The sequence below is a fragment of the Lathamus discolor genome, chromosome 1, assembly GCF_037157495.1.
Source record: "Lathamus discolor isolate bLatDis1 chromosome 1, bLatDis1.hap1, whole genome shotgun sequence".
In the NCBI taxonomy this organism is placed as follows: Eukaryota; Metazoa; Chordata; class Aves; order Psittaciformes; family Psittacidae; genus Lathamus; species Lathamus discolor.
In genome coordinates this window covers 141,524,901-141,646,796 of record NC_088884.1, presented here as the reverse complement: position 1 = coordinate 141,646,796, position 121,896 = coordinate 141,524,901, and the positions used below count along the sequence as shown (strand labels likewise).

At 40.2% G+C, this 121,896-nt stretch overlaps 1 protein-coding gene across 9 annotated transcripts; it reads left to right on the top strand.

Annotated features, from left to right (window-relative positions):
* The first annotated feature begins 1,666 nt into the window (after positions 1-1,666).
* TBC1D1 (TBC1 domain family member 1) lies at positions 1,667-110,734 on the top strand. 9 transcript variants are annotated; one of them, XM_065699154.1, is made up of 22 exons: positions 1,667-1,917; positions 10,040-10,551; positions 54,801-55,334; positions 59,008-59,097; positions 60,415-60,519; positions 61,203-61,335; positions 62,757-62,848; positions 64,496-64,606; positions 67,052-67,180; positions 70,021-70,107; positions 71,785-72,026; positions 73,773-73,901; positions 76,193-76,309; positions 77,326-77,465; positions 87,395-87,580; positions 89,484-89,645; positions 91,611-91,769; positions 97,575-97,819; positions 98,258-98,417; positions 102,912-103,081; positions 105,758-105,928; positions 108,768-110,734. In XM_065699154.1, exons 2-22 carry the CDS (start codon positions 10,135-10,137, stop codon positions 108,966-108,968), a joined length of 3,780 nt encoding a protein of 1,259 aa, XP_065555226.1. In that variant the 5' UTR covers positions 1,667-1,917; positions 10,040-10,134; the 3' UTR covers positions 108,969-110,734. The 9 variants fall into 9 exon arrangements, with proteins under 9 accessions (XP_065555226.1, XP_065555218.1, XP_065555240.1 ...); XM_065699146.1 differs by having other exon boundaries at positions 71,785-72,065; XM_065699168.1 differs by lacking the exon at positions 73,773-73,901 and having other exon boundaries at positions 1,668-1,917.
* Positions 110,735-121,896: the final 11,162 nt, after the last annotated feature.

The window sequence follows — 121,896 nt, the reverse complement described above, 5'->3', positions numbered from 1 at the left end:
TCATCTCCTATTAACTGTAAGGAAATATTTTATGCCTATTTGAATGAAAAAGTCTGCTAGGCAAAGAATTAAAACATATGAGCCAGAGATAATGGGAAAAATAATAGAGGGCCCTGTCAGCGAGTTCAAGCACAGTCTGGTTTCTTTCCCAGCTATCAAAGAGGAGGAGGAAGAAAGGATTTGTATTTGTGATGCTCTAACATTGACTTCTGTTGTGGTTCAAGGATGTCCCAGCCAGCAAGAAATAGTATTGTAGGATCCTTTTCTGTTTCATTACCACTTTCTGAAAAGCACCCAGTGAAGCAGCAAAAAGATCTGGTAATGTATAAGCCTTGTCTGAAGTGCTGGAGCTGTCTGGATGGGACTACAGTTTGCTATCTTCTGCAACATGACTAGAGTCACATAACGCACAGGCAGCAGGGTTTGCAATGAGCATACTGAGGCTGGCAGGTGATAACTGGAGTAAAAGCCTTGTCCTTAGCTGTGATGGTTTAAAAACTAAGACAGACATGGTTTGCAGAGAGGTGGCATTCCCATTCCTAAGGAATGTAAAGGAGGTCACTAAAACCAAGAGGCATTCATACCTATTCTCATGTATGAAGAAGCAGCAAACCATGAACTGAGTGCAGATTGGGAACAAGCGCTCTGAGGGAACTGCTGCTCACGCTTCAGTTCACGTATCACAATCCTTTGGAAGTACACCTAGCAAGCAAAAACCATGTAGATACAGCCACCATACACTTTGCAAGTAGGGATGTGTTTACATACCAAAATGTGACTTTTCATAATCTGGGGCAACATTGTGGTTGTGTTTGACAGCTTGACTGTTTTCCTCACAGAACAGCACACATGCAGCAGCAAATTTCCCTGAGAAAGCTCTAATACTACAAATATGCACGGGCTTAAAAGTAAGCAAATCAGCAGCCCTACTGCCAAGATGACTTGAAATTAATTGAGTGTAAAAGTGGTTTGCATAATGGGAATGTGAGGTACCTTGATCATCTGGAAAGAGCACTCACAGGGGAGTATTCAATTAAGTTTCCAGATCCTCTCTGGCAACTTATAGACCAACTAATGCCAACTACAGTGATTTTATATAAATGTATGCATGCATGCGTGGCTCTCGTGTGTGGAAGAGGCGGGAGGAAGGTGTGTGGTGATTCAGAGAAGCTGAGCCTGGGGAAGGCTGCCCCACGGGCAAGACTGGGCCCAGGCCGAGGGGGACGTGACCACTTCAGGTTCCAGGAGCCGGGCTAGTTCCAGCTTTGTGAGGAAACTTCCCCCTGAGAGCGGTTCCGGCCTCACCTCCCGTGCCCGCACCTTCAGCTAACCTCCCGGGCTCACCACGGCAAGGCCACAACGACATGTTTTCTGGGGGAAGCTCGAGGCTGTGACAGGCGCACGGGGCCGCGTCGCAAAAATGCTCCTTGAGAGGGACGAAACGGGCCGGGATAAGGGGCCTCAGCTGCCCGCTGTCGCGATATGGGTACCCGCCTGTCGCCGGCCGCCCCCGTCCCTGTCCCGCCGGCCGGGCAGGGGACCCGCCGCCGCCTGGCGCTACTTTCGCCCGCGCTGGCCGGGCGGGAGCGCGGAGGCGGGGACTGGCAGCCGTGGGGCTCGCGGCCGGACCTCCCCCCGCCCGGGCCGCCGGCAGGTAGGGGCGGGCCGGCCCGTCCGCCCCGTGCCGACCGGGGCGGGCAGCAACAGGAGCCGGGGAGCAGCCCCCGGGCCCGGCCGGGCCGCCCGCGCTGCCGGTGCGCTGAGGCGCTGGTGTGGCCTCCCCTCCCCCGGCCCGTTGGCGGCTCTCAGTCCCTCGCCCCTCAGCAGGAGGTGGGCCGGCGGCGCCTGACAGCCCGCGGCTGCTGCCCGCCAAGGCACTTCCTCGCAGCGAGCACATCCTGCGGCGGCCAGGCGGCGGTAAGCGGCGGCGGGCGGCGGCCGGTCAGCCCCAGCCCCAGCTCCGGGCCTGGCGGGGGGCGGCCGGGGCGGCAGTGGGGGACACCGTGCCCCTGCTGCGGGCCGGCCCGGGGAAGCGGCGCTGGCGGGGCCGAGCCGCGTTTGGGGCGGGGGGGGGGGAGGGGGAGAGGGGAGGGAGAGCGGCTTTTAGCTTTGAGGAAGTGAAGGAGTTGGGGCGAGAAGTGAGGCACCCTCCGAGGGGCGGCGGCGGCGGGCGGGTGGGCCGGGTCGGGCGCTGTACCCGGACCCTGAGGTGGCAGAAGGAGGCAGACCCGGTAGAGAGGAAACGGCTACGAGGCGGGTGGAGGCCGGGGCCCCACTCCGTGCCAGCGGCGAGAATAGCAAGGGCGGACGCCCTCCCTCCTTCCCTCTCTACTCCAACGGTCGTAACGGAGCCCCCGGTGAAGTCGCAGCCTGGGAACAGTACTTGCGTGGGGCAGGACGGGGCCGGCGGGGAGCCGGTGCCGCGCTTCTCAGCTCACAGGGACCTGGGAGAGCGGGTCTCTCGTCCGAGTGACAGAAAGACCTGCTTGAGTTTAATGTGCGGTTGACCTGATGAGCTACTGTCTGCCTTTAGTTCTTTTTTCACTCTTGCCTGCATCTTCCTCTCCCATCAATGCACAGTCGCTCAGTGTAAGTCCTCCCAGAACCTGCTCCTTATCAGAGCAACACAGCGATTCTTCCCGTAGGGGTGAAACTAACCTCTCCTACAGCAGCAAGGTTGAGGTTAACCTTAAAGTCCTCACACTGGCGCACTGTTTTGGTGTCCCTTTAAATTCGCATACGAAATTAACACTCTTGAAACTGTGCTCACGAGAGGTATGAAACAAATGTGGTTATTTATAGTTTGAAAAGACTGAGAGCTTCGAATCTGTGTTGTGTTTGGAACAGAGGCTAATACAGCGGATCTGAACCTTTAGGAGTGCAGATGGTGGAATTTGTGTCTGCTGTTAAGCCCAGAGATTGAATGGAACATCGTGGGTAAAAATTAATAAATATATACGTCTCCCTAACAGCAAATACCTCGGAGCCAATAACTGTTATTATGCGTTTAACACTTGTAAATGCCAAAATGGAAATTCTTCACACTTGTTTTGTGTAAATGCTGATGGTCATAGGTAGTACGCAAAAGTAGAAATGCTGCAGGTAAGAAAAATGACAAGCTGGAAGGAATGTGAAACACTTTGAGTGGTACGTGGATGACTCAACACATTTTTTTTTACTTCATAATTTGGTTAACTGAAAAGTTGGATGCAAGTATTTGGCTGTGGATATGCAACTGAATAAAAAAAGGCATGGCATTCAGAATGCTGTTTACCTAACAAGCTTTCTTTTACAAAGACTTTCTTAGTGCAGTGCAATGGTAGAACAGCCCAATATTTTGTCCAGGGCCATCTGAGGCTGACTCAGAAGACCTCAGTCATCAGTATATTAAGTTCTGTGGACTCTATTAAGGACATAGGTGTCAAGGGCAGGAACAGTGAGCTATCTTCTTAACTTGATGGTTGATCATAAACTTGTATGTGGTTCCTACTACAAACCCAAATGGCTTGCTCAGAGTATGTGGTAGAACATTTTTCAGAGCAGTGTCTGAAGCTGCTGAAGGTGTTGAAAAGAATCTGTCATAAGTCAGCATTTAATGCATGTATATGAAAAAAAAGGAAATTAAAAGTAATTTCTGAGGTGAATTGTTCTCTGGACTTGCACATACTCTTGCACGCAGCAAGCCATAGCTCCAGAAGGAAACAGCAGATAATAAGTAGCTATGAGATAAAAAGAACATCTTGCAATAGAAGGCTGTGTTGTGAGTCCAACTATCAGTTTGAGTTAAATTAGAGCTATTTAAAAATGGCGAGCAACCTGTGTTATATCTAAACTATCTTATCTAACTAGAAAACAGGCCAAAAATGTTGCTTGAAACCTCAAAAAAAAAAAAAAAAAAAAAAGAGATAAAGCTTGCAACTAGCTGCCCCATAGAACAATGTAAAGAATGATGTGTTGTGATACTAGATAAGAGAGGAATTTCATACATACTGATGGAAACATAAAAGGACCACTTCTCAGCAGTGACATATCATGATATACTTAATACATATTCTCATTTGGGTTTTTTTTATATATGTCTTGCTAGGTGGATAGTCTGTCAGCATGAGTGAAGACAATTTAAATCTTAGTCAGGGGTCAGACAGAGAGGGAGAGAAGTGGTATTTAGCTCTGGCTTGCATTCCAGAGCTCTGGCTGCAGGCCAGGGCTCCTCATAATCCTTAAGTAGTAGTATATTTCTGCTAAAATAATCAGTGGTGAAGTGCAGTTGGTACCAGTGCCTCTGGTTGCATTTACCAGCAGGTTTCAGCACTAAAGTCGTGCAGAGAAGAGCTGAACAAATTTGTGCTTTTTCAGACCAGCTGTTTTTCACAAGACCTTGCTATATGGCTGGAAGTTTTGCTTAGCTTCTTAGAGAAGAGAAATAAATAATGTCTTACAGAAAAAACCTGCTGTCATGTTAGCAGTCTGAAGGAGTAAGTCACAGTTGTCTCAGATGAACTGCATCTTCCTCAGATGAACTGAGGAAGCTGGGGTCTTTCTGTTCAACAGTTCATAGGTCAAGCTCATTTAATCATTGAAGTGTGGAAGCTCTGACTGCTTCCTTGCTTGTCGCATCTTATAAACTCATCAGTTCTCCTGTGGATCCCAGCACTCCAACTCCAGATGAATGCTACCAAATCAGGAGAAGAGCTGGAGGAGAGTGAAGGATTGCTTAGCTCAGTAGTTACCTACATTCTGAACAAGAGCCTGAACTTTTGGCTGCATATGTGTACTATATTTTGTCCAGAAGAAACAGCAGAAGGATGAAGGATTAACTCTTCACTACTGATGTAGTTTCTACTTTTTTTCCTTTAATTTGTGTGTGTTCTTTTGGTTTAGATCAATCTCTCTCCCTTCTTTGCCTTTTTTCTGTATTTGTTTGAGTCTATCCCAAATCTACATGGTTTTTCCCCAGCTGCCAAAACCTGATTTCCAGTGCCCCACCCTCCCAAGTTAGTAACACTGTTCTCTGTACCCCACAAGATTATCCTTCCTAACCTCAAAGCTGACCTGTCCCTATCTAGCCGAATGGCACCCAGAGACTGTATCTTGTCCTCAGTCCTCGTGATAGTCTTAAGCTGAGTTTTGAGGAGTGCCATCCTGCATGATGCACAGCTTCTTAGACATGTACCTGGGAAGTACCTGGGGTTCAGAATGGCAGAAGTACTAATTTTTGTATCTGTCCAGCCATCACCTTGACTTCTCTCTGAAGGCATCCCTTTCAGTTTCTGGTGACATTAAAATATGAGAATACAACCTAATTTGGGAGAACAAGAGCCTGATGAAAAACACAGTATCAGATTTTGCTACAGGACTGTCAGTGTAGTGTTGCATGCTTTCTAAGACTGCTCGCTGCTTATGGGAAATGGCTGGGTTAATCACAGTGAAAGAGAAGTTGGGGACAAAGAGCACACGTATGTTCCTATGTATATCTTTCACATTAGTGAGTCGGTCTGGTATCTCCTAGTATAGAAGGTGGGGTAAGATTTATTAGCATGCTTTGTGTAAATATCATATGTGCTACAGTTTGCCCAGCTGTTTTTGTGCTGATAGAGCAAATATAGATAAATTGAAGTAGGTTAAACAGTGGCAACGTTAAGGTACAGTTTGGAGACTATTAGCATTTCTCAGACAGCAGCAAAGCTATTAGCTGAGGAGTGCCACTCAAGCTCTTCTCAGCTCTGAGTGTAAGAGCAATGGAAGTAGAATCATAGAATCATAGAATAGGGTTGGAAGGGACCTTAAGATCATCTAGTTCCAACACCCCTGCCATGGGCAGGGACACTTCACACTAAACCATGTCAACCAAAGTTCTGTCTAACCTGGCCTTGAACACCGCCAGGGATGGAGCATTCACAACTTCCCTGGGGAACCCATTCAAGTGCCTCACCACCCTTACAGTAAAGAACTTCTTCCTTATATGCAATCTGAACTTCCCCTGTTCAAGTTTGAACCCGTTACCCCTTGTCCTATCACTACAGTCCCTAATGAAGACTCCCTCCCCAGCATCCCTAATAGGCCCCCTTCAGATACTGGAAGGCTGCTATGAGGTCTCCACGCAGCCTTCTCTTCTCCAGGCTGAACAGCCCCAACTTTCTCAGCCTGTCTTCATACAGGAGGTGCTCCAGTCCCCTGATCATCCTCGTGGTCCTCCTCTGAACTTGTTCCAACAGTTCCGTGTCCTCTTTATGTTGAGGACACCAGAACTATACACAATACTCCAGGTGAGGTCTCACGAGAGCAGAGTAGAGGGGCAGGATCACCTCCTTCGACCTGCTGGTCACGCTCCTTTTGATGCAGCCCAGGATACGGTTGGCTTTCTGGGCTGCGAGCGCACACTGCCGGCTCATGTTGATTTTCTCATCGACCAGCACCCCCAAGTCCTTCTCTGCAGGGCTGTTCTGAATCTCTGCCCAACCTGTAGCTGTGCCTGGGATTGCACCGACCCAGGTGTAGGACCTTGCACTTGTCATGGTTGAACTTCATAAGGTTGGCATCAGCCCACCTCACATCCTTCAGAAGATGCTGATGGAAGGAAGAAAGAGGAGCTGTCCCAGTTATGTCTGTGAGAACTGGGAGAACAATGGAAGACATTCAGTCTGTGTGCAAAGCTAAGTCTGGCAATATTCTCCCAGCCCAGAATAACTGAGCTGAATGGCACTTAAAGCTGTCAACAGGGGATCACAATTTAGGTGGAAGGAAACAAGTGGGTGGCTTTATTTTTATTCTTTTTCTATTCTCTCTTGGATTAAACATGAAATAAGCATTTGCTTTAAAGAAGCTGTGAGTTAATCAGTGGGACACTTGGAAGCCTACTGTACTAATATGGGTGGTAAACAGGTACAGCACCTGCAGCCAAGTTTTAAAGAGGATGAACTGAGTGGTGGCAACCAGACATGGGTGAAGGTGCCAAAATTCCAAGTGGTGGAGTTGAGGGAGATGTGAACGGGTCAGAGCACAGGCACTCTTCAGTCATAATGTGTGCTTAATTTTATGGCCTGTTAAGATGTACAGAACTATTTTTAGGTCTATATTAAGCATGTACATAAATACTTCATGGTCTGGAAATAAAATCTTGTCCTTGGTGTAAACTTAAAGGACATTAACGCTGGCAGCATGAAATTGGTATAATTTCTGATGGCCTTTGCATGTAAATTAAAATAAGGGGGTAAACAAGGAAAGAATGTCTGGAAAAGGGAGAAGAAACATGCAGAACAGTAGCATGCAGAATGATATGGGTTAGATAATGAGACTTTCTAATACTGCTAAATTAGTGCCCTGAGAAATTGCACTTTTAGCCTCTCTTAATGTTAGGAAAAAAAAACACCCTAGCATTCTGACTTCTAGTTAATTGCTTTGATTTAGTATGAACTGCTTTTCTTTAGAAATAACAAATACAGACATAGGAATATTTATGCTGTTGACTTTGCATGGTGTTTATTTTGTTTGAGAGGTGAATGCCAACAAGTTTTGCATTTCTATTAAATACATTCCAGCAGTACAGTGTTTGTTTAAGTATGACAGAGTATCAAACTTTTTTTCTTACATACTGTTCAGTCCTTAGAGTCAGCACACAAAGTAATATATTGTGATATTTATTCATATTTGAGGCTGCATTGCCTTGCAGGTCTGGACAAAAAAAGCATGGTAGATGGTGGTAATCCAAATGAAACTTCTCTTCCTTGAAAAGTTGATTTAAATGAGGATGACTCTGTTGTATTTTTACTTGCATTTTATTTAGTGGCATTTTTTACAAAAGAGTTCTGAGAAATATGGTTGCAAAGGTATGTGGCTAATAGGTCATCACCCATGCAGGATCTCGCTTCTCCTTTTTTTAGCTAAGAGTGAAGGGGTTTTTTGTTTTCTTACCCTGAGGTTATTGTATATGCCACTAAATACCGAGAACACTAAAAGCTACAAACCTTGTGTTTCAGACTACACACCATTGTAGTTAAGAATGATCCTGATCTTCCCTGCAGTTGCAGATATATTTTTCATTGTTACAGTTAAGAAGAAAACAATTTGTAATATTTTGTCAAAGGAGAAGAGACCACTTTGATTCCTTACAGATGCAAAACTATAATGACAATTGTGTTTAGCAGCCTGTGTTGATCAGGTATAAAAAATGCTTTGTGAAGCTGCTATCGCATAGGTTTTGATGCATTTATATTCATCTTAAAGATGGTTGCTTTCTTGCTTGCTTGTGAAACGAAAAAGAAAAAAGTTGTAGTATAATTGAAACGAGGCATCCAAAGTCTGGATTTTCATTGCCTTTTTCCCCCACACCTCCCTCATCTCTCTCTCCCCCTCCCCTCCAGGTTTATAAAAAGGCTTTTGAAGAAATTGTTCTACACATCTAGAAAGCTACTTACAATAATTTCTTCAAATAGTGTCTTTAAAACCTGCATTATTGTATTCTCTTGCTAAATTTGTCATCCTTGGAACTGGTAATGTTGCCACAGAGTTCATTTGCCAAAAGATGAAGAAGTTCCAAACCAGTAAATGTACCCAACCCCGGGGTTTCTGCTGTTCTCTTGCTTTTACAGTTTGCCATTTACTATAGAAACATTTTTCCCCACACGGACATCTGTAAATTGGTTGTATTTTAAAACCTTGTTTAGTTCAAAATGAATTTCCATTCAAAATTTCCTTTCATTTTCAACAAGGTAAAACACTATTAGAAACTGAGCTTGAAAATATTTTACAAGGACAAATAAAGAACACAGTTTGATGAAAACTCATGAGAAAAATCCTGCTATTTTTGATCATGCTTGTAGATGAACAAAGACAAGAAACATTGTTGCCACAGTAAACAGATGCCATTTATTAAATGCTTGTTCAAATATAATTGAAAGTGTTTCATAAGGAGTTCTTCGGACTGCTCATGTTGTTTTCATCTTTTCATGGGAAATTCTCAGAAGGCTGAGGGTAAACTAGTGTCATGGTATTTAAACACAGGCAGTTACAGGCCTGTCAGCTTCTCATCAGTCTCACACAAAAATAATGTAACAGCTGAAAGCCAGGTTCAATTAATGAGGACTTAAAACGTGGTAGGATAACACATGCCACTCTGTGCTTTCATAGACTATATTTTGCAAAACTAAATTGACAGATAAATGCAGTTATTGATTTTGTTACTAAACCTACTAATATGTAGTAACAGCAGTGCTGGTACTATATGTTGGGTATAACAGGGTTGTAAGTAGCTTTGTTCCATTTGATATTTTATGAAATGAAAATGATACAGTATCAATGCGACAAACATTAAGTATTCCTTGCTGGCTGACAGGCCTCAAAATGTAATCATGACTTGTGAATCATCATGTTTTTTAGTGGGGTGCTGTAAGGATTGATGCTTATCTGCTATCTGATAGCTTTATCAGCAGTCAGTCAGTTGACTACTACTAGCTTTTCCAGATGAAGATTTCTGGGGTGTTATTTAATGAAAAAGTCTGTTTGGTAACAGCCCATGATCACTTGGCAAACTACCCAAGGAAACAGCCCCATGTTAATAGCCAAAGTCAAAATTGTCTGCCTAAGAACAAGGAGGATGAACTTCCTCCCTCCCCAAATGTGAAAGTGTCTTAGCAAGCACTGACTTCAACTGTCCTGAAGGTCAGAAAAGCTCAGCTGAGTTTTTTCTGTGATAACAGGGTTGAAATAGACCAGTGTGATCCATATACCCCTGCTGTGAGACAGACACAGGCTAGAAAGAATGTGTGGTTTTGAGTCTGGTTACCTACTAGATGGTTTAGCCAGAGTTGTAAAGCATCTTTTAAAACAGGACTGATTTTTTTTTTTTTTTTTTTAAGCAGTGAATTTATTACTATTATGTTTGTTGGACCTGAAACGATAAGGTCCAGTGTAGGGGAATGTGCTGAGTAGGTCATGGTAGAGGATCAGTATGTCTCTTCTGATGTTATCAAATATTTGTGTTACTAACAGTTCATTTTTAATAGGGTTCCACCACCTACATAACTATTTCTTTTCCTTACAGAAATCTTCTGTTCCTTACTCAAAGAACCATCCAGAAGTCATTCCGTGGAACTGAAATATTGATGAATTAGTTCAGATTCTGTAAAGGACTATAAAATGGAGCCAATTACATTCAAAGTTAAGAAGCACCAAATACCAAATGATTTCTCAGCAAGTTTCAGTCTCCAGCTCATTGGTTCTCTGCCAGTGCATTCCCTAACCACCATGTCAATGCTGCCTTGGATTGTGGCAGAGATCCGGATGCTCAGTGCAAAGTCTTCCAAAGAAGAGCCTAGTGTCAGCCAAATCCGACTGTATGTTTCACCAGAGAGTTTGCGATGTGAACCAGACACTGGGAAAATCCAGCAGTGGGACCCTTTGAATTATTCAGGTTTGTTTGAATACAAGCCACAGCATGTCCACAAACTGATACACAACAGCCACGATCCAAGCTACTTTGCTTGTCTGATAAAGGATGGAGCAGCAAATCATCAAAGTATCTGCTATGTATTTAAAGCTGACGATCAGACAAAAGTAAGTAAAAAGAAAAAAAATCACCAGAGCAAGCAGCCCTGCAGTTGCTTTTGTGCTGTTTGAAACTTTTCACTACAGTGTAAGATCTTAAGCTTGTATTTACAATTGGAGATTGGATCTCACTAAAACATACCGACAAACGTCACTTTACTTGATGTTAATGGTTCCATTGAGTTTGAACTGTATAATATGTGAAGTGAAAGGTATACAAATCTTCTATAGGATCAGAGCCTGAATTTCGTGAGCTTAAAAAGCACTCACGTTTGATATATGGGCTGAAATCTTGTCCCTCAAGTCAGTGAGAGTTTTTCTGTTGATGTCACTAGGGCTAGGATTTCACCCTTGAGTCACTGTGAACTTTATCCAGTCCTTTGGTCAGACCTCTCAAATTTCTGTTTTCCTGAGTTGAGACCTACGTGACTGGGAAATAGAGATAGCTCCTTTCTCAGAAGGAGTGGGTAGGGTGGAGCCTCGGTATGTAGGATACCTCCAACCACAGGACGCTGTGGAAACCTCTTCCTACCTCTGTAATCCAGAGCCTTGTGGGAGGTGTCGAAGGATGAGAGAGACCACACTGCAGTGCTGTGACTGTGACATGCAGGCTTGCTGCTGCATGGCGTGAGACAGGAGCTGAGTGTGCACGTCGCATGCTGTGGGTGAGATTTGGCTCAGTCTGCATTTCTTAGGAACAAGTTGTGCCCTTGCTGAAAAGGTGGAAGCATTAAAAATAGTCTCTTCTTTTGTTTGAGGCCACTGTGAGACAATAACTCTCATAAGGTGAGTAGGATTTGGCAAAAAGCTTTTGTGATCTACTGGGGACAAACCAGTGACATCCCCTCTTGTGTGCAGACTGTAGTTATAATGTTGGAAAACAGCATATTACTACATGCTGCTTGCTTTACTCACAGGAGATGTCCTGCTGAAGCACCGTGGAGGTATTATGTATATGTACACCACACATGGGGTTTATGCCAACCTGCACAGTCGAAAAACATTGTGTGGTTCCAAATCTGCGGTCTCGAGCTTAGAGCTCAAAACATATGGAAACAGGTTTAGTTAAATCCACCCCAGATAAAAAGGCAGTTCCGATAAACTAGAAGGCAAATACGTTGTAAATCATAAGCATTCAAGTGAGAAATCCTGTCAAGTTAATAACCAAATTTGTGTATGTAAGGGAGCAGAAATAAGGAATAGATGTTTCAGAACTTGGCATTGAATAAATGCGTTAGTAAATGCATTTTGCAGTTTTCTCACGCACTTATTTTTGCTTGTGGTCTTAGAAGATTATGGTGAGTACACAGCACTGATCACCCCTGGTACATTTTCTTTTGCAACAAAGGATTGAAGTACTTTTTCCTAGACATGTCTGAAACTAGAGAGAACAAAATAAGTCTCCTGTTAAATTTGCAGCTGTGTCGACATCTTTTTGAAGAAAACACGCAGAATTTTTGGGTGCCTATTTTAACTACTTAGTCCCAGATTCACACAGCTCTGTGTCCTTTCAAAAACTACCCTCCATCTGGGCTCTTAACTTGCCTTGATTGCAAGGGTTGTTTCTTCTGACTCTTTTGCAGGCTAGGTTCCTCATTAGGAGGTAGACATCTAATTGGCATTTGTGGATCTATGTTTTAACAAAATGATAATGGGCATGTCAAGTGTTCTCATCTTCTAAAGTGAAGCCCTGCCAGTTTTACTTAAATTCAATGTGATTTCTGATTAATCTTACCTTTAAGTAAATCACTTATACTTTATAGGGTGTTGTTAGTCTGCCCTGAGTTGTTGTTGTGTAATGCCTTTTAGCTAATTGGTACTTCTATTTTTATCAAGAGAAATGAAATGATGTTACCTGTTTTGCAGATACCCAATTTGCAAGCATAGGAGTGCACTGTATACTTTTGTTACAAACTGAGCTGTTCGTTAAAAGTGAGTGAGTTAGGATGAAGAATTTAACACTATGTTGCTGCAGCTTATGTTTAGTTTCAGAAGAAACAAGTTTTAGAAATTGGACCTTTGCAACCTATGGGACACAGCAGACTCCTGCGAACTCTTTACCCAGTAGTCTTAGACATCGAAACTTACGTGATAATTGTACTTAGTCTATTTTTTTTCTCTTTTTTTTGGGGGGGGGGACTAAGGGGCATGGGCATGACAACCCAGCAAAACAACAACCAAACAAACCCCAAACAACTGTGTTTACAATTCCAATAATTCTGTAAACTGCAGGAGTTACAGTTCTTTGTATCTGCGTAGATAGATCTGTAGTGGGGCCGTATTTGATAGAGTTCTCAGGTTAGGGCAGGTCGGACTCAGAATTTGAAGTAAAAGATACTTTGTGGCTTTACAAATTCTGAATATATTCCCACCTTAGGGTAAATAGAATAAGAGAGGACAGAGGGATGTCTGTTGGAGGAGTGGGAAGATTAGTATGTTGACAAAAGTAGGTGAGTAGGAGACTGAACAGTGAAGGCCTTTGAAGAGGAGTACGAGAAACTTGAAGTTCCTTCAAACAGATGAATAGCACTGGAGGTGGTAGAAAGTACAGAAAACCAGGATTGCTCAGGCTTTTAGCATCAGCATTGCAGATAGACAGGAGTTCATTAACTATAGTCCATTACCTGTGGTTGTACTCCTTTATATATACAAATTGAGCAAGAACATATACTTGATTAATGAGGGATTATCTTACTGTTTAATATGAAAGCATTTTGTTAATGGGAAATGATTTCTTTTCCTGGATAATATTTTACTCAAAATTGATAGGGTGTGGGAGCATGTAATGTTTTTTCTGGATATGAATACAGGACTGTTAGGTTCATTGTTGCTCCATTACCAGCATGTTCACTTTAGAAAAGAAACCAGTAGACAGGTAGTTAACACTGAATAATGTCTGGATTCTTTGCAAGGAATTCTTTGTTCCACTCCTCCTCCAAAATGAAAGAAAAGGCAGAGCCCCACTGTGGTCTTTGTCTTCATTCTGTAGGATCTTGTATAATTATTTCCATTGCATTACCATGTCCGTATACAGCTCACTTTCCCTGCTGGTGCAGAAGTAAATAGGAGAGGATGTAAGAAGTTTTCTGTCAGACTGCTCCTTGGCACCTTACTTCAAAACAAGCACGTGGATATAGAGATCATTCCACTCCACTTAATATTAGAAGGATGGTTTTACACGGCATAGGGAGAGCTTTTATGGGTTAGAGTTACCTTTCTAAGCAGATATGTTGGTTATGGGATATGGAGCTTTCCTTCCTTCTCTATGTGTAACTTCAGTAAATTTCCAGTAGTTACAGATGGTGGAGTGTTTTATCCCTTCATCCTCATTCTGTGGAAGTTTTGATGGGGCCTCATGACTGAGTAATTTATGCCTGAGGGTGGGGCTGAAGCACTAATGCATATTCTTTGTAGGTGCTCAGGAATGGAGCTGGATGCAATTATATTGCCTGCAGGGAGTTTATGAAGACTACTGACAGGTCATTGATTCGGATTATGCATACTGTGTTGAGTAATGGTAGTGGAAGCTGAGGAAGCTCTCCTGTAAATCTCTGCTTGCAGAACAGTACCTTCATCATCAAACACAGCTTTGTTGAACAGCTTGGCCACAGTGCTTGAGTATTGTAGGGAGCGTGGTGGCATAAATGAAAACATACATGCTACCAGACTACGTATCTTCCCATCTGACGTTTGCTTATATTCTACAGAAATGTCAGATGGTATTGACATCATGGTTGTTGAAAAATAAATACATTAAAACTTATTTTTGGCCTACACTTCAGATGTGGTAGATTGAAGGCAAATGGCATCTTAGGGTGCATTAGAAAGGGAGTGGTTAGTAGGTCAAGAGAGGTTCTCCTCCCCCTCTACTCAGCCTTGGTGAGGCCGCATCTGGAATATTGCGTCCAGTTCTGGGCCCCTCTGTTCAAGAAGGACAGGGAATTGCTGGAAGGAGTCCAGCGCAGAGCCACAAAGATGATTAAGGGAGTGGAACATCTCCCTTATGAGGAGAGGCTGAGGGATCTGGGTCTCTTTAGCTTGGAGAAGAGGAGACTGAGGGGTGACCTCATCAATGTTTACAAATATGTAAAGGGTAGGTGTCAGGATGATGGAGCTAGGCTTTTTTCAGTGATATCCAGTGATAGGACAAGGGGCAATGGGTGTAAACTGGAACATAGGAAGTTCCACGTTAACATCAGGAAGAACTTCTTTACTGTAAGAGTGACAGAGCACTGGAACAGGTTGCCCAGGGGGGTTGTGGAGTCTCCTACACTGGAGATATTCAAGGCCCGCCTGGACAAGTTCCTGTGTGATGTACTGTAGGTTACCCTGCTCTTGCAGGGGGGTTGGACTAGATGATCTTTTTAGGTCCCTTCCAACCCTTGGGATTCTGTGGGATTCTGTGAAAGTGTTTGGAACTGTAGGTGAGGTGTGCTGTTTCCTTCGTCAGCTCATTCTCCACAATCACAGCATGGTTTTTCTGTAGGATACCTTGCTTTAGTGCATCATTCACTCAGAGGAGTGAAAGAGATAGATAATAAGAAGCTAATGGCATACTCTCCTGGGATATCCCTCTCCACTAAACACAATGTAACCAAAACATTACAGAAGAAGAATAATTCCTGCTCTTAGTTTCAGTTTGCGGAAGTAATTCCACATGCCATTATGTTGATCTTTATTTGGTGTATCGAATTATTTAGGTATGTTTAATCTAATTTGATAGATGTTTTGGCTGGCAAATGGAATACTGGTCACTAGTTTACCTGATCATGCCCTGGGCTAGTTTAGATTTACGGGAAGTTAAGGTTGCACTGTCCTTTATTATATTTTTTATTTGTTGTAAGTAAAGAATAACAATCCTAAACTTAATGGTTTCACAGAAGTCTGAGTCAAAGAGGGCATTCAGTACCTTGGCCTTTTCCATGTCCTGTACTTCATTGAGAAACAGGCCCACATTTTCCATAGTTTTCTTTTTGTCATCTATTTAGCAACAGACGCCCCTTTTGTTACCTTTCATATCCCTTGACAGATTTAACTCCAGGTCAGCTTTGGCTTTCCTAACCATTTCTCTAAGACAGTGTCTACGTATTTCTCTAAGACAGTGTCTACGTATTTCTCTCAGGTTACCTGTCACTGCTTCTACCTCTGTATTCTCCTGTTTTATGTTTGAGATTTTCCAGGAGCTTCTTGTTCATCATGAAGGCATATTTTTCTTGGTCATTTGAACTTGAACTCTTGAACTTGCTCTTGAACTTGAGGCTGAATAATAACCAGCATTCTTGGACCATCTTCTCTCATGGGCCATTATTCTATGGTACTTTTTCAAGTAGATCCCTGAAGAGGCCAAAATCTGCTCCTCTGGTATCCAGGGTTGCGATCATGCTTTTTGCCCTGCTTCTCAGAATCCTGAGCTCCACCATCTCAGGGTCACTGCACCCAAGGCTGCCTTTGACCTTCATATCCCCATCAAGCTCCTCCATGTTGCTAAGTATGAGGTCTGGCAGAGCACCTCTTCTCATCACCTCCTCTGTCACTTGGATCAGCAAGTTGTCATCAATGCTTTCCAGAAATTTGCTGGGTTGACTGTGCCCTGCTGTGTTGTTCCTCCAGCAGATACTTGGATGGTTTAAGTCCCTCATCATGATCAGGGTTTGCAAATGTGAGTACTATACTGAAAGTACTACACTAGAAGTACTAGCTGTCCGTAGAATGCTTCATCCACATCTTCTCCCTGGTCACAGGGTAAAATAAATACCTTTGTGCAAAGTAAAAGTCAGCAGACAGCGCTGTCACCTTTTTTTAGTGAAGCAGATGCTAAGAATGTTTGAAAGTTTCTGCTTTTTTGTTTATGTGATATGAACTGGGGGGTTAGAGGATTCGAGGGAGAGCCCAGAAACTTGAGCCTGATGTCTTGTGAGAAGTATTTCTGTGACATTTATCAATGACTAATACAGAACTAGAGTACAAAGGAATGTAAAATGTTCAGTTCCCATTTTGTAAGGGTTAAGTTTAGTTCTTCTCCCCCTTGCAAAAGCCTGGACAGAAGCTGTCATAACAGCCTGTAATATATGCTTGTGTTTACCAGAGCTGTTAATGTTACAATGGCAAAACACTGAATAGAACTGTTCTGTTACATTTTATAGAAAAACACTGCTTTTGCTCGTGGTTTAAGCAGGATCACAGCTGCATAAGACATGCAGAAGTCTGCCTGTTTCTTCTGAATCTGTTCTGTAGTGTCATAAATCAGGGGCAGCTTTTGGCCTGGGAGCTGGGCTGCTAGCAGCTGCAGGAGTGTTGCCATGAGAATTGCGGTGGCCGTATGGTTGCAGTGGACTGGGACACCTGCTTGAGACCTGAGCCTGCTCATAGACTCTGTGCCAAATCTGACCCATGGCAGACACAGATAAGCCCCATCTCCTTTTTAAAATGTAGCCCTGAGGCACTTTTTAAAGTGTAGCACTTGTCCTGCTGTTGAACTGTTTGGTTACAACAGTAATCTCGCCTTTTGTTAGAGGTCTTCATTTTTTGGGGTCCAATTGCTTTAACAGTTATTACGTTTTTTAAACAACCTTCACCTAGTTTCATGAGGTACTTACGCACTTAAGTAGATCATGCTGTATTACCTGGAATGCAGTACTCATTACATGTTGTTTGTGATCTGATTATGTGCTGGAGAAGCTGGTTTCAGATAATCAACACGTAGCTCCCTGTGAGCTGCACAGAACTGATGTGAGTGAACTTCACATTATTCATCTATAAAAGGAACGGCAGAGGCCCAGTGAACTCCAAAGCAGTTGTTGTGAGGCTTAGCTTCATGACTGAGGATTGTTACACAACTTGTTTTTACATTAGGCTCTAAGATGTGGCCTCAGTAAGTATCTCATTTTTAATAGCACCATTTCCCTTTCAGAAAAGAATTCAGGCAAGATAATTTTAAAGATAGAGGTGATCTTTTCCTACTGTATTTTACTGCTTGATGAGTCTAAGGAGATTAAAATATGTCTCTTCTTTTGCAGAAAGCATAAAACGCTGACACAAAATGAGGAAACTGGACTTAGTGCAGCTGAGAGCTTAATTTGGCTGGTTTCTGCCTCTTGTTTGTATTCACCTTTGTTTTTTTCTGATGAAATATACAAAAATGAAAACTGCTAATACTGCTATTTGGTTTAGGAAGTCTCGCCTGTCACCCAAATGCTAACTGGAGAAATTAATGTTAAAAAAACAACAACAAAACACAATCCCTCCAAAAAAAAAAAAAAAAAGAAAGAAACAAAACCAAAAACCAAACAATAAAAAACAGAAGAAAAATATTCAGCAGAACAAATGAAACATCAAATACGTAATTGTGCGCATACATAGCCTGGTATATAAAGTAGGTCAAAGTTTAGCTGTGTAAATCTTAATAGCATGTCCTATGTAATTCAAACAGCCAGCTGTGCTTTGGACACTCTCACAATTAATCAGGATTTATACTTATCCTGAGCCTAGAGCATAACTGTGACTAGACCAGCTCTATCCTGGGATCTATTCAGAGGATTCATGTATGTGAACTCTTCTTTCAGGGTGCTTTAGTGGACAATGAACCTGTCTCTAGCAGCATTGTCCCAAGCCTTTATGGGGCTCTTGTCAGACTGTAGAGTGACTTTGTGCATCCGGCCCAGCTAAGTGCTCCTGTTTCACCCTCATTTTATAAGAAATATTGTGTGATTTCCCTCCACCTCATGTATGATTGCTACACAGAGGAGGTCATTTGTGCAATACCAATGCTGTTTCCTGACTTAAAGTCTTACCAAGGAAGATGAAATTAATCACATGGTTTGTAAGGAGATGCCTATTCCCATTCTTACAGTGGCAGCAACATGAAATTATATTTTCTTGTGATTTCTTCCATTTTCTAAATCATGCAGAAATTTCTGCTACAGAATGATAAGTATAGGATTTTGTATCAGATGACACTGTTAGTGAATTTTTCATCTTAAATAATAGTGAAAATATTTATGTTGTTACTTATTCTGCCATGTGCACTTCTTTTTAGAGCCAGAGTTCACACCAAGATTATTTATTGTTCCTTCACTTTTTCTGTTGGGGATTGTAGCAGATATACAAAACAGTGCAACTGAGTCAAAAATCTCAGTAGCAGATTTGTGACCAAGCTTCTCACCTGACTGGTAGCCAGTCCTTTTGGCTGATGTTGTCTGATAGTTACAGCCTATGAAGTCGAGTACAGGCAATTGGAGCCATAATATCAAAGCATTCTCCAGAGTCAGAGTTTCCTTCAGAAACTTCCTCTTCACATAGTGAAGAGCTTCCTTGCATATATCCAAAGAGAAACTCACTCTTAACATCTTTGCCCAGTCTGAGTGCAGCTTTTCCTCTAGTTTCATGTTACACTGTGGTGTTAAATATTCCAAAATATTGTGACCATCTTCCTAAACTTTGCAAGAGTTTGGTGATGCTGTAGTCGTCCAATTTGATTGAAAAGCTTGAAGATAACTTACTGTGGAAAACTAATGTGAAAATTTGGGTATTCGTTCAGTCCACACAGTTCTCAAAGTACAGTGTTAGTCTTGAGATGAGAGGCTATGTTTATCCACACATTACCCCAGCACTAAACATATTAAATTCCTTAGCTTCACAAGTGGTAACAATAACAAAATAGGTTACAGCAAAGTTATTCAGCTCACCCTACTGTAGTGCAGTAAAGTCTGCCTTCTGCAAAGGTGTCAGATGCAATACACACAAAGTAAATGAATGAGTCTCCTCACCACCTTGGAGCCTAAGCCTAGTCAGATCTGCAGCTTCAAGCTGACTCACAGCCCACAGAAATTTCTGGGCAAATAAAACAGAAAGTGGGCGTTGCACTTGTGAGAAAGTTCTGAGTGAGAAAGAAAATGAGTCTAGAAACCCAGGTTGCATATACAGAATGAAGAATTTAGAAAGTACTGTTTGATCTATAGTAACACTGGATATTAAGCTGAATTTACAATACTACAAAGAGCAATAATTAACAATAAAGGAACTCCAGTTACCCACTGCTGTGGCTTGCTGAAATTAAAGTAAGACTAGGGGATGTTTGGAAGAATGCTGTGTTACTGACCTCCAAGCACAAGTCAGCCTAATCTTGATTTAGTAGATGGGTTTTATTTTCATTTAATTAATGATTTTAAAGAATATAATGTATGCACACTTATGATGTTTTTAAATTAATTTTGTGGGTACATGGTGCAATGATATTTGTATGCAATTTAAAGCCAGAAGGCATATTTTTTGGGGGGGCAGATGAGAGAGGGGGGAATGGAACTGCTTTGAAAAAGAACAGTTTTAATAAAATATCAGTCTTACTTAATACAGTGTTAGTTTTCATGGCACACAGTACAATAACATATTGAGGACAGTGTAATTTAGTTTGTGAAAGAGAGCATTCAGAGCATGTACAATATGTTTTTAGACATGTGGGAAGATAGCTTTTGTCAAATATATGAATAAACAAAGGTTATATCTGTCACGTACATTAGTACAATCTCTCCAGACAGACTCAGGAGTGGTTCTGGCATGAGTCAGATTATAGGACTGGGTCCTATATCACTGGTTTTTCCTGAACACTGGTAAAACCAAAACCTTTCTGTTTTCCCCACTTCACAAGTTTCTCTGAAAAGCTTGGTCTTTAGCTCACTTGGATCTACTTAAACATTCATATTCAGGCAGTTGTATTTTCTTTTTTTTTTTTTTTTTCAGATTCTAAAATGGCCCTAATTTGTCAAATTCAAGCCATACACATTGAAATATGAAGATATCAATTCATAAATTATGATACTGAGTAATCACCTTCCTGAAATAGCTCCTTATTTTTCCATGCAATTGGCTTTTCATGTAGAGTTTTGCCTGCATTGGGCTGATACTTATGCTGTGCCCTCAAGGTCATCAGATGTGGGTTCTCTGGCTGTACTGGAGCAGAAAACCAAAGCAGAGGAGGCATATATAACTGCTTATTTACTTTAGCCGCACAATCTCCCATCCTGTTATATGTCAAAGTGAATAACAGTAACAGATCACTGTCGTAAAACCAGTGCTTTCCCTTGCCCAGTGCAGGCACTGTTGTTATATATTTCTGGGTTTTCTTACTCTCTCTGTGGACATCAAGTTATGGGAAGGGCTGTGGGAAATATTTGCCTAAAGAATGATTTGTGTGACTGGACAAATAGAGGCTTAAACGGATATGTGTGTCTGCCCTAAAGGTTGATTGTCAAGGACCTGATACAAGGATTGAGTGGATAATGCTGGTTTATACTTGGTTTGTCCTTTGTATGAAACTGATGGTTGATGTGGACTTTCTTCTTTCCCACCCTCCCCCCACTTTTCCCAGAGTGACAGTAATTGAGATCTATTGCTGGTCATAAAAACAGCTTCCCTGCCGGTGATTCCTCTTGCATTGGATTAAATTTGATCCTTCTACATGAGTGATTAAATGCTTTGCATTTGCAAGCTTCTCGTTTCAGTCTTTAAAAGAACCCCACAAATCTAGTTTCACACATGCAGAATGTGCTTAAAAATTGCATTCTTAGTAACCATGATCCACTGTGGCTTGTTGTTTTGTTGCTTGTATGCTGTGCTTCTAAATAATAATAATGTAAAGAGCTTTCACAGGAAGAGAGAACAAAAGATAAAATTCATAACTCTTAATTTGAGATTTCTGGAGGCCACATTTAGGACAAAGGTGAACACCAGCTTGCAACTAACACCTGGTGATGTATTTTACATCTAAACCTGTGGCTAACTGAAACTGAGATTTTATTTTCTTTTTTTTTTGAGAGTCTAAAAAGCAAATTGTACATGTCTTACTTCTGAGTCTTTGATGCTGAAAACCTGTATGCACTTTTAAGTTCAGGCTAGTTTGATCGAAGACAACAGAAATACTTCCAATAATGACACTTGAACATGCTTGCAGATACTTGCCTGCCTAGTACCTAAAATACCTAATATATTATTCTTCTTGGTTTTATCTTCAGGTTTTTTCCAGTGGCAGTTTCCAATGAACAGTTACCCATGTAAGGAAAAATGGGTTTCCAATTTCTGTAATTATTTAGAAAGATTTTTAATGAAGCAAAAGGATTTTTAAAACCAGATAAAGAGAAAAATGATAACTATAATGCATTAACATATTGAGGATGATTAACACCAGTATTAGAAAAATTAGGTTTCTTTCTTTGATTAAAAATGCAAATGAAAGTATGACATATGTTTAGGAAGCAATAATGTACTGATGTCTTAAGAAGAGCAAAACTCCATTCATCACTTTTGATTCTCTGATGACTACTCAAACCCCTGATGTGCACCTGCAGGTACAAATAGCATTTGGTCCCTGCAGAGATCTCTAATTGAAACTGAATTCAGAGGCATTGCTAGCAGATACTAGGCTGCCTTAGCTTGACCTGCAGTCTAGTGGCGATGAGACACTTTCATTTTCCCGGTTTAAGTGCATATTTCAAACTGGCAAAATAGAAGCTAATGATCTACTGGAGCGAGGCACTTGGATTCCCAAAGCTGGAGTGGGATTTAGGAGGCAAAGAAGTTGCTTCTGCGGAGCTCTGCTCCCGCAAAGCATTGTACAGCATTTCTGCCAGTAACATTTTCATACATAGTCAGGCCCTTTGAAAGTTTCTCTAATTGCAGGAAGTGAACTTCATTGTTCTGAAAAGGGATTAGTCTCCAGAGTGCGTAACTCCTTTTTACACGCACCCCCTCCCTCCCCTCCGCGCCCTTCACACGGGTTTGCAGATTCACCGTGGTTTAAGATGAGGTGTTTAAGTGCCACTTAGTGGTTGTCCAGAGCAAATGTAAGCTGCTCCGATAGCTGCAGCAGTTTTCACCTCTCCTGTTGCTTCCAGCAGCAGACTTCCTCACCTTATCGTAGAGATACTGAAGGCTTAATCTAAGACTGGTTGAAATCAATGAAAAGACTCTGGTGGGCTTTCAATAAGAATTTCAGTACTGTCATTCCTATTTTAAGTCGGGTTTGTTTGGGTTTGTTTTTGGGGGGGGTTGGGTTTTTTGTTTTTTTTTTTGTTGTTGTTGTTTTGGTTTAGTTTTTTTGTTTTGGTTTTGGTTTTTTGTTTATTTTGGAGTTTATTTTCCCCCAAAAAAATTGTCCTTATGAAATTCTTTGGGTTCTCCTTATGGTTTTGGTGTGGGGTTTTTGTTTGTTGGCTTGGTTTTTGGGGGGTTTGTTGTTAGGTTTGTTTTGTTTTGGCACTAAATGCCTGTAAAAGTATGGTAATGAGTTGATATTTTACTATGAAGCAAGCGAGCACAAGAACAAACAGTAACTAAAGATGGTGTCTCTAGAACTGAAATATTGGTGTTCCTGGAGTTTATTCTTAGGTATGAAATTCACAAAACACGACACATGCTGAACTGGGGTTAGTATTTGGCATCAGCTAATATTCTGGGATGTCTCAGTTCCCCTCAGCGGAATATCTGATAGATATGAAAACATCAGCTCTCAGTCATGTTCTGACTTTGATATAATGGGCTTGTAGCTGGATAAGTACCAAAGTTGACCTTCTAGAAACTTCAGAATATTCTTTACATGTATGCTATTAACTCCTTAATGAACTAGACCCATCCAGGGAACAATAAACCTCAGAGTGTGTGCATTGCTCATGTTCAGGCTTTCTTTCTATTGGGAGGAGGTTTTCAATGGGCATTCTGCAGGCCAGTTGTGTACTGCAGAAGTCATGCTTCAGGTGTTTCTTTAAAATTAATTCTTTTTTTCTTCCTTTTCCTTGCCCCTTCTTATTTCAATTTTTGTGTTTTAATAGACTGTCCATAAGCAAACACAGACTGGAAAAGTCAGAAAAGTTCCCAGGAACCTCAAACAAACAAAACATAGGTTTCTGAGATATAGATACATTTCTTGTTAATACAAACTGTCAAGGTCCTGGAATAAATCCTTTCACACAAGTTGAGACTGTGCACTTCCAACAAGCCATAAAAAAACTATGTATGTGACAAATTTTCCTTATCTGGGTAACCCTCAGTGACCTGAGTTTTGCACACACACATATGCACAGGCATGTCAGTCTGTTCTGGAAGCCCTGATGCCAGCTTGAGACATCAGTTGAATTAGACTTGCAGGCCTTAGTCTTAACTGGAGCTCAGTCCCAGCTGCGTTGTGAGTGAAATCAAAACATGTGCATGAGGATGACATTATGGATCTATTTGCATGTTAGAAACAACTGGGAAAACAAATTAAAGCTGGCCTACATGCCACTCCTAAATTATGACTGAAATCAACAGGAGACTTGGAGTTTCTTACGTCCTGGGGTAAAAGACCCTGCTCAGCTGACTTCTGAGGTTCACTTATTCATTTGGGTCTTTGTGCCTGTAAATGCATTCAGATATGTGAGCTCAGACTCACAAGTTGCAGAGCTGTCTGAACTTATCGCTTCAGTGAAGAGCTCTGCTGTCCAGACCATCCTTCCAGCTGTGTGCAGGTTTCTTCTGGAATGCCAGAATTCCCTATTGATACTGGGAATACCGAGGAAGGAGGAAAGGGCAGAATCAGCCCATGGTTATTTTATTGTAACTTTATTCATTTCTGTAGTGTACCACATGTCAAATAATATTTTGGGCTTTATTCCTGAAAATATATACACATTTCCTAAATTTCACCTACTCCAGGAGTCTTACGTGAGCTGACATAGCTGTCTGACATTCTCAGTGATAAAACATGGTTAAAAACCCATGTGGAGAGGGAATGCGTTCAGTCTGCGTCGATCCAGGATCCGTGGTTGTGGGATAGCTGACTCAGCAGCATATGGAGGCTTCCATTGTTCTGGCAGAGGAGCGGAAGCACAGTCAGCACATGTGGCCAAAATGTGCAGTGGTGTCTTACAGTAATACATTCTGAGACCTTTGAAGTGATACAGCTTTATCAAAACCACAAAAAGGCCATAAGGACAAGTCTTGTTACTGTATTTTAAAAGTCTCTGTATTGTATGTTATATTTCACAAGTGTTTTCCAGCATGTTTTTAGGAGTTAAAACAGTATTGGCTTACAGTAACTGAACGCGGAATATTGTTTGTAATGAAACCAGGAGCTGCAAACATCTGAATAGAAAACCTAACTGAATGGTGGGGAAGGTGGTTTTTTTTCAGATCAATAGAGACAGGACTTGAATCTTGTGTTTTAAAGATGGTTTATTGCCATTTTATGGCTTTTGCTGTAATTGAAAGACAGTATGACTTAGATGAAAATATATAAAATCAATCACAAGAGCACAAGAATCCACATCATTGCCAAAGGAACACTAGATGGGTTAATAAGCCCTGAGAGGAGAGTAGGAAGGGGAGAGATAAGAAACAGTAAGTTAAAAGCATGTGCAAGGGAACATTGCTGATAAAACTTTCCACTTTCAAGACAGCTGGGAAAGAATATAATCAACAGCACAACATGGTGAAATAAAAATCACAGATAATTCAATAAAAAGGTAGATTTATATGCACCATACAAATTACTATACTATTATTTTAGTAGGTTCCAGTGGTATTCTCAATTCCATATTAAACAGGAAATATCTAGGGAAGGACTGTGCTGCAGCTTGTAATAAATGGTGATGGGAAGCAGTGTGGAGCAAGGGCTGGGCGGGTTTGAGGGCACTTGTTGATCGGCTGTGAGGGGTTGCTGTAGTGCTCAGCAGGCTGCTGCAGTTCTCCCAGTGGCATTTTGTCCAAAAGCACCAGAGCAGTGTGACTTGTGCTATGAAGGCAACGTTACAGAAATTGAAATTTCTTCAGATTGATTCTGGAAAAGAACAGGACAATATGGTATTTGTTTCCTCTTTTTGTTATCTGTGCTTAAGCTGCATAAGGATGTAGTAGCAACTTGGTGTGTGATTTTAGTGAGGGCAGGATTGGATCCTTCTCGAATGAATGGCTTGTACACCCAGGTGCTCATCATATGTAAATTGCAATAATGCTTCATTGACTGTAGGTAGGTTATGGACCCTGTGCCTGCTGAGAGATAAATCTGAACTGGTATTTTTATTATTAAGCTCTTTCCATCAAAACCAAAAATATTATGGGTTGGAGGTGGAATAGTTAACACTTAAAGTTTTATACTGGTTTTTTTTCAGTGTACTGGAATGGATGTTTCTTTAGAGTATCCTGTACTACAGTAAAGGTCCAGTAGAATCTGTGTACTGTCTATGGGGATTGTGGTTGAATTCAGTTATGAGAAATCAATGCTGTTAGAAATAGATTTATTAAGTTATTAAATAAATTGTGGAGAACTGAGAAGACTGGTTACTTTTCATGGCTCGCAATACTGTGGAACTCTAGTTTCCTAGTCTCCTACTGTTGCAACTGAATTACACAAAATAATATGCTTAGGTGGGGGTATTTCATAGTTAGTTATGTGAACCAGGAGCTAGGCTATAACTGTAAAATTGTGCACACAAAATTGCATGATTTATATTATTCATTACTAGAGTGTTCTAATAGGATAAAGTGAATACGGACATCTTCACTAACATGAAGTTCCATTACAACTTACAAACTGGTACATTTTATAATTATGTTTTTAACCAGTAAAGTGAGAGTTGTCATATTCTGGTCATAGTCTTGTTTTCCTGAGCACTTTCTAGACCTTTTTTGCTATATAACTTAGCCATTATGGTAAGTAGAAGTGCTTAGTATTAACTTTTTTTTGAGTTGTGAGATAGTCCTTCTCCACAAAGGAAATGGGATGTCATTTTCAAATGAAGTGTCTGTCTTCCCATCTGGGTAACCTGGGTTAACCATATATGTTTCAAGATCTTTAAGTATAACTTTTAATTAATTGCATTTTACAAAATACTTCTTAAACTTTGAGAGGTTTGTGTTGTTTTTTTTCTTTTCTCTTGAGACCATTCAGTGCTTGCCACAAGGAATCCATAGGAAACTGGAGGAAAAGGGTGGGAAGTCCTTCCATGGACATATATCTAGTGCCAGGGGACATTAATCTCAATTTAGTTCTCACATCCTTCATGCCTCATTTTCAGAGGGATTTGTAAAGTAAGCACTCCTGCATCATTAATATTTTATGGTTTATCCAGTTGTGTCAGGGTGTGTGTGCAGGTGTGTCTCATCTCCGTGGCTGCTGATGCTCTCTCTCCTAGAGCCATGTCAGCAGCCTGGAGAGCTCAGCTTGAGAAAAATGTGAGGTTTCCAACTGTTTCAGCCACAGTCAAGACCTAGTTGATGATCTCAAGGGTTCAACTTTTATTATCTTTGTCACTAAACACTGGGAGCATCCCCGTTTGATCTGAGCTCTCTAATCTGCTCCTGCAGTTTGCCAGTTTGCCTGTGTTCCACTCTTCCTGGTACAGGAACCGAACCGCGCCCCCCCCCCACACACACACATTGTGACACTATAAATGTGTGGAACCCCTGATGTCTCTGTGTGGCAGTTCCCCGCTATGTGGTAAGTTTTCTCCATAGCTCATTTGCCACATTGTCATTGTGGTGTTTTTTGCATGCAACTATTCACATCAAAGCGATCTCAGGCTCCTGGACTTATCTGCAGATTCAGGCTGCGGGTTTTTTTCACCCATTTACAGGGATCTGATCAGTTGATCACAATCGAATTATTCAGCAGTGCACATTTGGTCTTGGTCAAAGGCAGATATGCAATTATGCTTGAGCAGAATTAATCAGAAACCATGGCAAAGTTCCTGACAGCTTTAGGTTTTTATTTTGGTTTTTGTGGGGTTTTTTTGGCTGTGTCTGGGAAGACAGAAAATACTCAGTCCAGCATAAAGTTTGCCAATCCGAAGTTTACTCATCAGTGTTTCTGGAAATGTTTGAAGCAGTAGGATTATTTCATTCCAGATGAGCATTTTGAATTAGTTGGCCTTAATGTTTGTGAATGGGCACTTGTGAACAGTGAAGGAGGACTTCACTGTCTGCTGAGCAACATGGTTGTTGGGCTTTTGTGCTTCTCTCCTACATGTTGTAGGATCACCTTTCCCTTCACAGATCCCTTCTTCCCTCAGTCTTCTTGCTGAGACAAAGGATCCCAAATGAACCTGCACACATTGTAACACTCATGTTCTGACACTCTGTTGGAGAGAAGATGGATACTGCTGGTAGGGAAGAAGACAGATAACCCATCACCAATGCTACTATTAATTCCTGAGCAGGAAATGCTATTGTAACTTGAATTAAAGCATTTGAGCAGTTACAAATTTTGTGGGGGGAAAACAATCATATATATATGCTAAAACCTACAGGAGAGGGCGGAAAGCGTGCCACTGCTGAGTCAGTCTCTTCTGTCTGCCACATAGGGAGCATGTTATCTCTGGGCACTGGCCCAATGTCTAGTGTTTTTCATATTTGCTACTGGTTAGCAGATAGCCAAACATCAGTCTGCACTCTTAACTCCCTAACAGTACAAAGGTTACCCAAAACATTGCCATTTCTGTTTCCACTGAGCATCTGGAAACCACCAAGAAAGTAATCCCATTTTCTCTGGTGAGAGCTGGATTTCATCTTAGTGTGGATGTGCAGCCCAGGGTGGTGGGCACCTATGCACTGTATTAAGGGCACAGCCACTACTAAGCAGTGTTTAGCTGTCAAGTCTTGCTGTTCTCTCTCACCAGGGAGCTGATGCAGATCTTGTTTGGTAAGGTAGTTTGGGTTTGTGATTAATCTTTTATTTAACTTTGTATTGAGAATAAAGGAAGTTGTTTATAATTTGGCAAAAAAGATGTACCAAAACTCACTCTTCTTCACCACAGTATCTTTTCAGAAGCTAGCTGGTCAGGCTTGATTGAGTCTTTGGATAGAATGAAATCAAAGAGGATTCATTATTCTTTTCGTTCAGTGGATCCATATGAGTAATTTGTTGCATCTCGCATCACATAAAAGCCCAAGATTTCCTTAAATAGACACCTTTGTTTTGGTATCTTTTAATACAGCTGTATCTGAGAACCAAACCTTACTACATTTTAAATTCACATGACAAACAGTACTCTCACAATAGTTACTTCCTTTCTATCTTTTCCTTTGTAAAATATTGTTCTATAAAATAGAAACCATCTAGCCTACTACTTGAAATGGGAAGGGATGAGACAAAACTCAAGGAAATCCTAATTAATGGTGAAAACTAAGTAATAAAGGATAAAAATTGTGGGTGTTTTAAACAAAGACCAGATAATGGATACTGGTAATTACTGGCAGGCATATTCTTTTACTGCATTTTTTCAGCTGAATTTACAAAGGCCTTTTTGTGTTAAGAGAAACAAAAGAGATAAATCAAACTCGTGTCAGTGAATGTAGGCAGAGGGGATAATTAATGAAAAGAATAGCTGCCAAAACATAATTAAGTACAATTCAAAGGAAAAAAAGCTTCAAAAGGGAATAGGGTGTGCTGTAAAACCACCACCAAAGTTTACAGAAAATCAACAGGAGAGGCCAATTCTCAGGTGGCTATGCTCTTAATGCAACTTCTTGTGAGACATCATTCAGTGGTGACATACTGTGAAGACTCTCAAAAATATTAACAGCCATTAAATCTAAAAAAAGCTGAAATCAGAGGAGAATGAGTCAGAAAATACTCTGGTGTTGAAAGGTTGACTTCAGCCTCCTTTCTTGTTAATATTTCCTCATATCTCACATCTCTTACCTCCAGTTTCTTTTAATGGAGAGAGTTTTGTTGGAGAAGAAATAATGGGGATAGTTGTGTATGTGTAAATTTCTGAAGGATATCTGTAAAACTGAAAGATCATCTTTCTAACAATGTTAACTAGTTTGTGGCTTTGAGGTATTTTAATTGCTACTATTTTAAAAACAGCCACAAATATCCTGATAATATTTTCCATGATAACATGGAACAGTTCATAGGAATGAGGATTTTGTTTTGTTATTTAAAAGATCATACACTTAGATAAGGTGGTGTCAAGTGCTACTTACTGTTTATGCAATACAGATGTTATTCCCTGGTCCTGAATTTTTCCATTTACCTAAAATGGATATATAGTATTTTTGGAGAGACAGTTATTTGCACAAGCCAAACTTAAAATAGAAAAATAAAGAGGTTCTGTTTTTAGAAAGTTGAACATCCTGAAAAATGAATGCACTTATTGTTCCTACTGCATTACTAAATCTATCTTTTTCGGAAAGTGAGTGACCTCTTCGTTTACACTGAAGAATTTCATGTGTTACCAAATGTTTTTATATCTGAACATTTAAGCTTAGGTGCTAGCTATTTCCTAATGCCAAATATGCCCACTCCTTCTGCCTTCAAGGCTGGCAGATATTGTCTCATTTAACAGATAAACTAAAGCAGAGAGAGCAGTGATGTAGCAGTGATGTAGCATGCCTGAAAATCATGTTAGCAGAAACTGGAATACATTCACTGTTACTCTGTCTCCTAATTCATTGTCTTCACCACAACAACACTCTTCCTCCCAGTTTTATAGAAGCATGTAGGTTTCAGAGTGCATTTAAAATCACACAAACAACACTATAATAACAACTGCACACAACAGGTTTAGAAACTAAGTAGTGTGAGATGAGTGGAGTCACTCTTTGAGCCATTTGCAGTTGGTGAGAAGGCAGATCTTCTGACTGACATCAGAGTTTAATGTGGACTCAGAGGAGATGTGTGTATTGTTAGTTTAAAACTGTGGAAGGGTGCCAGTCAGGAAGGGAGAGCTGGAAAAACTCTCAAGCAGGCAGGATCTCCTCAAAGGGGAAGAAATAATTATTTAGAAATAATATTGTTCATACTCAGAGAAATGCAACTCTAATTCTACCACCAAATAGTGAATATACTGTACAGCTGTAAGCAGCACATAATGAGGAACATTCTGCCTTGCTCCTGCTCTCAGTTGCTCTATGACATAAAAGCAGACCCAGTTCTGTACTTCAGATGATAATACTTCTAGTGTTCTTGGAAGGTACCTCACTTAAAGCCCTGAGAACAGATGTCACTTATTCATGTGTGTGCTCCATATATCATGAACAATAGCAGCAGTCAAAATTTCTGCTTCTGTCATGCCAAGAAACCTTTAGAGACCACCACCAGAATGTGTTAATCATATTTAGTCATTAATTGGGCTTATGGCTAAGAATATCTGTGCAATCAAACTGCCCATGGCCATTGTTGTACTGACAGAATGAGCTTGTGAATCACCTCTACTTTAACCTGTAGAACTATTAGAAAATGGAACTCTATTCTCCTTTACAAAAATGTCAAATGTATTTGTTATGGTTTTAATTCCAGAAACTATAGCTTAGATTGTCAGTTGTTTAAAAATAGGTCTAGGCAGGACCTTTGGGCTCTCCAACCATGAGAAAGTCACTGTGAGTAACTTGCATGCTGATTTATTAGCTCATATTGGTTAGTATAATATGCCAAGTGGCTCCTTGGCAAATGTAGTTCAGGAAGAGGATTTCAAATTCCTGCATCAGATTTCTTCTGATTAGCTGTGTGTCTTTGAGCAAGCCAATGAAACTGGTCAAGACTTAATTTTACACATGGGTAAACTACTGTTTCTCTAGAGAGTACTAACATTCAGTGGCAACAGATTTCCCCAGTCCTATCAGCACCAGCTCAGCTGGGCTGCAGGGCCAGGCCAGGGCTGGGAATGCACTGCCATGCACTCGCTCATGCATCCACTGCAGCTGGCTACCTCCATTCTCAACCTATCACTAACTTACTGGCCATGATGGAGATACTGCTCTTCACTGCTGCAGTCCTTTGTTTTGTGGCACCTTTTCTGGGTAGGTGTTACTGTTCTGCATCAGCATTCTAGTTTGTTCTTTTGTGATTCTCTATTCCTTCAGAGGAAGTGGATGGAATTGTCATGCTTAGGACTGTGTTTGCTGCAGGAATCACCTGAGGACTGTTTTTGTGTTGCCCCCTCAGCCCACTGTGGCTTATTAGACACAGTGCTACAGCACTCACTAGTGCAGCATGAGTAGGTGGTACAGCTCTCAGTTGCAGGATTACGCAGTCTGGGGCAGCGGCTGAAACTGCACCTTTTATGTCTCACTCAGCTGCAAGTTTGGCTCTGCTGCTCCCCAGCCCCTGTGCATTTGTGTCACTCTTGCTTCTGTGGTCCTCTAATATCTTAGATTTAAGTGGAACAGTGTCAGCTCTAAACCGAGAGGTTATTCCATTTGCCCTAAACAAAGGACATGCAGGACAGTTCCACCAGATGACTGTCCTGGAGAGAGTGTCTTTGGGCAAAGCAAAGAGCTGAATTTGGCACTTCAACGTCTAACTTTGAGCAGTTGAATTTTATTGGGCACAAGTGCAGAACAGACCACTGTGCTTTCCTGTTACGATTTTGCAAATCTAGTTCTGCATTTTCTTTCTGTGAAGTGATGGAAAATAAAGGGCTTTTTGTTTCTTGTGGCCCTGTGGATTATTTCCTGTGAAATCCAGGTCTTTTTTTTTATTTTTTTTTCTCCGTATTTCTATGCCATTCCTCCAAACTGAGGTAAATGAGTTGTTTTCAGGCAGCCCTACTCTACTGGGCAGGGGGTGTGTTCACAGGCAGTCCAGCCAGAGCACCTTTCCTGTCTGGGTGGCAGGTAACTTCCCTTGCCCTGCGAGGAATGTATGTTTCTGCTGTGCTGGCTTTTTAGCTCTCTTCTTGGACAGCTTATTTCTGGAAGCAGAGCTGCTAGTCTGTGATGTCAGATGCCACTAGCTAACATGATTGGCAGCCCTGACTGGAAGCGTAACGTTTTGCAGTGATTTCCAGCAGATGATTTTTGATGTCGGTGTTAAGTCAGGCTTCCCTGCCAGCATATTCGCAGAAAGTTTTGTGGGCCGCGTGAGATTTTGTTTCTAACAGTCGCGAAGGCTGGCGTTCGCGCTGAAGTTCACAGAAAGGCATCGCGATGAGGTAACAGGCGCTTGCTTGCGCTCCCGGGGGGAGAGCCCGCTCCCTTCCCGCCCTCCCGGGGATCGACCGCCGCAGCCCGGGGCGCTGCAGCGGAGGCGGAGCGCGGCGGAGGCGGGACGCGGCCCCGGCCCCCCGCCTGGCCCTTCCTTCCCTTTCCCTTCCCTTCGCTTCCCTTCCCTTCCCGCCCCGCAGCAGCAGCCGGCGCCGCCGCGGGGAGCCTGCGGCCCCGCCAGCTCCCGGCCCCGCCGGCCCGAGCCCGGCGCCCGGAGGCGGCGGCGGCAGCAGAGAAAGTTTCGGGCTGGCTCCTGTCCCGGCGAGTGAGGCGGCAGCGGGGAGAGGCGGAGAGGAGCGGCCAGAGCCGGGGATCGCGGCCGGCCGGCGCACCGACGCTTGTAGGATGTCACCGTTGTTCAGCTGGGTGTCTAAGGTAGGCGGCACCGCGCCCGCCGGACTCCGCTCTCGGGAAATAAAGTCCAGCCTAAGAGTTTGCAGATGTTCGCGCTGAGTTTCAAGGCAAGTCAACGGTCGCTGGGAAGGGAGCAGAGCCCTGCTGTATTGTTCAGCTAGGGAACAGGAGAAGCGCTCAAACTGAGCGGTAGAAGCAAACTGATAACACTCATGGCGTGGGCTGAGAGATTAACACCCCAGCTGCAGTCCTGGCGGGTTGTGCTTACCTTGCTGCGGGTCTGTAGAAGAGGAGAGCTGTAATTAAAACGGTACAGAAGGTGGGGTCTCACTGCCCGCTGAAGTCTTAAGCCTTCTTAGTGCTCTGGAGAATGTGTAACAGCTCTCCTACTGTTTGTTTTGGACGACTTTTCCGGGGTTTTGTCATACTCTGAATTTATGAAGAACAATAAGTTAGCTTTTAGTGGAAGACTTACTTGTGTTAAGTTTGATCATGCATGTGTCATGCTGGCTTTTTACATCTGTGTGTCTGGGGCTTTGGTAGGATTTTCCCCTGTAACTGTGAAACATGCAGATGCAAAGCAATAGAGATGGTTAAAGAATTCTAATTTTGAGCTATTTTCAATTTTTTTTTTCTTCAAAGAAACAGTCATTCTGAATGTAAAATGAGCTGTATATGATACTCTGTTGTGAGGCACAGTATAACATGTAGAAGCAGACAGGCAGGAGAAACAGCTGTATGACAGCCAAGAACTGGGTGTTCTTTGGAAGAATTATCGGGGGGGGGGGGAAGACTTTATCTTGAAATTTTACAGGCAGCCTAGCCTACTAGGCAGACCACATAAAACCTGGTTCTCCCTTCTGTTGTGCCAGGTGTAAATGGTCTGTTGCTTAATTACTGTTATATATCCTTCTTCCTGAATATGTAACAGGTGAAATGCCTACCTGGGGAAGATAGTAAGATGGAGATGTTTCATGTGTGACTGTGTTGACTTTGTTCAGATTCTGAGATAGAAAGATTTCCTCTATTCTGTCTTAAAAGAAGTCTGTTTACTTTTAGCCATGCCCTGAGAGATAGAAACATGCCATTTCCTCTTTCCACTTGGTATTTTTTCATCTGTTTAAAGAGCTGCCGGGTGGGGCGCTTGTTAAAGTAGCTCCCTCTCCTGTCATTGCTGTGGCTCGGTCTCCTGGGTGATGTGAGAGGCCTGATTTGCCATGTTATCCATGGGAATGATCCTGGCTGATTTCCATGCCAACTCTTACAAACATGCCAGTGGCTGCTGTGAAAAAATGAGTGATACTGTTGAGTAAGCACTGCGGGGATGCTACCAAACGACGGTCTGTTTCCCCTTCTTGGTGTTCACCTGTCACCTGGACAAAGCAGCTAGTCACAGGAGTTGGTCTTGGAGGAAGTACAAGGCAGAACATGTAGCTCACAGAATTGGCTGTGTTTTAGGGGGAGTAACAGAAGCTCTTGCAGAAACACACTTCTAACTCTGCTTTAAGGAATGCTTTCTGGGCTTTCAGAACTAATTACTGCAGCATTGGTTCCTTGCAAGCATTTAGTTTTATTCTTTTAATGGCCATTAATCATCAGCGCTAATTTGGGAGGGAAAGCAAAGCAGTCTATTTAGAAATATAAAATGAAGCTTGTTAGTGGAGAAAGCTTTCCTGCCTGCCGAAATCCAATCCATAAAAATGTAGGAACTATTGCTGTAGGCTTTCAACACAAATGCAAGCTTTTCCAGTTTTTGTAAGAGGCTAACCTGTTCCAGAACAGGGAGCAACTGCACGACATGGGCAGGGGGAAACCCCTTCTCAAAGCAACACTGACCCCCAGCATCTATTACTTAAAAATGAGTAACCCCCACATCCAGTAATATGAGTGCTTAGTGTCACCCCAGGCCTGCAGATACTTACAAGTGAAGTAATTTACTCCCATATACAAAAACATTGGTCCCTAGTCCTTGTATAAACATTACCTTTTAATATGTCTTCATTACAGGTTTTTACTTGCTGTTTTACCCAGCTTGTCTCCTACCTACTTGCAGGCTCCTTGGGGATGAGTTCTGAGGTGCTGCCAGGACAAGTCATGAGGCCCATTTTGGGCTGGAGGATAAAGCCCTGCTTGAGTCTTATGTGGGTTGATGTTACCCATGTTGGCCATGGGGATGCTGGCTGAACCACTTACATGATGACTCCATAGATAATGAATTCTTAAGTACTGACTTGTTTTAGTCTCCTAAAATTATTTAAATAAAACAGAATAGTTATACCTGTTTTTCCTGCACAGTTTTATACAGACAGTTTACTTCAGGGAAACCTTTGACTAAGCACCTTAAAAGACAGTTTGTTGAAAGTGTCAACTAGCTTTGCATTGTTGTAGGTAGACAATACAATCACTTTTATAGACACACAGATATTTTAATCTATAATCAGTTTAGTTCACTGCAAGAGCTGTTACTAGAAGTAAGGAAATAATTTTGGAGTTGATAAACATCAAAGCTTTCAGTCGGCAAATAAAAAATATAGAAATTAAGATTTTTACTGATTTGTGGTGCATTTGCACACCATTAATTCATTACTACGAGGTGATAGTACAGTGATAGTTGTTAAGAGAAATTTCATGTCTGTTTCTGTAATAAATTGTATCTAAAGAGAATTTGAGTAAATGTGTCCTCAGATTCTCGGTTAGGTAAGCAATTTATATATAGTGTGTCTTTCTAGTTCCATATATAATATAAAAGCTGAGTTTAGCTTATTTTGTCTAAAGGATTATAAACCAACAAGGAACTAGTAAAGAAAGCAGCTAAGGGAAAATGCAAAGCAAGGTCACATTATTTGAATCAAAGTGTCTTCTATAATGATGTTGCTGGTGTGGATCAGTCAGCCTTGGTCAGCTGCCTCCAACCTGCAGGACAGCAGGTGGGAAAGGGATGCTCCTGGTTCCCTCCTGAGCGGAAGTGCACAGCAGGTTTCTGGCTGCAGCCTGAGGAAACTCTTGCGAATGGGCCACCAGCACTGGCAGAAAAGGGCAGGTTTGCAATGTAGCTGTCCCCTCTGCTGGCTTGGCTGTCTTGGGCTTTGGACTGAGAAGCTGATCATTTGGGTTTCTTCTGCTCTGAAGAACAGATTTTAGGGTATATTCACAGTAGATGCTCTGAAATTCCCAGTAGCAGTGCAAGAAGTATTGTGGGTTTGTTTTCTAAGAACTGATGGGCCAAAATTGCCTGCTTCAATTATGAAGCTCTCAAGCCACCAAAAAAGAAAGTTTCTATGCTATTCAGTGGAGCAAGGCTTGGTTGCTGAGCTTGTGCCATGAAACATTACTGGAGTAGTAATTATAGTAATATTGGAAATGCCTCTTATTTTTCTTAGAGTCGTAATATAGAATCATAGAATAGTTAGGGTTGGAAAGGACCTTAAGATCATCTAGTTCCAACCCCCCTGCCATGGGCAGGGACATCTTACACTAAACCATACCACCCAAGGCTTTGTCCAACCTGGCCTTAATATGCTTAATATGCTGTGTTAGAATTGATCTTGCTGGTGTTTTGCCACTATTTCTAGTATTCTCTAAGCGAATAGTAGAATAGAGTGCCTAGTAGGCCTCTGACAGAGAAAGAATGCATGGGAGTAGCAATCTGCTTAGTTTGGGTCAGAAGCTACAAATGAAATTGATTTGCCTTCTGGAGGAGAATGAGAAGGAATGAGAGACTGAAAATCAGGAAGCCCAAGAAATTGCCCTCCCCTCTTTTTCCTTTTTAAGGGTTCTGAAAGGGTGATCTTGGCATTTTTACTGTTCTGTTTTAGGGTATATCACACTCATTTAGGAGGATGTTTTGTTCCAACTGACATATCTCTTTGCCTTTTTCACCACAGCTTCCAGAAAGTTGAGCACCTTTGTGTGTCTTTAATCCCTCAGTGAATGACTTGCATTGTAGCCAGACAAATCGAGGTTTGGTCTATTAAGGAACCCGCATAACCAGGCATTTTAACGCTGTCTGAAGCCGAATAAATTTAGGAGTTATATTAAGCCCACCTTACTTTTAAGCCCATTTTACTACTAAGATGGTAAATTATTTTGGGAGGTGAATAAACGTTGGTGGTATCCTATGGGGTACAACCCTTGTTTGTGCTAGTGCATTTATCCCTGATAGCCCTTTTTGTAAAGGAGTTTGGCTACTTGGATACTGTATCAAGAATCAAGAGAGTTAATAGAGAGCTAGTGTTGGGGAAGAATTGGGAGTCACTAGGGAAGAAAGGCTCAGATGCCGCAGTTTCACTTGTGGAAAAATCTCCTTGAAGCCGTACATACTGGGGGTAAGGCTGGAGGGACAGACCCTCACTTGTCTCCCAGGCCAGATGCCAGCAACGCAGCAAAGAGAAAGTTCGGATTTCTGCTGGAGCTGGGTTTCAGTGTCTGAGTTCGCACAATACCCCTGTCAGAGAACACTACGTTGCTGCTCCCCAAGTCAGTTTATGCTGGGGAAAAAATGTTGTTACCAATTGACAGGTTTTCAGATAAATGCAGATTGTCATCGAGTGCCAAGAGGTTGTAATGTGCCATTTTCTGTATGCCAGTCACTCTCCACCATCCCCGCGGGGGTCTGAGCGATGACCGAGGAATATGCGCGCAGCATTTGAAATGAATTCAGTCCTTTGGTTAAACCCCTCTGTTACTCAGCAGTTATGTTCCCTTTGGAGCTATTAGCTTTTATTCTTCTTCCTTCCATTTCTTTTTCTGCATGCCAGGCCTGAATTCCACCTACTCTATTTATACATCCCCAGTTCGATGGGAGAAAGACAGAATACAGTCTGGCTCACATGGCTTTTACGTGGCTGGGCAGATGGAATGGGGCAGTGTCCTCTGCGTTTGTAAAGTACATTATGGGTGCTTAGTAAGAAGTGGAGCTTCCCGTAGTGAAATTCCTGGCCATGTAGATTGTAGCTTACCAAGGTTTTTCTCCTGAATCATTTATGCCTTTCTGAATTAATTTCTTATGAGTGTCTACTTTTGGGTTCATGTTGACCTTCAGATTTAATAACAGGCCAAGCCTGACAAGGTAGCTGCGCTTGCTGTTTTGTACAGGTCCTGCCCCCTGCAATTCAAAACAGATCTTTTAAGTTCCAGTCAAAAACTGATTGCTTTCCTTTGCTGAGCTCTCTGGAAATTGGTGCTATTAGCTGTCTTAATGTGGTTGACATGGTTTGGGCCAAAACAATAACAAAAGTGTTGGTAAATCTTGCAGGACCAGGGAAAACTCCAGGTCCCATCAGAGATGGACGGTACAGCTAAGGGTTTGTTGGTGGTTTTGCCATATATATGGGACACCATAGTTTATTTGCTTTACATTTGACAATCAAAACTGTTTCACATCATAGCCTGCTTTGCTGGAATGCCGCTATAGTGAAACAGTCTTTTATGTGCACTAGAGGTGTTCCTGAGAACAAAAAAGCAGCAGTTTGGCTCTTGGTTTCCCAAGTAGAAAGTCAGGCAAAACACCTCTTTCCTGGAGACCAGTAATGAGTGGTGTCCCTCAGGGATCGGTGTTGGGACCGGTCTTGTTTAACTTCTTCATCGCTGACGTGGACAGTGGGATTGAGTGCGCCCTCAGCAAGTTTGCTGATGACACCAAGCTGTGTGGTCCGGTTGATATGCTGGAGGGAAGGGATGCCATCCAGAGGGACCTTGACACGCTTGTGAGGTGGGCTGATGCCAACCTTATGAAGTTCAGCCATGGCAAGTGCAAGGTCCTACACCTGGGTGGGAGCAATCCCAGGCACAGCTACAGGTTGGGCAAAGAAGAGATTCAGAGCAGCCCTGCAGAGAAGGACTTGGGGGTGTTGGTCGATGAGAAAATCAACATGAGCTGGCAGTGTGCGCGCGCAGCCCAGAAAGCCAACCATATCCTGGGCTGCATCAAAAAGAGCATGACCAGCAGGTCGAATGAGGTGATCCTGCCTCTCTACTCTGCTCTTGTGAGACCTCACCTGGAGTATTGTGTGCAGTTCTGGTGTCCTCAACATAAAAAGGACATGGAACTGCTGGAACAAGTCCAGAGGAGGGCCACGAGGATGATCAGGGGAGTGGAGCACCTCCCGTATGAAGACAGGCTGAGGAAATTGGGGCTGTTCAGCCTGGAGAAGAGAAGGCTGCGTGGAGACCTCATAGCAGCCTTCCAGTACCTGAAGGGGGCCTATAGGGATGCTGGGGGGGGACAGGGACTGTAGTGACAGGACAAGGGGTAATGGGTTAAAACTTAAACAGGGGCAGTTTAGATTGGATATAAGGAGGAAATTCTTTCCTGTTAGGGTGGTGAGGCACTGGAATGGGTTGCCCAGGGAGGTTGTGAGTGCTCCATCCCTGGCAGTGTTCAAGGCCAGGTTGGACGAAGCCTTGGGTGGGATGGTTTAGTGTGAGGTGTCCCTGCCCATGGCGGGGGGGTTGGAACTAGATGATCTTGAGGTCCTTTCCAACCCTAACTATTCTATGATTCTGTTTTATTATTAGAAGCCTTTACAGCTCAACTATTCAAGTTGAAATTCTCATGGATGGCAGTGACTGAGGAAAAAAAATATCTTAGCCTTGGTTTTGTTAGTATTTTACATATCAGTAAAGATACACAAAATATGTCAAGAGATGTGCCCAAATATGAGCTTGTTTACTAATTTATATGGGGAGGTAAGGCAGCAGAGCTGGAAAAAGCAGCAGGAACTGAGAGCAGAAGCTGAGGCAAGGAATTACATTAACCACTGTGTATCGGTTTTATCACTGAATTATTTGTGTACTGGATTGTATCTGCATTGTTTTTGGTTGTGCTTAGTTTTTAACCAAGTTACAGTAACAAATCCTGGATGAATTAATGCAGAAATATAAAATTTTAATAGGAGCGATTTAAACTAAAATCTGCCTGAAAACACGGTTTGCTTATTGAAGAACAAGAGGGGAGGTTCAGGCACCTTTATCCTGTTGAGGTGGACTGGAGTGTTAACAACTGGGTTTCTGCTACCTGTTTCCTCTTGTGCCTGCAAGTTTCCAAAAGGCCAAGCCAATATTTGCAGGTCAGCTGGCCAGATGTGTGAAAGCTGCACAGTACCCTAGATGAAGTCACCCGTAGGTTGCATCTACTTTAGCAAGTAGCATATAGTAACAGATTATTCAAGGGAAACTGCTGGTGCTGAGGATAGGTAGTGTGCCTCATGTAAGGAAGTTGGTTTTACTTTCAACTAGCCTTAACTTAGTGCTGTGAACAAACGCCTGTTTGCAGTGAAATACGTCACAAAGTGAAGGCTTAGTTCTATTTAAATGGACATTGTGGAGCTGTTCAGGCACTTTGAGACGGCTCCACGATGCTGTCACACAAGAAGTGGATTGGGAAATTCCATTGTCAAACATATTCCCAGTCCAAATTAAAATTGTGTAGTCATACCTATATAATACTTGAGAGTCCAGTTAAGAGAAGCTGGACAAACAGCGTATACACAGCTTTCCAGTAGATGGCCCTGATTCAAGGAATGGGGGTCTATCAGAGAGGTTTTGTTTTGGCTTTTGGCCACTGCTTTGTGAGGATTTCAGGCCTGAAGAGGTTGTCCTGAGTTTCTTTGAGCTATACTTCTGCCTGCCATTAACTGAAGCAGTGTGGAGAGTAAAAACATGTACTGCTTTCCATTCTCAGGGCAGCGTGCATGTAAGCACATGTGTGGATGGTTGCATTTAAGAAACAAAACTTCATCTTGGCTGAATATATGGAAGCTTGTTCGCAACTCAAAAGTTACTGGCTTTGGACATGCGAATGCTTCTCTTTGTGCCTGTACTGCATCATCACTGTAATCAAAAACCTATGTTTTTTCCAGGGGCAGCCTTTGATACGCAGTAGCCAAACAGGATTTTCAGGTACAGATATCTTGTGAAATTGCAGGTTTGGGGAGAACAGACTACTTGCATGTAGTTGCACAGGCACACTCCCAGCTACTGAAAATGGCACAGCTGAGCTAACTAAACAGCCCCTTTTCTTTTTCAGTTAAACATTTTAGGGGGGTTGTATGCTTATTTCAAAGAGCTCTGTAACCAAATACCTTACTTTTATTAGATCTTAGCATCTGCCTCTACATTTACTGGACCATTGGTCTGCTGCTATAGTACCAATGAGGTGAGCTCACTGCAGCTGTTGTCATGGAAATTTGGATGGTTAACACTAAATGTTTTATGCTTGTTTTATTCCTTTGAACATTTTTATACCTTCCAATTTCCTCAGGTGCAAGCCATGGAGAAGGAGATTTGTAGAAGTGCTTTGGAGTTTTAGACAATTATGTACAAGAGGTCTGTCTTTAAAACTCTGCTCATAGTTATCTAGAACCTGAACCAAAAATATATGTTGGAATTTCAGATTTTGGCTAAGTCCCACTTGGATCTGTAGGATTTAGCTTCTGTGGAAGCAATTGCCATTTCCACGTGACATGCATTTATCAGAGGCTGACTTTTGTACACTCAAGAAAAATGTTCTTTTATATGGAAACACAGTTTATGGAGCTGATGCTATGTTTTGTTTATAAAGTGCAGAATTATACACAAAATTATTTATTGTAGGTTGCTATAATTGTTACAGTTCAGGCAGTATTCTCTGTTACTTCTAAAGATTTGATAATGCTTTTTCATGTATGTTTAAAAAACAACACCAAGAGGCCCAGTCCACTTGTCTGTTAGGTGTGGCTGAAATATCAGCAGTCCTTAGTGCTGACAGAGTCTGTTGGAGGGGATAGAAGTTGGCATTGAAAGGAGTCTTGCCTCAAAATCTTTTTTTCCTTCCTTTCTTCCTGCTTCCCTTCAGCTAGTCTGGGTGCTTCATAGAGCATCATCCTTGTATCGCCCTCCAGTTCTTGAGGAGATGCTCTAAGTCTGTGACATCTGTGCTTTAGAAATGTATACTCACCACACCCTTTTGGGCTTCCTCAGCAAGTAAGTGTTTAAATATAGAATACTTTGGAAATATTGTGAAGGTCAGGATTCAGTCACTCTGAAAGGGGTGTGACAGTGTAGCGTCCAGCTTAGCTGCAGTTCAGTATTTGGTGCTTGTCTGTCTGATTTACCATTTTCTAAAGGAGCCCAGCCTTAAACTGTGGGAGTGAAGGAACAGAAAGGAATAGTGGAAAACTTACTGTTGGAAGTGACAGGGTAGGCTTAAAATAGCAATTTCATAAGAGCACAGATTCTGATATTTTTTTTTTTTTATGTGGGTATTGTTGTAAGTTGTAGCCCAATGAAGTATGTTGTGGATCAAATTTGGTATTTATTAAGTGGTAATACAAATGTATGGTAGGAGCTCCAGAAACGCACATGATCTTGAGAATATCTTCCATTTTCAGTCTGGCACTGTCTTCCATGCTGTGGTTTTACTTTTTTTCTCCCTTTTTCTCCTGTATTGCTTTCTTACATAGAAATGAATTTTGAGACAGAGACTCAAATTAATGAAGTTTTCTGAAGTTCACCTCTTGTTCATCAACTACATCATTAGTATTTCCAAACTCCTTTCAGGCATTATATAGGACTTTGATACTGGTTGCTTTTACTGTGTTTATTTAAATGAACCAGATTATGCAGGTAAATGATCTGATTGCAGCTTTAGAGAAGTATTAGTAAGACTGTAGTATGGCTAATGGAGAAGGTACAGAAGGATGAATTTCAGCTGTTACTCTTTAGTTGCTAAGGTTTTCCTAGATAAGCACCGCTTCTGAGACCAAGTAGCAGCACCTTCACAGGTCAGGTAATAGTGCTGAACTGAGCTATAGTTGAGATGTTGGCTATATGCCGAACTGAGATGACCAAAACAGTTGTTGGCACAGGCTGCAGATCTAGAGATCTACCACTGTGGGTTTGTAGTGAATTTGGCATGGGACATAAACAAGAGAATTCTTGTCAGCAGGAAGAACCATCATGGCATTTTCATCATTTGGAGGCGCTGCTAAAACTTCTGGCTTCTTGTTTTTAGGTATTTCTGGGGTGGCTTAGCTCTGGGATGACTTTCAGGAGTGATTCCATAGCTCCGTTTGTCTTGGTGATGCCTTTTATCAATGTTCTGACAACTCTTTTCCTTTTAGGCCTTAAAAGAATGTGCAGCTTTATCTGAGAAGTATATTGACATCTTGGGGTTTATGTTGGGACATGCAAATTCACTATTGACTGTCAACACAAGGAGCATGCTTGGGTGTCCTGTAACAATTAAAGTGATAAGAGAACAGCCAATTCTTCATTCAAATGAAGAAATGAGATCTGGTTAAGATGACCAAAAGCACAGACAAGTGCAGTAGTGCTGCGGAGGATGGTATTGCAGGACTGCCAGACATAGGGTAGTTAGTCTGTAACCCTGTGTTGCAGCTGGTGCATTCCTGCCATCCATGATGGCCTTTGCAGTGAAATACGGTCGTGCAGGCAGTGAACAGCACATTTTTCACACTGATTGTCTTCTCTGAATACATTGTTAAATAACTTCTTAAGATCTCTAGTATCCCATTGGTTTTCCTTTCTCTCCTCACTTTTCTAGCATGTTTATTTACTTAGTGCAGACATTCTGAGTCTCTTACAGTGACTTTCAGAGGCACCTGGTGTAGACTTGTGGAACAGCCATTCTACAAAAGCATTTTTTCCCAAGCTCTTTCTTTTTTCTCGCAAGATCTGGATCTTAGAGGAAAAATAGAATACAGAAAACTTGAACTTCTTACCTACTGTAAAATTTTAAGAGGTTTTTCTTCTAACAGAAGGGAAGTAGAGTCTTGTTTGTATAGCATCAGCAGGAATTGGGAGGACTGACTTTTTAGGACAATGATCCTTGACTCTTTGGAGTCCTTTCCTCCCTCCGGAGAAAGAATTGGTAGTTTCCTAATGTGATCTGGCTGTGTCTTAATAGAGGGGACCTTGAATAAACAGATTGCCCTTTCCTTTTCTGCCCAAAAACATTGCTGTGATAGCTTCCAGTAAATGCAACATAACCTAAGGAAAACAATGTATTTTCCACTGTCATCAATAACAATTTAGCAACTGTTTCCAAGAGAGTTAAAACATGACTTATCCTGTTGTAGCTAAATCTCTTCACATAAAGCTGAATAGTTTCGATTCAAATTACATGATGAGTATTTTAGTGTAAATAGTCCTTAGGAATCATAGGAAATCAGTAAGCTTTCTGTGAGTTTATTTCAAAATACAGTTTAATTCTGTAGGTTAACAATTTCCTTATATGCTTCATATGTAGTGAAGGTCTGGCTAACAGTCTGAGAGCTCTTTAGATGTATTCTTCTTCCATTTTATTGAATGCACAGTACATTTGGGATGCATAATGTACAGTAGCAGTCAACTTTATAAAACTTTAACTTATGTCAGTACCATAAAAGGTGTAGATGTTCTTAAGATGACTTTTCATGTAGGAATCAAAGGCTGGCAAACAGCTTATGTTCAAAGGAAGTTAATTTTCAGAAATACATACATTGTTATTTTGTGTGGTTTACAAGGTATTTTAGGGAAAAAAAAACCAACAACAAACTAGTTTCAACTACACTTGTGAATTTCATGAAGTAGGTAGTTAATTGACAAGTTTGAAAATCCCATTAGACCTTTTGATGATAGAGCATCACTAGAAGGCATAACTTAGAAAAAACCCACCATAACTCAAAAAGTCCCTACACATGAGAAACCATTTGGTTTACATCCAAAAAGGACTAAAACTGATGAACTAAATAACTGCATTTCTTAAGTGGAAGTTTGGGTAGTTTTCATGGGATGTTTAACCATAACTATTTGGTGGCCTTCTATGATGGAGCTACAGAACTGATGGACAGGGTTAGTGCAGTTGATGTCATCTACCTGGACTTGTGCAAAGCGTTTGACACTGTCCCACACAACATCCTTGTCTCTAAATTGGAGAGACATCAATTTGATGGATGGACCACTCAGTGGAAAAAGAACCGGCTGGATGGCCGCACACGAAGAATTGTGGTCAATGGCTTATTGTCTGGCTGGAGACCGGTAACGAGTGGTGTTGCTCAGGGATCAGTATTGGGACTGGTCTTGTTTAACATCTTCATTGCTGACATGGACAGTGGGATTGAGTGCACCCTCAGCAAGTTTGCTGATGACACCAAGCTGTGTGGCCTGGTTGATATGCTGGAGGGAAGGGATGGCATCCAGAGGGACCTTGACACGCTTGTGAGGTGGGCTGATGCCAACCTTATGAAGTTCAGCCATGGCAAGTGCAAGGTCCTACACCTGGGTGGGAGCAATCCCAGGCACAGCTACAGGTTGGGCAAAGAAGAGATTCAGAGCGGCCCTGCAGAGAAGGACTTGGGGGTGCTGTTTGATGAGAAAATGAACATGAGCTGGCAGTGTGCGCTTGCAGCCCAGAAAGCCAGCCGTATCCTGGGCTACATCAAAAGGAGTGTGACCAGCAGGTCGAATGAGGTGATCCTGCCCCTCTACTCTGCTCTTGTGAGACCTCACCTGGAGTATTGTGTGCAGTTCTGGTGTCCGCAACGTAAAAAGGACATGGAACTGTTGGAACAAGTCCAGAGGAGGGCCACGAGGATGATCAGGGGACTGGAGCACCTCCCATATGAAGACAGGCTGAGAAAGTTGGGGCTGTTCAGCCTGGAGAAGAGAAGGCTGCATGGAGACCTCATAGCAGCCTTCCAGTATCTGAAGGGGGCCTATAGGGATGCTGGGGAGGGTCTCTTCGTCAGGGACTGTAGTGACAGGACAAGGGGTAATGGGTTAAAACTTAAACAGGGGCAGTTTAGATTGGATATAAGGAGGAAATTCTTTCCTGTAAGGGTGGTGAGGCACTGGAATGGGTTGCCCAGGGAGGTTGTGAGTGCTCCATCCCTGGCAGTGTTCAAGGCCAGGTTGGACGAAGCCTTGGGTGAGATGGTTTAGTGTGAGGTGTCCCTGTCCATGGCAGGGGGGTTGGAACTAGATGATCTTGAGGTCCTTTCCAACCCTAACTGTTCTATGATTCTGTGATTCTATGTACTTTCCCATCCTGTTCTTCTGCGAGCTGACCTGTGGCAGCTGAAATCTACCACTACACACCAAAGCAGCAAATACATGCTTATCCATGAGCAAATCAGTTCACTGGCATTTTATACCAGTCAGGCAGAATTCTAGAAAAGGCTTGTCAGCTTCTACACTCCAGTTCTGTTGGGGCCTTTATGAGTTTAATGTTCCAGAAAGAGTCTTCCCAGGAAAAACTTCTGTCCCCCTGCCTCCCCCAGCAGTTCTAGGGAGAAGGACCCTGGGGCTGAGCCTTTTCTCCAGAAGTTTTACTGAGTTGTCAGAGTAAAAGAGATGGTGTTTTACTCTATTGCAGGTAGAGCTAACTTATGTGTCATGTCAAGCAAAAGCATTCATAGGATAATCCTCCTTATCCCCTGTGTATTCAGAATGTATTTTGAGGGGAGGGGGGAATTTGACATGCATTTGGGTCAGCAGTCCAAGAAGGTGCTATCAGAAATAACTTCAGTTGTAACAAGGGCCCAAATTGCAAATGGAGTTTTCTTCCCTTCTTGTTTGCAGTTGGATATTGCTGAAAGGACAGAGCAGTTTCAGGCTTTGTATCATTTGGAAAGAAGTTGCATTCACTTCTGTCTGTTTTGTAGCCCCTCTTTTGCCAGTTGTACCAATTTGGTAACTGTGGCAGAAGCCTGAGAGCAAAGGAGACTGGGAGAGAGCCTGTCTCCTATTGTACAAGCAGAGTTTAATCTGATAAATAGCTTTTTATTTTTTTTCCCAAAATGTTCTTGATAACTCATTTCCTGTTTTAAATCTTGTTACTGCCTTTCAGTTAAAAACCCCACCAAATTACAAAGAACCTCCCCCCCCAGAAAAAACAAAACAAAACCCACCAAGAAAAAAGTCCTTGTCCCAAAAACTTTCAAATGCCATTGCTGTATTTTTATAGCTAAGAATAGGCTTCCTTCTGTTTCCCACCCCATAGCCTCCAGCTCAGCCCCTAGGCCTGTCTCAACCCTGTGAAAGGAGCTGAATTCTACTCCCACACCCTTAAAAAAGGATTTAATCTCTGTGGATAATGCATGAGCACAGAGGTTTCTAGCTATTACTTTACAACAGGTATTACCTCCTTGTAAAATGTGAGCCAGGAATCCTGCAGGTTTGACCAACTTCGAAGACGTTAATGTCTTCAGGTGCTGTTTTCATTTGTGAAATTATGTGAAAACTGAAACTAAAGATGGAGAAGATAACACTATGAAGATGTTAATGGGCTATTTGAAATATCTGTTGACTTGCTTTATTTCGCAGTTCAGTTTAGGGTACTGAATGGAGGAATTGATGAAACAGGACAAGATAAAAAGAGCTTGTATTGTAAAGACAGAAGGGGGCTAGGGAAAATGAATTAATGAATGCCATGTGAGAAATCTTTCAGGTATAGGGCAGAGTATACAAGTAGGCTTCCCAAAAGTAGTTTTTGTAGGAATACCCCCTTCAGAGCCAGTCAGGTGCTGTTGCATTTGGAGGTACACTAAAAGCCCATGAAGGCCTTCCATCAGCTGCAGTTTAGTTTTGGTTTCTTCATTTTCATGGGGAGGTGTCCAAAAGTAAGCAGCAGTCTGGGACATGGTGGTTTATTTACGGGAAGTAGTCAGGTTTTGTGGTATTTTGGGTTTCAAGGAAGGTATGTCTTGAGAGCATGAGAAAGAAAACCGTAAAGTGTATCAGCAGCATGGTGCATCTTGGGGAGGAAGTACCGCCACAAAATAAAGCAGTCCAGCTTCCCTAGAACACTGAGTACAGTTATGTTCTATTTCTGAGCTTGTTTACAATAATCTGTAAACAGATTCTGCAAATATTGTTCTTTCAGAAAGAAAAGAAAACCTTTTTGTGCAACTTCAGATTGCCTGGGGTGCTCTCCAACTCATGACTTGCAAAAAGTGTAACCCTTTCCATCTGGCTGAGGAGTCATGAGGAAGGTTCTTGAGCTGAGATTTGTGTGTAATATTGAAAGGAATGTGATACTGTGAAAGTTGCAAACAGTACTCACAGAATCAATCTGCATTACTTAGCAATCTTCTGGAAGCAGCACCTGCCTACCTGATGTCTGTAGGAAGTCTAGTCAATTTTATGGCTTTTTATGATGATGTGTAAACTGTAAGAGTACACGTTGGCTACATGGAGCTCCATTCTTGGTGCTTAGTATGTCAGTCATCTCAGAGGACATGAGTGTCACTCATCTACCATGCTCAAAGTCAAAAGAACTAGATTTAAACACATGACTCTTTTCTGCCACTTTGGATTTTAGTGCACTTTTGTTCATCAGCTTCTTGCATACATACCTATAAAACTTGAGTCTTAGCCCCATCACCTTCGCTTATCCCATTCTCTGTATAACACCTGTTTAAACCTAACCAAGTAAACTGCCTCTGCAAGTAGACATAGATATAATTTTTTTCCTTTCATAAGTCTGTGGTGATATTATTCAGGCTTTGAGCTTTCCCTTATCAAAGTTGGCATGACAAGTTGGCCTTGCCTTTGCAGGTCTGGTTTCAGGGTCCTTCCCGAGCAGCACACCTGTGGTGTGGTTAGCTTGGTTGGCTGCTAGCCTGGCTGCCCTTCCCAGCCCTCTGATTGTGTTCTGACCTGTTCTCCTTTCTCCAAAGATCCACAGGTTCCTTGGTTAAATGAAGCATCTAGTGCATTTTAGGTACTACAGAGAGAAATGTGTCAACATGCATGAGTGGTGAAGCTGCAGAGAGGGGCACAGTTCATAGCTGTTTTATGAGTAGTGAGGATACAGCAGCAAAGTTTTGGATCATTTGTGTTGAGGTGTGAAATCATGGAGCAAAGGCGAACTGTCTCCCCATCCAACCATTGATCTTAAATACTTAAGGAAGTGTTGGTATTATTCTCATTTTTGCTTTATCCATGGTGTATTTGTTATGCACTGAAAAACTGATGGGAGTTATCTATGGATGGTCATCATCCAGGCACTGAAGGAACTATAACCTTTCTGCCTTTGTCTGGATTAAATCTGGTTTGAAAGTGGCTTTGTGGGAGGAATAAAAGTCAACAAATAGCAAAGGAAGAAAGCTAATAATTAAAGCATATCATGGAACTGCTGATTAGAAGTAAAGGGGTGAAACTTTGAACAATGAAAATTGAGCTTAATGGCTGGAAAAAGTCTGCAAGGTGTAGGAGGCTGTAGAGCAGTCTCTAAGCAAGATAATAGAAGAAGAAAAACCCGTGAGGACTGTTGAGATAAGACATCAGTATAAAAGGTCTTTCACTAAACTGTAAATTGAAAAGTTTATAATTCTTTTCTACCTTGAATTTCTACTAATGCCAAGGAAGAGGGAAATTCTGTCACCTTTAGAACTTGTTGTTTTTTGGTTTTTTTTTCTTCACTAGAAGAGCGAAAGAATAAAGACAGTGGGTTTGTGCTGGAAGATTTTAGTTCATTCTTTGTTTAAACTAGTAGGCAAGATTCAGTCTCAGCTGATGGTGTCTTTTTCTGGCAGCTGTAGGTTTCCCCTGGGGAAGAGGAGGTTCTGTGGTCCCCATTGTTGGAGTTACTTAGAACTCAGCTGGATGTGACCCCCAGTGTCTCATCTAAGTTTGAAGTTGGATCTAACTTGAGAGCTTGTCTTGCTTCATGTGGGGGGCTGTACCCTCAGAGGTTACACCCAAATTCAATTATTCTGTGATACTGAAAGGAGAAATTGTGCAGCATCTTGATTTAAAAAAAAAAAAAACCAACCCAGAGAAGTCTGTAAATTAAAATGGTTTAGATCTAAAAATGCCAAACTTTAAATCCATTTAATGACTATTCAGAAAAGTCGGTTAACCACTAGGGTGAGTTTATGAAGTGATAAAGACATGAAGCACTGATCTGTTTTATTACTGCACAACTGTTTTGCTAGAAGTGTGCTGACAAAAGATCAACTACATTTTAGTACATATCAAACTACTGAAATCAAAGATTTTATGCAGTCTTTTAAAAATGCAAATAAATACTTTGCTGTCTCATCGTTTTATAAATGTTTTATATGTCTCAAAAATTATTTTCCTTTTTTGTGATACACTACTTTTACAGAGTATTCCATGATTATAAATACCTTATGGGTGACAAAAGTACTGCTGTCTGTCCTGTTAGAACTAGATGTCTTCTCCCAAGATACATAGTTGTAGACCCTGTTTTTCCTGTAGCAGCGCTCTCTAGTAAAATAGAGACAAAAAGGTATTAACAGCAAACATTATGTTAGACTTCTTGACATATTTTATTGAGCCTGCTACAGTCAGGAAAAAAGGCAAGTAAAACCACTTAAAAATAATTCAGATATCTTCTCATTCTTGAGTAGGCAGGCAAAACTCAATCAAAACACCTACTTGTTTCAAGAGCTTTGTGATTTTTAAGGCTTTATTCTTCTGAGGCCTTCTGAGGTTCAACTCAAGATCTGACCCTAATGATTTTCAGTCTCCCAAGAATTCATGGAGTTTATTGTGTAAGACCAGTTCCTGATAAGACAAATCTGTTTTATATTAAACAAAGCCACCTGCTCCTTTAAAATAGTTCAGTCTGTGCTTGAGACCTTCACTGCCTTGTGGAGAGACTGGTAGGTATAAGTGGGTAGGTTTATACTGTAGGTACAAACACTGCATAGCTTCTAATGTTTGGTTGGTTGTTTCCCCCCCCCCCCCCCCCAGCCCTGGCCAGCTGATGTGTTAACAGTTCTTTTTCTGTGGCATGCTTTGCTTTCTTATGTAGTGTGTATTAAAGAAACAGAATCATGTTTTTTTAGTCTGCCCTTATTTACCAAAAGGCAGCTGTTGCACTCAGCTGTTCCTGGGCTTTTTTCATTAGAATAGTTTCTCACTCTTTCTCAAATACACTGAGAGGCTAAAGGCATTGACATCTTACTATGCATTTGTATGTATACTTTCAGGGTGACTTCTGGTTTTATGTAACTGTTTCTGTGAAGGGAAAGAGCTATTCTTTCTTCTTCAGGTGCAGCAAATCTGTGCCTGTTTAAAAATTACTGCCTTCTCTCATGATTTGGTGCATGGCATAGAAGCTGTTTGTCTTGTAGCAGACTCGTGTGAATTAGGAAGTTCTAGATATTGGTTTCTGTTTTGTTTGATTCCCCAAGAATCAAGTCACAAGAATACTCAGCATTTCATTTCCATGCTTTGTCTCTGCAAAATAAACATTCTCATTGTAGCAGAAATAACATGGTGTACTTAAAAAAAAATAAAAATCACAGCAGTCCAGTGTTAGTTTTAAGGGTTATAGACACATCTTTTTCTGTATCTAATTCAGACACTCTAAACGCAAAAACATTTCCAATATATTTCAGTTGTGTCTTCCATTCACCAGTCGTCTTGGGCCCAGACTGAGTAATGAGAAGGTAATGTTCTGTGTTTAGTAAAGTTTCATTGTTGCTTACACTGTTGTTCTATACTTAGTTTTGTGGGCTTAGAAGAATAATTTTAGGTCATCAGCAGTTGTTTTTCTGATTACAGAAATAATCTTTATCCACTAATTACATATTTATACTCAGAAACAAGTCTGGAAACAGTTAAGAATAGAAGTAGGCGAGAAAAGAGAATTTGTGTGTCAGGAAGAAATTGTACACATGTGCAGCAGTCCTCCTCCACTGTCTTAGTGAGTTCAGTTTGGTAGACACCAACCTCCTGTATGTCTGTACAGGAGGTATTGGTATCTAAGTCACCAGGCTGAGATGGGATGACGCCTCTGGAGGTCACCTCATTCAGCCCTCTGCTCAAAGCAGAGTCAGCTAGAGCAAGTTGCTCAGGGTCATTTCCAGTCCAGAGTTTGCATACCTACAAGGATGGAGACTGCAACCTCTGGGTAACCTGTGCCAGCACGTGGCCACCCTTACTATTAAAAAAGACTTTCTTATGGTCAGGAAGAACCTCACAACCATTAACTTAATTCAGGAGCAACTTGATCCTTGCTCCTTCTTGATACAAATTGAAGAGCCATAAAACCTGATTCAGTTTACATCTTAATTAATTCCTGGAGGTTTGCACAGGTGTGGTTACTGTTTGCCCAGTGGCATGCTGCTTAACCTGGAAAAATTCCAGCTGTGGTTAATAAACATTTGCCAGGATAGAGCCTACATTGTTTATATTAATAATTTGACAGAATTATAAAATATGTATGTATTTATTTACATTTCACAGGTGTCCTCTTTATGCCTCACCCTCTTTATTTAAACTCATGTTTACTTGATCTTCATGTACTCAGCATCCAGGTTTGCTGAGAGCGCTAGATTCAGAGGATGCAGAGAAGCCTGTGGATTCTTAGTTTCTAGATACTTGCATAAAAGACCTGGAAAGGTACTGGTAAATTAAAAGAGCACAAATCCTGATCAGCCCAAGAACAATTCCAGGGAAATACTATCTCATTCATCGTAGCTTTTTTATACTAATGAAGAGAGACTAAAGTTTAACATGCTTAAGGGTCACAGGAAAGTGAGGTCGTGATTTACTGCTTCTGCTGTAGCAGTAGTACTGCATCAATTGCCTAATCAGAAGTAATAAAATTATATTAACAGGCTGTGGGGTTTGGTTGTTCTAGGGGGGTTTTGTTGGTTTTTGTTTCAGGTTAACAAGCAGGAACAGAGGAGGCAGTGTTTTTCAGTAGTGTAGCACAGAAGCCAGCTGTTACTTACAAATGACGTAATTCAAGCCTTAGCATATGTGAAAATAAATAATTAAATACTCCCTTTGGTTTTCATCAGCAGGCCTCCTAGGTCTTCTCAGACCTGAAGCATATTAACTACTGCAGTCATTCTCTGTGATGTAGTCTTTCTCTTACTCTCTATGAAGTCTAGCCGTTGCTGAATAGCAATTTTGTCAGTGTCCAGGGTGTTTGATAACAAAAGACATTAAAGAAATCAAATTCAATAACTACACATCTGCGATGGATCCCTGATGCCTTGTCTGGGCTTTTAGCTCAGCTATAAGCCTTGCAGCACCTGTGCTGCTGGAAACTCTGTGTAGTTGTCAGCATGGGTTGTGCTGGCTAAGGTAGTGGCACCCTTTGCCTGGGTGAGAGGTGGTGTTCCTGGCTTTAGGAAAGTGAGTATTTTCCAGAAAATACCTCACTCCTTTGCTGTCACCTCTGCAGCCTTGGCAAAAGCAGAGGTGGGATTGCAGTCTCTCTGTATTCTGGGCAACTTGGAAATAAAATTGCCCGTGGCTGGTGAGACAAGACACCCCCACAAGAGTAAAACGTGTTTATTAGAAAATGTTAAAGCAGTTGCAGCTTGAAATATGGGTAGAATAAAGTTTTATGTTTCACTGTTATCCTGATACATTATGCAACTAAAAGTTGGGTCTTTGAAGGAGTACAAGGTAGGTAAAACTCAGATAAGCCTTGAGTTCACAGTGGCTTTCTAAAAGGTTCATGACATAGCTGAGACTTCTAAAGTCATGACCCTGTGTTTTTACCTCTGTCTTTGCCGAGTGATAAGCTCATGACTCATTCCTTGTGCTCAGGGGTGAAGTAATGTTTCCTGTGTTGTCTGTCTGTCTTATTTTGTAATCTATTACTTACTCTCTCGAATCCACCAACTCTATGTGTGTGTATGCGTATCTGTTTATACATATCCATACATCTGTGCTTCCTTGTCTCTAAAAAAGTCCTACTGAGGTCTTTCTGAGCACCCAGAGTATAACCATTCAGTTTTCACTGTTCAGCCTTTTTTTTCCCCCCTTGGAGTCCTTTGCCGTTTCCTCCGTTGGTTTATGTACATTACTGCATTATGCTTAAGCTGTGGATAACCATAGAAATGTCTGGAAAAGACAGAGGTCATGTCTCTGAAGCATTATTTTTTTTTTTTTTATGTTTGGGGATACTTTTTCTCATAGAGGATGTTGTTCTTTGGGGTTTCTGTTTTAGTCTACTGCTCCCAGATTTCTTTCTGTACTGTCTGTAACCAGCTACTTGTAAGCAAGCAAGCTCCAACTGGTGCTTGACAGAGGATATTTGTTTTGTCAGGAAACTGGCACACTTAAACGTGGATTTTTTTTTTCCTCAGAGTAATTTGGGGAAATTAAAAATTTGGCAGAATTATCTGTTGTAAACATAGATGGTAGCCCTGCATTTGTCATTACAGAAGCAGCACAGGCTGCAGAAGAACCGTAATGTCCTAGGCCAGTCAAAGCAGTGGGATATAGCCAAGCATCAGCCCCACAGCAGTTTAGCAGAGAGCATATGCATGTTCCTATCTTACAGCCACATCAGAAACTGTGACTGTTTAATGTTACTTAATATACTTGTAATTATGCCATTGGATATATTTTAACATCTGTGGGCTGCAGCAGACAGATTTGAGTATCATCTAGGATGGTAGAATAAAAATGAACACCTAAAATAAGGAATGTTTCCTTGAAAAACACACCTATTTACAGTTAAAAAAAAAAAACAAACTGCAACAGCAAGGTAATATGCTATTATGATGGTGAAAGCAAATTTACAAGAGACTCTATAACATGAATGCTTGAATAAGAGAAAGGAGTGGAAAATAACAGATGGCATAACTTTCCCAAGTAATTAGTCAGTAGCTTCTCTCGTGATTTCTGAAGTACTTTTCATTTTGAGTTTGAATTTGTCACATTATACTGGTTCTTTCAGGTGCAAAAGTTTTACTGAAAACATAGTGTATTGCAGATGAAGCTCTTTTGACAAAGTGTTGGTGACGGTGAATTCCTGGCAGGGAGACAAATGAGCAATTCCTCTAATCAGTGTTTTAACTTTTATAATGTGCATGTTGGACAAATACAAATCACTTCAACTGGTCTTTCAGAAAACAAACCCAAATTAGCCATCCCAGAAAAATAACAGCAGGAAGCACCTCTTACTATTGCGACTTGTTTGTCATAAACAACCAGAGCTAATGTTGTGGGTTTTTTTCCCCCTCTTCTAGGTGCCTGAGATCATAAGTTCTATTCGACAAGCTGGAAAAATTGCTCGTCAGGAAGAGTTTCAGAGTAATCTCTCAGATGTCGAAGACCCTTTTGCCAAAAAGTTTGAGGTGCTGTTCTGTGGACGGGTGACAGTAGCACATAAAAATGCACCTCCAGCACTCATAGATGAATGCATTGAGAAATTTAATCGTGCAAGTTGTACAAAACAATCAGACTGCAACTCATCATCCCAACAACATGAAACTGCCAATAACTTCGGAGGCTTCTCTTTCAGCGACAAATTTCGGTCTGTTTTCCAGCCCTTGGTCAGTGAAGAAGAGGAGAAAAGGCCAATTAGGAAGTCCTTCTCCCAGCCTGGGCTGCGTTCCTTTGCTTTTAAGAAGGATTTGCAACAGGGAAGCCAAAGGAGTAGCAGCTTTGTCAGGTCTTTCGAAGAAGATGCCATTTCACTGAACCTGAAAAGTCAACTCATCTATGGACACAGTGTTGTGCAGCCAACAGACATTGCAGAAAACCGGACAATGTTGTTTACGGTAAAGCAAGATTTGCAGCTTTTGGTGCTTTCTCATCTTGGAATTTGGAGTGGCAAACACCAAAGCAGATGTTCTGACAGATGGTTGTTGCTTCTTTTAATAACTTAATTGCAATTACCACAGCTTAACTTAAACTTGCCTGTTTCTCTAGAAAGCATTGCTAGTCAGTGTAAATTGTTTTACATAGTCAAAATCAGTTTATATTGAATAGTTTAGAACAGCACTACCTGTAATATTTGGCTTCTAAGAACAGCTTCTAGAAAGCTGCAGCAAGTTAGTAGGTAGTTATACAATTGCAAAATAGTATGTACAGTTACATTAACTAGTAACAGCAGAAATAAATTTCCAGGTGAATGAGTTAACTGTAACTAGAGCAGAAGGGCCAAACCATGACTGGGGGCTAGTAGACTCTATGTCCTATGATAGGCAGCATAATTCATTGAGGTGTTCTGCTGCCATCATGCCTGTGTAATGGTGGAGTAGTGTAGTAAGTTCCTAGACTACTCCACACCTGCCTCCACTGCAGACCTACTCTTGCGTGGCTAGCAATGCCTTGCCTTGATAGGTGAGCAGCAAAATAATTTTTTAAGACCTGAGAAGTAAAGAATATGTTATTTGCTCCTCTTATAATCCTCCTGATATATAAGTTATGTAATATTTGTTATATATATATATATATATATATATATATATATATATATATATATATATATATCTTGTATCAGGTGAACAGAATGCAAACCTGGAGCTGATATTGTGATCGCTAGCTATTATAAGATCATCTTGGATCTGTCAGCTGCTGTTGGGGCTGGAAGGTTTTAAGGACAGCAGCAGAGTGGAGTGGGTGCAGTTACAGCAGTTTTTTTGGAGGAGGGGAAGAGAAGCATTGCTTTAAGATGGATTGCCGAAGTGTTATGTCTGTAGAATGTAACACACAAAAAGAGAGGCCTAGTTAGCTATACCTGATTTAAAACTTCTGGTTAGTTGTGGCAGGCTGGCATCAGAGAGAGAAGTGGAAGAAGGTGGAGAGAAATTTTATGCCGCAGTAAAAACAATTCCATGTTTACTTTCTTTCCCTGAGCATGTATCTCATACAGAAAATGTAGACACCCTTTAATGCCTAATTTTTAAACAATTCCTGACTCCATTATTCATTCATGGCATATGCTGTAGGGTAGGGACATTATATTATAGATGGACTGCTCAAAATCCAGATCTTCTTACTCCAGTGAGTGCATTTTTGTGTTAAATAGATGCAACAGTTCTCAAAGACACATGCAGCTTTAGCCTGAATATAATGTCAGCCACCTGCTGACAGGCTCATTTCCCAGTTGTGAGGTTCTGCTGATCTGCTTTCTATCTTGGGTTGCTTTTTGCCTGGGAAAATATTGTTTTGAATGCACAGTTGTATTCTTTTGCTATTCAGTTGGTCTAAATTCAGCTGAATATAAGGAAGTGAAGTAATTGTGGTTTGTGCCTCTGGTATCCACAAGTTCATGGCAGAGCTGAGTTTGTTGGTTAGCCATCCCCTATGATCAGCAGGTTCTGAGTAATGGTATGCATGCAGTGTGCACAGGTCAATCAATTGCTCATCAGTTTGTGTATGGCTACATATTAAGCTCTTACAAGTAACTCCATCAAGAGTTCATCAGGAGGGAAAAATGTGTTTGTATTTTCACAGTTAAAGTTCTTCCTTGGACCTTCCCCAGGACTGCAGCAGAGGTTAGTTGGTGTATGAGGTGTGAAAAATGTTATCTGCTGACTCTCCTCACCTTGTCCAGACAGTCCAGAGTTGGTGTCTCTTCTTGAAGAGCTGCTTTCCTAGCCAGTTTCTTAGGATTTTTTAAATTCATTTTAGGCTTTTCTCCTGGCTGTGCCCTTTTTTGGGGGGAGAGAGCATGGGCGGGGAGAAGGGGTGTGTTGTTGGGCTTTGGTTTTTTTTTCCTTTATTCAGTTGGCTTCAAATGATCTCTGCTGTCCTGGGACCAAGTGTGAAAGGAGTATGTGGGGCTGAGCTAAGGGAGGGGAAGGCAGCAGCAAGCAGGAGGGGGCTGCTGAGTAGGTGTTGGAAGGAATAACCCACGAGCACACGCGAGATTAGCCTGGGGAAAATACAGGGAAACCAACAGGGAGTTGGGGAAAATCATTGTGACTGTTTGAAGTCAAAGAAGAGGTGGAAGGTGACCATTTTTAGACACACACTGGTGTGGCACATCTCACTTCATTTGTACACACGATTCCCACCTTCCTTAAGAAATTATAGATATATTGGTGCTTCTGATGTTTTTATGTGCATCTTTTGGGATTTGGTAGTGGTTGAAGCTTCAGCAGGTTTGTTGTTAAGTCACACTCCTGAATGTATTGCGATTCCACCCATCTTCACTAAAACCTGATATAAGACTTGTCCTTTGCAGAATTTTTGATGTGCTAGAAACTTTGAGGAATTTAAATTCTATCTGTTAAAATGGTAAAAAGATGTTGCCAGAAGCTGAAAAATTGAAAGCCTTTAAATTAAATGGTATGTATATCTTAAATAAAAGCATAAAAAAATAATCAGGTGGGATATAGGTAGAGACACACACTTGGACTTAAATTTTAGGACCAGTTTCACTAATTAGCTTTTTGGAAATGTGGTATGTGCCAAGACTGCAGAAAATTAGAAAAGGGAGTGTGAGTGTATTTTCGCAGTGCAAACTAAGTTATGGTATAATATTACTCTCATATAATTAAAGTCTCAGTCTCTTGTCTTGTGAAACTAAATCTTAATTCAGTAATGTGGGGAGCTCTGAATGCCGAATCAGTGTTGTTTCAGTATTCTTGCTTTCTCTGGTACTAATACACTGATTGGTCTAACTATACAGGTAGAAAAAAATAGAGACTTATATCCAAGTGCAAGGTCCTTCACCTGGGTCGGAGCAATCCCAGGCACAGCTACAGACTGGGCAAAGAAGAGATTCAGAGTGGCCCTGCAGAGAAGGACTTGGGCGTGCTGGTCGATGAGAAAATCAACATGAGTTGGCAGTGTGCGCTCGCAGCCCAGAAAGCCAACCGTATCCTGGGCTGCATCAAAAGGAGCATGACCAGCAGGTTGAAGGAGGTGATCCTGCCCCTCTACTCTGCTCTCGTGAGACCTCACCTGGAATATTGTGTGCAGTTCTGGTGTCCTCAACATAAAAAGGACATGGAACTGCTGGAACAAGTCCAGAGGAGGGCCACGAGGATGATCAGGGGACTGGAGCACCTCCCGTATGAAGACAGGCTGAGAAAGTTGGGGCTGTTCAGCCTGGAGAAGAGAAGGCTGCGTGGAGACAGGGATGCTGGGGATGGACTCTTCATCAGGGACTGTAGTGACAGGACAAGGGGTAATGGGTTAAAACTTAAACAGGGGAAGTTTAGATTGGATATAAGGAAGAAATTCTTTCCTGTTAGGGTGGTGAGACACTGGAATGGGTTGCCCAGGGAGGCTGTGAATGCTCCATCCCTGGCAATGTTCAAGGCCAGGTTGGACGAAGCCTTGGGTGAGATAGTTTAGTGTGAGGTGTCCCTGCCCATGGCAGGGGGGTTGGAACTAGATGATCTTGAGGTCCTTTCCAACCCTAACTGTTCTACGATTCTGTGATTCTAAGTGTAATGGTATTTGTTATCATCTTGATTTTTACTTTGCTCTTTTTAGATTGGCCAGTCTGAAGTTTACCTTATCAGTCCTGACACAAAAAAAGTAGCAATTGAAAAAAGCTTTAAAGAAATATCCTTTTGTTCTCAGGTAAGACTGCAGTGTATTCTCTCTGTTGGGTTTTTTGTTTGTTTGTTTGTTTCTTTCTTTCTTTCTTTCTTTTTTTCTTTTTATTTTTATATTCTCCACTTGTAAATGCTCGTGTACTCCTTCCTGCCTCCTAGCATTTCAGATGGATTCTTATACCAGCAGTGTCAGTGACTGATACTGCCAAGTTGCTAGATAATCAGCAGTTTTGTAAAACCATGGTAATTTTCTCTTGCTTTGCATTGTAATTCTGAGATAAATACTCACTTCTTTGTGCAGTGGATGAATAATACGATCTAGAATGGACACCCTGATCAGCTCTGGTTTAAGATTTCAGCAGGCCTGATGCACAGTTGTTCAAAGTCCTGCTTGGCATCTTCAGATGGTTTAAATGTCACTAAAATTTCTAATTTACTGTGATTCATCAGTATGATTATTGATACACCAGTGTATTGTTTCTCTTTATTTGATTTTAATATTGTTGTGCTATAACATTTAGCAGGTACTAAGATGGTGCTGAGCATAACTGCATTTCTATAAACAGACTCTCTACCACTGTCCATGTAATTCGTCATCATAAGTATGATTTTTTGGGTTTTTTTCTTTAAACAAGCATGGTGCACTGAGGAGACGTGCATTGTGATCACCTGACTCTGCTCATCTGAACGTCTTTTCATAAAAGAAAAAAAATCACAGCAATTAAAAAACCTTCTTAGCATTTTACCAGGATGTAATGTTTATCTGCTGTTGTGGGTTGCTTGTACCTGAATTTGCATGCCTTTAGCAAAAATAAATGCTTCCATGTGTGATCTTTAAGTAATATATTAAATAATTTTCATTTTTTAACTAGCCAAGCTTTTTTTAAATAAAATGTTTATCCATTTTTCACTACTGCTTTCATTTGCTCTTAGAAATGTAAAGCAATTGTTGATCACTTAAGCAAAAGAAAGAGTGAGCTTTTTGCCCCCCTGGTATTTCTAAAACTGAGTAAAATACATCTTGAATAGCATTTATTCATCTCTGTAAGTGTTTTCCAATGGATCTATTCAAATTGTCATTGAAAAAAACAGAGGCAAAAAAAACCCAACAAGAAAACCCCACCAAAACCAACAAACAACCTTAGACTTAAGTGAAGTTTAAGATTCATGAAGTGATAGAATAGATTTTTAATGGCCAGACAACTTTAATGTAGCTGTAACAGTGAAATGGGACCTACCTGTAATGCTGTTGGGCCTTACATGCTTCTGTTACTTGAAGAAATACAGGCACAAAACATTGAAGGTACATATGACTGCTTCATTACTGTTGTTTTTGTACTAGGGAATTAGACATGTGGATCACTTTGGGTTTATCTGCAGAGAGTCTTCAGAAAATGGAGGCTTCCACTTTGTTTGCTACGTATTTCAGTGTACAGATGAAGCCCTGGTAAGTGCCTAATGGAACAGTAGGCCCTAAAAGTCTTCTGTTGCTGTATGCTCTTTGTTTTACTGAATGTCTTTAAATCCTGCTCTGCTTGGAAATATAATTATTTCAAACATGTAACTAACATAGCAGTCTAACATAAATGTACTTTATAGTACATAGTACTAACATAAAAGTACTAGTATATATGTTAGTACCTAGCACTAACATAAAAGTTACTAAAATGTAACTGACATAGGAAAGGAATTTTTAATTTGCTTTGAAGGCAGAAGCTTAAATCCCCTTTTAAATCCAGTAAAACTTCCTTTACTTGCATGAAGTTAAGACTGTATTCCTCTTTTTGGGAAGAGGATTTCTTCATAGTGCACCCATTCAGAAAATCAGGACTACACTGTGCTCTAGGTCAGGCTAGTGCATCACAACTGCAGTAAGCTTTCTTATCACAGATAAGGTAGAGGTAGTATTTTTTATTAGATCACAGTCATAAAATTAGGTGGCCTGGAGAGATACAACTTCACAATGACTTTTGTCATCCGTTTGTGTGTAGAAATGGCAGCTTTTCTTTTTAATCATAACCACATTCCCAAACAAGCATCAGTATCATTCTCAAAGACTGTTGTGTTTGTGTTAAGGAAAACAGAAGCTCAGTGGAAGAGTGAAATTCTGTTCTTTTGCACCCTTTTCAGGTTGATGAAATCATGATGACATTGAAACAGGCTTTCACCGTAGCTGCTGTGCAACAGACTTCCAAGGCACAGCCCCAGCTCTGTGAAGGATGTCCTATGCAAAGCTTGCATAAACTCTGTGAAAAGATAGAAGGTGAGGTTTAAAAACTTCCTAGTTGAATATTTCTTCTAGTAGTTTTACTGGGGGACAGTCTTACATGTTAAACTCTATGGGAATGAATGCTTAAAAAGAGCCCGGAACTTGGGATGGAGGGTTGAAAGCCAGTTTTTTTTTATTTAGCAGACTGCAATGTCAAGCTATCTGTAAGGTAATAAGAATTTTCTAAAGAAAAGTTAAGTTCCTTTCTTGTATTTTAGTTGAATTTTTGAAAACTAATAGAGTCTATAAATATTACTGAATTGCAGTTAGCATGGCTCTATTAGCCGCATAAATGCTGAAAATTGCAGGTAAAAAACTCCTTAAGAATATATGCTGCACTAGCTTTGACCCCCTGTCCTATGGAATCCGCTTAAATACCAGCATTACACTACCATAAACGTGTACTGAGCAGTATGCTTTTAATACATGTTTGTGGTGTTGATTTTTGCTGCTTCATGAAAATGCAGCAGTTAAGAGTTGTGGGTGTTGCTCAGAAAACAAGTTTAAAGGAAAAAACCGCAAACAAAAATCTCTGTGCATTTCAGCAAATTTCACAGTTGGGTTTTGTTTGTTTGAGTAATATCTTGAGTGAATAAAGGGCAACAGCAGCTTGTCAGATCACGTGACAGTAGCTTGTTGGACTAAAACCTATCTAGTATTAATTTGATGAAACTGGAGAACTTCCAGAAGTACTTTTCACTCTATTTTGGTATCAACTAGCTATGATTTTTGAGTAGTTTCTTAAAGGCAAAGGATTCTTAATGCCTTTAATCATGCCATCTGGTTAAATATATCATCTGCTTCTGAAGGAGAAATGCCGTGATCAGAAACTGAAGAACAAAATACTGTTGGTGATCTGCTCTTTTTCCACAGAAAATAGAGGAAGGGAAATTAATCCAGGATGAGAGCAGGAAAAATAATCTGAATGAGAGAGTAGTCTGCTTTAGACTGTCAGACAGTAAATGTTGTCAGCGAGAGGCAAAGCAAGTTTACTAATATGTGATAAATTTACTCTTTTTCAGAAGAGGCTAAGGTATACAAATTGGAGAAAATCAATGGAAATCATATTTATACCATTAGCAAAATCTAAGTAGTACTGCATAAACCACCAGCGAAGCAGTCTGCTAAAATGCAGTCGATTGTGGGTTTATTTTATCTTGTGTGATAATGGAATCTTCAGCTAAGAGTATAATCCTTGTCTGTGCTCAGTAAATCTCCTCGTTACAGAGTTCATGTCCCTTATTTTAAAGACATGAGTTCACTAACAGCTTTAAATTAACCTAGAGTTCTTTCTAATGCCCCATTATGAAATCACAGCAAGGTCAGCTCAAATAATTGACAAGCAGATTTATGTTGATTGATTAATTCTGACAAATTTGACCCTATGATTTGTTCCTTTTTATTCTTATTGGCAGGGTTACACCCTTCTAAGACTAAATTAGAGCTACAAAAGCATCTAACAACACTAAATAACCAGGAGCAGGCCTCTGTTTTTGAAGAGGTTAAGGTAAGCTCTGTGTTTCCTACAAGATTTTAAATCAATTGATGTTTTTGCTAACATCAGCATGAAGCACCAAAGTTGTGGGTTTTTTTGTTAATTATCTTCATTTAATAGACTGTTAATCACCTTGTGCTTTAATTTCAATATAATGTTTTAGAGCTGTTAAAAACTTACCCTTTCATAACAATGGCTCATTTTACTTGTTTTTCTTCTGCTTTCAATGAGAAGGTTGACTTCTTGCTGAGTAAAAATGCACACTTTTTTGCGGGTGAAAGCAAAATAACTTACACTGTGAGAACATTCAACTGTTAATTTGATGAAACCAAATTACTATCACATTCCCAGATCAAAAAAATTTCTGCTTAAAATTTATTCTTGATCTTAATACTTGTCAAACTAACTAAAAAAAAGTTTAACTTTATATCTTCTGAATTAAATCCATTTTAGCACAGAGGAAAGCGTAGCTAGATGTAAGACAGATGAACATTGTAGGAAATGTCTTTGGGATTGGCACACTATTGAAGATTAGGGAATTTCAGACGTTTTAAAAAGAATGTTTCCTTCCTCTCTTGCGTCATTTCAGTCTCTTTGTGTGTTTCCTTGTGGCAGTTTATCGTCCAGTACCAAATTAGGAAGTTACTCTGTGGGACTGATTCCATGACCTAAGTAATTTCTTAGTGTGTAGTAGCTAGCTGGCACTGTTGCCTTTTAGTATTCTGTACACATTTTAAAGGTCTAAAGCTTCTAGCAGTCACAGGAAACTGTTAATTGATTCTGATGAGAGTCTGCAAACGTTTAACTTGGTCAAACCAAGGGTATGTCTCTCCTGTCTGCCTTTTTCAGCTGATTTTTTTGAGTTCCTGAAATTTTAGTTGTAGCATTCTCAGAGCTCCATATGTTGTAACCATGATTTGCATTTTTCAATAACTGTCTTTCTAAAGATATTTTTATTAATCTGATGTGCTACCTTGGTCTCAGAGCTCCATATGTTGTAACCATGATTTGCATTTTTCAATAACTGTCTTTCTAAAGATATTTTTATTAATCTGATGTGCTACCTTGGCATTACTTAATTTGTAAGGTATCCACTGCATTATATCAGTAGTCTTAAAACAGCATATACTTTTCAAAACTTAGGTTTCTGGGATTAAAATCTATAATAGCTTGTTCTAAAAACATTTTCATTTAGAATAGTTCAGATCTAAATAGAATGCAGCAAAGAAACATATGTTCACCTTGTGCACTGATTTTTAAAATACCTGTGTCATTTCCTAAAACTGAAACGTCCAGTGAGAAGGTTTTCTAGCAGAAGGGTTTTGCAGCAGAACCACAGTATTTTGGTTTTCTTTACATCAGAAACAGATTGGCAAAATATTTTTTTATGTCTTAATATGCTTGTGACAATTTAATGCCTCCAGAGTTGCCCTTTCATGTAAATTCTGCTGTGTATGAAGTGAGGTCAAGTGTTTTCATACCTGTGTTCTGCTTTGCCTGGGACACTGGTGTCCTCTGGTGGACTTGAGTAGTAGCATTAACCAAGTTAAACTGGTTCTTACCTTAATGGTGTATTGACAGTGACAAGATGTAAAGAGTAAATATTTGCTGTTATACGAATGTATAATTATTGTTCTTGTGGTGTTTTCAATTATAAAGAAATTAAGACCAAGGAATGATCAAAAAGAGAATGAGTTGGTTATCTCTGTTTTGAGAAACATGTATGAAGAAAAACAGAAGGACCATGTCCATGTTGGAGAAGCAAAACAGGTAAGTAATCATTAAGTTTTAGTTCATGTAAGGAGGATCCATGAAAAAAAAACTCCATTCCATTTTTACATCTTTCCAAAGGCAAATTTCCATCACAGGCATTTTGGAACTTCAGACTGTCGGGAGTGGTGAACACTGGTTTTGCTTATGATTCATAGGCTATTGTTCTGTGCCACAACAGGCATATTTGGTTTTGAGGTACCCCGTACAGTCAGAAGTGTACAGGAGATGAGTATGCAAACAAGGTAGACCACTGATCTGATGGTTGCTTTCTTCTCACTGCAGTGAAAATTAATTGTGTATGAGAGAACAAATTTGTAATTGCTGTCAGATAGTCTGTGGCATTTGCCATCCCACTGTCTTTATGAGTCAGTGTCCTGACAACAGAATGGATTTGATTCTTGATAAAGACTATTACGTTTACTTAATAGCTGAAAGTTACTTCTTGTGTACAAACCACCGTTTGAAGTGGCCTCAAGGAGGAGTAGCGGAGTAGGATTGCTGCAGAAACCACATCTGCAACTCATCCATTTCTGCAGATCTGTGTTACCTTTCATTCTGTATCAGGTTATATCAGTGCTGTTTAACTGGCTATTTATACAGCACAGTTAAGATTTTTCAGAAGGGATTAGTGATTTTGGATGCCTTGCTTTCTTTCTAACTGAGACACCTAGAGGGCGTCTGTATTTAAAAGAGGATCAGCACCATTTCTCTGAAAACTCAGTTCCAGTTATCTGACCCTTTTAAAAATCTTGTCTGTCCCACCACTGCTGGCTGGTAATTCCACCATGATGACTGCTGTTGTACATTTGTGTTATAAACTAGCAAGTAAATATATGGAGTGTAATGAGACCCAGAAGACATTCGGGACATAGCAGCAAGTCTTTATTTACTGTTTGTTCACTTTGCTAATCTCTTCTTTATGGCTTACTAGCTAACTACTGACCTCCCTGAGGAAGCAGGAAGAAAACTTTGCATGTTTTGTTCTCTGACTTTTTTGCCTTGGGCATCTCACCAGAAATATGCTTTTAAGAAAAGAGCGTTGTAGTTGTGGTATGACAGGAAGAAACATTGCCTGAGGTCCTTTATCATCATACCTGAAATGTTTTTATTTGCTCTAATGCCAGCTGATTATCAAATAGTTGTCAGTCATGAATGGCTTGGAAATAGGGATATAGGAAGCAAGATAATATCTTGATATGTCTTCAGTGTGATTTGAAAATCCCTAAGGCCTGCTGCAGTCTGTTGACTCAGTTCTTGGAACCAAAATGGGTTAATCTCACTTTTGCAAAGATGCCAGTGCTCTAACAACAGAGTTGACTTCCCCTTAGCCAATCATTTGTCTTAGCACAACATTTTATATTTACTCTGATAATTTATCTCCAGTGCTGTGTAATAGCAGATACCTTTGAACATGTACACTGTCAGTGTTATTTGCCTCAGCAATTATTAACCAATAACACCCTGATGTCCCTGTTCCCTTCTTTTCTGCAAAGGTATTCATTTTCCTCCTTTTCATAATTTTTTTTTCCTAATATTTAAATCAGGGGAGGGAAAAATGAAAAAAAACCACCAAACAAACCCCAAAACCTGATACTAGTACATGGGTTTTATCTAACAAAAATGACCTTCAAATTAAGTGTCTTTTTCATAAGAATGTCATAGCAGGCAGCATCCAATTTGTCCTTTGTGGATAAAATGAGTGAAGGTAAAAAGAAAATAAGCATTCGGAGCTCTGAAGTTAGAGCCAAAAAGGTAGAGCAGCCTCAAGATGAACCCCCAAAACAACACTGAAAATTGTGCTCTGGTATCAACTGCAGGTGTTAGGTTTGGATAGCAATATTTGCATCATAGAGCCAATTTTGTATTTGCTACACTGGTCTTTGCAAGCACTAAAAAGGAACTTAAATATTTATTTAAAAAGCAAAACTTTCAGTAGACTGTTAGCTTTAAGATGGAAGTATTTCTACTGGTGAAATATATAGAAAGATTGTTATACATCTTCCTGACCTTTAAGAAGCCCTGTTTTGATATAGTGGAGACACTTGAGAGTTTTTGTTAATTATGAGCTTCACCATTTTTGATTAATTTCTTGGCAAGAAAAGTAAATCCATTCAGCAATCTCTAATCTGTTACACTTAAACATTTGGAATTTGTACAATTGTACTTTGTTGTTAAAGAAAATTTTCCAACACAGCCGTAAATCCTTATTGAAGGGGCACTTCTTCTGAAGCTGCTACACTCAACACATTTCCTTTAAGAGATTTCCTGGTCTTATGTTAGCTTGTTAAATTTCAGTGTAAGTATCAAAAGATCAAAAGGCATGAAATGCCAAGGACACCAGGAGAAAGTATTGATCCAGGTTATGGAAGTCTTCAGACTGTTCACTGAGATCCTGCTCCATGCTGTTGAGTATTTCACATTTGTATTTTTAAACACTTGCAGACTTCACAACCCCCTACTGAGAATGCTGTAAATGAAGTGCCCAGCAGTGCTTCAAGATTCAGATTAGATATGTTAAAGAACAAAGCAAAAAGATCTCTGACAGAATCATTTGAAAGCATTTTGTCACGTGTAAGTATCATGTTTATTGCCTCTGAACATAATTTCATTGTTTTATTTATTTGAATGATAGAAAAGTAATATTTGTTATCTTTCCAGGTTGAATGCCAAACAACAAATATTAAAGGAACAAAAATTTGGCAGTCTCATTTCTCATCAGCAGTTAAATTGAACAAAGACCTAATACAGTTTATTGGCTCATAGACATGCAACTAGTAGCGACAAAACAAGGCTTTCAAAGCTTATTTCAGACATTGTATCTAACCTGCTTCCATGAAACAAATGATAGCAAAAGCATGCTCTCCCTGTTATTATTATGCACATAGAGAAGAATTTTAGTTGAATATCTCCCCTCATTACTTCCTAGCCAGCATTTCTAGAGTTTACCCCTGTAAAATTCTGCTGTGAGCAAGTTAATCACAGAATCACAGAATCCCAAGGGTTGGAAGGGACCTAAAAAGATCATCTAGTCCAACCCCCCTGCAAGAGCAGGGTAACCTACAGTACATCACACAGGAACTTGTCCAGGCGGGCCTTGAATATCTCCAGTGTAGGAGACTCCACAACCCCCCTGGGCAACCTGTTCCAGTGCTCTGTCACTCTTACAGTAAAGAAGTTCTTCCTGATGTTAACGTGGAACTTCCTATGCTCCAGTTTACACCCATTGCCCCTTGTCCTATCACTGGATATCACTGAAAAAAGCCTAGCTCCATCATCCTGACACCTACCCTTTACATATTTGTAAACATTGATGAGGTCACCCCTCAGTCTCCTCTTTTGCAAGCTAAAGAGACCCAGCTCCCTCAGCCTCTCCTCATAAGGGAGATGTTCCACTCCCTTAATCATCTTTGTGGCTCTGCGCTGGACTCCTTCCAGCAATTCCCTGTCCTTCTTGAACAGAGGGGCCCAGAACTGGACGCAATATTCCAGATGCGGCCTCACCAAGGCTGAGTAGAGGGGGAGGAGAACCTCTCTTGACCTACCAACCACTCCCTTTCTGATGCACCCTAAGATGCCATTTGCCTTCTTGGCCACAAGAGCACATTGCTGGCTCATGGTCATCCTCCTATCCACCAGGACCCCCAGGTCCCTTTCCCCTTCACTACTTTCCAGCAGGTCAACCCCCAACCTGTACTGGTACATGGGGTTGTTCTTCCCCAGATGCAAGACTCTACACTTGCCCTTGTTAAATTTCATCAAGTTTCTCCCCGCCCAACTCTCCAGCCTGTCCAGGTCTCGCTGAATGGCAGCACAGTCCTCTGGTGTGTCAGCCACTCCTCCCAGTTTTGTGTCATCAGCAAACTTGCTGAGGGTGCACTCAGTTCCCTCATCCAGGTCATTGATGAAAATATTAAACAGCACCGGTCCCAGCACCGACCCCTGAGGAACTCCACTAGTCACAGACCTCCAGCTAGATTCTGCGCCATTGACCACAACTCTCTGCCTTCTTCCTTTCAACCAATTCTCGATCCACCTCACTACTTGATCGTCAAGCCCACACTTCCTTAGCTTATCTATGAGGATGCTGTGGGAGACAGTATCAAATGCCTTACTGAAATCGAGAAAAACTACATCTACCGCTCTACCATCATCCCTCCACCTAGTCACTTCCTCATAGAAGGCTATAAGGTTGGTCATACATGACTTCCCCCTCATAAAACCATGTTGGCTGTTCTTAATGACCCCCTCATCCTTGATATGCCTAGTGATGGAGTCAAGAATAAGTTGTTCCATCATCTTTCCAGGGATGGAGGTAAGGCTGACCGGTCTATAATTACCCGGGTCCTCCTTCTTGCCTTTCTTATAGATTGGTGTGACCTTTGCCATCCGCCAATCCTCAGGCACCTCGCCCGTTTCCCACGACTTACCAAAGATGATGGAAAGTGGCCTAGCAATGACCTCCGCCAGCTCCCTCAGCACCCGTGGGTGCATTCCATCCGGACCCATCGATTTACAGATGTCCAGTTTGCATAGCTGTTCAGTGTATGAAACATGTTAGTGGTGCTATACAAAGTATAGTGGCTACTGTTCTAATTTTTGCCGGTTTGTCCTGACTGGCATAAGGTGTCTTCACATAAGCACAGCTGTATATTGATTGCGTTTTCATTGTCATGGCTGTTTTGATAGAAATTCTTTTTTTTTATTAGATCTGAGGCATTTTGCCTGATCTTCAAGGAGACAATAGTCACTATTGTGAATAATTATAACGTTTTGTATTTTACCTAGACTAGCAGCTCAAAGAGAACATAAACCTTAACTTCAGAGCATAAAAAAATGATACCATTTAAAGTGAGGAAGATAGAAATTCCGTAGTTGTGTCAGAATATAAGAACCCAATAGTATGTTTCTTGGTATTTCTCTTGGTTACATAAAACATTATAGAAAAATACTGTTGAACAGATTATGCAAAAATATTTATGCTTTCTGATTTGTAGGCATTGAAATGATAATACCAGAAATGATGTTCTGTTGTGTATTAAATTTATATGGTTTTAAGAGCTTTATAAGCCTTCTTGTTTCTTTTTATCTTGGCAAGAAGTACCTAGTGTGAAAATTTCCCATTTGGAATTCAGAAGGTACTTTAACAGTAGTTACAGTACATGTATTCAATATGTGATTATGTACGTATCATGGAAAGCACATCATTTCCCATGAGAATTTCACCAGATCCTTTAGAATGTCCTGAATGAAGCCTTTGTTTCTCACAAGGGCAAAGGCTGTTCTTGGACATTTCAGGAAATTTAATTTGGTACTGTCTTTGAAAATTAAAGATCCTGACTATGCTACACAAATCTGGTTTTGGTATTCCTATACATCATAATCCTAACTGCTGGTGTGCTTTATCTCTGCAGGGCAGTAAAGCCAGAGGTCCGCTGGACAGTGCTGGTGCTGTAGATTTGGACAGCTCTATATCCAGTTCCTTAAGCAGCACACATAAAGTAAGTAAAGTCTGGGGTGAATGTATATACTTGGAAACTTCAGATAATATTCCCTGAAACAACTAGTCAGATGTGAAATGTGGTTACCAACCACTCACATAACTGTTCTGTTCTAACATCTTGAATTTTGTTTTGATTATTTTTTGGGAGTAAGCGAGCTAACTGATTGTGTGTGAAAGGAAATAAACCCTAAAGCAATCAATATGATAAAAACAGTATCACAGAGTAGGGAGGGTAAGTATATCCTTTTCTTCCTACCTGCAAGAGTCCTTTTGCCACTTGCTTATCCATAGAGTCTGTCTTTATTCCTGTACTCTGAGGGTGACAGGGCTGCATTCATTGCAGGCAGCCTCTTGGATCAGTGACTGCCTTTCCCTTTGCCCCATATCATCCCTTCCTCCCACTCTCCCGGCCTCCAGCTTGAAGCAATATTTAAGTTTTTTAGAATTTGCTAGTTGATTATCCAAATCATTTTTCATGTATGGAATTTGTCAGAATGTGTGCAAGTCCTCTGAGGGACAGCTTGAGCAAAATAATTTCCTAGTTTACTCTGGTAACAGACTTTCAGGCTAAGAAATAGCAGTCGTGTCAATACAATGGTGACATGTAAGATGCTGTTATCTGTAGAGCTTTACTGGAGATTTCCATACTGTTTGGCAAGATGGGACTCTTAGTAAATCTGTGTTTCTGTTCTCCGGAAGTTTCAAGTTGCTTTCAGGCTTTTTATTCTGTTCCCCATGCTATAAAAAGAGAGCAATGCAATTGGGTCTGTATTTGAAATAGAAAAGCCATGTTACTGTAAATAAACATATTTTTTATATATCTTATTGTGTGAGTCTATATATGTGAAATAAAATACTATATAATCTTGCAACAATGTGCAGTAAAATAAATGCAGTAATTACTGTGCTGCTGATCTTAATCTGATTGATTTCATCCCTGAAAGTGCATAGTTGAATGCAGCATTGCACTGATCAGAAACATAAAACTCAAATAAAAGGTTGAGTAATTTCTCCTTTTGCATGGTTAGAAAGCTTTGAGTCTGAATAAAACAGTATAAACAAGCAGCATAGAAGAAGACAGTCTTCCATGGGAGCAGCCTATTACTCTGCAGGTTTAGATACAGCTGTTGATTTTTCTCTAGTGCCTCATTACCTATGGACTCCTGACTTCAGGCAGTCAAGAATCTGTTCTTACTGCTTATGTTTTTGAAAGAATGGCCAGCTCTGCAAGAAACACATGAGGTGGTGAATGAAGAAAAATGCATGGTTTTGGACTGAAACAGGCATCTAGTCATAGGGATGTTGTATTCTCAGATGGGGTGCTATCTATATAGTACTCTGAAATGTCACCCTTTTCATTGCTGCAACTGTTACCCAAATCTGACTCTTCTGTACTGTTCTGACCCCACTTCTTCTGAGTTGTATTTGACATACTGTAAAATACAGTTATTCTCAAAATTACTTTTCTTGTTTAAAACAGAGACTGTGTTTGGGTTTTTTTAATAAATAATTAATAATAAAAACATAAACCATCAAAGATTCTTTCTTTAGGCTGTCATGATAAAACATGCAAATTTAAAGCAGATCTCTGGGATGTGAATAATGATATGAGGCTGCAACCTCAAAGATTGATAACTCTTGATAAGATTGATAACCTTATGTCTTGCACTGCTAGGAAGCACCACTGCGTGAAAAGGAAAAAGACAGACTTTCTGCGCTTCCTACAGAAACCACTGTCAAGACCAGTGGATCAGTGGGTGATCTCGCCAGTGATGCAGATGATTCTCCAATTGAGCAGTTACCTCAGCAAAGCTTTCGGAGGCGGGCAAACACGCTGAGTCATTTGCCAACTGAAAGCCAGGAATCTCTGGTACCTGTTGAAACATCACCGTCTGTTCCCCAGAGGAAACTTATGAGGTATCACTCAGTGAGCACAGAGACTCCTCACAAAAGAAAGTAAGACTTACTAAAAGCAGGCTATGATTTTGTTTGTTGAGGACATATTTTGGGATGATAACTGCATACCAGGTATGTCCTCTTAATGAATAAGAAATGTATCACAGCAGTGTGTCACTCACTGGAGTTTTGTAGGTATTCTGTTTAAAAACACTTTTAGCCCTATGTACTCCACAGGGGAGAGAAAACATGTTGTAGTTCCACAGTATAAGTGTAAGCACAACATAGGATTGCTCCTATGGGGTTTTATTATATTTTTTAAGGCAATATTCCTTAATGTTGGTTGTTTCGCTCTGCAAGCACCATAAAGAAATGCTACTTCTTACTGTCTATAGAGAAAATTCTGGTAGCATTTGTGATCCTGAAAACCTTACTAGTTGGTGAATTTATGTGTTACTTCAAAATAACGCAAAAAACTGACATAAATTGCCTAATTCTGATAGAGGTGAGGCTCCTGTCTGACTTTACAACAAGCCTATATAGATTTTACTCATAAAAACAAGTTACTGCTTGCCTTCATGCTAATATTCTTCAAACTGTCCTCCTTCAAAAGCCTGCCTCCACATCTCTGAAGTTTCCTCTTAACTTTATGGCGGTTTTCTTTGCTCCCTGTATCTGGCTTTTCCCAATTACTATGGAAACACTCTGCCTGTAGGCTTCTGTTTCGCTGCCAAGATGCTCGTTTACACAAGTTAGACAGTAGGAAGTCTGTGTGTATTCCAGTTCATTTTTAATCTGCAGGAGGCGGGGCAGTAAAAAAACATGCCTGCAATAGGTGATGACAGTGAAAAAAGGAGAATTATAGTACTTGGCATGAAACATGACCTGGGTTGCCTTTTTGTCCCTTCTTTGAACCTTTTTAATTCTAAGATACTAGATGATTTTTTTTTTTTTTTTTGTAGTGCAATTTAAGACTTGTAGTGTTTGTTGGGAGTTGCCCTGACGTTTGTAGCTGCTTGCTCAATCAATTCTTATTGTACTGTAGGAATGCAGCTAGAAATTAAGTACATTTTTAATTTCCTTGGTTATTTTTATTTGGGTTTGATCGTGTATTTTTTAGTAACACCGAGTGTGCATGCTCCCTCACATAAAGCAAAAAGAAATCACCACAGCTTCCCTTTTTGGCAAACATATAGAACCAGAGGAAATGGAAAACTTAGAAGAAAAGTATACTTAAAGTTCTCAAAAATCACTGGAATTACAGACTTTTAATGAGTCTTGTACATTTTATAAGTGGTTTTGAACAGCTTACCTCAATTCTTAAATTGTTTCCAAAGTGTAAGTAAATTCACTTCTTCATGTAGCATTTCATTTCTCATCCATTAGAACTCTTGATCATATGCCTGGCTTTATCATAGAAACCAAGGGGAAGTTCATATGAGGGAGAAGGAAGGGGTGTGTTAGTGACAGTTTTTTGGAAGTTTAAATACAGTCATACGCTGAAATGCCTTGCTGAAGCCTATGTGTATTTGGGACTTTGCTGATTGGGTTAAGTTGTTCAGCCTCTTACACTTACTGCATTAACTGTGAAAAACATAGGAACTGGCTCATTTGTATATGCCAGGTCTCTTTCAAAGATTAGAGAAGTGATTTCCCTTTTTTTTTTTCTTCTTCCGCTTTCCCCCTTTTTCCTCTCTGTTTTGTTCTTCCATCACTGGTTGGAATCCCATTATACGGTTTGAACGCATCTCTTGGTGAATCTAAAAGTTCTTCTGGTCAACTTGCGCGCTCTCCTACTGTAACTCATCTTAATCCTTCGGCCTCTTCACCCAACTTCTTTAAATATCTAAGGCATAATTCAAGCGGAGAACAAAGTGGGCATTTTGCACAAAAGAGGTGAGCTAGCTAGCATAGTTTGGGGAAGTGTTTGTTTACCATGTCATAAATGTGAAGCTGTAGTGTAAATAATTTAATATAGACCAAAGGTTGTAGATTTTCATGGGAGAGGGGACTAACTGCTCCACTACTGAATGTAGAGCTGCTACCCACGTAATTTTTTTGTTTAATAAATGAAATTCTTTCAGACACATGGACACATGACTTGCTTTGGAATAACTGGCTCTAAAGAAACTTGTTATGCAGCAGACAGCAGCACTACTTAAATTGTGTGAGGAATAAGTTGCCAAGAACCTGTGATTCAGCTCACTTTGTCCTTCCTGAATCATTCAGTTCTCTTCTGCTTTGTTCATGATAACACACAAACATATTACTACTCTTTTGTGCCTGACATTAAGGGCATATTGGCAAAGTTAAATAAATGGGGCAAGAAGTAGGACTGTGGAGAGCTGATACAAAGAAAACCCACAACCAACCAAAAATTACAAACAGAAAAACACTCCCCCCAAAACCCAAACCCAAGAACAACCAATCAAAAAACCCCAACCACCAGCTTATGTATTTGTTTTGGTTACTTCGAGCAGTATCAAATAATACTTTTCTGTGCCTCCTTTCTTAGAAATTCTTTGCGTATAGAGAATGTTGAGCAAAGGACATGAACCCATCATTTCCTGAAAATCTGAAACAAACAGCTCCCTAAAAATCTTAACCATGCAACTCTTTCTTAAACCCCTCAAGCTAAAACTGTTTACTTTAGCTCAAAAGGCTAATGAGACCAAAGGTCCTTGAAAGTGCTGTTAACAGTCATTGACCATTGGCAGGCAATTTTTGTTGCTGTTTATTGTTTGGTTTTGTTCTCTCAGGTGCAGGTTTCCTGTTTTCCCAAAGTGTTGATTCTTCTGACTGTGAGAAAATACTCAATTGAGAACCTTGTTTCACCAGTTCCTTCACTTATATATTTGTGAACTAGCATCTCTTTAATTTGAAACCTCAGAAGTATGGTGTAGGAAATGAGTAGACAGTGTCCTCTTTACTCTTCATTTTAATACTTGAATCCTGAAGATTGAACTCTCAAAAGCAGATTTTTCCAAGTAGATTTGGTAATGATTCTGCATGCAGAGTAGCAACTTCTTCCCTTTCCCTGTCATTTAAGGGTATACCATATCAAACCTCTAAGAAACAAGACTGAAAATGGAAATTTATAGGATTATCAAATGGATTAATGAGTTTAAATCAAGAAAGTCAAATTACCTGAGTTGATTGTATTCTGTAAGTGAAATTACCATGTAATTGTGATGGATTTACAATATGATTTTAAGCAAAACCTCTTTGCAGGGCACACTGTGCTGTAACCTTATCGCCTTCATGCTCAATACCACCTGCTAAAGAACAGCTTCACTTCATACTAGTGCTTATCTCAGGGTATCTCCAAACCCCTCACATCTTCAGGAGACAGTGCTAAATGCCATCCAGATATATAATTTCTGGATTATCAGAAGCAGTTCTTTTTTAAACTTAGTTTTTCAGGAGTATATTCTCCTACTCACATACTTTTGTGTACTCTTCTGAGAAAAGGTCTTGTAGTATCATTAGCCAAATAATTTTTTATCTTTTAATTCCATGCAAAACCTGTTCATTATCTGAGTTGTTCTCACTTCCATCTGTTGGCGTTCTTCTGAGCATGTTGGGGGCTTGTTATTTTAAAAGAGAGCAACATTATGCTGGCCAGAAGACTACTGATGAAATTTGATGAGTGCTCCTGTCTGTTGCATAAATACAGCCACAGTCCAAAATGATCAGTCAGAAGGCTCAACTTTCAACTTAAAACTTTCAAGCTTGTCTGTTAATGCTTCACAGAATGTTTTTTGCTAAAGTCTTAGTTTTCATTTGCTGCTACAATGGTTATCAGTGTCAGCTTTTCCTAACCTTTTCCCCCCAACTTAAGTCATTGAAACTGTTACTTAAGTAAATGTGCAGTGAGAAAGTTGGCATCAATTCTGATTAAAGGAATTTACTTGAAACACGCACTAAATATCTTAGAATATAGCAAAGAATAATAACTTTACTGGAAGTACATTTATTTATATTGGAACATTTTAGTTTGCCCAAACAAATATGTATTTCAAAGTAGCACGTTATTAGCAGTTTCAGTTTTGGCTTTGATTTCCTTGATATTCAGGCCTTCAGAATTAAGCTGCTTTTTGTTGGAAACTTAGCAGTATGTATTATTTTTATTCTGTGGATTTATACTTCTTTGTTCTAAACTATACTTTTCCCAACTGCACTCTCAGCATCTCCTACCGTACTGCCTTAAGGAAAAAGCTTCATTCTTCCTCTTCTGTGCCAAATTTCTTAAAATTTCTGGCTCCTGTAGATGAAAATAACACCTCTGACTTTAGGAGCACAAGGTAGGGTTCTCTCTTAAAGCCTGCAGGTAAAACTGTAACTATTTCAAATGCTTCTTGCACTTGCAAAATGTGATTTGTGCGACAGTTCACTTGCATGTATTCTGCATGTGGTTGCTGTCAAAAGGATGGAGCTGTACCAGACTCCTTTCCCATTACGGTTGCAGAACTTAGCCATTTTGATGTTATAATCATGTCATGCAACTTCCACCTATGCACTTCAGTGATTATTCTTGCCAAAGCATTGTATTAGCAGTTTTCAGTTAAGAGAATATACATGGTTCATCCTAAGTAGGATGGAATAAGCAATGAATAGTTTAAAGATGTAACAACTGAAAGTTACTAATGGTATTTTTAATAGGAAAACAGCATTGCTGTTCACTATTTCGCTTAATATTCTGAATACAAAGCTTTGTATGTAGTTTGTGGGTTACATCAAATGAGTAACATGCAAGGTTCCTAACCACTAGTCCAAAGGTTGTTGTCTATTTCAAATGGTGACTTGTGAACACAACGGGCAAAAGTTTTGCTCCAGGTCTGTGTTGTGGATGAATATATTGCATACCCATTCACAGAAGGTTGCAAGTTTAGTTGGTGTTTATAAAGCTCCTTGATATATGCTGATAAAAAGTATCAACAGTTCTTTGTGCCTCCTATGAATAATTACTAGATTTTCTCGATGGCATTTAAATAGAATGGTAAAAATACATTATGGTGTATGTGTCTTTAACGCATTGGGTTTCATACACTGCTGCAAAGAAAGCTGAGAATTGATTAAAACTGGAGAAGAGCTGCTAGGCCCTTTTGGTGAGCCAGTGTGATGTTTGCAGCCTTGTATAAATCTGCTGCCACAAAGCAAGCTTCACTTACCTAACACTAAGAGCTTGACCCAGCATGTGCACAGCACACTGCACTCTATCGTTGATGGTCACTGTTGTTACATTCACTGAAGACTGTGTCACTGTTGATAGCAGATTCAGGCAAACTACTCACAAGCCATTCTGTGTTCACTGTTTTAGCGACTATGAATCCAAACACAGCCAGCAGGCCATTGGTGAGGACAGCCCTGTAAGGACACGACGGCATTCATGGAGGCAACAGATATTCCTGCGAGTGGCAACCCCTCAGAAAGCATGTGATTCTCCCAGTCGATATGATGGTAAAGTCTGTGTTTATTTGCTTCCATGAATGTTGTCAGTGGAGATAGTGTGGATCATTTTGTCTACTGAGCAGACAAATTTTCCTGGTACTTTGTTTGTACTGTCTTTGCACTTTCCCACCTACTCTTTGGTCAAGCCAAGCTCATTAGCTGTTGAGGCTTTTAGTTTCCAGCTTTGTATGTAACATAGCTCCAAAGTTGTGTCAAATTAACTAACTGGAGAAGCAATTGTTTTTGTTTGTACCATTTTAATGAGTTCTGGGTTTAAAAAAAGCATCACCAAGTATTTCTCTGAAGAAGAGGTAAGGCTTCTGTTTCATTTTGCCATGCTACAGTATAGAACTATGGATTAGAAAAATCCAGGCCTAGCAGAAGGAATTAAATTTCTTTTACGACCTCAGTTGAGTTCTGTAAAGTGTACTTCATACCAGACTGAATTCGACCACATGTATGCTGCTCCACTCTGTGAGTTTTGCCACTTGAGCCATAGTTTTCCACTGTTCTCATATTTATCTCCTGAAATTCTGTAACGTTTAAACCACAGACTAGAAAAAAATCACTGCAAATGAGAGTGCAGGTGCAACATTTTATGCTTCTTCCTTTATATGAGCTAGGTACTACAGCACATGCTGAGGCCAAGAATACCTCAGAGAAGCTTGTGTCTGTAGATGACAGTTTCTGGCTCATTAAAGCTTGAATTTCACAGCTTGAGCTCTGCAAGCTTTACCTCCTTCTTGCATCTTAAAGAGAGACTTTGATTAACTGGACTCAGCACATAACTCAAGTGTTGTTAATGTAATGCTTGCAGTGTAATTTGACTGATGTTGGGGAAGCTGTGTATGGGCATAGATGCCTCTTAAATTTAGTATATTTCAGAATGAAGTGATCTCAAGAGCATGTTGTGTAAATACACTTTAAATGCTCCCCTATACTGGGCATGTGAGGGATCAACCTCAAGCCATTCTGTGAAGCTACTGATTTTGCAGATTTGATGCATCTTTTTGTGACTGGAAATAGTCTTACTTGTTTTTGAAAGCCACAAAACTTTCCCATATTAAATAGGAAAAAAAAAAATACCCTAAATTGCCTATCAAAGCATTTCCTCTGAGACATAATAGCTGCAAGATACAATCTTAACAACCTACAGCTGGATAAGCAGAATAGTTGGAGAAACAAGTGTGGCCAAAATGAAAACAGGACATACTATTAATAGAAGGAGCAATTTAAAATATCTGGCCTTTACTGTTGTTTTCTTTTTCTGTTTTTGTTCCAATGCACATATCCAATTTATGAACCCGGAGAGAAAACTCAGAGTTAGGTTTTCTTTTTTACTTTATTTTATTATTATTTATAACAAGTATGGGGATTTCTATTTGGGTTTTCACGCATCCCCTGGAACATTTCTGGCAGTAAAAAATACTCATGTTCCAGCCTCTGTAGCCATTAAGAGAGCTGCTATACAGATGATCTTAGTTTGGACTCGCCACCACAGTTAACTTAGTGACCTCTGTAGTTCCAAAGTAAATGTAACTATCATTCATGGTCTTGCTCCTCTTTCTTTGGTACTCTCTTCAAGGAGAAGCAGCACATGCATTGGAGTTTATTGATTTTATAAGTTACCTGTACTTTAGTCTTTCTTGCTCTTTTTATCTTGATTTCCTTTGGAAACAGAAATTATGCAAACAGCTGATGTATCACCAAAAGATTGATTTCAGCCCAGTTGAACAGAGGGCAAAGAGGGTTTTCAAGATGATGTTATAACATGTTCTGCAAAAGTAAGAATAAAGAGAGGGAAACAAGGGAACATCGTGAGTTTCCCTTTATAGACTGACTCCAGTGACCAGTTTCTCCATTCAAGTGCAGTAGTCCATACACCCATCCAGCGTACTCTGCAGGAGAGAAGTGAGAAAAAAACCTAGGGATTTTTTAGAAGTCCCAACCAGGAGACATGGATCTCTGTGAATCAGAGATTATATTCAGGCTTAGCATAGGCCTAAGCTACGTATTGCCTTGACCACATGTGGGCAGGCACTGTCAAGAAAATGATACAGCTCTGTGGCAGTAACTTCTTTGGTTTGTAATCAGTAAATATGCATGTGTAAGATGTCTCTGTTTCTTGTGACAACTTTCAACTTTGTACACACAGGAAGATCTAGATCCCCGTATTTGTGATTTGTATAGGCAAGTGGTGAGCTAGATCTCAAAATGGATTGTGTTCATTGCCACTCTGTGTAGTTAATGCAGCAGGATAAGAAGGTGTATTTACTAAAAGTTTCAGTTTTTTTTTAAAGGAAAACCCAGACAACTAGTACATAATTTTGGCTGAAATTTTGAGGTTAATCTTATGAGGTTCTGAACTTTGGAAATGTTTGGTGTCCTGAGTTCTCACAAGAAGCTGACAACACTTTGAGTCCCACTGTCCTGCGCTTCTGGATCCTTTACTTCGTTAGGATCCAGATAGTTTGAGCTAAAGCTTCATTTCCTGTAGCTCAGCTGGAAAGAAATGATTGCTGGCAGTGCTTTGGTGGTTGCATTGTGTATACTAGGCAGAGGTCACACTGTTTGTTTTGCAGACACCATTATTTAAAAGGAGGGGTTTATTGTACATCAAGGAAGGTGTCCAGGAGAGTAGTAAAATGAAAAATGGTTCTAAATCAGTAGGGTATTAAAAAAAGTATTGCAAATAGATACACTAGAAAGCCATTTTTGTCCTGTTACTTTTGGTTGTTTTGGGAGCAATGTCCCAAGTGCAGGTCCTCCTTCAGCCACCTCCTGCTTGTGGATGCTGCCAGTTTCCCCTTTCCCTGCTGTTTTCCGCTGCTTCTGTACATAACTTTACAATGAAACATGTGATTTTGCATTTTTCGCATTGTGCAGTTTGCTGCCTGGCAGGACAGCCAGGTGATGTCTCATGAACCTGAAGAGGAGGCTGATCTCCAGTTTGGAGATTTGGGAGGGATTTTCTGCATAGGTGAAATGTTCTGTAGAGTTTTTTATTGCTTTCCAGCTGGTAGCTGGTTGTTTGCAGGGTTGCCTTATGGTAGTTCCATTGTAGCAAGCTACAGTTCAAATGTCCAACCTCTTCTCCTGCTGTTTGCCACTTCCCATGAAATGGCTGTGCTGCTGTGGGTGGTGTGGAGCACAGGGGGAAGCATTTCTCTTATGGCCACACCACCACCTTGAGACATACTCTTGTCCTCTGGTATTTTTCTTTCTTGTTTATTTGTGGGGGTAGAATTAGTGTTGTATCCTGCAAAGTGGAAAGAAAAAAAGAGGAGCACAGGTCACTTGCAAAATTGATCACATCTGGTGCGTTACAATTCTGTGTTTCTTTTGAAAGAAGGTTTTTGTTAATCTCTTTATCTGAAGCTTTTTTTTGCCTGTTTTCCGTATGAGTGCACAAAAGTCACTGGCTCTCCCACTCACTGTCTAAAACATTCTAAGTCGTGTTTCTTCAGTTCTTTGATTTTTACCTTTATACTTGCCCATCCTACCTGCAGCTGGATCGTCATACCTCTAGAGTCTTTCTAATAAGATCCACATTTTGTGGTTATGCAAATGGTTTAGGACATCCTAGTTCTCTGTCTTTGCTGTTAAAACAGGAAAGGAGCAGCTTGGTGATCATTTTAAACCAGCTGAAGTATGAGCTTACTCAGAAAAGGTAATTAGTTTTCAGCTGGATCTGTTTTCTAGTCCCACTCCCAGTGTTACACAAGCACTAGAGCAGGCACAGGGAGGCAAAGAGGGACACATGCAGGGAAGCTGAAGGTGGGTGCTATTACCGTGCTCAGAAGCAGGACACGCTTAGATCAGTGCAGAGTGATCATGAAACTTCACCTTGCGCTGCAATGCATCAGAATATTTGCATACGTCTATTCAGCATCTACAAATCTCTGTGCAGTGGACTATTTTCACTCCAATTTTCACATATTGACTGTTCAGAATTTGTCATAGTGGGAGAACTGTTTTGCAGATTGTCAGAAACTCCCAGCAGGGTAAAGTCTAGTACTAGATTTAAAGAGGGTGTGAACAGGTTCCTGAAGTAAGTGGTGGGAAAGTGATGATGTTTGTCATGAGCTGCAGGATGTTGGTGGCAGTAGACAGCCGGATATTTAAAACAGCAGTGTCAGTTTTAGAATGGATGATTTGTTTCAAAGGTGGAGAGGGGGTTGGAGTTACATGTTGGACAGTGAAAAACTGAAATTCAGAGGCATGAGATGCTTAGTATTGCTCAGCAGGACTCAGAAAATAGATTCAGGTGGGAAGAAAAAAGAACTTCAGCCAGAACTACTGCATAGTATTTTACAACTTGACTTGCAGAAAAAGAATTCTTTTAGAAAGTACAAGTATCTCTGTATAGGAAAAAGAACTTGATTTGTCCATTAAAATGAATTGGGTTTCAGTCCCCGGCAGACAGAGGCTCCAAACCGTTAAATTTTAAATGCTGAAGAAAAGTTTGGATTTGAAGAACTGTTATTCTTAAAACCAGTTGTACCTGGCACTTACCTAACTTTGTGGTGAGGGTCATATATCTTCCATTATTTACACAAAAGTATTTTTAAATCATTTTGCAGTAGTACTACAAATACTGTGAACTGTTGCTGTAGCATACTGTACTTGGAATGTTTATGTGGTGTAAATTGTGTAATGTGTTTTCCAGTGCTGTTTTAGTGGTTCTTTTTTAATAACAAAATTACTAATTAACTAATTACTAGTTCTGAAAATACTGTAGTAAAGCCCGTTGGTTAGAAATGACTACGCAGTTCTGCCTCTCTCAGGGTGAATATACTCCTAATCTTGATTTGTAGCACAGGAGCTTGGCTGTGCAGTAAGTAGTACCACATATAATACGTGATGGCTTCCGTGTCTGTTGAAATATCCAGACATTAATTTCTCATTGCTTAATAAGAGGTAGTAATTACTTTTTAAGAAGCTCTCAAACTCTAAAGAATCTCTTTGAGTTTATTTGAATCAGCTACATTGAAATACCCAGTTTTTCAAGAATTCCTCATTCAGCAATTGTCTTGAGTTCTATGTCGGACTAGAAGAACTTGTTTCATGTCATTCCATATCTGAAGCTTTCGGGCAGCAGAAGGCTTCTGGTCATGATACCACATCTGGTTATGGAATCGAATAATACAGACATCTCTGTAAAATAATAGGAATATTATATCCTTGATCATGGAAGTTTGCAGTTCCTCTTTAATTTTGTATCATGTATGAAAGAAGGTGTGGCACTACCTGAATGGAAGATCTGAAGAGAGATAACTAAGGATGTTGTGATAGTTCTTTGGGCAGTTAAATCTTACATGACTGTGGAGATTCACTTGTTTTTTTGCTAAGTTGAATTTTGTAATGTTTAAAATACAACAAAGAAAAATAGTGTAAAGCACAAAACAAAATACTTAATGGAATTCTTCCATCCACATTCTTGCCGTATCTTGCTTGAGTTCTTAACCCTGGAGAGCAGATGTGACCGGTAAACACTGCATTTATAGAGCCATCTGTAAACAACTCTGTAGTTGCAATGGCGATAGCGCGTTATATTTGAGCCTCCTCCCTTTTAGCTTCCTATAAAAATAAAACAAGCCCTTTTTTCTGCATGAAGTATTGCATTTTCTAGTCAAAGATGAATCTTGTTATCTTGGTTTTGGTATTTGAGGTTGGTTAGACTGAGTGCTTCTGGAAGAATGTTTTTAAAATTTAGGCTTTTAGGTGGGTTTGTCACATCTGTTGTTTTTTACTTTGCATGTGTGGTTTCTCTTAGTGGGTTTCCTTTTTTTCTTGTTTTTGGAAAGCCTTGTTTAATACTGAGGTTGTTTGAATAGTGAATTACAAATGAAATTTTCTAAGAAATAAGGTTTAAGGCAACATTTTAATAACTCACTGTTGGAAGGTTTTCCCACAGGTCCCAGCAAGTGCTCTATATTCATTGTAGCTGCTTCTGGAGCTAACGAAATTTCCTGTTCATATCACTACCAGTCAAATATTGTGTAGTGAGTACTGCAGTCATTCACCAAGCTTTATTTAGTGTGGTGCCTGGTAGTAATATACTGTGATACTGTCTTCATAATCTTTGTATTTTGTGCATTATCTTTGCATGTGAGAGTTTTGTGTAATACAAAAATTCTGTAGCTTGCAGATGTACCATATATGAGGTAGAATTTTATATGGAAGCTGCAGGGAAAGGAGCAACATATTTGAAAGGAGTATGGGTCAAACATGGAACAGGAGCCAACAAAAGTTGACAAGGCTGGCAAATGAACAGGGAAGCAGTCTTTCCATATGTGCTGAAGTGTCCAGATCCTGCTGAAGTGCACTTATTAATCTCATTAAGGTTTTGAAGGCTGTGCATTACTTGGATTTAAACGCATGGCAGTTTGATTCAGTGGGGTGTGAACTACCAGTTACGTTCAGTTGAATGGCTCTACTATTTATCTTTGCTTTCTCTGCTACCTTCCAGATCATTTGGGCATAATAATGAAATACTCAGTTTCTTGTTACAGTATTTCTGCTCTTGTCTAGATCTGGATGCTGGGTGGCATGTTTGTCCATCACTTTGTTGTATACCCATGGAACATGGGTTTGTGTCTGGAGTTTTACTTTGCTTTGAGGGATTACCTGTGCATTCCAGCTCCCCCACTCCTTTACCAGCCAAACAGCTGATGCAACTCTGCAAACTCTAGACAGGCCACCTGAGCAGTTAAACAGGTTCATTTTGGTTTCTATACATCCTGCCACATGCCAGCATGGAGATGGGAAGGAAGGAAGGTTGTAAATGTGTTACAGTTTATCAAAGTAGACTTTAGACTTTCTGTTAAATGTCCACGAGTGATAAGACGGAAAGAAAAGATAGGAAAGGAGCTGCAGTTTGGAAGGCAAGATCAAGTCTAGGACTCTTCTACAGAGGAATCAGAGGTAGGGTTGATAATCATAATTGTTCAGCCTGTAGAATTTTGTAGTCTTTCTGCTTTCTTTTATAGCCTTAAGCATTGTGGGTTAAATTTATTTTAGTGAATAGTGATCTTATCAGATTACTCAGTAATGGGCAAGAAATTTTCAGCCTAAGTGGAAGCAGGACCATGGTCTTAAGTAATTAATGCTTTGCAGTGGTTCAGGTGTTGCCACAATCAGTGGAGGATGAGAAGTGAGTAATATCTGATAAATTAGAAGGTAATCTTTTGTCAAGTTGATACGAGAAGAGCAATCCACAAAATTTGCACTGGGAAAGTAGAATGTGTATGTTAAAACCCGGAAGATTCTAGGAATGCAATGTGTTTAATTCATTTGCTTGTATCTGTTTTGCCAGCCTGTTGGGTTTTGTTTTGGTTTGTTTTTTTGGTTTGGTTTGGTTCTTTTGCTAGTAGGTAACCCTAAACTGTCTCTGTAGGTAATCTAATATTTTCTAACACGTGTATATATACATACATAAAACCAGAATGCAGTCTGACTCTAAAAGAGATCCATAAACCACTGAGGCCATGTTTTGGTTGAGAAGAGATTTGGTTCTCCCAGGATGTACATGCATTCTGTATTGGATGCTGTGAGAATGTAACAAGAATTGAATAAACTTAGTGTACAGTAGACAAAGTGATCCAAATAGGAATACCTTTTACTTTTTGCATTGATGTTTTCATTAATTCCTCTTTCTTATGGCAGTGTTATTTTGTGCATGTAATGCAGCCTCAGAGGAATTCCCTTGATGATGGTGGTCTTATTTTTTTAAATTTAATATTTTATTCAAGCAAATTAAGCCGGTTCTAAGAGCATTTGCCTCATAATGGTATGTCATATTCACTAAGGAGAATTGGGATGAAAGCGACTATATGTAGTCATTCTACATAAAAATATGTAGAACATTGTTGACAGTATAGTGTATGCATCAAAACCAAAATAATTTTCCTTTCGTTGACAACCCAAGTTGAGAATAATTAAGTGTGTGTTCCTTCTTTATTAGATGACGTTTACCTAAACCTCTTTCATAACTGTAGATCTTAGCTCACAGAAGTCTTTCCATTTACCTGTAAAGAAAAAGAAAAATAGATTAATGCATCCCAGTGTCTTTTAGGGGATATAATATGGTTTCTTCATTGTATGGATGTTTCTCATAACCAGCTGTGTTTTTTAATGCATTTGTCAGTGTTTCCTACTTCTCTTTGCAGCAAATGGTGATGGCCATTAAAATGTCAAATGTTTGTCCTTGGCCTAATTCTCCTTCCCGTCAAGTTTGCTGTTCTCTGAAATGCAGTAAATACCCAAAGTGTGGGTATCTGCACTTATATCCAGAGTCCACATTTTTAAAGGTTTAATTTGTTTTGCTAGCTGAAAATGTTGCATTTTTATATGCATATTTTAGCTCTTGAATTAAGCTGTGGTAATAAGCAAATAAATGTTGTTTAAGGAAACAGGTGGTATTTGGAGCCACCCGGTTTATCTATGACTCCTTGAGAGGAAAAGATTGACAGTGGCAAAACAGAAAAACAGAAGCCAACAGCTGTGAACGTTTCCATTCTTATTTAGTCATCTGAGCTCAGTTGTGCGAGTGCCTTTGAAGAAACAAGAAAAGAATAGCTGCATATGAACTGTGTGAGTTAATATATGGTATAGCATTCTGAGAAGAACTTGAAGGGGTGAAAACCTTCCTATTATGTTAATTTGTAGAAATGAGATAATGTGTGTATTTAATTCAAAATCTTTATCACTGTGCGAGGCAATGATAAAGAAATGGACCTCTGAGCTACCATCAGAATAGTTGTTTCAAGAGTGCTCCTTCTCCAGGAGCTATTTGACGTTGCATGCACAGATGTACTTGTCCTTGACTGTAGAATCTGGGGAATGGTTTTTGTTGCATTGATTTTAAAGTGTTTTCTTGTATGGATAACCGGTCAGCTTGTCCTTGGAAGATGTTTCACAGCCATTCTGTTGGGCTGAAGGAGAAGTGCTGTTGTGGTTGCTTTCCACTGGGATTTGGTAGGAAGAGATGGGTGGTTTTGACCATTCATTTTGAAGGTGGTGCATCACGTAATTTTTCTTCTAGATACAGGTTACATCAAAGATTGCTGAGCAGTCAGAGTTGTTTTATAAACCAGTAAAATTAAGTGGTACTACAGCAGGCATTAAGAACACAAAGTATAAGAACTTATGCTTTGTGTTGAGAACTTGATTGAAAACAATGCGGTTTGCCCTTTCCCTAAAGATTTTTAAATTTGCTTGAAATTTACGTCATGTTTCTTCTGTACTGTTTTCAGTCTTAGAATTACCCTACATGCATGACAAAAAGATGTATTTTGTGGTAGACCAGCTGAAGCTAAAAGAAAAAGTGCAAAACGTTAGGATATTATTAAAAATTAGAAGTGAGAGCAAACATGTCTTAGGTGCCTGTCTCCTTTTCTGCATGTTTGCTTTAAGAACTGTTAATCATCCCAGTGAATGGCCTTAGGTGGTGGTGTGTTTGCGCAGCTAAGGGTGTGTGTTTTCTTTGTTAAGCAGTTCAGAAATGATTCTTTAAATTATGTGGTTGCCTTGATTGGATCTGCTATTTGAATCATGCAGATTTCAGCTGTAGGTTTTATTTTTGCAATTTCTCAAATTCGCCTTTTCCATTTAGTTCTGTCCTTGTAAAGCTGTAATAAGCAAGCCATGGTTTCGTGTATGGTATAGTGTTTTTATCAGGTTCTAGAAAAAAAAATGTTCCAGGCTTTGGCCAATATGATTTTTACCCAGAAGAAACTTCTAAATCTGCTTGAAACGGTCATTTGGTAAACCTTGCTTAGTCTTGCTACCTCTTAGATATATGTATGTATATATGTGTGTGTATAAGTAGATACATGCATACATACATTTGTGTATATATATGTAGTCTTTCAAAATGTGTCCCTTCACGTGATCATGAAATCTAAGTAGCTCACAACAGTTTCTCTCTTTTAAAGATTACTCTGAACTGGGAGAACTTCCACCCAGATCCCCATTGGAACCAGTGTGTGAAGATGGCCCCTTTGGGCCCGTGAAAGAAGAAAGAAAACGGACACCCCGTGAGCTTCGTGAGTTGTGGAAGAAAGCTATTATTCAGCAGATACTTCTTCTTAGAATGGAGAAAGAAAACCAGAAGTTACAAGGTTGGTGCACCCTACTGCAATAGAGGTTAACCTTTTCATTTGCTCTGTGGCCTTGACAGTGGATTGGACCATGCCTTAATGAAATGTTTTAGGAACATACAGTTTAACAGCATCTCCATCAGTTCTCATTAGTGTAGGTGACGATTGACACTCATTTTTTCATCACTACACCTTATTATTTGTTTACCTGATGTGAACTGGTACTCTCAGTTTTACCACAGCTGAGTTTTTTTGGCTGGTGTCAAGAAGCTCTGGCAAGGAATTCAGCACAATAAAGTTCTGCATTTGCATGAATAGGTCATTGTCTGAGTATTGGTCATGGCAGTGTTTTGTTTAGCTGGTCTTGAAGTTCTCAAGGAGCTGGTTGTGGACTTGAAACTGTAGGTGCCTGCTGTAGTGTACACATTGTGCAAGCAAGGTTTGCATGGAGTAGTAATGGTTTAGATCAGTCATAAAGATAAGGAGCTTGAGAAACTGTAACTTGCAGGTTTTTTTTTTAACACAAATCTGTTGTGATGATTTTTGCATATAAAATGTAGCTGATTAAGAATACATATTTAATTGTGGCAGCTGCATACAGAACCACAAATGATTGCCCTGCAGAGGTGCTCCTTTGAGGATGTGAAGGATAGGGAGAGAAATGTTTATCTGGCTGATTTTAGATGTCCAGGAAGGGAGTAAGCACCTGGATCCTCAAGGGGGTGAGGTACCTGGCCTGAAAATGGCAATTCTTCTTTGCCTTTGTGAAAACTTGAGAAAGAATTGTCTTCCAGGAAGAACAACTGTGTAGACAGAGGACCCAGCCATGTGAAACTATCAGTATACCAAACATGAAATCCTTCTTTCAACTTGGGCCAAGACTCCTGGCTGGAAGGAGAGAACACCTCTCTCAAACATTGGCTATGGCCTCCCAGAACACTTAGCCCATTTGTAGGCTCCTGGTAGTGTAGCTTTTCTGTTTCAACCCTGATATCTAAACACCTGATGTCTGAGTTTCCTGAGAACCCCACAGGTGACAGGCATGTGCCCAGCAAATGCTGGAACTGCTAATCCAGTAAAATAAAGTATGGCAATGGATACCACATACAGCACCTTTGGCTAAGGGCCCATCTGGAGAAAGAGGTTCTGAAAGCAATGATTTATACAATCAGATCAGCTTAGAGCTGTGAAGAAATTTTTCCTAATATCCAATCTAACCTAAACTAACTTCTAAAATTTGGAATTAACACTGAGCTACGGAGTTAGTTTTTATTTTTGACGTGATTCTTTGATGCTTTCCCAGCTGTTGCCTTTTTTTTTTTTTTTAAATCCCTTATACGTAACATGGGAAAATACAATGCAGTGTTCTTCTAACTTGTAATCTGACAAGATCACCAACACTACAGTGCATCTCTGCTCCAGGAGCTCTGATGATCTAAAATGTCTTATTTAAGATTGATTTATGCATTGTCCTTCTTCTGATTTCTTCACTGGAGATATTAAGAGGCCCTCATGAATACATTGTGTTCAGGGTTCTGAAATTTTCTGTACTTGAACTTTGTTTTTGATGTAGTCTGTAAAAATGGATGTATGAATGAGCACCTTTATTATTTATTTTTTTTTTTTTTAGTTTGCCATTACTGTTATGGAGCTGCGTGCATAAGAAATAGACGACTGTATTGGTTGTGTGTTTTTATGTGGTGTATGTCTTCTGCACTGGTTTTTTTCTTTTAATAGCTGGGAAATTGAAAAATCCTGTTAGGAAAATCTGGCATTTATTTTATTTATTTTGTCCTATCACTACAGTCCCTGATGAACAGTCCCTCTCTGGCACCCTTCTAGGCCTCCAATATCCAAGTTAAATTAATACATGTTACAAATAGTAAATAGTATTAACTGGTGTGTTCAATTTATCACTTCCTAGCTTCAGAAAACAATTTGCAGAACAGACGTCTGAAACTTGACTATGAAGAAATCACACCATGCTTAAAAGAGGTAACTTTGATTTGGGAAAAAATGCTGAGTACACCTGGAAGGTCAAAGATTAAATTTGATGTGGAAAAAATACACTCTGCTGTTGGGCAAGGTAAGCACAGTTTGCTATTGTGAGTTGTGTAAATGCACTTAAATTGTGTTAGAAAATGAATAGCGTGACCTCTTAACCACTCCTTATAACCAGATTCTCCCTAAAGCTGTTCTTCAGGCTGCTGACTAAACAAGTAACAATGTTGGATATCTTCATGGTTATGTGTATGCAAGTAACAGCCCCTTTCAGTGGTAGCTGCGATTCTGTTACTGGAGTTACTAGACTTGATATTCAGTTTTGAATTAAATTTGATTTTATAAATTAAAAGTTATCATTAAAGAAGAAAGGCTGGATAATGCCAAAGAAATGACTGTGTAAATAACTGAAGAAACTGCACTACTATATGGAAATTCTCTGTTCCGGCCTGGGTAGTATTCATGTAGACAAACAGTATACGTGGATATCTCTGTAGAACTGCCTTTCTTCCTTCAAATTCAGCAATGCATTGTACCTGCAAGCATTGCCTATGGTCTTCCTCACAGCTGCAGGGCTGAGCAACCATCTTCTTTCCACTGTGTCAAAAATAACGTAACCTAAGGATGGTTTTAAATGTGCTACGAAATTAGAACATTTGACTAATAATGTTATTACTCAATGTTATTTATGCCATGGTTGGATCCAAAGGCATTATGCTGAGTGCTGTATGTAGCTGACGGGGAAGATGGCTACTCCAAGGAGTTATTTATAGTTCTAAACAAAGCTTTCCAACATGCAATGGAAGTGTCAAGAATTCACCACTAGGAGAAGTTTACTATTTTAAATATTGCACCTGCCTATATACAGTTATTCATCAAGTTGAATCAACTTGTCCATTTAAGATAATTAGCACATCTAGATTTCTAACAATACTAAATGCCCTAAGCATAAACCGCTGCAGAGTGAGGGAAACTCATCATGGGTTTCTCCCATTAATGCAGGTAAAGGGCTCTGTCGAGTCAGTGTGTGAGAGTGAGGAAAAACTTGGTTTCTGTTGATAGTCCAATGATGCTGGCCTATGTTACAGTTCAAAATAGAACTTAAAAAACTCAGAATGATGCAAAATAAATAGATAAATAAAGCACTGCATAGTGGATCACTAATAAGATGCACATACAAGTAGCCAGTTGGTTATTCCTACCTCTTACATAGCTATTACTGTGCTCTGCTGTCTAAAGCCCAGTTATGTCGGAGTTCTTACAGTGATGTTAAATTTCATACATACGCAGAAATGAAAAATGCATTAAAATTGAGTTTAGGAAATTCTCATTTAGATCAAACCCATTAAAATTAATGTGAGTAAGCAAGGCAAACAGGTAAGAATTGCAGGTTTCAGTTAGCATGGGGCTTAAATTAGGATAACAATATATAGAGAAAGAAATTCAATCTTTAAAACATTTTTACATGTAGAAGTCATTCAGCAAACTACAAATGTACAGAAAAACTACAAATATAATATTTGCTTTCTGATTATCTGCTTTCTGTTGTAGCCTAGATCACATCTCATTTGTACTTGTTTGTACTTCTGGTATGTGTGCAATCTACCGTCCTAAAACTTACTCCTAACAGCACTGTATTAGTGAAAAAATTAATTAGTTCTATTATAGTGCTCTATTGCATACTTTACATGGAAAAAAATGGGAGATAAGCATATAACTTTGCTGAGACAAGTATTGCAATTTTTGCTGCTTCTTCTAGTACTTCTCAAACTGCGTGCAAGGGTAACCTTAGACTTAGACAGCTCACCCTGTTTCTACTTTTAATCTTTCCTGTTAAGATAATGTCTTTTATTGGTTGAGGAAGTATAAGCACTGTAGTTGAATCTGCTTCTGTGGTCTACTGGAGAGAGCAGATACTAATCTAGCAGACAGGGATCTGCTTGCATATCTAGCAGATATGGATCTTCAGTTCCTCAATCCTGTTAGCTCAACTATAGCTGAACCCTGGCTAGAAGTGCAAATTAAGATTTTAATGACTTTCTTCTCTCAGGAGTACCACGTCACCACCGTGGGGAGATCTGGAAGTTTCTAGCAGAGCAATACCATCTTAAACATCAGTTTCCCAATAAACAACAACCAAAGGACACACCTTATAAAGAGCTCCTAAAACAACTAACTTCCCAACAACATGCAATACTTATTGACCTAGGTAAGTAAAGTAGTGGTTTGAAATTAAAATAAGGGGTTTATGACCTCTGGAAAATAATAAAAAGAAATTAACACACAAAAAGACTCTCACCATTTAGGAATAGGTTGGTGGTAAGAACTGCTTTTAATCTGGTGTGAGAACCATTACTTGACACCAAAAATTTCCATTTCAAGCACAGAGGTCCTTTGCAACATGTGGTAATAACAGACTGCTAGATATAACTGTGATGCATCTGTGTTTCATATATTGACAGTGAACTCCACAGGCCCATGGAATACAAACTGTCAAGAAAGGAAAGTGCAGACTGTTGAATTATATGCTGTTTATTGCTGATGTCCAGTGTTTGCTGTCTCTGTTGAACACTTTCACTGGAAATAATGCAGAAGTTTTGCTTTTTGCCTTTTTTTTTTTTTTCCTTTTTCAATGGGTAGGTGCTAGCACTTGGTATTTTTACTTGTATTAAAATAATTATGAAAAGATATTTTTAATTTTATTGTTTTTTTAAAGAAGGCCCTTTTAAAGGCAGGTTATTCATATTGCTGAATTTTAAGCAGTAGCTGGCTCCTGACTTAGGGAGAATGAATCAATCTGTTGAGGCACATATAGTTCATTGAGTTTAGCAGAGAGAGGTTAGGAATCAAGGCTTTTAAATGTGAAATTTAGGTGGGCTTCAGGCAGGCTTTTGGTCTTCTTGAGTAGTTTTCCATTTTCCCTCACATTTATTGGTCAAAGCTTAAATAGTATTTTCTAGTGTTAGAAAGAAGCATGAGAAAGGAAACCTAAATGGAATTAAATGATTGGTTTAGGTTTGGAGCAGAAGAGTTTGCTTCAGATAATTGTAAAAGACCAATCTACATACACATCAAAAATATTTTGCCATTCTTGCCCCTTCCTATTATTTTTCCTGGTCCTTTTCCTTCATCCATTTAGTTCTGTTGTATGAGTTTGGCTTTCATTGATTGACTCTCGCCACTGCTAGATTGAGACAATAATAAAACCCAGGAACATTCAGTCAGACCAAGTCAGTACCCTCTGTAAGATGTGGATCATTGTTACTGTCTTTGGTTGCTGCTGCTCCCAGTTGATTTTGTTAAGGTCTCTATCAGTACCGCCAACCTCCTCGTCTCAGAAGCTCCCACAAGACAGCTGTTTGTTTTGTAGACCTCTCAGAGGTACTTTTTGGCATCCTCTCCATCTTCCCTCATGAAGGTGCCTCCCTTTTCTCCCCCAAGCAGCACATGGCTGCTCCTCAGCTGGGTTAAGTATTCTGTGGAGTCTGCTGCAGTCACTAAAACATGTCTGACATGACACTAATTACTCAAATATATGTGATTGTTGGTTGGATATTCACATGTCTAACCTTTCCCCTGGCAACAGCATTTGTGTTGAATGCAAGCCGTCTGATGCAAGTTTATAACACCTCACTGCTTTATGGCTGAATTGGAAGTTTTTACAGATAATCTACAGGTTAGCCTCATGAATATGTAGTTGTGGATATTTTTAAAGATACTGTTTTTTCCTCCCTTGGATATTTTAATTCAGTTTATTGCCTGAGAAACCAAGAGCCGATGTTTTTTCAAGAGGATTCCAGCTTTTGTGTGTGGGATAATCCCACACTGAACTCACTGTTCATTATGCTCTTTCCTAATAAAGGAATAAAAATAATAATGTCTTCCAGAGCATGTAGAACTTACAGCAGGCTTTCGTTGTAGGGCTTGTGGTTTGGGTCTGAGGAGTTGTGTGGAACAATTTAAGAGGTTCTGTAATCACTAAGTTTGATAAAAGGGGGAAGTTATGTACCGCACATAAGCAAATGTCATGATAGAATGATAAAAAAATATGGGAAAATCTGTACTTCGTTTGACCTCAATGATTAAAACCTCTTGTATTATTTTCACTTACATCTTTTCTGTGAAGAAGTAATATGGAACAGTCCTACCATGCCTCTGCTCTTTATAATTACTCATATAGTATTTGAGTATTTTTCATTGCAAATGGAAAGCTATACTGTCTTTCTTCCACATGGAAGAATTGTTCGATGAGGGAGGGATCACCTAAGACCCAGAACTGTCGGGGGCACCTACTTCTTAAGAACCAATGTGCAGGCGATCTTCTGCAGGTACTGAACTGTGAGATTTGTCAAGTTTAGATAGTGACCTAAGCTTTATATGGTAAATAAGAATATTTTCTCTTTTTTTTTTTCCAACACTTGGTAAAGTGAGGCAAAATACCAAGATAATGCATTCAAAACAAGAATCTAGTGGGACAGGCATGTTTCTGCAGAAACTGGTAGGGAGTTGAGGTGGGGAGGGTGATGTTCGATGACATTTTCACTTTCCCATACTTGAAAGGCCTCTCAGGTTTCAACTTGGCACTAGGAAGGTAACACTCCAATGCATCTTGTTGCCAACTAGGAATAGGCAGCTGCGATGTAAGTAAATTATTGCCCTACAGGCTTTGTCACACCAATTCTAGGAACTCCCCTGATCACACAGCAACAGAAGCAATTTTCAGTTTTTGAGAGAGACATTTATGTACAACCAGAGATCATTCTCTAGCAAGTACCTGTTGATCAAGTCAGCATGCCTGGTGTTGATGCTACTTGCAGGGAGCGTTGTGATTCTGTCACACTGGAGTGCCTCAGTAAGGGGTAAACACTTTTGTGCTGGGTTAGTGAATTGAACAACTTCATCAGAGGAGAGAGGTGTAGGACAGCTCCTGGCCAGGAGGGAACACTGTCAGAGTTTGGTTGGCTCACACCACAGACTGGGGCTTGCTGGCTCAGCAAGCTGTTCATATTTTCTGCCTGGTTCTGCACACAAATACTTTCTTTTCTTAGCCACGTGCTCTGCTTGTAGAAACAAATCACTGCATATGTTCGCAAATTGGTAACTTCATGGTGGTTTTCATGCAAAGTGTTGTTTTTGCTAGGGAGCTATTTGCCAGCCCATTTGCTCAGGGAAGGATTGGGCCTTATTATTTTAGTAAGATGAAACCAGGAAGCTGAAGATTTCCTAGTTTCCTAGTGGTTCACATTGAAATGGAGTAGTGCTGCACAGTAACAGACAGCATAACTGGATAGGCAGCTAGAAGAAATTTGCATGTTCTGACTTGTGTTCCTTCAGGCTATCAGAAGTGCTTTCTCTTAAATCTGTAAGAATCCTTCTGAAAGCATGCACTTCTGCCTTGAGAGAAAATCCTATGTTCTAGCAACATGTGGTTATAATACTAAAAAAAGCTTTCCCAAATTCAGCTAAAGAGATCTAGCTAATGCAGTATGAACCAAAGCTGTAATACCTTTCACTTGGTTGAATCAATGCATCTTCAGCTGTAAATAGTGCTTCCTGGGCATGAGGACAGCAATGTGCATCTGGATGCAAAAGTAAGGTAAAAAAGCCACTTTCCTGGCCCAGTTTACATGTCACAGTGCTATTTCATTATGTGGACAAGAGCAAAGCCACAATTCCCTGAAGACTTCTTTGTGTATTTCCTTAGTGGGCCCCACCTGCACAACCACTGCAGTCACTGGGAATTTCAGGTCCTGAAAACCAAAGTCATGTCAATGAATTACTTCATTTCTCAGTAAGGTAAACTGACTTCCAGATGCTGTTGGTGTATGAAACTCACCACTGAGTGTTTGCAGAACATAGAAAATTATGGTGGTTTTTATTACATTTCAAAAATAAAATAGTTTCTCATTCTGGCGCTCTTGGTGTATCACAGTTCATTTAGAGTCCTTAGAGTTGTTTGCTCTGAAGTGAAAGCTAAAATTCTTAAGTCATCACCAGGGCACTCAGGAACAAAACAGCTTCTGAGTTTAGCAGTTCTGTTTCTCATTGATTTGCTGTCTTTTAGAACTTCTTTGCATTTTTATTCTTGCTTGGTTTGTAACTTTTCTTCATGACTTACATGAAGGGAGCCTTGCTGTGAGTGAGGCAGTACGGGTCTGCCATCAGACCATGCTGTAATAACTTGTCATTCAGGCAGAGGCTTCCTTTGCAAAGGAGCACAAGCTCCTTCTCGTTTGGAAGATAGAAATAATTCTGTAACTTTCATCTCATGTGACAGCCTGGCCAGGGGAGACCTGCTTAGGAACTGAATGCCAGTGTCCCATGTGACGGGCTAGAGTAGCTACCAAATGGCAGAAGGACTCTGCCCCAGGCTTTGTCTTCCTGAAACAGGAGCTCTGATATAATCTAGCAGCACAACAGCATTCCTGGAGCTAAAGGGTGGGGTGATACTTAACAAGTGTGCAACTGAAAACCAAGCTTCCCTTAATACTAGAACAAAAGAAGTATTAAAATTTCTTCTCCACTGAGGTATTTCAGAGGGGAAATCTGATGGGGGAGATTTTTTTCCTAAAAATTTAAATGCTGCGTTTTGAAAAAGTTTTTGGAGAAAAAAATAATCTGTAAAAGTTAAGCCTTTAATGTCTCCGTTCACAGAATCACAGGGTGGTTGAGGGTGGAATAGAGCACTTGATATCATCTAGTTCCTGCTCAAAGCAAGATCATCTAAAACAGGTTGCCGAGGACCATGTTCACTCAGGTTTTGAATATGTCTATAGATGGAGATTTTGCAACCTAAAAGAAAAAATAATAGATTTTTTTTCTTATGTTAGGTGAATTTCCTGTATTTCGCTTTGTGCCCAGTGCCTCTTGTCCTGTCAGTGGGTACTACTGAGAAGAGCCTGGCTCCATCTTCATTTCCCCACGTTGATTATTTCTGCACATTGATAAGATTCCCCTGAGCCTTTTATTTTCCAGGTTGAACAGTCCCAGGTGTCTCAGCCTTTCTTCATAGGAGAGATGCTCCAGTTGTTTCATCATCTTAGTGACTCTGCTGGATTTTCTCCAGTATGTCCGTATCTGTCTTGAACTGAGGAGCCCAGAACTGGATACAGCACTCCAGGTGTAGCCTCAGAGTGCTGAGTAGAGAGGAATGATCACTTCCCTCAAGCTCCTGGTAGTGCTCCTCCTAATGCAGCCCAGGATACCATTAGCCTTCTTTGCTGCAATGGCTCACGTTTAATTTGATGCCCACCAAGTTAATTTTCTGCAAAGCTGCTTTCCAGCTGGGTGGCTAATAGCAAGTACAGGCAGCTAGCCCCATGTAAAAGGGGATTTTTCTGCCAGGTTAGTGGACTGGATTTGCTCGTTGAAGACTGAGCTTCATGCTGTAGGAAAGAAGGAAGGACCCATAAGACTGGGAGGGACACAGGCAAGGAGGGTGGGGGCAAGAGACACATTTACTGGGGAAAAAAGAAAGGGATGAGGCCCCAGCCTAGAGAGCTCAGGTCTTAAAAGTCTGTGCCTGGATCCTAATAGTTGTTTAAAAGGTAACACTTTAATCAAGAGGACTGGGTGACTTATCAAGCCACTGAAGACTAGAGTCTCTCACTATTGTAAGCAACCGTGTAAGCCCTTTAACAAACTGATCAAGGGCCAACCTTAAGAGCCAGTTACTCCACTGTTCCAGACAAAATACTGTCCCCACCCCTGACAATTTTTAAGTTAATTTTGCAACTACTGTAACAAAACGGTAGTAGAGCATAAGAGTCAATTGTTTTGTATTGTTAACTTTTTTACAGTCTTCCTGGGGGTTGATTTCAGAATTGACCTTTCAAGAGGATCTACCTTTTTGAAAGACTGTTTAATTTGATAATATGGCAAGGGTTTTTTGATGGTTTTTGTTAGGGGTTGATTGTTTGGGTTTTTTTGGTGGTGTTTGGGGTAGGTTGTGGGGTGGGTTTTTTTATTATTTTTATTTTTTAATTTAAGGCCCCACCTTCGGCTGTTTTCACAGGACGCACATTTCCAACACATCCGTACTTCTCAGCACAGCTGGGAGCTGGGCAGCTGTCACTCTACAATATTTTGAAGGCCTATTCGCTTCTGGACCAGGAAGTAGGATATTGCCAGGGCCTTAGTTTTGTAGCAGGAGTCCTGTTACTTCATATGAGTGAAGAAGATGCTTTTAAAATGCTGAAGTTTCTCATGTTTGATGTGGGCCTGAGAAAACAATATCGTCCGGACATGACAATTTTACAGGTATGATTTAAATTCTTCCAATGAAAGGATGCTAATGTTAAACCATAATCAGTACAGATAGGATTGTCAAAATCTGGACTTGAACTTAAATTCAGCTCTCAGAAATGAGGAAGGATAATCTGTGAACAGAATACATCATGTTAAATGCATTAGTTTCAATAAAAATACTACCAGGCAAACTGTGAAAACCACAAATAGGAAGAATTCTTCTACGTGCTGTATGAGGTTCATATGATCCTGCAAATGAGCATGTCCTAGGCTCACAGGTGACCCATCCTGGGTCTTTTAGATGGCTTCTGACTATTTCTTTTCTTCAATCTACCCAAACACTAATTGACAAATACTTTCACTGTTTCTAGTAAGTGTGAAACACAGACTTTGCTACCCCAAGTGTTAAAATGTGTTTATCTTTACTCTCTTTGTTCTTATTCCCTGCAGATCCAGATGTATCAACTGTCTCGACTTCTTCACGACTACCATCGAGATCTCTACAACCACCTAGAGGAACATGAGATTGGCCCCAGCCTCTATGCTGCTCCCTGGTTTCTCACCATGTTTGCCTCCCAGTTTCCCCTTGGATTTGTAGCCAGAGTGTTTGGTAAATCTTCATAAACCCCTCTATCTGTTCTTTTTGAAGTTTTATATTTGGAATCCTGTTACTGGGAGCAGCATTATTATCCAACCTGTTTCAGATACCCAGGAGAAATATTTTACTTACTATTGATGAACAGAAGAGCAACAGAGGTCATCTTTTGGAACATGTAGTTTTTATAGTAAAATGGAAGGAGAGCAGAGGAAAGCATATGTCAGTCCCAAACTGTTCTGTCTTTCCATCCTCATTGTTACCTTTTCCCACCCTGTAACCTCTTGTAGAGGGGATGTAAACTTTGATGCCATGAAGGCATGGTGTTACAACAGTGGCACTTCAACATCAAGATTAGTTTTAAGCTGAAAAGAGATGTAACAAAGGTATCATCTGAGAATTATATTCATTTACTTCATTATCTTTGTCTCCAACAGTGTCAGTGGAAAATTATATTGAGGGTTATGTTTTTATACACACACAGAGGTGGCCCTTGCAGTTTAATCATGGATTTACTCTGCAGAAACATAGTCTTTTAAACTAGTGTTTCTTATCCTTACAATTCTAGCCTGACTGATAATCTCACTTCCCAAAAATGTTCGAAAGCATAAGTTTAGGCTCTAAAATGTAGGCTCCTAATAAATTTAGGCTCTGAAGTCACTTCTGTTACTTACTTTTTTAAATCTACAGAAGTAAAGTTCTCTTTTTTCTTTTCTTTTTCTTTTTTTGTTTTTTGTTAATTAAATCCCAATTAAGAATTTACTGTGCTATGTTATGGATTTATATTTTATAGATTGTTTGGTATTTGAAAAGATGCAAAATATAAGCTTGTCTACCACAATTACAAATAATGAATTATAGATTCCAAGAACCACCAACAAGAATCCTTTCCTGTTTCTGTTAAAGGACACACCAAAAGTAGCGCTGTAAGAGATCATAGTGAAAAGGATGGTGTATAGCTAAGCAGATCTATGCGTCTGTGATTAGCATCTTAACTCCACGGAAAACAGCACTTCTTTTTTTCCTGGAACTGTTCAAAGTAGGCTAAAGGACATAAATAACTATCTAGTTGACAGTAATAATCATTAGGAATTAAATCAAGTGCTGTATGCAAGTGTCATATACTGAGTTTATAATCAATCTTTCAATTCTTCTTATTCATAGTATTGTACATGATAAGAATAGTCTTTGAATTGGACAGTTGACTGCAGTGGAGGTATTAAAGTGCCTTGTGTCTCCAGTATATTTGGATTTCTGCCTTAATACACGGATTAGTATTTTATCTGTCAGTGGAGGATTGTAAGGCTTTAGAAAGCAAAGATTTTACATTAGAATAGGAAGCATAGGTACATGATCTTCACAGGACTGATTTTAGGTCAGAAACAGAAAAGCATGTGTGACTGAAACTGTCATCTCTTAAAAATATCTGATTTTTTTTCTTGACAGAAAATCCGTAATGACCAACACTTGCAGTTTTTAATGTTTCAAAGTGTTTAGCAATTTCCATAAAACAGTGTTTACTGGAACTGTGTAGGTCAAGAACATTGGACATTTTTTTACATTAGAAAGCAAGATCTCCTCTTCACCCATGATGAAGACTGAAACACAAATATAAACCTTGAAGAGGCTAGAGCTGTCAGTTTGCTAGCAGCTGTCGTTAGCAGCATGCCAGGTTAGGATCCAACCAGTTCTGACCCATGTGTTCACACACTTTTGCAGAACATACATACATTTTTGTTGCTCACTTATTAGAACCCTTGGGATGAAATAATGTTGCCTTTTAATGTTGAAGTAACTCATCTGTAGTTTACTAAGGCTGTATAATCACTCTGCCATTTTATAACGATATCTCTAAACCCTTGATATTGGAAGCCCCACTGCTGTTTAATAAGATAATTGTTATAGACCACTTCCTTTAGATTTCCATATAGCATAGTTTCTGCAAACATCTTACAAAGCAATATGTAAAAGAAATGGGCCAGAAAAAGGTTGACCCAAAGACTGTTTCATGAGTCCAATAGTAAAACTTCTTTTAAATTTTTAATTATCTCTCCAAGCTTTCAACACTTCTCCCAAGTGGGATCTAATGAAAGCTCAGCATTAGCAAAGGTGTGTTCTTTAATAATCAGATTTACTTATTAATGGAGGAGCCTTGGTGGAATAGTGTTTATTTTATTTCAAGACTGTAGATAAAACTTGGGTTTTTTTAATGCCGGAGGCTGCCAGTCATGGTGACATTGATTTGGGTACCTTCACTGTACTGCTGTTGGCTGGCAGCCCACTTAACGGGAAGCGTGGGGAGTGCATAACAAATAGGTCTTTGTTAAGTCTTTGCTGTTTTAAATGAGAGAGATTTCAGCTCTGTATTACTAGCTCAGCTCATACAGACATTCATTAACAACTTGTAGATCAACTCAAGGTGACGTATGTGACTTTCTGGGTCAGGTGCTGAATCAAAAATGTATTATTTTCAGCTCTGTATTTTTCACTTTGTGTTTCTTAGATGTTCAGCCTGGAGAAGAGAAGGCTGCGTGGAGACCTCATAGCAGCCTTCCAGTATCTGAAGGGGGCCTATAGGGATGCTGGGGAGGGTCTCATCATCAGGGACTGTAGTGACAGGACAAGGGGTAACGGGTTAAAACTTAAACAGGGGAAGTTTAGATTGGATATAAGGAGGAAATTCTTTCCTGTTAGGGTGGTGAGGCACTGGAATCGGTTGCCCAGGGGGGTTGTGAGTGCTCCATCCCTGGCAGTGTTCAAGGCCAGGTTGGATGAAGCCTTGTGTGGGATGGTTTAGTGTGAGGTGTCCCTGTCCATGGCAGGGGGGTTGGAACTAGATGATCTTGAGGTCCTTTCCAACCCTAACTATTCTATGATTCTGTGATTTCCTGACCTAATATAAAGCTTTCTATATAAAGCTTTTTCCCATAGCTTTCAGTTTCAGTAGAGAGTTGAGGCTCTGTTACCACTTTTCAATCATTCTTGACTTTGGACTTGTCATTGAATCAGAATTGAAAAATTTTACACCACTTTTAGGACAAATGGTGGCAAAGTGCAAGATCTATGGTTAGTTATTACTTTTGCTTTTCTTTCTCAGAGAGAAGTGAAATGAGTTATGTTTTCAACATTACAGGCAAAAGAGCACAAGGGGAAATTTCATTCTGATACAAACTTGAAAAGAGAGTTGATTTTAGTTGTTTTTCCAGTAAGAAGGCAGTTAGCCAGTGTTTTCAGATGTTCTTTACTACATCAGATACACCTGTAGTTTTGCTAGCAGCTGTTTTTCTTACTGTGTGGCAGGGTTTGTTTCTATTTTTTCAGTCTCCATTATTCTTTCTTTTTTTTTATCATGAAGACAAACTGTTTATTTGGTATGTTTGTTGTACTTTGTAAGTAGTTGTGATTTCATTCGCAGCTTCAAATACAAAGAAGGGAAAGAGCAAGAGAGAAGCCCTTTAAAAATAAAAATCTATTTAGGAAATACAGAATAAACCTATAGTATCTTCTCTTCCTTTTTCCACCTCCAGTAGTATTGCTTCATATGTTAGATGCTTTTGCCTGCAGTGAGTCCATCAGAAAAAAAAAACAAGAGCAGATTCTGAGTTATAATAGCAGGAAAGTAAATGCAGGGCAGTGCTGTCTATGCTGTGGACAGATGGGTTTGTGAAGATGGGTTTCTTGTCTGATGCTTTCATTACAGTCTTCTGTTTCTTTCCTCTATGAAGACACAGGCCACTTGTAAAGGAAAAGAAAAGAAAGGATGTTGCATTGAAAGGTCACTATATACTGTAGTTTCAGCGTGCTTGTACATATGTCAGGTGCTGTCATTGCAGGGCCACAGGCAATATTGACACTTAAGCTGTATTTCTAAGATTTCAGGATACTTCTTAATGTAATTTTTAGAATATCAATGTAAGTGGTTGAGACACATACTAAAAATAAGCACATGCACATGAAACCTGAGGCTGCTGGAAGGTGTGCATTTAGCCTTATCTGCTCAGTGTTGTATTAACTAAGTGTCCTGGTTTCGGCTGGGATTAAACCACAACACTGAGATTTTGTAGCTTTCTCCACTAGAAAATAGAATTTCAGATCTTCGGTTGTGTCTTCAGGTGTATTTTTTGCCTGTTTTATTAGGGTTTTTAAATGGCGTTGGGATTTTAATCTATTCAAATTCAGATTCCTGTGAACATCTCAAAAGAAATTACATGCACAAAAGTGGTAACACTGGCAAACCTGGTGTATTGTATACTTAGCTTAAATTTGAACTGGATTTTTTGGAAAAAACTTGCTAAACAAATTGAAATTTGCTATTCCTGGTAATGATCTTGACCCTGCAAAACTTCTAAGGCCATAGCCACAGTAATTAAAGCACGTGTCTGGCACAGTATTTAGCCTCCAGGTCAGTCCTATGAGAAGTTATTGTCTTTGGACATTTTACTGGTTTAATATTCTTGTCAAAAGATGTGTTTGCTTTACGTACTCTCTTTTTTTTCTTTGTTTTCACAGATATGCTCTTTCTTCAGGGATCAGAGGCTATATTTAAAGTGGCTTTAAGCCTTTTGGGAAGCCACAAGCCGTTGATTCTGCAGCATGAGAACCTAGAAACTATTGTTGATTTTATTAAAAGCACTCTCCCCAACTTGGGTTTGGTACAGATGGAAAAGACCATTAGTCTGGTATGAAAAGATCTGAACATATAAGAAGTATGCAAAGGAATGCTCTTTTTAACAAGTTCTTGACAGAAAAACTGCAAGTGACGGAGCTTAGAATCCTGTTATTGTAGTTCTGAAGACTGAAAACTTTTGGAAGCATATGGCTCATGTAATACCTCTGTATTCATACATCGACATGTTGGTTATGGTCACTTTATGAAGCTTTTAATGAAAATAAGGTTTTTTAAAGTGTGCGACTCTGTTATTGGCTGGAGTATTACAGCCTGTACACTGTGCATTCTACAAAACAGTGGGCTAAAAGCCTTCTGAGTTTTCCTGTCTCCAAAGAGTCTTGCTCTCCAAGTCTCATTTCAGAAGCAAAAGCTGACTTATAAGAGCTTCACAGGTGTTGACCTTACTTGATGAAATTGGGAGTCCCTCCCTACACTGACTTTGTCTATACTGGCTTTTATGGTGCTGGCTCAGTATGTTACAACAGTGCCTTTGTATTCCTGCCAGGAGTACGTGGGGTAGTGCAGTCTCTTGGAGTCACTAGTGACTCTAGGCAGCAAAAACTGGGAATCCATGCTATACTATTTTTAAATGGCAGACAAGGAAGATGATGCAGTATTGCTAACCTGTCAGAATCCAGAACATAACTATGGAATTTGAGGAAATCACTGATTATTGCAGTTAAGGCTTGCCTTTTTAGAAACCATAACTGTTACACTTGACATCTAATTTGCAGCAGACAAAGAGATGATGGGGTTTGTTTTTCTGAAGGCCTTTTGTGGTCTAAAACATGAGGAGCAGGGGGTACTGTGCAGAGCTACAAATGCCTGCCACTCACCATGGGCGGCAGGAGATCTGCAAAGCCTGTGGCTTGATAAAGAAAGCAAGCAGCTTGTGAGGGGTTCCTTTCTGATCCCTGGCAGCAAAGCTTCCAGGGGACATTAATTAGACGTGAATAAGGATCAGGAAAATTGCTTCTAGTGCTCATTGTCAAAGGAAGGAGTGGAGAGCTAGGCAGCCTGTGCAAGGGGAAGGAAAGCAAGTGATACCTAGGGAGTGAAGGGCATTGTGTGTTGTCTGCCAGGCTGAAAGCGTGGAGTGTACAACTCTGCAGACACTTGCAGTACTTAGGCAGGTGACCTGCAGAAAACCATTGGCTTTGAGGAGAAGGATACTCTGTTTAGGCAGCTCTGTAAATTTAAAGTGGGCAGTGAGTTAAAGGGAGAACAGTTCCTCCTCTTATCAGAAGAAAGCCTGTTGTCTGACCAGCCCTGCAGGCCATACACAGGTCCTGGGCTAATCCCCATTCTCCTCACGCCTTCTGCAGGGTGGCCTCTCGTTTATATGCCCTAACATGCCTTCAGTTAGCTAGTTTTCATGTCAAGCTTTTGATTTGCATCATGTTTCCCCCCTCTTCTTATTTGATACTTTGGGTATGACAGTAGGGATTTCCCTCACTTCTCAAGAGCACAGGGGCTAGAAGTGGCGGAGGTCAGAGGAAAAGAACTGGCATTCTGCCCTGCTGAATTGCACCATTTGCTTTACTGAAATGTCAGCAGTGTCTGTTCTCCAGAGATGCACAGACCTACAGAAAACGAAAGATCCGTATGTTTGACCAAACTCAAAATTGTGTTTCAGCCTTCTGTACTTAGATGCTCAGTATGTGTGTTTCTGCTGGTATAAAACTGTGAGGTAATTTTTTATAGCATATGTAGCAGGTGTCAGAAACAGTTCATAAACTGGTATTTTCTTTAGCCAAGAAAGCTTTGTAGACAAAGCAGATAAAATAGATAATAACTATTATTATTTAAAGAGGTATTTAAGATAGGATTTTGTATTTGACTCATTTCCAAAATGAGTAAAGTACAAGAAGTTTAAAAATAATGAATAACCCTTGAACTTGCGTTTTTGGGCTATTTTCCAGATGCATTTTTAAATCAACTTTAGTTTCTCTTATGTTATTTGATTAGCATACTTGGCCTTTTAATTTACCACCTTCTTCAGTGCTTTCAAAGGAGATAACTGGCACAGGGACAGCAGAGACATATTTTCTTAATAATTTGAAGGCAGATGTTCGCCAAAACCTAGAAAAAGGAAAATACAATAGGAGGGGGGTTTTATTTGGATCACTCTGCACCTCAATTTATTTATCTCCTTTTATAATAAAAAGTTTTCCTAATATTCATGTGTAAGACTGAGCACTCATTTGGGTGATTCTTAGTTAACAATAATAGAAATCTACTTTTACATTACATAATGTGTCCATTACGTGTATTAGTGTAAGGACAGATTAATTCATTTTCAGTCTCTAGGAATACTGTAAAATCATAAATAAACCTAGCAGTGTTTACTGTTTCTCTTTTAAAGCTGTCATTCTACTTAGCCTTACACTTGTCCATGTGGCACATGGGTGTGGGCCACAGTTTTCTAAAATGACATCTGAGTATGTCTAGGAAGGTTTATGCCACACTCAGATGTATTAAATTTAAATGACATTTTTAGTGAAGTTTTTAAGTAGATCTAATTCCAATGTATTGCACTCTACTGCCTCAATCTTGCCATGTGAATGACAAAAATAGTCTTTTTTTTGTACACAGGGATTAGATATCTAAGTCTAGATCCATGGATTTTAAAGCATTGAATGATTTTGATCTGCACAGCACCTAATATTATTTTTGTATACAACAGGTGTTTGAAATGGATATTGCCAAGCAGTTGCAAGCTTATGAAGTTGAATATCATGTGCTTCAGGATGAGCTTATAGATTCTTCTTTAAATGACAATCAGAGACTGGATAAATTAGAAAAAGCGAACAGTAGCTTACGCAAACAAAACTTTGATCTCCTGGAAGAACTGCAGGTACAATTTATATTTCATAATTAACATTCTAATTTTTCTACCTTTACAGAAGAGATTGTCCTCCACTAGGGCACAGGAGAGATTGACGTTTGGTCTATGACTTTAAAAGCATAGCCACTAGCAGTTTTATTTAATTTTGGTTTTAAAGTTTTAATGCAGAAGAAGTCGAGAGGGGTGGATAGAACATGTGCTTACAATTAGTGAAAAGTTGATTCACCACACTGTCTCTTCTCTTGCAGTTAAAATCGTAGTTGTAGAAGATGACTAAAAATACACAAAGTGCTTTCTCAACTTTGTTTTTGTTTTCATCAGGGATACTAGATGGGAAAGCTGATGCCAGTGTCACAGTTTAGAGATACATCAGATATGGGACACACTGTCTATAAAGACATACTGCTTCCTACAAGATTTTTTTTAAACTGTTGCCCAGATTGTGTAGACAAAATGTGAAATAGTAATTTCAAATATATGCTTAGTGCCTGATCAGTATGCAGCTTTTCAGAGGCAGGACACCTGGTATCTAGGGGTTATTCTTTGCTTAACTGTTTAAGAAGTCAGCTTTTTGGCTGCTTTATAATAGGATGTTTGTTATAAAACTTTTGACTATGATTTTAGTTTGATGAAGAAAGGGACTTCAGGAGTAAGAAGAAGACATTTCAAGCCTCTTGATTAATGTTAGAGGCATAGACTTTGTAAGATAATAGGGGGGAGAGGAAGGAGTTTGGGTTTCTCAGCCACTGGTCCAGTATCATGACTAAAGCTAGGCAAATGTGATTAGACTTAGATTGCCCCTCCTAACAAAAATTTGCTTAAGCTGTAAATCCTGATCCTGTGAGATCGGAACCTGTTTGGGGTAGTAAGATGAGCCTTAGAGAAACCAGAAGAAGAACTCCTCTGCAAGATATTTTGGGCAAGGAAATTGTTGAATGTAGCATGGGGGAGAGGGATTTCTGGGATGAGATTCCAGATGGAATATCCTATAGATAGCTACATCAGGGGATCTTCTACCCCCTTCTGTCCCTAAAGACTTTGCAGCCCTAAGCAGTTTCTTACAAAGCTCATCTCCACCTGTGTGCTGCCAAGTCATCACCCAACATCATAGCCGGGAACTTAACCCTAGTGTTGGAACAGTCCCTTTGTCTTGCATGTAGGGCTTCATCAGCCTTTGTTTCCTATAGTGAAAGGTCCTCCATTGCTTATGGGAGGAAAGTGCATAACCAAAGAATGGGTGCCATGGTTTGTCAATATTTTTCCCCCAAAGGCTGAACTTGTAAACCCAACACACTTACATGAAGAGCAGTGAGCTCATCAGAAGGGCAAATACTTCCCTAAAAGCCAGGACCACCGTATTGTCTCCAAATGTTATTCAGTGCTGAAAATTTGAAACAGATCTCTGTTTTTGTCAAAGTAGCTCAGCTACAAATCTCACATGATGAGATTGGATGATCTAATACTTTGATTTGCCATGAAAAGCAGCCTTTTGAAGGAGAATTTTTGGAATTTTTCATTATGTATTTTCTGTTTCTGTATTTCTCTGAATCCACTCTTTCCCCTTCACCTCCAAAGCTGGACTAAATGTTGAGATGACATGAGGATGGATTGTCTTTGCTTTGCAGAGCATGTGCAATTCAACAAACATGGTTGGCTGAGTTGGTCTCCTAACAGACCCATACAGAAGCTTATCTTAACCTGCAGGTTTTTAGTATATAATTTGCAGACTTAGTAACATTCTGATTTCATTACTTTGCATTGTATTCTTAGTCTAATTGTGAGCTAATCAAAGCAATCAAGTTCAGAGAGGGGAGGTGGGCTGATGCCAACCGTATGAAGTTCAACCACAACAAGTGCAGGGTCCTACACCTGGGTCAGAGCAATCCCAGGCACAGCTACAGACTGGGCAAAAAAGAGATTCAGAGCAGCCCTGCAGAGAAGGACTTGGGGGTGCTGGTCGATGAGAAAATGAACATGAGCCGGCAGTGTGCGCTCGCAGCCCAGAAAGCCAACCGTATCCTGGGCTGCATCAAAAGGAGCGTGACCAGCAGGTCGAAGGAGGTGATCCTGCCCCTCTACTCTGCTCTTGTGAGACCTCACCTGGAGCATTGTGTGCAGTTCTGGTGTCTTCAACATAAAAAGGACATAGAACTGTTGGAACAAGTCCAGAGGAGGGCCACGAGGATGATCAGGGGACTGGAGCAGCTCCCGTATGAAGACAGGCTGAGGAAGTTGGGGCTGTTCAGCCTGGAGAAGAGAAGGCTGCGTGGGGACCTAATAGCAGCCTTCCAGTATCTGAAGGGGGCCTATAGGGATGCTGGGGAGGGACTCTTCGTCAGGGACTGTAGTGACAGGACAAGGGGTAATGGGTTAAAACTTAAACAGGGGAAGTTTAGGTTGTATATAAGGAGGAAATTCTTTCCTGTTAGGGTGGTGAGACACTAGAATCGGTTGCCCAGGGGGGTTGTGAGTGCTCCATCCCTGGCAGTGTTCAAGGCCAGGTTGGATGAAGCCTTGTGTGGGATGGTTTAGTGTGAGGTGTCCCTGCCCATGGCAGGGGGGTTGGAACTAGATGATCTTGAGGTCCTTTCCAACCCTAACTATTCTATGATTCTATGATTCTAAGTTTCTTGTTACAGGCAACAGTAGTTTCTTATTGTAGTCTAAAGTACACAGATCTAATAACATTCATACCTCCATTTACCTTTGCAATTTTTCATTTAGAAATTACTGTATTAATGTATCTCAAAAATATTTTTAAGTTGGTTTCAGTTATTAATGAATTTCCCCTTTCTTTTTTTTTTTCCTTCCCCTTTCTTCCTCTCTTCCTTTCTTTTCACTCTGAAAGGTGGCCAATGGAAAGATCCAAAACCTTGAAGCCACAGTAGAGCTTTTATTGACCAATGAAGGCAAATTGAAGCAGTCCATTCTCATGCTTGAGCAGGAGCGAGCAGCTTTGTTGAAAACAGTGGAAGAGATGCAGAAAAAGATTGGTGATACAGATGGGAAGCCTCTGCTTACTAGACAAGGACATATGGTTGCTGACTGACATTCACAGTAGTAATGGAGCAGAGAATCTGAGCAAGAAGCAAAGGGAAGAACTGGGTCTTTCTGTCATGATCCGTGGGGATTTGACAGTATCATTTTCATTGTACATGCCTTACTCTGTAGCAAAGCAAGGTATAGGCATGGTGACTTCTTGTATCAGAGAAGCTGGTTTCTTGTGGAGAAGGCTCTCTCTTAGTATGCAGAAATGCAGTAAGATACCACGTAATAATAAGCAGGAGAAACTTAATAGCACGTGCAGTCATACACAATATGCTGTAAAGATGTTATGGATTTTTCCATAAGTGCTTTTAAACCTAAGTGCTTTGTATTTGTCACAGATTTTGTTTGTGTGTAAATCACCACCATTGTTAAATGCACACCCTTTAGAAGGCCCATTGAAGAAATATGGCAATGTGAAGCCTTTGACTGCCCCATTGCAGCTATGCAGCGGTAACATTTACAGTTTTGTGATTGGACTGGAGATACTTTCGACAGTGTAATTCCCCTACAGCTTGACTGGGTTCTGTTAAGTATGTTGTTTACGCTTCAGAAAACTGCTTCCTGATGGTTGAAGATGCCAGTGCACTGGACTCCAGAGAGCTGGACTTCATCATATGTAACTATGCATAACTTGGAAGCTGCCATCTGTTTTTATATTAGTTTAGTACTTTTTTTGTTTATCAACCATTAATTTAGTATGTTGTTAGTTGGCATTATCTGATAAACATACTGTATATAGTAACTGTAATATGCTTAAAAAAATACACTGACATTGGTTTGGTGAAGCCTGTGACTTTTGTGACATCATCCAAGGATTTATATTCATACTCTACAAATTTCATCTTCTTTATTTCTGATCTGCAGTGTGATGTAGGACAACCTTTTCCTGGGAAACTAATGCCCACTGTCATGGTTTTTTTCCTTTAGTCAGGCATTTCAAGAGCTTCATGTTGTGCCAGATGTGCTTAAACTGTTTTATAAAGAGTATGGCATTCTTTTTACAATGCATCTTTCAAGTAAGATTACACATGTAGAAACAAATATTTCTCACTTTCCTTAATACAATGAAAGTAGTTTTCAGGTCAGTTAAAGTACCACTGCTACAAGTGCAATAATATCTATGGACATCCATTTGTTTGGGTTTGCTTCAGAATCAGGAACAGTGTCATAGTTTTGTCCAGTCCCCAAGCACAGAGGTAATAGGCGTCAGTGTTTTGTTATGGTGGAGACTGATTCAGGAGATGTGGGGGGTTTTATTTTTTTCTGTCTTTATTTTTAAATTTTCAAAGCACACAGTGTTTTCTCTGACTGGCAGTGTAGAAGAAGTTTTGGTTTACTTTTTCCTTTTCTCATGCAAACCCACCTGACACATTGTGGTTGTAGTTTGATAGCAGACCTGTAACATTCATCTACAGTGCAGAACAAATACCTCTATGTAGGTCAAAAAGAAAAAAGATCATTTACTCTTCTATTTCTAGAAGCTTTGTTTGACTCTGTTGTGTCTTAAATATGTCTGGTTCTTGCAAATCCACTCTGCGTTCACTTAGTATGGAAATTCCAGATAAATCAGTTATTATTAATCTCTTTACCTCTTAGGCTTGGCTTTCTATTTGGAAATCATATTGAAGCTCATGCTTCGTGTTTAAAACCTTGTCATAATGGACCTTTATACTTTTAGAGCACTCAGTAGTGTTGCATTTTTACAGCATAGTGCCATAATTCATACACTGACTTTTTAACAAGAATAATAAATATAATAATAATCTATGTCTACATCTATGTCTGCACATTTTTTGACATTTAAAAAAAAAAACATAATTGGTGGGGTGACAGTTCAGAATGGTGTCAGATGAGAATTTTCCTAAAAGTACAGTGCCATCTACAGTGGTTATTAATGAAAACTCTTAGTCCTCAGGCTCTTCTGAATGTGCTAAGGATCCAGCTGTGATCTTGGGACCTGCATCTGTGCACGTTGGCCAAGGCGAAGTACGTTCCGCATCACTCCAGGGGTGCATTCCTTGTGATGTTTTGCTTCTCTGCTAGTGTAAGTGGAGGACTACTTTTAGTCCAGAGCCTTCTATTCAGAATTTGGGTAATGCCAGAACTAAGTGCATTTAGATGAGGACTGAAGTCACTGTTCTTAGAATGTGGCAAAAAGATAATGAGCAACATTTAACTTTTGTGACTGTATAGATGTAACTGTTTCATTGTACCAGGGAATGGAATTTTCTGCAGGTAAAAATGCATTTTCTATTTGTACATATGCAAATTAATACAATTCTGTTAAATATGTAAATGCATGGCAAAGTGAGGGATCATGCCATCCACTGGGCATGTCTGAACATGAACAAAATAGCTGATTTAAGTCTTTCTGCTGCTTATACTGAAGCAGGTATATGGTATGTTTCTTCAGGATGTCTCTCACAATCCTGTGCCTCTCCAGTTCAAGAGGCCAAAGTGGAAAAAAGTGGAGGAAGGGAATGGCAGTTACCCTGTTCCCAACTTTGGAATACCTGTGGGTTTCTCCCTTCAGCAGTATGAGAAGGAAGTAACAGAGCTCAGAGCTAGTCCCAGATACTTGCATTCTTCTCCAACTACATTCTGTAGCTAACCATCCATAAAGATGCGTATAATTAGATCTGTTGTTGTCTGACTACCAGCAATTGTCATTCCTCACATACTGTCTTCCATAGAACAGCAAGTTCAGATTCAGAGAATGTTCTAAAAAAAAAAAAGCCCTACTAATCCATACACTAGTCCTCAGCAGGAATCCTGAATGAACCACTCCTGGAAAATCCAAGTTGAAATAATCAACATTGTCTCCATCTCACTTTTACAGATAAAAATCCTCAGGAGTGATGCTTAGTTTTTGAAAAGAAAAAACAGTGAAGAAGAAAGGAAGGAAGCTTGTATGCACAACCTAGGCTTCCAGAGTTGCACAACAAAGGCAGCAAGGTGTGCAGTCCGAATGTACTAGTCCAAATTGATGCAGTTGTCTGGAGAGAGGTTAGCCTGAAATGTGGAAAGAGCCAAAGTCAGCATGCATAGCAAGGAAAAGGTAGCTCCGCTAAACCATAGAACTGAACAGTACTGAATAGCTGGAGGACTTGCTGTGGTGTGGTTCTGGTTTGGTTTTTCCAACCAGTGCAAGCAGTAGTTCGTGGTAGGTACTTGTGATTCCCTGTACTTCTGGCTGATGTACTTTTATATTTTGCCCTGTTGTCTACTCAGAGATCATTACTTAATACAAAATCTGAGAATGATGGCATTGCCCATCATGTGAGAAGGTCAAAGCAGTTTAATAAAAGCATGTATTATAGGTCTTCCCATGTTCAGAGTGAGAATTGAGGCACAAAGTTCAAAGACTTGCGCCACATGTTTGGTTTTTCACTGGTTGCTGGCACTGAAATCTAGATCTTCCAAATCATGGTCAAACTCTCTTGCTGGTTGTCTGAAAGATTGTTCCACAAGTTCTGTAATGTGTACTCACTAGTTACACAATGCTCTGCTGAAGCAATGTAAAATGGGAAGTGCAGTCACTGGAACTTTGTCCTTTCCCGATAGCTATGCCTCCCTCCCAACAGCAACTCTCAGTTCTGCTAAAACATGCTGTACCAGGTACCTCTTCTGCAGGTATTTTTACACTGTACAGCTCTTGCTTTGTATGCTAGAGTAGGTGAATTGCCAGCAGAGGTGAATGAGCAGCATGGATGGTAGTATAGAGTTGCCAGTCAACCAATATTCTTGTGATTTTTTCAAACATAGTAATCTTTGATAAGAGTTGACATTACTTAGGACAAAAATCATGGAACTGCACCTAGTAGGACTCTGAAGGTAATTACAAAGGACGGTAATCTACACGGAGAGGACAACATAGCTAGTGCCTTTTCTCTTTTGGGATCTTCCTCCCTCATTCAGTGGGGCAGGAGCTAAATCAATTTTTTGGTGACTTTGAAGTCCACCACAATAGCTGCTGCAATTCCACCATAATAAAACATCCTGGTATATCAACATGGCAGAGCACACCACCACTTCTTAGCCAAGTCAGCTGCAATAGTGTCAGTGCCCCCAGCACATTCCCCTCTCTCCTGGAGGTTTGGGTGCTTAATTAGATAATGAAGACATCTGCCCTTGAGGCACTTCTGGCCTCCAGCAGCTTCTGGCCTCAATGCCTGCGGATCTTGTAGCCATTCAACAAAAAGCTGGAGGAAGCCAGGTGCTTCGACCCTGCCATCACCTCTTAGTAGCTGTATTTAAGCTGAGGCTCTTGTGCTTGGTCCCTGGGACATGTTGCAACCACACTTGTGTCTGTCTGTGTACCTTGTTGATCCTTACCTACAGACTTGGCTTCCTGGCTTGACCTTCGACATGCCTCACCACCACAGCCTTGTCTGGTGACCTGGACTGGTGACCCGCCTTGCTTGTCCTTTTTTGGGTGTTGTGGGACAGCCCCCTTGTGAGTAAGTTGCCCCCCTCAGCTCATGGCTCATTTTCTCCTTCAGAGCAGTAACTGCCCTTGCTGCTCCCCAACACACAGCCCCATAGCAGAGCTCAGGTTACATGTCTACATTGCTTCTGATTCCAGCAGTGGGCTGGTCAGAGCTTGTTTAGGTGTTGCTGCATTACACTGCTTCATTGAGCAAGCAAGCCATTCTTTTTAGAGCTTGTTATAGGGACCTCCAGTTCAATGGTCGTGCTGTGTGAAAGGGCCCTTACTAGTATCCCACCTATTTCAAAATACTGTGATCAAGTTCTTTTCCACTTCAAACAGTGCACCATATTTGCATGCTATGTCGATGACACAAAAAGAGTGCCTAAATGGAAAAGACTACATTTTGACTCCAGCTGGATGAATGCCATGATTGCTTGAGGCACCTTAGATCATTGCACAGTATTTATACAGTGTCACACCCTCTGATGTGAAGTAATTTTTCTTCAACAGATCTTTACTAGAACAGGTCTGTGGGAGGGAGAACAACACCAGCAGCCAGGCTAACTGTTGGGATGCAACCTAGGCATTGCTTTTGGAAGGAAGGTACATGTGTGGCTTACACCCACTAACTTTTATATAACCTAAATTAGGGTACTCATTTGCTCATGCAGCTGCCAGAAAGTGTTCCTTTCATCTAAACAAACCTGAGGCTGCAAGAATTCAATGCCTCAAAGTAAGCAAATCAGGAAGTACTTCATTATGTAGAAGACTCTAGTTACTCTTTTGCATAAATGGATTTTTTTCTTCTGTCTGATTGCATCGTATATTTTCATGGTGTTAGAAAAGCTTTGGGGCTATAGATGCTAAAAGATGATGAAGGTGCTTTTGCAGAGAGAACAGAGATTATTAAAACAGGGGCTCTGGGGAAGCTTGTACTAGCTCCATGTCCTTGACTGTTCTCATGCAACATTTCAGAACCCCAGAGAGATTTTAGGAGATTTTCATGATATTTTTAAAGTGTTATATTTTGCAAGTAGAAAGTCCTGCTACAGGAAGAGGTGGAATCTGCTTTTGATTAGGAGTAAAATGAGCAACAAAGATGTTCTGGCAGCGGTCATATTGGTCCTAGGTTCAACTGCATGTCTGTTTCCTTCTGTCGCTGTCCGGCACTCTTCTGTAATACTCTCTTTTTTTTTTCTTTTTTTTTTTTCTAACATTTCACCCTAGATTTGATGTTTACAGAGGAGATGTAAATAAATTTCATTTTTGAGCTAAGAGCCGAACATGATAATTACCTTTTGTATCTGTCCTTTGTTACTAATGAGATGGTGAGTTTCCATTTTGCATTAGTTATTTGCAAGTCAGTCTAATTAAAATAGTCCTCAGGAAGAAGTCTTCTTGCTACAACTTGATTTATCCTACTTCTCTTGGACGTGTTTTGTGGTTCTTTTTTTGACTGTTAAGTAGTATTTAAGAAGTTTCCAAGTTCTGTTTTCTCAGGATTTTTTTTTTTTCCATAAGCTGTTACAGGATGAACAAAGACAGCACTCCTATGGAGAGTCTTTTTCGATGTTTTCAACATCTGGTGCTTAGGATGTTGTTGGCTCTGTAGATGATGAAAAGTCTTGCAGTGTCAAAAATTTGGAATTGACAAGGTAAGAACTGACTCAGAGCATATCTCTTGCATGTATTAATTAAGATGAGCTGAGTAGATTGAAGAGTCAGCCACTGATTGGGTCTTTGAGTTCATGAAGCCATAGGCGCTTGATGGGATTAGTGGTACATGCATGTCTCTCCAGCTTGTTATTTGGAGTTTCATATCACAATATGTGCATATCACAAAAAATCTGATTCCAAAACAACCTAAGCATAACCTGAAATGCAGTTGCCATTTAGTATTTAGTGGCCTGCTGCACCAGTTTTGTCTCGTATTTTTTGGTAAGGAATCTCAAATGGTGATTTGAGTGGTTAGAGACTGAGGTGACAGGCAGATACTGAGGAGCAGTGAACCTTGCAATTGGCAAAGTAGCAATATAATTTACAGTATGTAAGCAAAGAATAATTACAGAGCTTTTGAAGTGCATTCTATACAGTAAACTTGTAAAGAAAGTTGTTAATAAACATTATATTCATTTTGAGAGGAGGAAAAAGAACCTTATTAAAATTGGACAGAGATGGACTGTTGAGAGCAGGTAGGACCAGCCATGATAAAGCCATGACATCTTCAAGACCTGCTGTAGGATGTCTAACATACCATAAAGAGGTCTGAGTGCAAATATCCATTGAACTGAGAGGCAGTACAAGTCTGAGCATAGTGAAATAATCTGGATAAGCCTTAGAAAACCTTCAGAGTTTTTTGCAGTTCCCGATGGGCTTCACAGAGGCAGGCCTCAGTGCACAGGTTCTCTGATGAAGAAAATGTGGTGTTCTTTTCAAACGCTGGAGAGAGTCATATAAGACCTGATCGCATAACTTAGTCATCTGAGTGGATCTGCACTGATTATTATTAGCTGTGTGTCTGTCCCAAGTACAGTATATTCTTGTTTCCCCTTTTCTAAAACTTCATGCCTCAACAAAGGATAAAAACTTCCATTGTCAGCTTTTGCTTAAAAAAGAAGTAGGAAGTTCTGTGATTAAAGGAACATGAGTGTATGTGAGAGGAGGAAATGAGAGTTTCAGATGGTAACTATCTTCTTAATTACAAGTTTTAAGCACTTTCTGTCTCTCAGATCTAGCATGTTCTATCTGTGTAAGAGAAGAAACACAAACATCGTGAAGTATTACCCTGCTACATCTTACCAGGAAGGGAAGAAACTGGATTTTTAAAAGAAAACCCACAGAACTTTTGGCAGAGATTTATACTACTTTTGTTATTATTATTTCATTTTACTTTTCTTCTAGTGCCTGATATTAAAGGACCCAAATTTATCCACAGGGTGGAGGAATTTAATCATTAATTCCAACAGGAACAGGATGGTACCCTTATTATTCCTGTCTCAGATAACAAACTGCCCCTGGGGGAGGGGTTCTTTTGTTGTTGCTGGGTTATGTTTTTTAATGTTGGAATGTAAGACCTAAGCCTCTAATCTCAACGCAAAGCAGTGATTGTGACCCTAAGCGCAGGAAGTGCTCTAATGCTGCTGTTCACTATTATGCAATCTGCTGAGTGCTGTGCTGTGCAGAATGCTTCCGTCTCCTCCAGACATCAACTTCCACAAGAAGTTGACTTTTTTTCTGAACCATTCTAGGTGTTGTACAGAAAGAACAGCAGAGGAGCTGAACCAAGTTCTGGGTATGGCTTTTTACACGTGTGCACATGACTCTAGGCAAATGCTTTCTACAGGCGAAAATATGGCCCTAATCATGAATAGGTTTAAAAGCATCCATTGGCCTTGACTTTTTTTTTTCTATCAAACTTCCTACTTTGACATTTGAGTGCTGTATAAGGTTAGTGTCTCCAGAGGATGGTGTGTTTTCTTAACAGTTAACTTTTGCCTAAATCAGAGGTTTCTTGACCAAAGGGGATTGATGAGCTGGCCAAGTACAGAATTGCAAATTGTTTTCAGCTACGATGCTGAAGTACACATAGCAATCAGGGAAAAAAAGTTTGGAAGGGCAAGGGCAACAGAGATGAGACCAGACAGCTTTAAGAGGGTTGCTACGTATCCTGCACGCTCCTAGCGCTGTGCTTCACTGAGGAGGCCCCACTGAAATTCCGGCTCTTGTGCCAAAGGCTGTGCAGGAGAAGCAACTGGTGGGATGTGTTAGGGAAACATGATAAACAAACTGAGCATCAGAGGGAAACTGTAGAAAGGGCAGGCTGGAGGGTGCACTGTCCTGCCGCCATTACCCAGCTAATCATCAGCATCTGTCCTGCACACATGAAAGTGCTGTACAGTGTTTGGTGCCAGAGACATCAAACCTCCTGCACGCAAGGATGAACATGTGAAAGACAGCTGGTAGGGCCTAATGAAGTTTCCAGAAGAAGCCATGTGGCTGAGCGTGCCTCAAGATTGCCATTTACATCAACCTGAAAGATGAGAGTTTGGGTTTGATCTGTGTTGGTTAAATCCAGGCTCTAATTTTTACATAATTTGTATATAGAGAGTAATTGGGGTTTGTTATCTCTTTTCCACATACAAATTTAGGTGCTTTGCCAGAGTGAATATCAATGAATGTTTCCTTCTGAAAATCATAAGGGGAATTAAAACCCTAATCTAGAGACTCTGATACTGATCTCCTGCATTTCCTGTGGTTTTAATATTACTGATCTGCAGTACAACTCCAAGATTCTTTTACTCTTCAGTGAAAGTAGTCAGATAATTTCAAGCACTGATTTTCAAAAGTAATACTTAATTGACTTCCTAATTCTGCATTTGAGCAAGAGAGTCACAAAGTGTGCATGTCTGCATTAAGGAATTTCTGTCAGTGGTGAATCAAATTCTCCACTAGATGGTAATGTTGTTTCATATGATTTGTGTTGAAAGAAGTTTCTCTGCCAACAACTCCAAAAGGAAGTGAAAGCCATGAGTCTTGTCTAATAAATGATCTTTGGATGATTTGGGTAAGAAAAAGTTTCCATTTATTAGAAAATATTTTTTGTGTTGAAAAGGTTTTGATGAAAACCTTGTACTGTAATTATAAGGATTAGAGAAGTCTTAGTTCATGAAACAACTTTAAAAATGCCTAAAAACAATGAATTAATTGACAGAGAATGCAAAAGACAAGCAGAATGATCTCTACTTCATGCTCTTATCTGATACCCATCTTTGTTGCTGAGTGACTCAAAATCCATCAGTAGTTTCTAGCCACAGTTTTGCTGGGAAGTAGGAAAATAATCTTCTCCTCCTTTTATGGCAATGGAAACAGAGAAGCAAAACACCATTGCTGCACTGGTACGAGAAAACCTCACTAGGTCCATTGGTGCAACACTGGGGGTAAAATAGCAGCTGTGTTCCTTTTCCATTGCCTCCTGGGACTTGGTTCAGCCAGCATGTTCAGATAAAAGTACAAACCATGATGTACATACAGCACAGGCTCTGGGTGAGCCCTGCAGCCAGTTCACACCAGCACGCTGGTGTGCAGCAACAGTGGTGCTCAGTGATGAGCCAGGAGAGTATGCTGTGTACCACTGCCATGTGGTGTCACTCTAGTAATATTAGTCCACTGTGGTAACAATCGGATCAGGGGACAAGTACCTTACCATTCACAGTGAATGTGGGCTGCAGTTGGGACCAAAGGGTGGCCTTTATCACAGAAACATGATTTATGTTATTTGCATTCAGCAAAACACAACCACTATGAAGTGAAAAAATACCAACATACTCCACAAGGAGAAGGAGAGTTCCTGCATGTGCTACAAGCAAACAGCTGCAGGCTTGCTCCTAGGCAATGTCTCAGGCCAGTGCAGCTCTGGAAAATGTTTTAGTAAGTCTTTAAATAGCACGTAGCATTAAAGCTAAATATGATTTCCACATTAGATCTTGACATAAGGTTTCTAGCTTCTATGCTAGGATTTACCGTGAAATTCAGTGGACTCCTTTACATTAAATTCCACCTGAGTATGCTGATAGATCTCAACTGCAGCATTACAAATAGTAACCTAAAAATAGCTCAGTTTGTTTCTTAGAGGCCATCCACCAATGTTACAAATTAAAAGCAGAATTATGGTATTTGCAAACAACATGCTCTCCACTAGTGCTGGCTGAGAGCATTATCACTTAACTTGCATCGAGTGAAAGAGTCCCTGTTAACAGTGGATCCCCTGATCACATGAGACTCAGTTACATATACTTTAAAGTTCGTCTGTGCTAGTTTTATTTTTAATAATAAAGTTTAAGAAAAACCTTTTCACCTTCCACTTGGAACAGAGAGTAAGAAAGATACCACCAGGAAAATTAAGTTGAGGCTTGATTTAAAGTAAGGATTCCATGTGACTCTCTTCATTGTTGTTAAAGGATTATTTGGGCCTTGGCTACAGAGATGGTTATGGCTGTAGATACAGTTACAATTTGAATATAATATAGGGAGGAAAATGTAAAGCTTCTGCTTCAGGTTTGGATTAGCATTCCATATTCTGTAATCAGGCACATTTCAACCTGATGGAAACATGGATAACTTTTTTGATTGAAATCAGAGAAAACGGGTTTATCCCACTCAAGAGACATGGGATGAATCTCACACTCGGGGAAGTCTCTGCAGGTCCTTTGAAGGGCACTCGCCCATTGCTGCTTGCTGCTCCCCTGCCTTACCTAGACAGGCAAAATTTACAGTGAGAGGTAATAGTTTCAATCAGAGCTACCATATCTGATGACTTTTTGGGTGCTGATAATATTCAACTGTCTGGATACAAAGATGCAAAATCAGAACCAAATGAAGGTTAGGCACACGTGCTCTTACTTCGTGCATATCACACTGAATGCTTTTTCTCACCTACGCACCAAAGACACGTTCTCATGGCTGTATCTATTTCAGTCCCCAACTGACTAGCAAGCACACCAGCCAGAACAATCTTAGTTAAAAAAACCAAAGGTGTAGTTAATTCTAAAGATGCTAAATGGTGCTGTATCAGCCATAACTGCCAGTGGTTTCTACTGGGGTATGGCTTCAGGAGGAGCTAAGTACAGGACTGAAGGTTAAAGACCAGATTTTCCTGAGAAGAAGGATGAGTTCATCCTGGTTATCCAGCCTTCTGTTGCCACATTAAGACTTGGGGACTGCAGCATATATTTTGATTTGAGCACAGTCTTCTGTCACAAACAGCTGCTCTGACACTTAATAAGATAATTTCAGATTCATATTATATTATAATGACCTTTATAACCATCATGAGCCTGTAGCTATGTACAGAAGTAGTGTCTTCACCTTGCAGATCATCTGAACACAAAGAGTAGTCTTTCTGTTACTCTTTGCAGAACAAACCTTTGGGGAAATCTCTGGGCAGCCCATCTCCTACACACAAAACAAGTTTCTGACCATACTCAGTGGCAGCCCATTAACCCGTGAGACCCACTCAACATTACACAATGCAAGTGGCTGCCAGCCTGACTGTTAGCAGAACAACCTAAATGTGCTACTTCCCCAGAAAACATGCAAGAGACCTGTAGAACCTCTGTTTTTCTTCCTTTTTTCCTAGTCTACACCTGAGATGCCAGAGCATGCTGGGTATCGGATTCCCAGAGGCGAGCACAGTACTTGACCCCACAATTTTTTCTGACCAAGTTTGAGGGGCAGAACCTCTTTCATATCACTGATGTATGGCACTGCTGCTGGGTCACTGGTGAGTGTGTAGATACACACAGAAAAAAAGATCTGAAAATGAAGATGGTTTTATTTAAGTTTAAATGTGTCAGATGTTTGTGTCGTACTGCACACAAATTCTCATAATCTTTCAATATTATAAAATCTAATTTAATACTGGGTGTTGTAATTTGGCAATTAAGAAAAATCTTATTCAGAAATAATGTCACAATTTCCACTTATCACCCCAAATTAAAATCCCAGGAATTTTACAGCTCTCTGTTAGAAAAGAGCTAGTTAGAAAGTGTGATTCCACTTCTTTGCTCTTCTATAAAGCTTTTCATCTACAGATTTTCAAGTGCTGTAGAGAGGACAATCCCATTTTCTCTCTCACAGTAGTGGAAAAATAATGAGTTTAAATGTTCCTGTTTGGGCTTGTCCTGCTCTGCAAAAGCAGAGACCCAAGGGAGATGGATGCTGGAGAGCCCTTAGCTCTCCTAAGCCCTTCTAACCCCTAAATCACCCTTCCTTTCCTGGGTATAAACTCCTACTCAAAGTGCCGAGCGTCGTGGCACTGAGCCAGGGGAGAGAAGCAGAAAGCACTGAAAGTTATTATGGGGAGGGAGGTGGGGGAGGTGTTAGGACATATGAATAAGCAGCAACCCACATACAACTGAAATCTTAAGAGTATTTTTCACTTTAGGCTATACATTAGATGTCTGAACTATATGCTGTAAATGGAGCACAATTAAACATGTATGTTAACCTTTAGAAAGCTGGAATATTTAATTGTTAGGGGGACACTGGGAAAAGCATCAACATGTGAGAGCTGATGGGCACCACTGAGACGTGACTTAATTGATTTAAACAGTCTGGTCTCCTTTATTTGTCCTGTATTGGTGCCTGTGCATCCTGGAGGGACACCACCTCAAAGCACAGCACGCACAGGCTCAACAAGTGACAGGATTTGCCCTGTCCATACCTTTTCTGTGCAGAGCAAAGCACATGGTGGGGTGGAGCAGAAAACACTGCTGGGGAAGGCAAACTACTAGAGCTGAGCTTGCTGTGCTGAGAGCAAGTGTGGCAGGATCCTGTGCTGTGTCCATACAAGGGGCCATGCAGAGTCCAGGGAGAGGATGACACAACCAAACTTTCTTGGGCTGGCCATGGGACTGGAGAAGGAACCTCGTGGCTTGGCTTCCCACTAACCAGCTGGTTTTCAAGCACTTCACAGCCGGAGTAGAGCTCTGTACTCCTG

Coding starts and splice junctions, on each gene's coding strand:
- TBC1D1 (XM_065699146.1), top strand. CDS start 10,135: ATGGAGCCAATTACATTCAAAGTTAAGAAGCACCAAATACCAAATGAT. Junction 98,418..102,911: donor ATTTGTAGCCAGAGTGTTTG/GTAAATCTTCAT, acceptor TTGTTTTCACAG/ATATGCTCTTTCTTCAGGGA. Junction 103,082..105,757: donor TGGAAAAGACCATTAGTCTG/GTATGAAAAGAT, acceptor TGTATACAACAG/GTGTTTGAAATGGATATTGC.